We start from the raw sequence: 113,357 nt of genomic DNA, 5'->3' as shown, positions 1-113,357 counted from the left end.
CCCTTTCCAGCATAGACAGTGTCTCCAGTACACAGACCCCCAGGTAGGCACCAGTTCCTCTAGAGTGCCACCAGTTGTGACACCAGTGCCATCACTTGCTCTTAGGTGCCACCAGGTGTGACACCAGTGCCACGCGGTGTCGCCAGCGACTCTGGTAGGCGTCATGTCGTCCAAGGGCGAGCGCATCCTCTCGCAGATCCAAGCCATGCAGTGCCAAGTGACGCAGCTGCGGCAGGAGGCCAGCATAAAACGCATCCCCGTCAGCCAGGCGTGTCAGGAGTAAGTATGACCTCCCCGTGTTTACCTGGTGTCTGTAGGGTCAAGAGGAGTCTGTCAGGAGTGAGAGCCCCGGGTCATCTTGTGTCAGTATGGTATCATCCACGTGTTATGAGTGACAATATATATATATATATATATATATATATATATATATATATATATATATATATATATATATATATAGAGAGAGAGAGAGAGAGAGAGAGAGAGAGAGAGAGAGAGAGAGAGATGCATACACAAATACATAGGTAGATAGATGTATTACCTGTTATCATTTCCTTGCTAATGACAGGTACACAGTCTTAGAACCACAGCAGCTGATTAAGAGGGGTTCCTGTGGCATTCATTAATAAGAAATATATACATTTATCAGCCAGCATGGAATGAACAACACTACTTAATTAGAAGCCATATCAGTTGATTAGAGAAAAAATTAGTGTGGATTCCGTGAAAATTAGGGGGAGCTCCCTTAAGTGGAAAGGGAAAAAGGAAAAGAATTTAAAAATTTGTGCAACGAAAAGAAGCATTACAACAGCCAGTCCTCGTGTGGCAGGTTTCCTCACAAAAACTATGGGAAACAGGAAGTCGTCTGCCGCGGATCCTGGTGCGGATGGAAAAGAACGCTAGCTTTCGGGAAGATTTTGATATTTTTTTCGAGGATAGTTTGGAGGATATAGTAATGCTTGAAATGTTATATCGCAGAGTTAAATTGTGGTGTATTTAAATTTGGTCGTAGGAGGCGAGAGAGATTTAGAGAGGAAGATGGGGAAAAAGTAGCATTTGTGCACTTCTGAATTTCACCATGTTTTACTGCTTCCCCGTGTGGAGATGTGTACTGTATGTGTCTAAATTGTGAGGAAATGAGTTCAGTGCGAGAAAAAGAACTGGTATTAGAATAAAGAATAGAGGGGAAATTAAGCCGGAGTATTTAGGGCGAGGTGGTCGACGTAAATGTGAATAGAAAAAGCTTTAGATGGAGAGAGAGAGAGAAAAAAAAGGAATATTAGGAAAAGAAAAAGCGTAGGTGGTATGACAGAACCTTAAAAGGTATACCATTCTTGGCAGGATATGAGGAAATTCCATCGATTGCAACTCTGACGATTGGAAAGGAGAGCAGAAAGTCCAACAATAGAGAATTTAGTAAGCAGAGACGTGCAGCACCTGTGAAATGCTTTTAGAGATTCCCGGGGCCATATGTTAAGATTGGGAATAACTCCTGAGGGATGATGGGATAGTGTTAGGGAAAGATGTCTCTACCTGTCGCCCCCTCACTCTCTCACTTCTATATTCAGTGTGTCAGGAATTTTCATTTCTATGAACTGTCATGATCCCATTCCTTCCTTTCCGATCACCAGTTTAGCTTTGGCCATTGTGGTTGTTCAGCAGATTGTACCATTGTGTCGTTAGGATTCTGCAACACAAGTGTTAAACATTCCAAAAGAACACCTATTTTAATTCGCAACTACGCCCACCAACGCCAACGTTTTAGATTACTTTCGGACTGTAGACAAAAATAAATAGTGTCAGTAAAAGTAATCTTAACTTTCTTGTGAAGTAAGCGATTTTAAGGAGTGTAATTTTTTCTCTTACTTTGTGTTACGGGCGGCAGTTGTGTTTTGCTTCAAATCTGGCGGGAAATGTTTATGACGGGACGGTAAACATTCACTGGCGGCCGAGCGTCAGCCGACGCTTCTTGATTTATTTTGAATTGAAAATGTTTATGGTCTTTTGTGTCCGTTTGGCAGTAATTGCTTGATGCATTTATAAGAATTAATGATGATGAAGGACGATGAGTCAGTGACACTTTTGTAAAGATGGCCTTTAAGATTTGGGTCCTATGTGTTTCGCAAGCCAAGAGCTTTCTAATTTTTTTTTTCAGTGTGTTGAGCTGTAGTTGTGTCCCAGAAAGTATGTAGTGATACATATACAGTAGGCTCGGCCGTGTTATTTCATAGTGTAGATGAATTTGTCATCGTTAGAGAAATGGCAGGAAAAGAAAACGTTGTCATTGCGTACAGTTGTAACTTGATACTCGTCTTCCATTGCTACGCTCGAAGATGCTGTACTTGCTTATACAGAAGAAATGCTGCTCTTTAAGTTTACAGCAATCTACGGTGTACTATGGATAGTCTGCTGCAAAGTGATACAACAGTAATTGGTCATTGTTAACTAATCATGGCTACCAGGATTAGACTAGTTTTATTCGTTTCCCTTGTTTTTCATATACTATTTGAAGGTTTTGAGGTAAAACTAGTATCATTACTATCGGAAAGGAACAATGTTAGCGAGCTGTGAACTATGACCCTTGATTACGAACCTTGGGTATGATTTGGCCTTTGACCAGATATGTAAGAGTTGTCAAAGGTCGTACTGTCGCACTCAAAGATCGTACCGTCGTCCTCAGGAGTCGTACCTCAAGGATTTTAATCAGAGTGGTCAACAGTCTGTAAACAAGTGACCTACCAAACCTCTTCAGGTCACAGGACTGACCTGACAGAAGCACACTCTTGGTGTGACCTGAGTCATCCAAGACGATGACTTCTCCCCCTGGGGTCACGTAGGTTAGTATGCCTAGTCTGCTGATCGTGTCGAGATATGAAGTCAGTAGACTACCTGCTTAATTGAGCAGTAGCAATAGTTCAAGCGTATGGAACCCCACTATGCTGGGTGTACCCTGCCTCTCTCACGGAGATTGTCTTGTCCCCCCACCTCTCGTCCCTCCCCTCTTTTGCTCCTCATCTAAACAAACCCTCCCTCGCTGATGCAGCACAGGGCTCCCGTCTCACTTCCAGATTCGCATTACTGAGAAATGCTAGTGGTGATACCATCCTCCACTGTTTGTCAAGATGCTCTCGTCTGAAAAATGCTCTGATGTCAACAGGTTAGGGTTTCGTCTCTCTCTCTCTCTCTCTCTCTCTCTCTCTCTCTCTCTCTCTCTCTCTCTCTCTCTCTCTCTCTCTCTCTCTCTCTGATTTGGGTTACACATTGTCTTAAAGCTTTTGTTTACGTTTGAGTAACGGGGTGATTATTTAACAGTTCAACTACCGTAACTCGTACACACATGAATCATGCCATGTATTCATAACAACCTGTCCTTCAGCGAAAAGTTAGACGAGAAAAAAGGGGTGTTTTACGATTTCTCAGGCGCTCGTAACGTTCACTGTAAAAAGCTACCGTGGAGTTTACACAAACGAGAGGTGTTGGTGTATGTGGGCCGCGGGGTCCTGACAGGAATCTTAAATCATCGTACATGACGCAAAGCCTCATCCCCCCTTCCCCAATCCCTGTATCCCTCCCTCTCTACCAATCAGGGCAACTGTTTATATGACGTCATACGCACGCTTCTGTTGATGCTAAATATAGCCTGGCATACTATGGGAGGATAACTAAAGATATTTTATTAAAACCGAACATATTCCACGGTATTTATGCATGTGTTGTATTGAAAGGAGATGATCATCTGTTACGGGAAAGCGGTGGCTGAGTGTGACGATGAAATGATCAGTCGTCTTGTTCAGGAATTAATTCATTACATTTTACATAATGATAATACTCTAGTTCACGCTATTAGAATTTTCTTTTATTACACCATTGTAATAAAAAAGGGAGTCCCGTTTCGTTATAATGTTGCAAAAGTTGCACAGTGTTGCAATGTGTTGAGTCAGGATGAACGATAGCTGTTAGTGGCCTTGTGCAGTTCTTTCCTAGATCGATATTTTGTTGTTGTAACTTAAACCTCTTGAGCATAGTGGTACGACCCTTGAGAACGACGGTACGACCTTTGAGAACGACTCTACGACCTTTGAGAACGGTAGCTACGACCCTTGAGAACGACGCTACGACCCTTGAGAACGACGCTACGAGCCTTGAGAACAGTAGCTACGACCCTTGAGAACGGCATTATACGACCTTGATCTGGTCAGTGATCACGCCCTTCATGCTTCATGTAAAATACTAGGTCATATTTGCGGGTCGTGCAGCTTAGGTCATCGTATGATTACCACAGACGTTCGTTGTGGTATGATTGGGGACTGATTGGTGGCTAGAAAACCAGACCAGGTTTCTCCTGGTCTCCGTCGTAAGTGTCGCTGGTGTTCTCTCGGTCGAAGGAAGGTATAGAGATGGGTAGGACATTACCTATGCTTCAGTATAAGGAAGGCAGGGATAAGGTAGGAAAGTTACCTGTGCCTTGTTTGGGTGTAATGTGTGTGGATGGTGTAAGTGGTCCCATACAGTGGCATCACGAGGAGTTAAGATGATGCAGATGGTAGTGGTGATGCCGCCGGTCTGTGTTGGTGTGGGTGGTAGAGGCAAAGACTGAGGTCATCGTTGCCACACACGAGAGAGGAGGGTCTCGGGTGGTCCAATGATCACACACACACACACACACACACACACACACACACACAAAAGCTAGGGACTTTGTGTGCATATATACATAGGAGTAAAGACATGATACACATATACAAGATTGAGAAGACGGAGTGACACGAGTGTAACTCATTCCACGTACGACACAAACAGAGATCACACACACACACACACACACACACACACACACACACACACACACACAGAGGACGCGTGATAAAACGTGTGCGTGGATACGAGTCTCATGACGCAACTTGAAGAAAGAATGAGCACATATTTACGAGTGGTAATACTGCAATGCAGGCAGCTCACCGTATAGTGGATGGAGTCCATCTTCTCTCGAGCATAGAACATTTTGAAGTCTGACTGTAAATCCCAGGGACGGCCGCCACTCCTGCAGAACCGTGTGTGTTAAATGGCGAGGGGCGCCGTCAACCTCCTTGAGGGGAACCCGAGACACTGGGAGACGTCATAAAGTTTTTACTGTGGTGTTTGGTGCTGTGGTTCCGATTTCTCCCACAGCTGTCGTCAGACTCCCACCACATCCCCCCCCCCCCCCCACCCCTCCCCTTCCCACCTTCGAAGGGCCTCTCTCCCCCCCTCACCCTCCCATGCATCCCGCCACATCCAGGGGTGGTCATATGTCAGGTCACTTAGGAGGTCAGAGGACGTATCTTTTTACCCACGCGAGCTCCACATTCACGTCTGAAGCCTCACATATAATGTTGACCTTCACCGTCATCATTGAAGCAGTTCGTAATCGGCGCATTTCGCATAGTTGAATCAGGCCGATGGAATTATTAAGGATGATCAAACTTGTTCTCAATCATTTCATGAATAATGAACTCTGCGTCATTTCCTCTGATACCGTCTTTATTACTGATCAAGTGAAATAAACCTGTAGACAACACACGCCGTGTCTAATAACCTGACGTTTCCCTCTTCGTTAGTTACTGTCTGCTGTACATTAACCTAAGAACAATGGTGCTAGATGTTAGCGTACACTCTACTGCTTGCTTTTGCCTAGGAAATATTACCACCAGCTCTGAGGGCGAACTACTGTTTACAGCGTACGCTGCTGCTTACACGAGTCTAACAAACACTGGGAACAGTTGTTAAAGAACGTTAAAATACTCACATAAGCTTAACCAACACCGGTACCAGTCGCTAACGAGCAGGTAACTGTTTACATTAGTCTCTCCAACATGGGTAACCGTCGTTAACGGGCACTGTTTGCCTACGATAGTTAGATGTTCTACTATCAGTTGCTAGCTAGCACTACTGCCCAGCGAACCGCAAGAAAGTTGTTATTGTTCGCCTTCCTCAGTTCATTATTCATACTCTCAGCTCCCCTTCATCTATTCCTGACCCGCACCTTCTTAAGGAATTGGTAAATACCAAGACTGATGGAGTTTACAGTCTTATCCCCCTCGCCGTGTACACAATTCGATAAAGCGTTAGTTCTGGCTCGCTCCCACCTCCCGCTTAACTTCACCCACAACGTAAATGAAAAAAAAACTTTTTTTTTCTTTTTAATTGTTTTTTTGTACCTCGCTAAACATATTAACTTGGTCGTAATCATCCACGTAACGAGTGGGTAATAACATTTAGTTCTTACGCTCCCTTCCCGAAATGGACATCGTCTGGCTCACGTTCTGTTATTTACGCTTATATAATGTAATTATGTTGACATAAGGGTAATGAGAGGTCTCACCACCACGTAACAGGCGTGGGTGATAACGAGTGGGCATGATGTTGATTGGTCATCGCGCCAGCCAATCAGGGTGAAGAGTGAAGGGTAAATACGTCGGCGGGTGTTTGTGGCGCGGGTATTATTTTGGTGCGTTTGTTTACCGAGTTCGCCAGGCGCGCCTTAATCCCCCATTCCTGCCCCTACCCACACACACACACACACACACACCTCTAACACACACGACCACCACGCACCTCTAACACACACACACACACACGCGCGCGCGCGCGACAGTCACGCTCTTCCGCTCAAACAAACATAGGCTGCTCATATTTGCCACTGAGTTATACACAGACGCTGCTAATGTTGCTTTGACACAGTCATCCTGAACATTTGGCTATGACTTTAAATGTTCAAACCTATGTGGAGTCTCAACGACTATGTGGTTTTCGTCGCAACAATGTTATATGAAAGAGATGTTTGACAAGGTTAAATACAGACGAACTTTTAGAAATAAAAAAAAGAGGCTGTTATACTTACACTAGTGTATTAAAGGACAAAGGATGGTCCTCCTGCCATGACTAGTTCCGGGTCACAAAGTGTGTCACCCGCGTCCTCTGCGATCTTCATATGGCAACACAACATTACCAGTTTGAAATCTTCTGTTGAATTAAATATCTCATACTATCTCATTTCTTCACTAGAAAATGTATTTTTCCTCAAAAACACTGAAAATATAGGGATTACGTTGTGTGGTTGAATACTGAACGTGCCTCTGTGGTTGGTTCTGAATAGGTTTAAGAAAATTTTGATTTTTTTTTTTTTCATCTCGCCACTTGTTGAGAAGCTGATGAATGCGGTAATGCCTTTTATGTTATGATTCACATTTCAGTTATGTCACGTATTGCATACACTCAGGAGGCACATGTCATTCGAGTGTTCATTACTGACTTTTTTTTGACGTAGAACGGATCCCATACTCAGTTTTGGTCACTGCACTAAAGTAATAAATACAATTTTCAATTGGTTTTGTTTATAAACAGTTTATCAAAGATTTTACTTCTTTCTTGTAAATGTATTTAACTTTTGATATTCTTTAAATCCCTTGTGAACGACGACACGACCCTCAAGGTATAAATGGTCCAACCACTAACTTGACCTATGAGGGTCAGGTCAAAGTCCAAGCAGTCATACCCTAAGTTAGAAGTCACACTTAATGACCATACCATCATGTGTGTGTGTGTGTGTGTAAGGGTCATTACCGGTATGATCCCGGGGAGAATCGTCGTGCTTAGGGGATTCTGAAACATGAGCTAGTTTGTTTGTAAAATCGGGATCCAATAACGGGCTAAGGGAAGGAGATCAGTCCGCACCGTCTGAGTTATGAAGCTGTTTCTTTCGCCCAAGTTTATTTGGGTAACACAAACAGCGGAGATCAAAGACTCCCTCGGCTTATCTTGCTTCTGTTTAGTAAATGTTTGATGATAGACGTGTTTTCTTAAATGTTTTCATAGTTAGAGCTTTGTTCTGTTAATGAGACTTGTGAAGAGGAAGAAAATAGAAATTAAAGATGTAAACTTTCAAAGAGGTTGTTAAATCTGTCAGTGTCGTATTTTATTCTTGTTTTTTATATATAAAAGATGCATAAGAATAGGAAGACAGTATATCAGAAAATGTAAATTGTTTATTCGAGCATGGTTAAGGTAAATTATATAGAGCAGTACGAGATTTAGACAGAATCGTTCGATTTCTGGTAACCGAACTACTGCCGGAGGTGAGTTGGCTTCCAGCTTTTTGTAGTATTATAGGAGGTTAGGTTCGGTGGTTATCTTAGGTTAAGGAGGTAAGAAAATGAGATCAAAATACCATTACCTTCCACTACCTAAGTTTGTTTCCTTACGTTTATGTGAGTATTTCGAGTGGCTTTGTACTGAGGGAATTCTAGGTACGCAGGACACGTATTGAGGAGACTGACGCCTTCCCACTCATTTACTCTATTGTCTTACGCGCTTCTGCTTGCGTGCTTGTGTAATACGTTTTACGTTTGTTTGTGCCACATTCGCTACAAACTGTCGTTGCAAAGAGTGGATGGCATCTTCATTGCTTACAACAACTATACAAATGAGAAACTTAAGGTCTGCAGAGAATTCAAGTTATCACCGCGTGGAAACGGTGGGCGAATGGAGGGAAGCTGTAGAATTCATAATCGGTTTAATGTTTATAGTGCAGGGAAACAATTAGTGTTAATGCGAGTTTTAGTGTGGTAACTGGCGGGTGTGGTAGCCTGGTGCTGAATAATTGAAAAAATATAAGAAAAAAGAAATAACTGCAGTGTTGGTGATATGGGTAAGTGTTGTGGCGTTGGCGATGGAGTTAAATGTAGTAGCGCTGGGATGGAGGTATGTAGTATGTTGATGATGGTTATGTTTGAGGTGAATTTGTTAATATTTTTTTTATGTTACTTCACTTCCCCTTAATATGAAAAGAAATTCATAATTACAGCAATTTATGAAGCTGCCAGACTCGCTTCTACGTGAGAGATTTGACTGACACATCATTGGCAGTTTGTACTGTGTTATAACAGCTGGGGAATATAGATGGTTAGTGTGTGTGTGTGTGTGTGTAAGACCAGCGCAGACTGGACTGGTGTTACCACCGGTCGTATCACACAACATGGGGGGAAACGGAAGCAAGCCATCGGACTCGATAGCAGATGATGAATAGAGCTTGTATTTACTTCCTGTTGTAAGAGAAATTGAACGCTCTCTCTCTCTCTCTCTCTCTCTCTCTCTCTCTCTCTCTCTCTCTCTCTCTCTCTCTCTCTCTCTCTCTCTCTCTCACGTCATCCACCCGTTAACTAAAATATTTGTTCGCATAATTGTTGTTGCTTTACGCTTAAAAGACTGACTGACATCTTAGCCAAAGCAGAGAGGGGAGTTGGCTGCGTAAGATATCAGTCACGATAGCGAGTTCAAAATTTTGACCTTAGCAGTGGAAGGAAATTATTTTTTTTCTATCATTATATTACTGAATGAATAAAGGCACACCTCATGTTCTCTATCATCGCAAACCTCCACATACCATCACCATCCGCCACGTAAGTACCATCACCATCCGTCACGTAAGTACCATCACCATCCGTCACGTAAGTACCATCACCATCCGTCACGTAAGTACCATCACCATCCGTCACGTAAGTACCATCACCATCCATCACGTAAGTACCATCACCATCCGTCACGTACGTGTCATCACCATCCGTCACGTAAGTACCATCACCATCCGTCACGTACGTGTCATCACCATCCGTCACGTACGTGCCACGGATCCCCGACCCTCACCATCGGGTGCAGGTGGGCAGTCCTCAAGAGTTACGACCATGGAGCAAGACAGGCACGTAAAACCTTCCCATAACACACACACACACACACACACACACACACACACACACATGTATGTGTGTGTGTGTGTGTGTGTGTGTGTGTGTGTGTGTGTGTGTGTGTGTGAAAGGCAGTTGTGAGAAGAAAGGGTCGCCTGGAGCTCGGTTGTTATGTTCTCCCTCCAGGCTCTTGCTTGATGCTTGCACCAGCACCCGTGATCAGTGCTTGTGGAAAGCAGGGAAATACAAGTGTCGCGGATGGAGACATTTGTTTGTTGAAAAGCTAATTGATGAAAATGAACAAGACAGTGATTATTATTAGTAGTAGTATTAATATTATTATTATTATTATTATTATTATTATTATTATTATTATTATTATCATAATTATTATTAGAAAGATTATTATCATTATTAAATAGAGGAAGAAAATAGACTGTGGTTCTCCAGCATGGTGGGTATCAGAGAATGGTGTAAGGATGTTGAGGGGTGGGTGGAGTGGGGGGCTTGGTGTCATACAATAGTGTGTGTTGGGGGGGCTGCAGTCCTGTGTCACGAGGGTGTCATAGTGGTCCACCTGCCCCCGCCCCGCCCCGCCCAGCCCCGCCGCTATTGATCACTCAAGGTATTTGCTCCGTGTCTACCCCGGGCCACCGGCGCCACATGACCCTCCACCAAACACGCCACACGTCGCGACGTCCAGTTGGTACAAACCCACTAAAAGGTAAGACGACAGATGGTATCGCTGCGGACACAATGTTCAGTCAATACTACCCTTATGAAGGTTATAACTAATGGTATTACTACTCGTGTAGTTTATGACCCGTTCGTCGTACAGTAGTTAAGGTAAGACTACATCATCATACTCACTCTGTACTTAAGGAATGAACGTAACAGGTGGGTTGACTGCTGATTTAGATTTGAAGTTCTGTCCTCTGCCAGGGTCATTATTAGGTCATCTTCCTCACCTGTACAAGTGCAGATAGAAATCTAAAGTACAATCATAGGTGTTCGTTGTTATCGAAAATGATGAAGTTTAATATAACTGAATTCTTTTAAATCAGTTTACTCAAATTCATCATTATTCACCACGTCATCTGCACTCTTCGCGCTTGACTGTACAGTTACTAGAGACGCACAATATGGTTCACTTTACGATACACCAGTTACGTATATTCATGGGTTTACGAAGTGGTTACTTTACGATACCTCACGTACGTTCATGGGTTTGCGAAGTGGTTACTCTACGATACCTCACTTACGTACGTTCATGGGTTTGCGAAGTGGTTACTTTACGATACATCACGTACGTTCATGGGTTTGCGAAGTGGTTACTTTACGATACCTCACTTACGTACGTTCATGGGTTTGCGAAGTGGTTATTTTACGATACCTCACTTACGTACGTTCATGGGTTTGCGAAGTTGTTACTTTACGATACACCAGTTACGTACGTTAATGAGTTTGCGAAATGGATATTTTACGATACCTCAGTTACGTTGCTTCGTGGGTTTGCGAAGCTTTTTTTTTTCTTTCCGTTGCCTGTGTTGGCCGCCATGTTTGAAATGTGTTTACCCGCTTGTCCGTTATCTGTACGGGGTCTCCACAGGCCTTCGCTTTCTCTTTGCAGTCATTGTGGATACACGTCATGTCTTCATAATGACTGTATCCCTGTATACCTACGTGGTTATACTCAAACACATGTACAAACTCACTGTATAACATGCATACGGGCATAATGATGTTTGGAGTTTCTCATGATGTTCTAATTCAGTCAGTACGTTTGATTATGTGACAATGATGTCAAGAATTTCTTGCAATATTTGAATTTAGTCATTATCGTTGCTTGTGTTACATATAGCAGTGTTATGTATGTGTGTGTATGTGTGTTCGTATGTGAGGATATGTAGTTTTCCATGTACCTATAATTAATGCATAAAACCTGAGTATATTATGTTTTACTGTTAAGGCTTGGCTCCAGCACCAGACATTAGTGATACATGTTTGGAATTGATTTCCTTGTTTTTCGTTACATGAATATTAAGCTTTACTAAGTTTTATTTACGTTTCTTCCATGTGTCTTGGTTGAGTCATCTTATGTTTCAAACCGTCTTATGTTTCATGTCCAAACTGTTGTGTGTTTCATCACCGAGCCGTTGTTTGTCATGACCCAACAGTCTGGTGTTTCAAGTCCAAACAGTCTGGTGTTCCATGTCTTATCCATTTTTCATATCGTAACCACTGTTTATCACATCCAAGTTTGCCCACTGCACCCTTTCTGTGTTCCTTGCGCTTCACCTAAGCTGTGTTTCGTAATGTATTGCAGCCTGATCAAGTATTGCGAGGAGCACCAGGAAGCCGATGTGTTGGTGACGGGCATCACCCAGTCGGAGAACCCCTTCAAGGAAAACAAGGCTTGTACCATCTTGTGATGCAGGTCAGTGTTGTGCGAGATTCTGTTGCCTCCTCCCCCGGGGTTCACTTGGGATTAACCCCCCCAACTCCCTCCCACAAAGGACGGAACTCATGGTTAATTCTGCCTATCTTTTAAATATATTTCATGCTTATCAATTCTTTATGGTGATTATTTTGATACTTAGGTACGTGGGACGAGTTACATACATTGATTATCTGCTGCGTACATTATTTGTTTGACTTACTGGATAAATATAGTAAGTCAGTTGTTGTACTGTTGAAAAGCAAACTCAAAATAGATTTTTTCCTCAGTACTAGTATTTCCGTCATTAGATTTTCAAATCCAGTTGTTTATAGATCAAAAATCTTGGTTTATGTACATTTGTGTCTTCCTGATGAAGATTTATTTGTCCTCGAAACCAGACGACATAGCAAGACAAGAAACATCAATTTAAACAGTTTGCATCATTTCTTTCTAGACATTCTTATATACTTACGGCTTCCAAAATAGTTATTAAATGGGTTATCATATAAAGGATAAAACTATTATTTTCACACCACTAATGGGCTTTGGTGATGTGACGGCTCATATTCATATACACTCTAATGTTGAAAGTCTGATGGTCTGTAGGGGAATTTCCTATTCCCCTTGGGAAACTAATTTTCGTTTAACCTTATTAACTCATTAATGTTCACAACTTAGTTACCATAATAGGAATTTATGGTGAAATAAATTTCTTTAACCAAGATTTTTTTTTCCCAGGTTACATGGAACATTAGCACTGATATATATCCTTCCGCAGGTCGGGCGGCAGAAGCCGAGGCGGGAAATGAGGCTGCGCGCGCATCTCCTCTTAGTTGCCCCTGACGTCCACCAGATGGCAGCGCTTACTATTTTGCTACCCTGTATTTCTATAATGCTTGAATAATAGATATATGGATGTATTATAGGTTTCTTAAGGAATGTTAGAAAAAAGGTGTTCAGTTTTGTAATGACTGTCTTTTCATTATTGTATGTACGTTTAGGAAACATGAAAGCTTAGTTTATGCCAGAACACAGCAGAGGTCGGCACCTGAAATGAACTCTGCCTCAACTCACTAATAGGTTGTACTGAACACAGATCCTTGCATTTATATGTAACGCGGTCGCTAGCTGGACTTGGAGCTTCATAGTAAGTGAAGAATTTAGGATAACCTGGAAGCTTCGCGGTCAACTGGTTGCCGCCATGTTGATCTTGCTTGACTTGCAACCCCAGCTGCTGATCAGAAAGCTTGTTGGTTAGTTCCGACGTGTGTAAGAATCCCAAACGTTCTTGTGACCAGCTGTCCTGTTCTACCTTCCTGCGTGGGGAGGTCCACGATGTGTGTTGTGAGACCACCGGAGTCCCTATAGGTGAGGTCTTGGCACCTCCTCCGTTTGTAGCCTAGCTTCCTGAATGTCCCGTTATGCAGTAAAGGTTATTGCTTCTAGCTGATGCCTCCGGACTGGGAGAGGGGTAATGCCTGAAACCTTCATTTGCTCTCGGAAAAATACTATTGCAATTTTTATTATGATTTTAATGAAAAAGAATTGAGGCTTTAATGAGATTCTTATGTGGATAAGGAAAAGTGGAAGAATCTTATCTGGTTAATGAGAACAACTAGTGTATATATAAATTTATGAATGTGCATCAGCAGAGTTTTTCCTTTGAGATGTCTTGTGTCAATGTCGTTGTTCTGAAGTGGTAGTCTAGAGGGTAACCTTGCGGGAGGCTGTTTCCCACTGTAGTCTGGACGCATGACTAGTACTCTACAGGGTAGGCTCCCCCCCCCCCCCCCACTGTAGCCTGGTGGTGAAGAAGGTAGCCTCATGCTGCTGCTCCTCTCCCCCCTCCCCCACTTACCCCTCCCACTGCGGCCTGGACAAAGGCCGCCGGGCTGGTAGGCTAAATAGTAGCCGACTGTGTGACACTGTACAGCTGGTGGTGGTCGGTGGATGTGTTATCTTATTATATTAAGGAAAAGTAGTTTGAGCTGTCGTTTGCTTCACCCCCTTATCCTCATTCTTTTTTCTCTTCGTCCTCCTTTTCCTCTCCTTCCTCTTCTTCTTCTTCTTCTTCTTCGTCTCCTTCCTCTTCTTCTTCTTCTTCGTGGTCATCATGGTCTTCTTCCTCTTCGTCTTCACCGCCATTTTGTCTCTCAATACGTGGTACCCCACTGTCCTCTTTCTCCACACGATCTTCCTTCCCCTCCACTACCTCTTCCACTGTCCTTCCGTCCTCGTCCTCATCATCATCCTTTCTCTCTTCTTCCGTTCCATCTTCCTCACTATCCACACCATCCTTTCATACAGCGGTTCACAACTGGTATCCTGGTCATCCAATCTACCTCCTAGTTACCGGTCTGTTTATGGTAATCGTATCTCTCTCACTTCTCGTTTTCCTCTTTTCGTTTTCTTTCCTTACCTCCCTTTTCGCTTTATTGTATTTAGTCTCTTCGTGTTTCTTCGTCTATCTTCTTCTTACCGTCCCGTTGTGCTGTGTCTCCCTGCTTGTCCTCCTTGCTGTGTACACCTCGTGTGTGTACGTATGTTCGGTCCTGCAGTATGTTCTGGGAGCGGTCTACCGGTGCAGGGAACATAAGGATCATAACAGCACATCCTAGTCGTGATTGTCGCACATATAAGCACCCCAGCATAGCCATGTATTATACCACTTTAATGCCTCCGTCTTGTTCACCGCCTTCATGCATACGCACACACGGGCCTCCGTGGTTTAGTGGTTAACGCTACTGAGCGTTGAGTCAGCTTGGGCCCATCTGGGGTAGGTTGACGTGGGTTCGAATACTTGGCGCGGCAGTCTCCCACGCCCAATCCCAGCTGTTCATCCTCCCCCTCGGGGCTGGTCGATGAGTGGGCACTGGGGTACGTGTATGTATGTGGAGCTCCACATACAAGAGTAAAGATTCCACATATATAGAGGGTCAAGAGACGAGGCAACATGATTGTAAAACTCTCCCCGTAACACACACATTACTTTAAACCATCCTTTATCAAGTAACGTACTAGATCTAGAAACCTCATCGCTCTAGCAAGCCACGCTACTCACCACTGAACCTTCGATACTCCGTGATAAGACCTCTAGTTATCTCAAACGCTCGGGTTATCACATCATGATGACTGTGGAGACAGCGACTTTCAGAGCTGGCAAGATTGATATATTCTTGAGCCTAGAAGTGACTTCAGAATTAATTCATGGCTGCCTTGTGATCGTAACAGCATCCGAAAGTCTGGTATGTGCACCATACCCTATAGTCAACCGATTATATTTAAACAATATTCTTGAACGTCAACAAGATCATATCATGTTAGTTTTTATTTGTATGTAGGGTCAAGTAGTGGATTAAAACACCTCAGAATGTTAGAGTCACAAGAAGGATACGTAAGGTGTCAATTTATGTAACGAAAGTTGATTAAAGGATAAAGTTAAAGCCGCGCGCCAAATAACGGACAGCAGCAGTTGACGGCGATGCATAAATAATGCTTGGGACGACGCCTTTGAGGATATGGCAGGGAGCCTGGTCTTTCTTCCTGTGCCGGACCCTGGAACCGTTCCTGACTGGCAAGTCTTGACATCCATAATGTACTCTAAGAGTCACTGTCTGTTAGACATATAAAGGGAATTAGATGCCGTATTAGTGAGATTGGTGACCATACACCAGTCGATGTTAGTGTGTTTCGATTAATGTAAACATCATAGCGATATTCACATTAAAACGAGGCTATTTTTCTTGCAAATGAAGCACTTTATTCTTTATGAATAAATGTAATCCAGCACACTAACAGAGTTTCATGAGAAAGTACTGTGAAATAGAAAAGGGTATGACATGTAGGTATGATGGTTATCAGGGGTCGTATGACCTCACACGGAAGAGCATGACCACTGCAGGTCAGGTGGCCGGCCCCTAGGGTATAGGGAAGGGTACGGCAGCTGCAGGTCAGGTATCCTCACAGGAAGGGTGTGACGGCTGGGGGGTCTCACAGGGAATGGCGTGACCGCTGCAAGTCAAGCGGCCTCACACTGGAGTATGACAGGCGTAGGTCAAGCGGCTTCACAGTGGAGTATGACAGGCGCAGGTCAGGTGGCCTCACACTAAAGAGTGTGACAGCTCCAGGCTAGGTGCCCTCAGGAAAAGTGTGACGGGTGCTGGAGGTCAGATGGCTTCAGAGAAGGCTATTACGGGTGGTGGAGATGAGGAGACCTTACAGGGAAGGGTGTGACAAGTGCTGTTCAGCCAGTTGGCCTCATTCACTATAAAACTTGTGATGGGGTCAAGACCGACAGATGCTTGAGTCAGGTGTTCCTATGAGGGTGGATATAACAGGTTTGGAGAGGTCACGTGATATATAGCGGGGGTTAAGGTGGCCCCAGGGTGAGGGAGTGGTGGGGTCCTCTTGGGGGTGGAGAGCGGGGATGGCACGCCCCACCCCTAGCTGTCGCCCCATATCACTGCCTTGAACAAAATGCCTTAGAACTATGCAGAACGTGTTACTGTATTTTCTATAATTATACATGCTGCATTTCTTGCCTTTTTGCATGCTGTTTAAATCTAGAATTTTATATATAGGTGTTTGTGTATCAAAAAGTCAGTGCGTTTGCATATATATATATATATATATATATATATATATATATATATATATATATATATATATATATATATATACAGTATTCATAGCTTGGCTGAGTGGTAACTGCAGTGTTTTAAATCATGTAATTATGCAGGTGCTGTATAATGCCAGTCATGTATTCAAGTACTTTCCTCTTGTTACTTTATATAGCTGGCCATTAGAATTCTTGTATTCATCAGTATTAGCTTTGCCAGTTTTTATGGAAAATGTTTTGCTTGCCAATAAAATTGTGCTGGACATTTTTATTGTTGTTGTCCTATAACAGTTGATATATGACCTCTGGTGGCAGGTACGTGAACCTCTGCCACAACAAACTGCCTGTCGTGCAGCCATTACCCAAGTATTTGCATCGAGTTTTTAACCACTATGATTACCCCATGTGCTTCTTGAATTTACTATTGATATCGGTTGTCTCAAAATGCATATCGTCTTAAGCTTAACAGACTGGAAGATGTCCATGCATATGAGTTAATATGACACATCACTGCACACATGTTCAAAGGTAATAGCCACATATGGTAGTTTGATGTGTCCAGTGTTACGTATGTCTACTTGCCAGAAGTAAGCTTGCCATAAGAGACTTGATAACATACAACATACATTCAAGACAATTTTTCATTCTACGGTACAATTTTCTCAAGACTTGCTCATTTTATGCTCTTTTGAACTTCTGAATAATATTTCATCATTGTTAGGGTATATGTGGTCTTAGAATTATCCGGAACACCAGAAAGCGCTAAAAAAAAAAAAAAAAAAAATCCAGTTGGTTGTAGCTTGACGTAAACGGCTTTTATGACCCTGACATTTAATAGGCCTTAATCCTAAACAACCAGTCAATCATCAGGACGGGTGTATTACATGATAGCTAATCAGAACTACGGCAAAAGATTCAAGTAACCATATTTTTCATGTTTGCAAAATTAAGAACAGACCATCAGTTTTAATAATCTTGAGTCTGCCAAGGGCGATTGTGTCAATTACGTCACACGTCACCATTTGAATGTTGAATGTATTACCAAGACGATTTTTTACTAGTGCTTTTAATGCGCCACTCACATCACCGAGTCAAACAAATCACAAAAACTACTTGGGATGGGTCCAATTTATCCCTTATTTAGACTACCCCTGATGAGTATCAAGTATGCAACTAAGTCCATCCCTGATGAGCAAAATTATATCACTCGTTGAGTGTGTGCTTCCGTGCACAATAAACTATTGCTAAACACCTCATCACGCTCGAAAACATTATGTTCGAAAATGATAAGTAATCATACACCTAAATTTAAGAAATGATCTCTAGAGAGAGCAGGTAGCGAAGAATTAAGAAATATATGGAAACATAAGTTCGAAGGTCGCCACAAAATCCTTCTTGTCTCAGCTATACAGCCCGTGGGACTCTCGCTATGACAGCAACTTTGACCTGGATGTCTTGCGAAATCACACCACCAGGCTCTGCATACAGAGCCCATCTGCTCTCTGGTTTTAAGCCACACTCCAGATGGCGTGAACGTACTCGATGCCTTGCGCAACACTTAGGATCGCTACAAAGCCTTACCAGCTGAAAACCCCGCTATTCACACCAAAGACGTCGTGAACGACACATCACCTCTATCCTTTCTTGTACGTCAGTCATAATCCACACCTTGGCGGAAAGTTGCCCACGTGCAGGCCTCGTAACAAGTCGTTCACCGCCCTGAAGAACAGTCAGTCAAGTCAGTCATTCGGCTAGGCTGCGCAACAGCATACATCCTGGGAAACTCCATTACAGGATTTGATGACGCATTACGTCACCTCAGAGGCACACCACATGAACTTATTGAGAGTTTAAACACTAATATAGTTTTATTTGACTTTGAATAAGTAATATAATGAATTGGCATCAATATTCTGACTTCGTTGTCCTTTAATGTTTACCCGAGAGAGACACATGACTATCCCTAAAAATCATTTTTCTTCACATTTGCTTCAGAATCTCAGTGTCATATTCTTCTTGGCGAATAACATTTGGGGTCGAAATGTTTTGGGATCATTGAGTTCTGAAATTATGATTTACAGTATTTACATGATTAGCATATCTCTTAATGATATGCTTTATATTTTTCGCTTCTTGTCGCCTTTACCTGGCATTGCAGAATAATTAGATTATGGTTTGAAGTAAATATTTCTTTGAATTATGCTCTAGTTTCAAAACAAAAAAGTTTTTTCTGAAAATACCTGCACGTTTTCGTATTCCTTATTTATTTCATTCTGTTTATTACAAGTGATCGCTGTTTCCCACGTCAGCGAGGTAGCACCAGGAAACAGACGAAGAAAGGTCCATTCACTCGCATACACAAATATGCTGGCCTCCGCTTGCAATTGGTTACACCTCTTTGTCATTGGGAGACAGCCATTAAGCTATGGAAGCCCAGTTGAAGTGGTCCTTCAGACAACTTTCCACACTGTCCTGTGAAATGTTTCTTAAATAGATGCAAAGAATACATTGTTATATCTTATAAGCGTTTGTCTCGGTCTGATTTTCAGGAAACAGATATCAAGGAATAGGGAGTAGGGAAGGGCCAGGTTTATCAAAAAAAAAAACAAAGTACGACCACGTGTTCTGAGTAGAAGCACGGATGTACTGCTTTCACGTCTCTCGACCATTCGTCTCGGAAATTAAATCAAAATAATCAGAAAACTCCAATTAGCAGATAGAATTTTTTTACCACTCGCAGTATTCCATACCTTTTACCTCCAAATATAAGTTAAAGATTATTTTTTAGTGAACTATATAGGGGAGAAAGAATACTTCCCACGTATTCCCTGCGTGTCGTAGAAGGCGACTAAAAGGGGAGGGAGCGGGGGGCTGGAAATCCTCCCCTCTCACTTTTATTTTTAATTATCCAAAAGAGGGAACAGAGAAGGGGCCCAGGTGAGGATATTCCCTCAAGGGCCCAGTCCTCTGTTCTCAACGCTACCTCGCTAATGCGGGAAATGGCGAATAGTATGAAAGAAAGAAAGAATATATATATTTCTCACATACATTCTTCAAAGCAAACACCTGATCGACACATCCTCTACCACTTCTGAAACCACACTGCTCTTCCCCAATCTGATGCTCTGTACATGCCTTCACCCTCTCAATCAATACCCTCCCATATAATTTACCAGGAATTACTCAACAAACTTATACCTCTGTAATTTGAGCACTCACTCTTATCCCCTTTGCCTTTGTACAATGGCACTATGCACGCATTCCGCCAATCCTCAGGCACCTCACCATGAGTCATACGTACATTAAATAACCTTACCAACCAGTCAACAATACAGTCACCCCCTTTTTTAATAAATTCCACTGCAATACCATCCAAACCTGCTGCCTTGCCGGCTTTCATCTTCCGCAAAGCTTTTACTACCTCTTCTCTGTTTACCAAATCATTTTCCCTAACCCTCTCACTTTGCACACCACCTCTACCAAAACACCCTATATCTGCCACTCTATCATCAAACACATCAACAAACCTTCAAAATACTCACTCCATCTCCTTCTCACATCACCACTACTTGTTATCACCTCCCTATTTGCGCCCTTCACTGAAGTTCCCATTTGCTCCCGTGTCTTACGCACTTTATTTACCTCCTTCCAGAACATCTTTTTATTCTCCCTAAAATTTAATGATACTCTCTCACCCCAACTCTCATTTGCCCTTTTTTTCACCTCTTGCACCCTTCTCTTGACCTCCTGTCTCTTTCTTTTATACATCTCCCACTCAATTGCATTTTTTCCCTGCAAAAATCGTCCAAATGCCTCTCTCTTCTCTTTCACTAATACTCTTACTTCTTCATCCCACCACTCACTACCCTTTCTAATCAACCCATCTCCCACTCTTCTCATGCCACAAGCATCTTTTGCGCAATCCATCACTGATTCCCTAAATACATCCCATTCCTCCCCCACTCCCCTCACTTCCATTGTTCTCACAGGGCATGTGAAGCGTCTGGGGTAAACCATGGAAAGCTGTGTAGGTATGTATATTTGCGTGTGTGGACGTATGTATATACATGTGTATGGGGGTGGGTTGGGCCATTTCTTTCGTCTGTTTCCTTGCGCTACCTCGCAAACGCGGGAGACAGCGACAAAGCAAAAAATATATATATATATATATATATATATATATATATATATATTTTGCGTGTATATATATATATATATATATATATATATATATATATATATATATATATATATATATATATGTGTGTGTGTGTGTGTGTGTGTGGTTTCAGAAGTGGTAGAGGATGTGTGGATCAGGTGTTTGCTTTGAAGAATGTATGTGAGAAATACTTAGAAAAGCAAATGGATTTGTATGTAGCATTTATGGATCTGGAGAAGGCATATGATAGAGTTGATAGAGATGCTCTGTGGAAGGTATTAAGAATATATGGTGTGGGAGGAAAGTTGTTAGAAGCAGTGAAAAGTTTTTATCGAGGATGTAAGGCATGTGTACGTGTAGGAAGAGAGGAAAGTGATTGGTTCTCAGTGAATGTAGGTTTGCGGCAGGGGTGTGTGATGTCTCCATGGTTGTTTAATTTGTTTATGGATGGGGTTGTTAGGGAGGTGAATGCAAGAGTTTTGGAAAGAGGGGCAAGTATGAAGTCTGTTGTGGATGAGAGAGCTTGGGAAGTGAGTCAGTTGTTGTTCGCTGATGATACAGAGCTGGTGGCTGATTCATGTGAGAAACTGCAGAAGCTGGTGACTGAGTTTGGTAAAGTGTGTGAAAGAAGAAAGTTAAGAGTAAAGTTGAATAAGAGCAAGGTTATTAGGTACAGTAGGGTTGAGAGTCAAGTCAATTGGGAGGTAAGTTTGAATGGAGAAAAACTGGAGGAAGTAAAGTGTTTTAGATATCTGGGAGTGGATCTGGCAGCGGATGGAACCATGGAAGCGGAAGTGGATCATAGGGTGGGGGAGGGGGCGAAAATTCTGGGAGCCTTGAAGAATGTGTGGAAGTCGAGAACATTATCTCGGAAAGCAAAAATGGGTATGTTTGAAGGAATAGTGGTTCCAACAATGTTGTATGGTTGCGAGGCGTGGGCTATGGATAGAGTTGTGCGCAGGAGGATGGATGTGCTGGAAATGAGATGTTTGAGGACAATGTGTGGTGTGAGGTGGTTTGATCGAGTAAGTAACGTAAGGGTAAGAGAGATGTGTGGAAATAAAAAGAGCGTGGTTGAGAGAGCAGAAGAGGGTGTTTTGAAATGGTTTGGGCACATGGAGAGAATGAGTGAGGAAAGATTGACCAAGAGGATATATGTGTCGGAGGTGGAGGGAACGAGGAGAAGTGGGAGACTAAATTGGAGGTGGAAAGATGGAGTGAAAAAGATTTTGTGTGATCGGGGCCTGAACATGCAGGAGGGTGAAAGGAGGGCAAGGAATAGAGTGAATTGGAGCGATGTGGTATACCGGGGTTGACGTGCTGTCAGTGGATTGAATCAAGGCATGTGAAGCGTCTGGGGTAAACCATGGAAAGCTGTGTAGGTATGTATATTTGCGTGTGTGGACGTATGTATATACATGTGTATGGGGGGGGGGGGTTGGGCCATTTCTTTCGTCTGTTTCCTTGCGCTACCTCGCAAACGCGGGAGACAGCGACAAAGTATAATAAAAAAAATATAATATATATATATATATATATATATATATATATATATATATATATATATATATATATATACGTATTATTTCTTCAAAGTGAACGTCATGCCAAATGCTAGTTCTGAATGCTTTGACTGCGTCCATATTTTGATAGACATTGACACCATTAATGCTAGAGAACTTAACCATGTCAAGATAATCGACGTGATAGTACATTGTTTCACATGTTGCCACTTGAAGTATTCAAGTTGATTATTCACACAAAGTATCCGAGTCTATTCTGTTTTCCTCTACTGCGTTGTGGAAGATAGGCATCGCAAGTACATAATTTTTTTTTATCATACTGTAATGAAGTAGTTGGATTCAATACTTTATTACAAGGTTGATATGTAATGAATTGGATTATGAATCGAACAAAGAATATCGAATACAATCTTCTAGTAATAAATCAAGAGCTTTAGGTAGTTATTCTTAATCAAATTAATCCGGGGATGATCAGATGCAAATCCTTTGTAGTTTTTGATGTCGTGTACCCTTGTAAGATCCGCTTCCGTGTTAGATATAACTAAGTAGCCAAAGAATAAGTTTAATATAAGAAAATATCTACACAAGATTATCTTAGACGTCATTTTCTGATAAGAATGTGTATGTCAGGGAAAACCGTGTAGACATTTTTGGGTGTATAATAACTGTTATTAGTGAGGTATCGTTAACAGTTATTGTAAGCCTGGTTATTGCTCAATATCTTTGTATGGTCTCTGTATAATGTGAGTATTTGTAGCTAATAATCGTTAAAGGTACTATTAACACTTTAATACTCGACCAATAGATGGTAGCACGTGACCATGAGGTGAGAGGGGCCAAATATTGTTTCATTTAGACTAAATTTCGTAACTGAATACTCGTCGCATACAAATATAATTCTTCAAAAGAATAAACTCTGAGGCGTATCAGTCAATTGATAACGAGTATACTAACTTTGATGCAGAATGTTAAAGATTTGATGAAATTTGTAAAGAATATATTTGACCCAGCGACCATGAGCTTTACAAATGAAAACAATCGAGCAGGCGATAAGCTGGGTTGGTCACCCCGACAATTTCCGAGATCTGTTTTTACCGTAATCCATAATGTAAGTGATCTTTATTTGTTACAATAACCCCTTTATACTCAGCTTCTAGTTGTGGAGATTAGATTTCTTAAAACACGACAATACTTCGCGTAAAATCAGCTGTTGAGTACGTGGACCATTTCTGTTGTGGTCATACGAGGAAGTTTAGGTTTTAATCAATGAGGACATTATTTGTCATTGTATCCTTATTCGAGTATGATTACATTGTTGAAAAAATATTTTATCTCGAAAATATGGCAAAACTTACTGAGGGTCGCACCTTTATTGATTGACATACATAGACGAAAACCATATCGGACGATTTGTTTCACGTAACGTACACTCACACGTAACGCGTACAACTATAATACCTAGCGTAGATTTGTTCAGGTTTGGTATTGTTAAAGTATTAAATGAGTCTTCCTTAAACTAGAAGTTTTAAGGAGCATTGCATGGAAACATATAGTTTGATATGATTTTTGTCAATAAGTGAGAAACTTTTATGAAATATAATTTTGATAAGATATTTATGAATGCATATTGATGTGGTTATATTTAATTGATGTAGGAACCAGATTATAGGAACTTAAGAAATGCTGTTTATGTCTTACCTGAGGAGCACAATAAGATATCTTCAGTATTGCACTTTTTATCTTTGGGAATGGTAAGTTTATTATATATGAGGATGGAAGACTTCCTTGGTAAACTCAAGGTGTCAGGAGAGCACGTTAATGATGATAGTTTTCATTAAGTTCAGTTTTTGTGATATTAGACAGGTTGATAATGGGGAGAGCTGTGAACACCAAGGGAAATGTGTGGCTAAATATAACAGAAGTAGGTAAAACATTAATAACTAAAACAAAACCTGCAAAAGCCTTTTTTGCTGACTTGCCCTTGCAGCCAAAATGTAACTTAATTTTTAGTGTTGTTTGTATTTACAAATATGACTCTTAGATGTGTGAACACAGTCAGGTATCTGTACTGACAGTGTGTTTACAATTATTTTTCACAGTAATAAACAGGGCTCTAAGATCAGGAAAGTTGTGTATTTATGTGGAATTATGTAAAACACTCTTAGAAATAGGCAGAATGTATGAAAACCACCTAATTTTCCCCTGAATCCCATGTTTTCCTTAACTGAATCTTGCAATAGTAATTTCCAGTTTTTGGCATTTTTTTTCTATTTTATGTAACATGTATGACCATGCAATACTACTGAATGTTCATAATATGATTTGACTTGACGCATGCATATTACAAGAAAGTGTTTAATACTAAGATAGATAAGAAATTGTGGTATAGATATGAAGTTGTCTAATGTTTATTCCATATTGAAGAGTTGGACATGGACATTTTTTTTTCAGGAACACAAGCTTTTTATTTAATGTGTTTCAGTTGCCTGATTTACAATGCCTTGAATTGCAACAGGGTTTTTTGGAACGTAACCTCATCATTAATCGGGTGATAGTGGAACGCAATTTTGTGAACATCTCAGGCACATTCCCATTTATCTCAAGAAGATCATACATTTGACATTATCTTTATTGGCTCTTTCCATGCATGTTTTACTAGAAACAGTACTACAGTATATATGACATGGGAAAACAAAGAAAAAGATGACTCATGGGAGGAAAAGAGCATGTAAAGCATACAAAATAATTAATTAATATTAGATGTAATGCAAAAATTTCCAGCCAGTAGATATATTTATTTCATAAGGCATAATATTTATTTCATGTACCATGACACTCTGGTACATGGGAGGTGGTTTGGGTTGCTAGATACATGACATAGTTGCCACCTCAGCATTGAGTTACCACCCTTAAATTACAATCCTCATATTCTCATGGTCCATTTGTACAGACAGTATTGCTGTGAGCTTCTGAATATGGTGTTTTGATTTGAGGGTACTATAAATGTGCTGTAGGGTCATTATTATACATATATAAAACTTTGATATGGATTCTCAGGATCCAACTTTCTTCTCATTTAATGATCAGATGCCAGGATGGCTATTGCCTATAACTTTAGCTATAAATCTGTATATCTGCCTTTTGACGTTGCATGATTTGTACATCCACACGTTTTATTTCTTGCATGAGTCTGACACACGACTGCTTTCATAGGCCTAAAAAGAGAGGGAGTGGAGTGTCCTAAGATTTCTTAGTATGTGGTGTAGCAGAAAACAGGAGTCTAAGGATGGGGAGAGAAGTTAAAGAGAAAACATGACTGGGAGAGACAAGGTGGAATATGAGTAACATTAGTATATTTCTTACCTGTGCTGTACATGTATTTAAAAGCCTGAGTAGAATGGAACAAATGTGAGTTGTGCTACTTGCAACATGGTGGCTATTACATAAATAATTACGGTATAACGAAGCTTTTGTGTAATTACTTTAAATCTCCAACCTATGCAGGATTTAAGGTAAGATGGTCTGGACCCATGTTGCCATGTTTTGAATAGATGATTTATTCTTGGCTGTTTTACCTCATGTCTTTCTTTTCTTTACAGGAAAACGATGATTGTGTTTTAGTCGATCATTAAGATGACAAAAACACTACTGTTTCTCAATGGACAGCCGGTGATCTTGACGAGCAATGGAACAGATTCACTTGTCCATGATAATGCAGCCCTTGCCACAGGAGCTGAAGGACATGGAGGTGCAGTGTCACAGGATGATCCAAAAAGTCTCTTTCATGCTGGAACAGCAGGCAAGCATTCCCAAGCCTCAGGATCAATGCTTAGCGAGTCTGAGAATCTTACAGACAGTATAAGATCAAACTTGGTGCAGGTTAGAGTGAATGGCAGAGAAGTGCCCGGATTTATGCTTTCAGAAGATAAAGCTGGAAGTGTGCAGAAAATTGTAGGACATTCTGTGAATCAGCAGAAGATTGAGTATGGACTTGTTTCTTCAGAAAAAAATGATAATGTTGATGGACCTGAAAAACTTAATGGAGCTGAGTCAGGAGGATTCTTTCAACTTCACAGTGCCCCAGTGCAGAGAGTTATTTCAAAAGATTCTAATTTTACCGATGCGTGTGAGGAGAGCTGTGGGAGTGACATGTTTGCACTGGCAGCCAATGCTGAAATTGTACACTCACACATAGAGGGCAGGACTGGAGTTGGCAGTCAAGAGGAGGGTTCTGTAGAAAATGTTCAGAATATTGTGAACCTTCCTATTGTTTCTAACCAAATGCAAGTTGAGGGGCATAGTGTGAATGTAGCAGCAGATCAAAGCCAAGTTATACAGGTAGGTACAGAAGAGAATCAAGTTCAGCCAAGGAACCTCTCTGCAATAGTTGCCATCATCCAAGGAGAAGATGGAAGTTCCCAAACCATTGAACTGTCACCAGAAGAGGCTTGTAAATTAAACCTTCCACAGTTTCTTGGTGGAAGTGTCACAACTCAGCAACAACTTATTCATCATCCACCAGTGAAAATTGAGGAACTCTCCACAGCTCACTCAAGCTTACCAGATGACCAGAAAAGCCAAATAACTGAAGTAGACAGCAACAGTGAAGGTTTAGAAGGAGGTACTTCCTCAGTATTTCCAAGGGAAGACAGATCTGATGAGGTCCATGGAAATGGTTCTTGTGGCATTTCAGCAAATGATGCTGGTGATAATGATGTTAATTTAGGACCTTTCCTCTTGATTCCAGAGTATAATGCTGATGGCAGTATCTCCATGCTTCAGATAAGAAGCTCAGACTCTGTATCCACAACTGAAGTTCAGACTGCTGAAAACCTTAACCCCAACTCTGTTTCAGTAAATAATTCACATCTTTGTCAAGCAAGAGAAACAAATGAAATGTCACTCTCTTTCCCACGTCCAATTCAAAATATACCGAAGATAAATTTGCCCATGAATTCTAATCAGCAGATGAAAAATCCCAGTAATATTAAACCAAAATACATTGATTGGAAGACTCTTGCTCCAAAATCAGTGCCAAAAGTCTCTGGAAGCATGTACCTGCGTGATATAGCAAAGAGGACAAAGTTTAGGGATTTGACTTCTTTCCTGGGTGTCAAGCAGACCCAACAGGATTGTGAGGTAACATCAAAAAATCATGTAATAGAATCTGTGACACCTTCCAGTAGCTTTAGTGGTTCAGTAGCAGGCTTATCAAGGGCCGTAAATATATCACCCCAAAGCTTAGTAATGTCATCTGCCACTGGGTTTACTTTGGGATCCAGTAGTGGACTATTACAGAGTCAGTCACAACTCACTTCTGAGAGAAGAGCAACAACTCCAGTTAAGGTTGATGATGTGTCATTGCATTTGTCACACCATCCCTCATCAGATGCTTCAGTACTTTGTAATGAGAACATTGCTGGTTTACATCAGGAACCAGTAACATGTGGTGACCGAGCCCTCACCATTAAAGTAAGCACAGGGCCCATCTATGTGACTGGTTCAACAATATCTACCACAGCTTCATCCACAATACCAGCTCCCTCCATTAAGTGTGTAGGTAAGATATCAGGATCAGTATGGTAGAGATGAATTGTTCAGAAAATTCTCTGTAGAAGTCACAGATGAAGGAAATACATTGATTGTCTCATAGATTATAGTGATCTGGATATGCAGTAATGTACTTACTGAATACTGCTTGTTTGAAAGACAGTCTGTCCTCTGATAAGACAACCCTCATAGTGGTGTCTCCGCTCTATGCTATCATCTCATCCTCTTCATCATCCCATTCTGCTCTCTTTCCTTGCGTATGAAAACAACATCTATTTATGCTAAAATGCTAGGTTAACTTTTTATGTCTGTTTCATTTCTGTACAGAATCTACTGAGGTTGTACCTGGGTGTAGCCAGTCCACCTCTGATTCTCAGAGCCTGACTTCTATTGTGTATTGTTCATCAGGAGGAGACGAGACCCCTTTCACTGTACACCTTCCTGGGGGGGATAACACGAAACCTCTTGGCTCAAGTGAGAACCCTATACAACTAGTTCAACAGGTAAATTACAGTGCTGGCAAATTCCATTGCTACTATACCAGCATATTCATTTCTTTTATTATTTTATTACTCTGCTGTATGAGTGTATTGAATTTTATTTTTATATAAAGAGATTGTATTAAACTATATTTTGTTTCTTGTAGATTGGATTATTAACAAGAAGGGTTAGGATGTGATCCGATCCGGAATTAGTATATTTTAAGTTGTACCATAATTCTTCCAATTGAGTGATAAGGAAAAGAACTAAAGGAAGACTTTTTGATTTAGAAGGCAGTGAGATCACAGGATCCTGATGAATAGGGACTTGGAAATGAACATCCTTCAAATATGCTGAGATTGCTGGACCTGGACAAAGAATACTAAAGGCAGTAACTTAAATACTGTCTCAGTCTGAATGGTGAAGATTTAGATACTGTATCCCTGGGGATAGGGGAGAAAGAATACTTCCCACGTATTCCCAGCGTGTCGTAGAAGGCGACTAAAAGGGGAGGGAGCGGGGGGCTGGAAATCCTCCCCTCTCGTTTTTTTTTTTTTTAATTTTCCAAAAGAAGGAACAGAGAAGGGGGCTAGGTGAGGATATTCCCCTGAAGGCCCAGTCCTCTGTTCTTAATGCTACCTCGCTAACGCGGGAAATGGCAAATAGTTTGAAAAAAAAAATAGAATAAAAAGATCTTGATTAGTCCTGAACTGATCTCTCCATTCTCTGGAAGTTTTGAATTAAAGCCCTTGAGCCATGTTAGGTCTCCTTTTGAATAGCTCCCCTCCTTAGATTGCTCTTTTTCTTTAGTGTCTGTTTACTAAGTCAATAGATGTCTCGGAATAGTCTCAACCCTTGAGATATCATGATTCCACCACATTTACATGCCCTTTACATCTGACCACTTGAGGGTTTGCTATTTTAAGAACTCTAAATCTTTCATGAAGACTGTAAAATCTAAACACCAGTTTTGTAATTCTTAAACCTTTACTTTTGTGACCTTGAGTTTTCCACCTGCAACAGTCTTTTCTATTCATTCTGTCTTGTCTTGCTGCATTGGTGGTAATTTTCATGGGAAGCATTACAAACCCAACGGTGGATTCCAGAACAACGGTATACAAGCATTCATGATTTGAGACACTTTAAATCTGCCTTGATCTGTTTCTGTCCTGATTAAAATGCTTATGACCATTATATATGGTATAATGTGATGGGAGTAAGAGTAACATTTAATTGAATTATTGGTTCAAATAATTTAGTTTTAACCCTTAAATAGCATTAGTTTCTCTAGTTCATGCCCACATTTGAAAATGAACACAGAGTATGTCTGTACAGTATTATACTTTCATAAAGGAAACACTCCAAAATTTAGTATACTATGCTCTCTGTTGCTGAGGGAGAGTGTTAAGTGGACAAGGGGTGTGTAGGGCTAGCTGCTAGGCCAAATTTTCACACCCTCATTTTCATTCCTCCCAAGATAATGGCCATATTTGATCAGGTTTTAGTGCTTTCCTTGAGTGTATACAACAGTGCCTTCTCACAATTTCATGTGATATTGCTGATCTCGCAGTGGATAAGTAATGATGAATCAGTTTGACTCTGACAATGATAATGCCATCAGAACTTTGTTCATTGATACATTATGTATGGAGATTTTTTGTTGTTCATGGCTATAAGCAAAACTAGTTTCACCATACAACTACTGTGGGTGCCTGCACCAGGAGGTTCTATAATCCTTTGTGTGTGATATCATACACACTGATCCAGATAGCTACCTGATTTGCTTTCATCAGTACACTGGCTGTCACATACTTCAAGAATAATGAGGACACATAGTGCAGGTCGTTTGGGAAAACTCATAGTTATTATTTGTTGATGAGAGATGCTTATATTTGAAGTTGAATGATACTGAAAGTTCTATTGTTGAAAAGCTCCAAGGGACAGTGGTCAGTGTAATAAACCCAAAGTACCAGCCAGGTTCAACATCATGCGATCATGTGAAATACATAGTGAAGGCTTTATTGTTCTATATATCTGTCTATGTCTCTGATGCCAGTTCCAATTAGAACTCCCTCAAAGGGGTGACCATGTTAATAGAGTCTCCATGATAAGTAAACTCCAGTATCAACTCTTTTTGTATATATGTTATTTTTCTTGAGTGTTAAAACTTTCTGATGAGTGTGTCCAATTGATTCTGGTATAATGGCAAAATAATATTTCAGATGAGGTTAATAGAGGAATTACTTTAATTTTATTTTGTGTTTGGCAGTAGAGATGTATCTGACATAAAACTTTAGTCTCGCTCAGCATGTAAGTCCCTGTATCACTTTAGCACACTGGATATGGGTTTTGGATATTTATGTATGGACATAGAAGCTGTATGCACTTGATCCACTTTATGTAAGTTGGATTGGAGTTGAGGATATACTGATCTACCTGTGAGTACCCACAATAGGATTTTGCCAAAATGGCAGGGCTTGCATATGGCTCTCACTGCATGTCTTGATTTTTTGATTACTGTGTACAAGTACTCTTTGCAACCACACCTCATGTATGGTTGTCAGTTGGAGTTTCATCAGATATTTATCTCAACCATATACCTAGCTTTCTTTTTTCAATGTTCCTGTAGTTGCTCATGTAAGTTTCTTTTTCTCCTTTTATTGTTTTATATAATCTCTCCAACTTACTTAGATGCTCAAACACTTTGTTTTAATGACTTGCGTTTGTTGCCACTCAGGTGTCTTTCCCTTTTTCTTTATAATAAAGGCTGGAAAATTCAAGCACTCGCAACCTCTCATGATAATTATTAATGTGCTCCAGGCTGTCACTTTTGCTTGTGAAGTTTTTGCATTATCTATTATTTTCTTGTGTTTGCCTTTTAACCTTGCAGTGCAGAAGTAATCAGTTTTGCTTCTTATGTGAACATAAAACATTTCCATCAGTAGCTCTCTGTGATTCATGAAAATACTCATTATCTTGCCACTCTTTTATCTTGATAATACCATTTTATTAAGGTGCTCCTTTGATAGGTGTTACAGTTATTGGTACTTTGCAGCAGTTGGATCCTTTTATGCTACCTAGGATCTGAAGTGGTTAGCTCAGGCCTCAGAATCAATATTCTTTACTATTATTTTACAGGGCAACACTTTTCAGGCTCTGCAGCCAGTTCAAGAGAGACAACTTGAACAGATCACAGCCTTGTTGCAGCAGCGCCGCATCACTGCTCCACCCACAACTCATCATGATGAGATATATGACCCAAAAACTAACATGAAAATTGTCTATAAGGTATTGTACATATTGAATTTTATTATTACAAACTGACGGTCTTGTGCCTGTAATATAATCCCTCTTAGTCCATATGAATGTTCAGAAAATAGTCAGTATTCCTACATATTCCCTGTGTGTTGTAGAAGGCGACTAAAAGGGTTGGGAGGAGAGAGCTGGAAATCCTCCCCTCTGATTTTTACTTTACTAAAAGAAGGAACAGAGAAGGGGTCCTAGTGAGGATTTTCCTTATACGGCTCAGACCATTGTTCTTGACGCTACCTTGCTAACACGGGAAATGGCGAATATGTATGAAAAAATATGTATGTGTATTTTTTTATTATTATCATACTTGATCACCATTTTCCGCATCGCTGAGGTAGCGCTAGGAAACAGATGAAGAAAGATCCGTCCACTCATATACTACATACATACACATATATACATGTACATATACATACATATACACATATACATACACAGACATGTACATATTCATTCTTGCTTGCCTTCTTTCATTCCTTGCGCCACGCTGCCCCACAGGAAATGGCATTACCACCCCTGCCTCAGTGAGGTAGCACCAGGAAAAAGACAAAAAAGGTCACATCCCTTCACACTCAAATCTCTAGGTGTCATGTGTAATGCATCAAAACCAGAGCTCCCTGTTCACTTCCAGGCCCTACAGACCTTTCCATGGTTTACCTTATGTGTTCCACATGCCCTGGTTTAGTCCATTGACATCACTTTGACCTCAAAATACCACATTGTTCCAAATTGCTGTGTTCTGTGCATATCTTTCACTCTTCTGCATGTCTAGGCCCTGATCGCTCAAAATATTTTTCACTCCATCCTTCCACCAACAGTTTGGTCTTTTGCTTCTTTTTCCTTCCACCTCAGACATATATATCCTCTTTGTCAACCGTTCTTCACTCATTTGTTCCATATGTCCAACCGCACTCTTTTAATTACCACACATCTCTCTTACCCTTACGTTTCTTACTCAATGAAACCACCTCCCACCAGATATTGTCCTCAACATTTCATTTACAACACATCCAACCTCCTCCACACAGCCCTATCTACAGCTCATGCTTCATAAGCATATAGTATTGTTAGAACTACTGTTCCTTCAAACATACTCATTTTCATTCTCCTAGATAATGTTCTCTCCTTCCACACGTTCTTCATCACCCCAGAACCTTCACCCCCTTCCCTACCCTGTGACTCACTTCCGCTTTCATGATTCCATTCGCTGCCAAGTCCACCCCCAGATATCTAAAACTCTTTACTTCCGCCTGTTTTTCTCCATTCAAACTAACTTGTCTTTAAACCCTGCTGAACCTAATAATCTTTATCTTATTCATATTTACTTTCAACTTTGTCATTTCACAAACTTTTCCAAACTCAGGCACCAACTTCTGCAGTTTCTCACTTGAAATCAGCCACCAGTGCTGTATCATCAGCAAACAACAATTGACACATCCCAGGTCCCCTCATCCCCAAAGACTGCATACACAGATGCAGCAGGGGGATGAGACAGAATGGTTTCAGTATAAATTCTAGCTCTGCATCCTTACTTGACAGAATTGAGTCAAAAGCAATCTGCCTTATAAACTGTCCCAGGCTAACTTCCAAACTTGACCCTTTTGCCCAATGATGCAATGTTGATTCACTTTCCCTCTTCTATAGGTATTACTATGGTTTTTGCTCTTGATAGCAGGTGCTAGACTATGCAATACTTTGCCATCAGCAACTCAAGGGTGGGCCATTTTTTATTCCTGCTTCTTTCCCTACATGTCGAAGCTCTGGAACTCTCTCCCCTCTCATGTCTTTCCCAGTAACTAGGACCTAGCACAATTTGAAAGACAGATTTTTCACTTTCTCAAAAATTCGTAAATACTTTCCTTGTCTTTTCTTTATCCATTTCATAATTCTCTTGTGTATTTCAATTAAGGCTGATGTGGAGTTTTGTCAATGACTGGAGCCTTCAACATAAAAAATGTAATGCTGATTGATTTTTCAGGTTGTGTTTCCTGAGGACATCCTTCATGCTGATGATGAGGATGATGAAAATGTTTGTGGCAAGGATGACATCACATGGGAAGCTAGGACTGGATCACTAGAGGAGAAGAGAAGAGGAAGAAAACCAAAAGACTGGAGAAAACTTAAACAAAGTGAAGAGGAGGAGGTTGACAATGAATTACTGGTATGGTATTAGAATAGTAAATTTTATATTAGCAATTCAGAAATATTTAATTTCTCCTGACACATTTTCATTAAAACATTGTGTGTTTCAGATCTGGGAAATTTAGGGTTTGAGGTACATTTATTGCTCATAGATATATAGAAATATACCTACTAGCAGATTGGATAATCATAAACAGGCAAACCTGTAGATTTTGTGTCTCTACAGGATGAAAGTGAAGAGAGAAAAAAGCCCATCTCCCGAACACGGTCTGGACGCATATCAAGACCTCCCCGTCATATGATGAAGGACTTTAAGCATCTTCACCCAATAAGTTTCAGTGATGATGACAGGGATAAAGATACACATAGTTTTGGTTCCACAGATTATGATGAGCTTCATCGTATTGACTCTGAAAAGAAACCAGGAGAACCAGGTAATTGATGTCCAGTATTCAACATATATTCTTTTTAGTCTGTATCTCTTTGCTCACAGTTGCAGATTATATAAGTGTTATAAATATAGTGAGTGTAATGGGTGAATATTACTTATTTGATTCAGTTGACTGCAGACATTATAACTGGCCTCTGTCTGTCAATCTATCTGTATCTCTGAAGCCTATTTCCTCCAAGAACTCCCATCAAAGGGGTGACCATGGCTAAAGAGTCTCCACTTTTCCCTGTCTCTACATATCGCCTTTCCATAGCTGGCCTTTTGTTTGTGCATAGTTCCATAAGGGCTGACAAGAGCTGGGCATACCCCATGTTTGAAATAATGTAGAGGTAATGTTGACGTTTGATGCAGAGGTATTGGCAGTTCATTCATGATTTGTGAATTTCTGGCAATAGATACATATATCCCTGGGGATAGGGGATTAAGAATACTTCCCACGTATTCCCTGCGTGTCGTAGAAGGCGACTAAAAGGGGAGGGAGCGGGAGGCTGGAAATCCTCCCCTCTCATTTTTTTTTCATTTTCCAAAAGAAGGAACAGAGGGGGGCCAGGTGAGGATATTCCACAAAGGCCCAGTCCTCTGTTCTTAACGCTACCTCGCTAACGCGGGAAATGGCGAATAGTTAAAAAAAAAAAAAAGGTACATAAAAGTGTCATTTTTTTCTTGAATAGAATTCATATTATTTGTATTATTTCTGTTTCAGTAATTATTGACTTACCTCGACGAAAGAAGCGAGAGATGCCTCCTCTAACTCGTCTCCGCTACACTTGCCTTACTTGTGATAAGTTGTACATGGGGCGCATAGAAGCCCATTATCGAAAATTTCCTGACCATCGCCGAGAACATCCATTATCTCCAAGTGACCTTAAGCAGTCATATTCTGCTATTAAAACTTTGTCAGATTCTTCAAAGCCTAGTACTGATGGGGGCAGTGAAATAAACAAGTCTGTGCTGAGCCCTACCCCTGGTACTCAGGCCTCTGAGACCAGTGGAGAACCTAGCTTACCCATGGAAACTCTTACCACTCAGCCCATTGACATGCAAACAAGTTCACACATAGAGCATCAGCTAAACCAACAAAACCCACAGTTTGATCTCCCTGCTGAGTTGAATCCAGTTAAACCTGGTCGTGGCAGAGGTCGTAGGGGAAGAAGGGGTCAGCGCAGTAGAGGAAGAGGAGCAAAGTTTGGGGGTTCAGGCAGACCAGCAGCTGCAGCTTCACAACCTCCTGCACTTGCTGTTTCACCAATAAATATGTTGGAAAAAGTGAGTGTCTGACTTCACATGTAAAATGTTTCTTTTCCTTTCTTTTTTTTTGCATTTATATTTTCTGCCATTTCCCATGTTATTAAGGTAGCACCAGGAATAGATGAAGAAAGGCTGCACCTACTTACGTACATTGCCGATCTGAAACCACACCCCCTATCCACAACCATGCCCCACAGACCTTTCCATGGTTTCCTGCAGCCACTTCACATGCCCTGGTTCATTCCATTGGCAGCATGTTGGCATCTGTGTACCACATTATTCCACTTCACTCTTTCCTGGGCATGCCCCTCATCCTGCATGTTCAGGCCCAGATCACTCAAAATCTTTTTCACTCCATCCTTCCATCTCCAATTTGGTCTCCCATTCTCTTGTTTACCCTCCACTTCTGACACTTATATCCCCTTTGTCAGCCTTTCCTCACTCATTCTCTTCATATGTCCAAACCATTTCAGCACACTCTTCAGCTGTCTCAATCTCACTCTTTTTATCACCACACATCTCTCACCATTTCATTACTTAATAGATCAAACCACTTCAAACCAGATATTGTCCTCAAACTTATTATTTTTTTTTTATTTTGCTTTGTCGCTGTCTCCCGCGTTTGCGAGGTAGCGCAAGGAAACAGACGAAAGAAATGGCCAAACCCACCCCCATACACAATGTATATATATACACGTCCACACACGTAAATATACATACCTATACATCTCAATGTACACATATATATACACACACAGACACATACATATATACCCATGCACACAATTCACACTGTCTGCCTTTATTCATTCCCATCGCCACACATGGAATACCATCCCCCTCCCCCCTCATGTGTGCGAGGTAGCACTAGGAAAAGACAACAAAGGCCTCATTCGTTCACACTCAGTCTCTATCTGTCATGCAATAATGCCCGAAACCACAGCTCCCTTTCCACATCCAGGCCCCACACAACTTTCCATGGTTTACCCCAGACGTTTCACATGCCCTGATTCAATCCACTGACAGCACGTTAACCCCAGTATACCACATCGCTCCAATTCACTCTATTCCTTGCCCTCCTTTCACCCTCCTGCATGTTCAGGCCTCGATCACTCAAAATATTTTTCACTCCATCTTTCCACCTCCAATTTAGTCTCCCACTTCTCCTCGTTCCCTCCACTTCCGACACATATATCCTCTTGGTCAATCTTTCCTCACTCATTCTCTCCATGTGCCCAAACCATTTCAAAACACCCTCTTCTGCTCTCTCAACCACACTCTTATTATTTCAACACATCTCTCTTACCTTTACATTACTTACTCAATCAAACCACCTCACACCACACATTGTCCTCAAACGTCTCATTTCCAGCACATCCGCCCTCCTGCGCACAACTCTATCCATAACCCACGCCTTGCAACCATACAACATTGTTGGAACCACTATTCCTTCAAACATACCCATTTTTGCTTTCCAAGATAATGTTCTCGACTTCCACACATTCTTCAAGGCTCCCAGAATTTTCGCCCCCTCCCCCACCCTATGATTCACTTCCGCTTCCATGGTTCCATCCGCTGCCAGATCCACTCCCAGATATCTAAAACACTTTACTTCCTCCAGTTTTTCTCCATTCAAACTTACCTCCCAATTGACTTGACCCTCAACCCTACTGTACCTAATAACCTTGCTCTTATTCACATTTACTCTTAACTTTCTTCTTTCACACACTTTACCAAACTCAGTCACCAGCTTCTGCAGTTTCTCACATGAATCAGCCACCAGCGCTGTATCATCAGCGAACAACAACTGACTCACTTCCCAAGCTCTCTCATCCACAACAGACTTCATACTTGCCCCTCTTTCCAAAACTCTTGCATTCACCTCCCTAACAACCCCATCCATAAACAAATTAAACAACCATGGAGACATCACACACCCCTGCCGCAAACCTACGTTCACTGAGAACCAATCACTTTCCTCTCTTCCTACACGTACACATGCCTTACATCCTCGTTAAAAACTTATCATCTAATTTATCGCATACTATTATTTTTTGTGTATATCTATATCTTTGATGCCTGTTCCCTCCATGAACTCTCTTAAGGGGATGGCAACAGCAAAAGAGTCTCCATAACTGTTGAACTTCAGTGCCCCCTCTCAGCCTTTAGCCTTTTATTAGTAATGTATTATTTGTCCCTGACTGTCTTTGTTGTCTTCATTAAGTAGTAGCCTTTAGCCTATTATTAGTGATGTATTATTTATCCATGACTATCTTTGTTGTTGTCATTAAGTATTCTGTACTAATGAACAGGCAGGTAGCTGTGTGCACTGTCATTAATAGAGAACACTTTTTTCTGTTAAGGGAAAATTGAAAACATTAAATATTTTGTGTACACCTGCAGATACTAAGTGGCTACAGCTCTGAAGAAATCCAGAATGCAGTTGGCAAACGTTTAGTACAAAATCTGACTCCTTGGCAGCTACTCTGTTTTCAAATTGAAGGTAAAGAAACAAACAATGCACAGCACTCATGGCAGGATAGGTTTCATAAGTTGCGAAGTCTTCTCATGGAATGCAAAGAGGAATTCCAGAAACAAATGGAACCTTTACAAAGTCTCAAAAATTCCGATTGTCAAGATTTGGTTTGCGATCAAGGCGATTGCTCCTTGAATGGTGAACAAAAGCATTGTGATGCAAGTCAGAAGAGTGGTGAGTTGGGTCAAGAAAGTGATGTCCAACAGTCATCAAAAATCAAAGAGGAACCATCAGGTAGTAGTGATGATATATTTCTCAGCAGTGATGATGCAACCAGCAAGTCATGCATCGCCAAAGAATTTGGAAATATGGACAAAATAAAGGTAAGGTAGCAACCTTATCAAGACTTTCCACTCAGTCATGTGTGTAATTGCCTTAGGTCATGCATATTGATGTGTCATACTTTACTATAACTGTGTCAGTTTATTATATTATTCTGGCTCTTGATTTTTTATTTTCAGGTGTGCGATTATATTGCTAGTGTTCTAGGTGTCACAGGTGGTGTTTACAGACAAAAGAGGCAAGCGGAGAGTCCTTCATCACCCATTCCATGTAACATTAATCCTAACTCAGGATCATCTGAAGAAAACAATGAAGCAGAAATGAAAAACCCTAGCACAGTTAAACGTCAGTTAGAAATGGATGATGTTATCAATGACACTTCTCCAAAGAGAATCCAAGGAGACAGACCAGGAAGTGATGAAGTGGATCAGAAATCTAGCATTACACACAGTACTAATCAGAGTGGATGTTGTAATATTTCAGGTATTGCTGGTACTACATACCCAAAGAAAGTTGATGGTGACAGTGTTGATAGTGTGGGCAAGGTTCTTTCTGATGTTACTCATAATATGGATTTGTCTTCTTATAACCTTCCTGCACAGATTACATCTGGGTCTAATGTAAGTCCTAGTCAGTTACAGACTTCTGTATCAACATCTTCAATGCTGACTACATCTGAAAGGACCACAAGCATGTCTACTTGTCTTTCTCCTCCACATTTTAGCATACCCTTGAGCAATGAGAGAGTTACTATGAGTGGCACCACATTAACTATGAGTCACACAGCACCATGTGTCACACACACTTCACCAGTCACAAGTGCATCCTCAAGCCTACCTCTTGAAGTTCCCCATTTTGCTAGCCATAACAACAATTCTGTTTCTACCATATCCTCTTGTATACCAATGTCAAGTATGGATACCTCTCTCATGCCTACCTCTACAATACCTCAGGTAAACACAATACAACAAATGCCTCTCAGTGACCTAGACATTACTGCAGAGGACCTACCACGACTTTTAAGTGAAGGGACAGGTTTAGTTGTTGGTGGTAGTGGTGATGGAGGAGATACCTGTGATGCCCCAAAACTCTTGGACACTTCAGGAGACACCACAGACCTGAGTGAGATGCTGTTCAAGCTCCAGGAAGCTACAGCAGGAATCAGTCAAAATCAAGATCCTAACCTTGGTCCACCTGTTTATCATGAACACATTCTGACATCCTCACAGCAAATGAATGCAAACTCTAGTCAGTTGATGACATCTCAGAGTCTTGCTACTAATTCGGAAGTCCTTAATACACAGGGATACAGTACAGTAGGCCAGACACTTCATCCTCACTCTGCACCAAACTTAAGCTTGAAATTGGACACATCTCAGGCTAGCAGTGAACCATCTATGCCTCGTCTGACTTTCACAGGGGCTTTAGGTACTAATTCTGATTTTCATAGTACCTCAGCTAGTTTGAGTCAGCCTGTTAGTACCACTGAAAGTAGTGGTAAAGAGCAGCAAAATGCATTGAACCAAGCCAGTGTTCAGGGTCAGAATGTTAGCATAAGCCAAAATGAGGCAGGTTTAGATACGGACAGAGAAAGATTAAACATTGGGTTTAATGTAACTGGACTGGGAAGCACTGAGTTTGAGGATCTTCTTAAGAGATAGAGTTTGAGTTTTAAATCTTCATATTTTTCTTCCATTTGCGAAACCAGTATGATTCTGTAGGTATTTTACACCCCCCCCCCCCCCCCCCCCCCCCCCCCCCAACCTGGTTGATCATCCTTTTGCTATGAGTTGTCTTGTGCTCAGAACAGAGCATTTCCTCCTTTGTTTTTGTCTGATTTTAATCATTATATATATATATATATATATATATATATATATATATAGGGCTTCAAGCTTGTACTTTGTAGACAAAATAAACAATTATAGTTAAATCTTTAAGACAAAATAATGTAGTTTATCCAGCAAGATGTAGTTAACAAGAAAAAATTTTGTAGTGCACTTTATAAGGTAAAATCAGATATTCTTCATTCCAAGTCTCAGTTTTCATGCATGGAATTTAGTGATCAGTAAAACTCAGTTCTTTAGAGTTAGTGTTGTTGCCAATTTTCAAAAAGCCTTGAGAATTTTGTATCATATGTTTTAGATATTGTAATTTGTCTGTTCTAGATAAGTTAATGTTTTTATGTACGTACCATTGGACTGTAATGCCTCACATTTATGTAAATTAAGCTTTTGGCAAAAAAGTGTGTATAGTGTTAGACTGCAATGGCTAACAGATTAACATAAATTATGCTGTTGATAAATTTCTTATGTCTTTAGTTTTTGACATGGTGAAGAACTAAAAGAATAATGTTACGTACTCCAGTTTCTGTACAACTGTATTTAAGTTCAGATTGCATGGAGATTTATCACTGCTTCCCTGTATAAGCTATGGTGATGCTTCCATGTTCCTAATATTTCATATGACTGTTGGGATGACTAGTAGTGCACAAGTAAGGGATAGTTCTGAGACAATTATCCTTTTTCCAGCGTCTGCCTCTTGTGTGTTCTAGAGTGGAGTGGAATTGTTCCTACAACTTCCATCTTAGGCACTAAGGTCTCTGAAAAGCAGGAAAGTTTGATTTGTAACAGAAGTATTTTTACTGCAATTCTTGTTTTTAAAAAACCTTACAATGATGTTCTTGTTTTCTAGTTTCTGCATTTTGTTCAGTGACCCATTTCATACTGACTGCAAAAATTTTTAGCGTGAACAGATTGTTGTAAGAGTGGTTATTCTGTGAATAATTGAGTTGATTGATATTCTCATATTTATTTTTCATTTTTTATTCATTCATACTATTCGCCATTTCCCGCATTAGCAAGGTAGCATTAAGAACAGAGGACTGGACCTTTGAGGGAATATCCTCACCTGGCCCCCTTCTCTGTTCCTTCTTTTGGAAAGTAATATTTATTTATTGTAGTAAAAGAACAAGCAGCTGTAGCAGAAAGTGAACTTCCAGACAGGGTGCTTGGCACTTCTTCAGAAGTGGACCACCAAAAGACTGCTATTCACAGACCAACTTAATTGCACTAGTCCTGCTATACATCATCTCAGTTTACTACCTGTCAACTTTCCCAAGTGGTATCTCTCTTAGGTGTGGATGAAAAACTTGTGTGCAGTACTTCACTTTATCCTGTTTATTTAGATGTCATTTTGGCTTGAGAGCAACAAAATGCATTTGTGACTATGATGTAGGAGTTTGGTATAGTTGATTTGGAATTTTACTGGCCTTGTGTCTTAGACCTGGCTTTTTAGGGCTGTGAGCCCTAAAGTTTCTCAATATTCATCAGTGATTCAAACTTCTATCATTCATCACTTTTCCAGAGGATGGAGCTTCTCCATTCTTCCAAGCTTTGTTAGTTTTCCTTATGTTAAAGTGGGTTTTCCACAATACAGTTGTTCCTTCTGATTTGTCGGATGAGGAGAATGAAGTGGAAGTCTTCAGTGTTGGTGAGAGTATGGATTATGCACTTTGTGAGGATGGGAGATGAGATGGGGCCCATTTGGGAACAAGATCTAAGGTAAGTGGTAATGTGATTTGTTAAAAGGCTGTGATTGTAGGCTCCATGTGTATTTCTTTGATAACCATGATTGTGGGATTTTTTGTACAAAAGAGATGATATTTTGGATATTACTTGTGAACTCATCAGTAAATGAAAATGTTAAACTCATTAGTAAATGAAAATGTTACACTTTTTTCATGGACTTTTAGGGAGGAGAGTACATCAAAAGGGTCAATCAATTTCTTTTCAAAACTGGCAAACCTAACTGAAGAGCTTCTGTACTTGGTCTTTTATCTGCAGCAAGGTGAGCTAGTTTCCAGGGGTTGACCATATTAGCAAGATAGTGAGACCTCTGTGAAGAGGATTCAAATGAATTTGTTTATATTGGGTGAGCTTTTGGTGGCCAGTTTGAGGAGGATTGGACTACTCATATTGAATTTCCATAAGCTGCATTTTTCTTTTAGCAAAGTCATAAGCTTATTGAAAAGGCAAGTGAATATTGTAATATCTCATGTAAACTTTCATACTTGCTTGCCTTCATCCCTTCCTGGCGCTACCCCACCCCACAGGAAACAGCATCGCTACCCCCTACTTCAGCGAGGTAGCACCAGGAAAACAGACAAAAAAGTCACATTCATTCACACTCAGTCTTTAGGTGTCATGTGTGATGCACTGAAACCACAGCTCTGTATTAAAAGCCAAGTACTCAGTTCATCAACCAACCTTTTTGGGGAATGAACAGCTGGGGCTGACTATCCTGCCCAGAATTCAAACCCTTGCAAGCTTGTGCAAGTTTCATGGTCTGTAACATTAACTGCTACACCAGCTGCTATGTAAGTTGGAACTGCTCATGGTTTTTAGAAAAGTTGAATTACCCCATGTAAAGGGATTCAAAACATTTGTAAACTTTTTTCTGAAGTTGAATGCAGGAACAGTACCATTTGTTCTTATTATAACTTTGTCAGATTTAAATTTGAGAAAAGTGTACTGTGATAATTTTGGAAGTTTCACTTTCTTTTATCAAACTTTTCTACTTATTTTGGATCTATGCAGAAAACATCACCTTTAGTTAAGATATATTAATGTACATATCAGGAGACATGACTCAGAAGAGAGATAGGGATTCCATAAGAGGAATATTTAGGGTTAGAAGTATTTCAAGTAAATAAGGAATGATTTCAAGTGAAGGTGGTAGCATTGGAGATTTTAGTCTGTTTAGTGATTTTCTGGAACAATTATAGTAGTATGAATGCACATTTCACTGAAGCGCATTGGTAATGGATCATGAAGAGAACTTTGAGGCTTGCCCTTTTATTTACACCTTGTAAGTGGTTACAGCTAGAAATAAAAAAGACTATCATCTTATGTACTCAATGAAATTATTGGTATGATCAGCAGCTGACTTCAGGAGGAACACAAGGACAGAAATTCAGTTAGTATGTCATAGTATTTAAGCATAACTTGATTTTAGATGGTGTTAGACTGAGTTTTTTTTATTTATATAAATAATTAACTTTTCCTATATGTCTGTGTAATGCATTTTGTTGCCAGAATAAAATTTTCACATTGCAGAACCATAATTCTCATGAGAGGACAATGTACACATGAAACTGATGAATCTTGAAAATGAAATCTGCTGAGTTAGCATGATTTTAAATTTAGTGGATTCTAGGTCAGAAATCACCTTTAGAATGCTGTTGTACTCATTAAAGATAACACCCCTGTCCTAAGGTGTGATTTTCAAGACATTTAGGTTTCTTTTGTTGTCAGAAAGAACTCCACTCCATTTTTTATTTTAATCCAATAGAATTAAGAAATTCTTATACAAGTATTTTTGTTTACTGAACACAAGGTTTTTTTAATCTGTAAAAAAGAAAATCCTTAAGTTAACCATATATACACCAGATACAACAAACATATGAAACTGGCAGACATTTTTACTTTACATGTCTTGCTTTGGTTACTTACACAGCATTAAACTGTACTCTTTCTTTTGACCATAGCTGTAGACATGGTAGACAATTTTAGATAAGCTGTCATTAACACACCAACCTCCTTTCAGTCTCACCTTAACAATAAATTTAGCTTATAGGCAGTACATTTGTGGCTTCGGTCTTTCTTGGCAAATAGTAGCTCTAGATTAACATTTTGTTCATCATTAAGTGCAGGTCCTTTTTTTTCATTAGTGTATTTGATTTTTTCTATCATTGAGTTTTGGAACCATAATAAGAAGTATAGTGTGAAGGAAAAGATTGTATCCTTAGCTTGTTTGAGCACTTGAACCCATATGCTTTATGTATTTGTAATCCATTAAGTCTGCAGACAGACTAAAGAAAGCTGTTAAAGAGGAATAGACTGTACATGGAAGAATCAATGCTAAAGGAAAGGACTAGCAAGCTGAGGATTGACTTTTCCCTCATACTTTACACCCTATTTAGTTAAGTGGTTTTAATTTAATTTTTTATTTGTATTTGAATACATTAATATTCAGAATTTTCTGACTCAGACTTATTATAGTTACTTTGGTTAGAAAATTCTGATATCTGAAGGTTGACGACTAAACTTTATCATGCTAGACACAATGTAATGAATGATCGAGGAAATTGTTTATTGTATGCCTGATCTTTTATTTTCAGAGGATTGTTTTTTATTCTCATTTTCACTTGGTTTTAGTTTCGCTTTTAATAACAGTTTAGTACATAAATTGACCAGTGTTGCTGGGCTCAATCTGCAAGTGGTCACACAGCAAATGAGAAGTTGCCCTTGGTAAGACCATATCATTGACTGTGGATTGAAAGGAATGCAGTGTTTTTGAGGGATCTCTTGCTTTAAAGGAGTCCATTATTTTTCTATTACTGCACAAAGTGCAGCCTTAAAGCTGTATGAACCCTGTAAAATGGGTTTAGGGTTGTACAATGATAATGATAATAGTCAGACCAGTTAGCCACTTTCTGTTTCATGCAACATGCAGCAATCCATTCAGTTCTGGATTTACTTAGTAAATCCTCCATTGTCAGGGAACATCATGTAGTCAGACTTCATTATATTGATTTTCCTTATGTAGTTTTTATCATCATTAATAGTTCCTCCAATTCCATGGACTGGGTCAGGAGCATACAGCCTCTCAAATTATTCAAACACATGTTCATTCTCTTTGGATTACACATGAAACGTTTAACATGTCAGAATTTCTGCAGGTTATTTCAGTAAATCAGAGTTTTTCTAAACTGTATTAACAATTGGAGTCTTACTGCATTGTGAAAATCAAGTGTAAGTATATTCCATTAGGAATTGATAAGCTTAATATACTGGAATTGACTTGGATATTGAGGTAATATTATCATGACTGAGTGCCAGCCATATAGGGGAAGGTGTCAGTGGTGTAAGGAAATTCCATTCAACTTGAAATCATTCTTTTGTGTCTATACTAGTAATGTGGAATAACCATTAACTAAATGTGAATGGCAATCGCACCGTCTCGTGTTTTCATTTTGGTCCAAGTCTAACTTATTTCATAATATTAATGGTAGTACATAACGATAGAGACTTATGGTCACTGAGAATCAAAAGTGATAATGTACCGCTAAATTGAAGTCATTTGTGGAGACAGTGAAAATACTTTTCACTTTCCCAGCTGGAGGAAATGCTGTAAAACAGATGACAGGTCAAACTACATGCTTTCTTGTTTCCTCTCATTCTAAGTAAGTTAAAAAAATTCACTCTTGTCTACAACTCCATTTACAGTACAACAGTTTTCTTGTTATTTTACCATACTTATATACTTATTTATTTATATGTATATTTCTGAAGGGACAGGTAGGGATTGTTAAAAGACAAAAATTATTTGGACAAGTCAGGTACCTGTTTGAAGATATTTGTCCAAGTAACTGATGAAGTGACTAACAAAAGACAGATACTTGACAGGCTGTAAAGTATGTACATCAGGTTTACAAAAAAAATATCAGTATCTATGGAATAGGGGTCAAAAGACAAAATTTGTTATATATCTTCAAGGGTTTTGCTACTCAATATAGGTATTAATTTCCATCTTTTTATCTGCTCCTAATTTAGAGTTTTATTAAATAACCTCCCCTCCTTTTTCATCTCATTCTCCATTTGCATCTATCTATATCTCTGATGCCAGTTCCCTCCAGGAACTCCCTCAACAGGGTGGCTATGGCAAAAGAATCTCTAACTGGTGAACTCCGGTGCCACTTCTTAGTCTAATGCCACTGGCAGAGGGCAACTCTAGGTCAGTGTTTCCAGAGGCTTCTTTGTTTATTTTTACCAATTTTGTATCTAAAAAGAAAAAACATGCATATAAACCCTTACAAGTCCTCAGGTTAGCAAAGATGATAAATTCAGTAGTAAGGGACACTAGCATGATATAGTTAGTTTATTGTTTACTGATTTAGCATTCATTGATTTTACTAATCTTTTGTGTGTATATGTAGGTTTTCAATTATAAAAAAAATTTATTTTATATTTCATACTTTCTTCCTCTTTTTTCCATCACTTCCAGTACCTGCTAGTATCTATTTTTTTCGTAAAAGTATTGATTGTAATTATTGCAGTATCACTTGACATTGAATTTAGAATCTGTATTTTTTTCCTAAATCTATTCAGCTACTTGTGAATCCAGTGGTCACATTTCTTACAAATATCTGTCATATACCCTTTTTACTTGAATTATGTATATTATTCATCTGAAAAGTGTATAGATCATAGTTGTAGCATGTTTTACATACTTAGCAATGCGTTATTTTTGGTTTTACATACTTAGCAATGCGTTATTTTTGGCTACAGGTGTAATGTACATGAACTTGGTTTACAGATATTAAATGTTTTGTGAGATTCTGCACATAGGAAAAGGCAGTCGTTATGATGTTATGTAAATAAATCTCAGCAGCTGCTGGTTTTGGATGTTTGTTTTCACATTCATCAATTATATCATGGTTACTGCTGAATCCACAGTTTTATATTATCAATCATGTCGTGTAAGAATGTGTCCTGATTGTTAAATTATGAAACCTAAACATGTTTTTGGAGATTTTGTCTCGTCTGCTATTTTGTACCTCAAACCGAGAATGTACAATATAGTAGCTCATACAGTGACAGTCTGTAGTAAGTCACTGATATACAGCTCATCCAAATCTATTTTCTTCTTTACAGTATATTGCTGTATAAATTGCATTCTAGTCATTCCATTGCTCTTTTTATTTACATCCACTTGAATAGGCTTATAAGTTATATTTACATGCACTTCGATGTGCTCACAGTTAAAATAGTTTGAATTATGGTTAACTCACAATGGTCATGTATTATCAGTCAGCCTGGAGAGTTAATTATATCAAAACAGTTTATGGTGCTCCTGCCGGACAGTATAATACACAAGGGCCCTGAATTGTGACATTTTGGACTTACATTTTAGAGTAGGGTACTTTGTATCAACTTGGAACAAGTTAGAAAAAAAATTCATTTTACTTTTATATCTTTTGATGTTTAAAAGAATATTTTCTGATAATGATAAAGAATATCATAATATGAAGTATTTGTGTACCTATCATGCATATTTTAATGTTACAAGCAAAATACCACTTGATTAGTACTCCACCAAATGGGGAAATTTATTTGTGTTCACTGCTACCCCCATTGTCTACTGCATCCCCAGTAAGTTATTTAAATAAGCTCAATGGCCTTCAGTTGAAACTACTGGATCAGGTAATTCAGGGGATAACATAGTCAAGTGTAGCACTCCTAGTAACCATTCTACTCCATCATGACCTCAAGCTTTAATCATGTTTTGCATGGTGTCTATAAAATTTCATCTTTATTTGCTGAGTGCCCCATTCTCCCCCCCCCCCTTTTTTTTTTTAACTCTTAGTCAGTCCCATCTCACTCCAGTAGAATCTAAAGCCCTTATCACATTATTTCATTCTAGTATACTTTTCAGTAGGTTTTTGTTAGACTTCTAAATTATATCATGAGAGTATGTTACAGGTTGAACCTCTTTCATCTGGCAACCTTAGGACCTAGCCATTGCCAGACCATAGAAAATACTGGAAAACGGAAATTGACCCCTACGAGAACACCTTATGTAGTAAACATATTCTGGAGCCCTAGCTTTGCCAGCTCATTCCACATACATATTGGTGTGTTATCAAAGGTAGAACAGTGCTTAGAATAGGAAATAATGCTACCATTAAATCTTTCAAATGGATTTTATTGTTACTTCAGTTTACATCAGAAGTATCCCCATATGGAGACTTATCAATATCTTGGGCAAGGATTTTTCATGGCATATGACCAATACAGGGCAGATTCTTTAGTGTTTACACTTTTTCTGTGACTAAGTTTTCTGCTGCCACTAACTGTGCAAAGTCACCCACAAACTTTGTTGCAGTTTTGTGACAAGTAGTGAATGTAACAAACAACCATAGGTTGGTGGTTGACTTTGGTCAACTCTTGTTACTGTTGTTGTTTTATTGATATTGTCAAGGCAACCAGCCCACACTGCATCAGCCCTAGCCAGGCTGCCAGCTCGTACACTCTCTCTCACCCTGTACTTATTGTTGTTGGTTGTTTCATAGAGAGGTGGAGTTTTTATCAGTTTTAATACGACCTTACACTGCAAGCTTTGATGTCAGCACTACAATTTTCTCCATGTGTACTATGTACTGAAATTCCATGTCACCACTTAAACTTGTGTGATCATCCTTGTGAATATTCACAGTCATAGTCTAGCTTTAGTTCTTTACGAAAAACTTCAGCCGGCTTGATAAGCATCTCCCCAGAAATGCTTACGCGTTCATTACATCAAAGCTTAAAGCACTTTACAAGTGCACTTTCTAATTCTGTACTCGTGGCACCTTTCTAAGTTTTCCAAAACTTCAAACTTTTCTGGCTTCATTTTCAGCAAAAAACTAAATGTAAGAAATTAACAGGACTATTAATTAGCTTGGCTGCAGTGTAAACAGATTTTGGCACCTCAGCACTGCTAACTGCTGCCCTGGTGGTAGATTCAAAATGTGCCGGACCATGGCGCACTGGATTAGAGAGGTATAACCTGTATTATAAATGGGTGGTGAGCTGTTTCAAGTTCAGTAAATAGTCCTTCCCCAAGGGTTAGATTGGGAAAATTTGTTTCAAAATGTAATCCACCCTTTACTTGGGTTTCATTTATTCAAGTTCCAACGAATTATAGTTGAGACAGGTATCCAGGAACATTATTCTGTCATAATTTGAGGCCCTAGTGTACTGTAATCATAAGTGCACAAAGATTTTCATGTATAAAATAGTTTTATTATTCATACTCGTATTGCCTCTATTTGACTGGACAAAAGGAATTCAAGCCATCATTCAAATACAGAAATAGAAGGATATAATGGGTTATGGCACTGTCTACTCCTGGGAATTTCTAATTTTTCTGGATATCCTTACAGTCGCCATCTTTGTGTCATGTGATTTATACATTACTGTACATCATCTTTGTCTTGTGTCTTAATGCATGTGTAGTATTTCTTATCCTTATATTCTCATATGAATGGGTGAATAGCTGATTACTTTCCTCCTATTCATTACTCAGGATATACGAGTGTATATGATATTATGTAAAAAAATACCCAGAACTATTTGTAATGTGCAGTGTATTTTATATTAGCAAAAATGTTTAGGGAGTTAGACAATTTGGTACTGTGTGTTGTTTTATGCTTAAGAGATGAATTAAGCAAGTACTGTGTACCAACAGTATATATTGTTGAAAATACTCACACTAAATTTGATCCCTCATATTGTGAAAATGGCATTTATTTTTAAGGGTTGTATTGTATATACTTTCAGTATGTAACACTTTTTCGAGAGGATGAGTTGGTGATTTGACACAGTGGAGGGATAGGCTCATGCATTCATATTAGCAAAGTGAGGGGTATGACAGAATTTATACATTCTAGGTTTATATAGTCTGCCAATATATAATTAACTTTTATATCATTTATAGTTATAAGGTAGCCTGCTTAGTACCATCCTATATAATATCCAAGGCTGTGGTCTCATTACATATAAATCTTATACAGTAATCATTTCTACACATCCAGAATGCTTAATCACTGCATGATATTAGTTTGAAAAACATGATTAATTAAACTGGTATATGAAATAGCAGAAAATATCCTAAGTACAGTGGCTTGTTAGATTAAGCATTTATATAGAGTGTATGCCTGTATTTACACTATTAACCCCTGGATGGGACTATTACTATTTGCTCTCAGGCTAGAATGAGTGAAAATTATGCTTCATATATCAGTATTTTAAATTGTGTAAGCATGTCTTGGTTATCCAGGACTTAGACAACAAAACCTGTGTGTGGATCGTGTCACTGTTTACGTTTGCAAATTAAACCCTCATGTAAAAAAAATTAAGGCTCAATCGAATAAAAGATAGTAAAGAGCAGTTTTTTGTAATGAAATTTTGCTTTACCACCCTAAACATAACTGAGAAAGGGTGATGTTTTCCTAAGGCAACATGTATTAAGGATATTTCAGTTATTTCAAGAAAAATTAGATTAATGTACTGCCCCAAATTGGCTGAAGGGGTCAGAATAAACTGTAAGGAATAATATTAATAAATATAAGTATAAAAAGCAATTTCATTCCACTTTATTCACAGCTAAGCTTTATCTTTTTTTGATTGAATTACCTGCCCCGCTATAGTGAGGAATGTCACGAACACAGAAACAAAACAGCCTCATCCGATCTCTTGCTGTCGTGTAAAATATACCAAAACCAGAGCCATCTACAGGGAAGTCCCAGAGACTGTTCCATGGTTTGCCTTGACCTCTTCAAGGTAAACTCATAGGAAAAATGAAGACGAGTGAATGATTGGCATGTTTAAGTGACAGCATAAAACAATAAATTTCAGTGTTGTAGGGTTTTATGACCAAGCTTTGGACTGTTTGTACTGACTTCTACACCCTTGTACTGCAGCAACAACAACACACGGTCCAATGAAAGAAAGAGCAACATATCACTTTGTTACAAATGGGGTTTCCATGCATGAATCCAGCAGCTTTGAGAAGACATGACTGCATGGATACCCCAACTATGCCAGAGTCCAATATTGAGCCATGACAACACAGATTTATTCAAAATATTAGACTTTATATGAAGAAATACAATACCTTGTTTGATCAACATTTGCCTTTATTAAGCAAAGCCAGATGTTAGAAAGCAAAGTTCAATGCACATTCATTATAATGCTCAATTCTACTTATCTTTTTTATGTGAAATAACTATTTATAAAATCAACAATCGACAAGTCTGATGAAAATCCATCAAAACTCAGGACTACTTGTATTCTGGATATTTCAGGAAATGTACAATTTATTCTCATCAAATTAAGTAATTTCACATACCTATTAATATGAAGTTGCTGATACTGCACAGCATAGTGGAAAAATTACAAAGACGCAGTTTTCATTTGACCTCATTGTACACTACAAACATTATAAACCTCTATGTATAAATGGCTTACTGAATGAGAAAGAAGAGATTAGTAGAATAAAATATTTTTTATTAACAAGGACTGTACAATCCATTAGGCAACAATAAATTGGAATGAATTATTAAGGGGCTTTACATGTAGGAAAATATTTCTCTGTATAAAGTCAAGAACAAGATATTCACATGAACAGTAATTATAGCTCTTTTGGCATCAGAAAATGAAAATGCCAAAGGCAATGTTTTAACACAGATTGGACCATAAACTCTTCAGGTGATGTTAAATATCACAAACTTGGAAATTATCTCAACATACTGTGAATACAACAAGGTACATTTTATACAAATAATTGTGCATACGGAATTAAAATAGCATTCAAGATACAAAAATAGTCATGTTAGAGAATAAAGCAACAGTTAAATGTTATCTCCATTATAATGACTTACCAAGGCAGTAAACCCTAATGCTAAAGTCTAATCTGCAAGACAGTCATGGTCAAGACTATCAATATGCAATCTGTCTCTTACATGTTCCTATTATATATAACAACTGTTAATCCTGTGTTCTTATCAACTAACAATTGAATTTCTGAAAAAAAAGAAACTGATTTTCCACACCAGTAAAAATTTAGATTTTTCATCTTAAATTCCACTCTTCATATATTTATGAATATAAAACCATTAAAATGTTATAAAACAGTAATATGAATAATTTTAACATTTGCTTGACACATTGTAAATCCACAACCACATTATCTCATTTTAAGAGATGATTAACTCATTCCCCAGATATTCCATATTTTTTTTTTTTTTTTTTTTTTTTTTTTTTTTTATACTTTGTCGCTGTCTCCCGCGTTTGCGAGGTAGCGCAAGGAAACAGACGAAAGAAATGGCCCAACCCCCCCCCCCCCCCATACACATGTACATACACACGTCCACACACGCAAATATACATACCTACACAGCTTTCCATGGTTTACCCCAGACGCTTCACATGCCTTGCTTCAATCCACTGACAGCACGTCAACCCCTGTATACCACACGACTCCAATTCACTCTATTTCTTGCCCTCCTTTCACCCTCCTGCATGTTCAGGCCCCGATCACACAAAATCTTTTTCACTCCATCTTTCCACCTCCAATTTGGTCTCCCTCTTCTCCTCGTTCCCTCCACCTCCGACACATATATCCTCTTGGTCAATCTCTCCTCACTCATTCTCTCCATGTGCCCAAACCATTTCAAAACACCCTCTTCTGCTCTCTCAACCACGCTCTTTTTATTTCCACACATCTCTCTTACCCTTACGTTACTTACTCGATCAAACCACCTCACACCACACATTGTCCTCAAACATCTCATTTCCAGCACATCCATCCTCCTGCGCACATCTCTATCCATAGCCCACGCCTCGCAACCATACAACATTGTTGGAACCACTATTCCCTCAAACATACCCATTTTTGCTTTCCGAGATAATGTTCTCGACTTCCACACATTTTTCAAGGCTCCCAAAATTTTCGCCCCCTCCCCCACCCTATGATCCACTTCCGCTTCCATGGTTCCATCCGCTGACAGATCCACTCCCAGATATCTAAAACACTTCACTTCCTCCAGTTTTTCTCCATTCAAACTCACCTCCCAATTGACTTGACCCTCACCCCTACTGTACCTAATAACCTTGCTCTTATTCACATTTACTCTCAACTTTCTTCTTCCACACACTTTACCAAACTCAGTCACCAGCTTCTGCAGTTTCTCACATGAATCAGCCACCAGCGCTGTATCATCAGCGAACAACAACTGACTCACTTCCCAAGCTCTCTCATCCCCAACAGACTTCATACTTGCCCCTCTTTCCAGGACTCTTGCATTTACCTCCCTTACAACCCCATCCATAAACAAATTAAACAACCATGGAGACATCACACACCCCTGCCGCAAACCTACATTCACTGAGAACCAATCACTTTCCTCTCTTCCTACACGTACACATGCCTTACATCCTCGATAAAAACTTTTCACTGCTTCTAACAACTTGCCTCCCACACCATATATTCTTAATACCTTCCACAGAGCATCTCTATCAACTCTATCATATGCCTTCTCCAGATCCATAAATGCTACATACAAATCCATTTGCTTTTCTAAGTATTTCTCACATACATTCTTCAAAGCAAACACCTGATCCACACATCCTCTACCACTTCTGAAACCGCACTGCTCTTCCCCAATCTGATGCTCTGTACATGCCTTCACCCTCTCAATCAATACCCTCCCATATAATTTACCAGGAATACTCAACAAACTTATACCTCTGTAATTTGAGCACTCACTCTTATCCCCTTTGCCTTTGTACAATGGCACTATGCACGCATTCCGCCAATCCTCAGGCACCTCACCATGAGTCATACATACATTAAATAACCTTACCAACCAGTCAACAATACAGTCACCCCCTTTCTTAATAAATTCCACTGCAATACCATCCAAACCTGCTGCCTTGCCGGCTTTCATCTTCCGCAAAGCTTTTACTACCTCTTCTCTGTTTACCAAATCATTTTCCCTAACCCTCTCACTTTGCACACCACCTCGACCAAAACACCCTATATCTGCCACTCTGTCATCAGACACATTCAACAAACCTTCAAAATACTCATTCCATCTCCTTCTCACATCACCGCTACTTGTTATCACCTCCCCATTTACGCCCTTCACTGAAGTTCCCATTTGCTCCCTTGTCTTACGCACCCTATTTACCTCCTTCCAGAACATCTTTTTATTCTCCCTAAAATTTACTGATAGTCTCTCACCCCAACTCTCATTTGCCCTTTTTTTCACCTCTTGCACCTTTCTCTTGACCTCCTGTCTCTTTCTTTTATACTTCTCCCACTCAATTGCATTTTTTCCCTGCAAAAATCGTCCAAATGCCTCTCTCTTCTCTTTCACTAATACTCTTACTTCTTCATCCCACCACTCACTACCCTTTCTAAACAGCCCACCTCCCACTCTTCTCATGCCACAAGCATCTTTTGCGCAATCCATCACTGATTCCCTAAATACATCCCATTCCTCCCCCACTCCCCTTACTTCCATTGTTCTCACCTTTTTCCATTCTGTACACAGTCTCTCCTGGTACTTCCCCACACAGGTCTCCTTCCCAAGCTCACTTACTCTCACCACCTTCTTCACCCCAACATTCACTCCTCTTTTCTGAAAACCCATACTAATCTTCACCTTAGCCTCCACAAGATAATGATCAGACATCCCTCCAGTTGCACCTCTCAGCACATTAACATCCAAAAGTCTCTCTTTCGCACGCCTGTCAATTAACACGTAATCCAATAACGCTCTCTGGCCATCTCTCCTACTTACATAAGTATACTTATGTATATCTCGCTTTTTAAACCAGGTATTCCCAATCATCAGTCCTTTTTCAGCACATAAATCTACAAGCTCTTCACCATTTCCATTTATAAACAACCACTCTCAAGGTTATAACTGCAATATGATACAATAATCTTCACTGGCACCAACATGGAAAGTGTTACCTCCACCAGAAATCAACATAAAGATTTGCAGGTCTAAGCCCCGCAGGGGCTCGCTGATGACATAGTGTTCTCTCATGTACCATTACCAGCACAGGTTGGGTGTGTGGTTGGGAGTGCAAGGAACTTTAAGGTGGAAGTGTGTGTTATCTATGATGTGTTGAAAATAAAAACTGTCAGCCAGTAACAAGTGGATTTTTTTTCTTTCAAAATCTGGAAAGAAATGGATTGTCATACCACTTACAGAAAAAAAATGCATTCTTGGTTTCATTCTGAAAATAATGTCATTAATACTTTTTCCTATTCCTTTATGTCTAAAAGGCTTTTCTGATTGAAGTAAGGAGGTATAAAAGACTAGGGTCAACTGAACAATGGATAGAATGATTTCTTCTTCCTAACTAGAGTGCAATCACAAAGTTTTCCAAGGTAATTGAAAAGGACAATGTTTTAACGTATTCAGATATGAAGGTAACTAACTGTAGTGGGCTGTCAGTTCCTCTCATCATGAAAATACAGTTTCAGTTGATAGCAGCAACAGCCTTTTTGGCAGCAGCATCAAAGTCACTTACAGCCTCAATAGAACAACCAGATTCAGCTAAAATCCGTTTTGCTTCTTGTACATTTGTTCCTGCAAAGAAATTTGAGATTGGTTTTTCACTACCCTTTGGTAAAACACTACATTATTCTTAAAAATAAAAGTTATGCTGCTGCTAACTGTTTTGCTAAGAGTGCATTAATGAAAAAAGTCATGTCAAAAAATTACTATCTCTAATGCCTGTTCCTTCCTGAAACTCACTCAAGTGGGTGGCTATAGCAATAGTCTCCATAACTAATGAACTCCTGTGCCACTTAGCCTGTAGTATCTCTCCCTTATCAGGCCACTGACAGAGGGCAACTCTAGTACAGTGTTTGCAGAGGGCCCTACATAATGTTCCTACTGACTACTGCTACCTAATGCTCCTTAATGTTCCTACCTACCATTTCGACCGAATGTTCCCATCTAACACTTCTATCTATTGCTCCAGCCTAAATGTTCCTACTTACTACTTCTATCTATTGTTCCTACCATTTTGCCAAAGGACATGGCTAGTGCATAATGCTCACCACAGGAAAACCTAGTTACATGAGTAAGCTGTGCGAGTTAAAAGTGTCCTCACATGTTATGTGTGACAAGGAGAGACTGTATCTTTGTGGACAGAATGCTACTTGTCCACATGTGGGTGAGACAGAGAGAAAAAACAGCTACCTACATCAGAGAAGTTCAATCTGACAACTACTAAAGTGCTGGCTTACTATGCAGCCATCACTAACCTATCTTATATCCAGGCAGATAGTACTGGTAATACACCTCCTCCTCCCTGGTCATTGGCTGCCTTCCAACTACAACCTACACTAACTCTTGAAACACCTAAAAAAGAGGCTAGAATAGTGTGCAAAGTGAAGCTTCAGCTTCTGCAATGTTGTGGTTAGCATTACTAATTATCAATCACATAGAGACCATCCAGGAGGGGTCATCACCTCACAGGCAACCCAGCAGTTCAATCTCCCTTTGCGGCTGTTTGATAAGTGGTTATCTGGCTTAGGATGAGGAACATATATGTATTTGTACATGAAATGGCTACAATGAAAACATTTATAGTCTGTGCCCTCTTAGGGAGCAAAAGCAGCAAACAGCTTGCATCATAAGACATGAAAAAAAGGCTTTAAAACACATCTGCACATAAAGGGTGGGGTAAACCCAGATGGAAAGGGTCAACAGCAAGTGAAATACTCTGGTTTCATCAAAATCAATAATGTAGAACTGGACTAATTTTTCCATACCTTCCAGTCTGACCACCAGTGGAATGCTGATGGGTCTTTTCTGTAACACTTTGACAATGCCTGTGGCAATTGTTGCTGTGTTTACAATACCACCAAATATGTTTACAAAAAGGGCTTTCACAGAGTTATCTGGAAAAGAAAAAACTTTTATATATCTCCAATATGTCTTCCGTGAAAATAATACTCATATCCACAATCAAACCTTTAATATCACAATTTACAGATAACATGTTAATCACAAAATCAAAATATCAACAACATTTTAAGTAAACAAGTTTTTAAGGAGTTCAATTAAAAAAGCTGATATAATTCATGATTCATATACTTAATTTTTATAAGGAGTCACTTTTGGTAAACTTTCTAAAGAATGCTCAGTTGTATCAATTATGCAGTAAAACAGTTTATCTCATAAATTTCCTCATTATGCCATTACTCTTCACCAGTTTCAAGGAATTACCTAGCATAAGGCTGAATGACATCTGAATTAGACTCCTATCTACATTACTGAGACTTTTCAATGTATTCTCCTTTATTCTTTAATATTCTTTCAAAACAAAATTGAAAAACTAGCTGTTTTATTATCACTCAAAAGAATATACTACAACAATACTTACCTGAAGTAAGGATCCTCAGAGCATGCTCCACCTGATGTTCTTCAACAGCCCCACCCAGGTCCAGGAAGTTGGCTGGTGAACCCCCATGTAACTTGATGATATCCATTGTTGCCATGGCTAATCCTGCTCCATTAACTATGGATATACATACAATTTTCATAATCAATTATGCTAATGTTTCACTTGCTCTGGACAATCATCATCTGTCCACTTAATAAAAGCAACAGAACATGGACAATGCTCTACTATCACTTATCTTAAACCCTGGTTCAAATCTAGTTGGGATGACTTAGTTACCTGCATTGGTGTGCACTGATTAAATTTCTAATTCTGCAATCCTGAATTACTAAAATACTAGCCCTGCCTCATGACAAAATTTTATTGTGCATACTTGAAACATCAGCTTACTGTTACTGCTGTTACTATTAAGCTTACTTCCTTTACACATTATGTAAAACTCATCTAACATGTGTAATTTCCCTGAACTTTCCAGTAGCAATGCCTACTTATCTGCACATAAGTAAGTCAACAATATTTAGTCTTTTTATCTATCTTTGCTCTCTCTTCTATTTCTTGTTCTTATCTCTTACTTTCCCATTCATGTATACACTAAACTGAAAAGCCAAGGTGACATTATAAAGCTCATCCATCAAACCTTACGCCATTTGACAAGAAAGTCTGTGCATTTGCAACGATAATATACAATACCTGCTTTGCTTATAGATCACTTTCCATTTAAACTAATTAAATGTTAATATAAAAACAGGAATGAACACCAACCTAAACAGCCAATATTTCCATCCATGCTTATGTAAGAGAGGTTCTGGCTGGCAGCATCTACTTCTCTTGGATCACTTTCACTAAAGTCCTCCTCAGCAAAAATTTCCTTTTGTCTGTAACAATGTCATTTCTCAGTACAACACAAAACACTCCTAGTTTTTATAACCTGTTCATCAAACTGTACATAAAACGAAATTCAGAAATAATAGAGTCAGATCATTTTTGAAAAACATTTTCAGTTTCACTAGCTCACCTGAACTCAGCATTATCATCAAACTGTATCTTGGCATCAACAGCCACAACCTGTCCTTGGTGTGTCTCAATCAATGGATTAATCTCAATCTGAGTTGCATCTACGCCAAGAAACATGTTCCAAATGCTCTTCACCTCCTTGGCACACTGTCAAATGGGTTCAATTTTCTGTTACTCAAATTCTAATATAAAAAAATTAAAATAAAGGTATATATCTCTGTTTCTATTAAAGGAAATGGCAAGGTAAAAAAGCTCATCTCAACTTAAATGAACTAATGAAATGTATACAATATGGGAAAAAATACAGATGCTGCTCTGTGCATGGATATAAAATACATTAAAGGTAAATGGAGACTGAATAAATAATCAGAATGCTAAATCAAAATACTGCACATAAAATTATGTCAGAGAACAAGGAGTATCAAGCAAGATTCTTACCTGACAACTGTTTCTTAACTATCCGCTTGTTTTTTACTGCTAAATAAAAATTCTAATCAGATGATGAAAATTTTGTATCAATGACTGTGCTCTTCAGTGTTACTAGGCAAAGGCATATTTGAAATATATATATATATCTATATATATGTACAATGATAAGTTCTTTACATATCAATGTTTTTACTTTAAAATTCATCTTCCTAATTACTTTTCACCAAGTTTTACTGACTTAACTTCCAGCATTCTTTGCATTAATCAATTCCAATAAATATCATGCAACTCACTTTTTGTCTCAGTTTCCCTTGAAATTTAAGGAAGTCTGCAACCCCAAGAGCCATCTCATCTGTAATTCCTTCATAGATATCAATGGGCAGTGTCATCAAGCGTTCAGGAGTCTTCTCAGCCACTTCCTCTATATCCATACCTCCATCTGGACTTGCAATCAATACCGGCCCATTGTGTTCTCTTCATGGTGGGAGGGATCAAAATACATTTCAAAGTTTACCAAGATGCCAAGCACTCTAAAGACTGTCTCAAAGTATAATATACTATCGAGGGCTTGCTGGACTACATTTTCCAGTTCTCTAAAAAAAAAAGCCACATGTTGCTTACATGTTAATAAAAAGCTCACCAAAAGTTTCCCCTACCAATTTCATGATCCCTGACTTGGCCTGTAGGTCAGCATGAGGCATGACTGACTAAAGAACAGCTTTGATTCCACTAATAAGAACTTGAAGGGTGTGCACAAGGATGGCTTGTTGAAAGTCTTTCCTTTCAACTACAGGATTTTGAAAACACTAACATCATCATTCAAAGTCATGCTCCAACTCCTATATCTTTATAACCAATTGCAATGAAATCTCTTTTCTTAATAATCCATCTGCTTCAATGGCAATGTAATTTTACTAACTTAGCATTGCAAGATGTTCTTTTATATTCTTGGAAGACATTCTCCCTCCCCATCATCAGGTAACTGGGCTTGCATTCTTGCATTTAAAAACTACAAATGAAACTCTTCCCCTCTCTACTTGGAAGGAATAGAAAGGGTCACCCTCTGAAGTATCTGCTTTAACATTTGTTGCCATATCACAGGTAATGCAGACAATATCTAATAAACATGGGGATGAGAGCTTAAGGTGGTGAATTGGAAAGGGGATGAAACTGAGGGTTACTGGGAGGGAGAAAGACTCATCTTCATCATCCACTGAATCATCTGGTCCAGCTTCCGTTTCATATAGAAGATATCCAGACTTGTTGAGGTGCCTATACTCAATGCAGATGTAGCCAATAATGGGATAGTAGAGAACACAAACAAATGTATCTTATCTTCCCAGTTGGTAGGACACAAATGTGGAGATAAACTTTAGCATTATATCATATTATTCTTTAAGATATTGAAAATGCATAAATTAAAACCTACAATTGTTTCAAATGATGCAAGTTCAAGCACAGGGTCATAAGTGAATATGGCATAGACTAATTCTAAAGTCTCTCATGTCCAAAAGTCACACCTCAAAGTGTTGTAACTCAAAGCTTTGTTATAGTGAAGCACTGATGTTCCTCTATCCCATAATCTTACAATCCCATAAAATCCTCTCCAGTTAGCACTGTCACTAGTTCAGCTTTCAGCATCATGCATGCATGAATATCTCACTGGGTTTATAGTTAATAGCTTACCTATCCATAAGAATACAAAAGTATGTTTCTCGAAGAATGTCAACAGATTCAGCAACCATGACCTTGTTGACAAGAATACCATCCTTTGGAGTCTGTTTTGTTATCAGTTTGTGGCCCACCATTTTCTCCACCAAGCTGGCCACTGCATTACAGCTACAGAGAACAAGATAGAAATATGCCGATATGATCACAACAATGCATCACATAGCATACACATGAAGGATATGTATTCCATAACTAAGGAGGAATTCACACAATGCTTCAATTTATTAGCTCGTTAAAATTTCTTTCTTAATGACTGTCACTCATCAATGTCATACTTCTGATTCTCAGAAAATCAACTTGATCATCTTCCATGTCACTGACTTTCAATATTTCAAGCATGTTTCATCAAATATGTCTTGAGTTATACATGCTTCCACTTTTGCTTTGATATCTGATACTGCATTTCAGCATGCATGACCTGATTTCCTTCCTACAAACTTCCTAACATCCCTGACTTCAATATTACAAACATCTGATGTAACTTTATCAATGATGAGTTTTCTGAAGAAACAATAAACTATCAGGAATTTCACTCTTTTGATAAATAACAAATGCCTTCCTGGTTTTATTAATTTAAGCTTAATTTTATGAATTTCACTCTTTTGATAAATAACAAATGCCTTCCTGGTTTTATTCTTTAAGCTTCATTTTATATCCGTTCAGAAGAAAATCATGATAGCTACAACTGTTAAGTCAAAAATATTAAATTTCCAAATTTCATGCGTCAAATTTCCTAAATATTTTACTATGCATTAAGTAATTCCTATCCATCACAAAATTAGAATGATGAACACACTGCACATAAAAGTATCGTACTCACTCTTTGGTAAGATGAACTCCTCCTTTAAACCCATTATCAAAGTGTCCTTTTCCACGTCCACCAGCTAAAATCTGAGCTTTCACCACATACTCAGCAGCATCTAAAAATGGACAGTAAAAACACAACTCACTTTTTAAAGAGAAACAAAATGATATAAACGATAAAAATCTTCCTCATCAGTCACGTTACACAGTGACCACCATGCTTGACCTAAAACTTTAAAAAAAATCAGTTACTGCAATTATGAAAACTGCAACACACAGACTTTACCTGATAAAAACTGTTATCTTCAGTTATAAATAACTAATCATTCAATCCATAATCAGCACCCTTCCAGCTCTTGTCCCCTGTTAAACTGCTTTCATCCCTAATCAGGGGTTTACTAATGCATACCATATTTTCAAATGCCCTATGAATCATTTCAATTCCCTTGGAACAGAGAACAACATGTGTCACTCTTCAACCACTCACATACCACTTCGGTCACTTAGTAACTAATTAGCAATCATTTTGAGTTCTAGACCCTCCACCTCTTCAGTGTGGTATTTCCCTCTGGCCCAACATGGAAAACAGCTGAGGAAATCATATTCAGCTGTGGAAATATTTAATGAAGAACTGAGTCTTGAGTGAGGCCAATGTTACAGATGAGAGAGATGATACAGAAAGTTAAGGCAAGAGTTGTACGAGGAAGTCTCCATATATGAAACTTCCATATCTGGGTGATGTGATGACAGTAATTACACACTTTTAAGTTGATGAATTCAATAATTCTAGCACTACAGTTAGTGATACTAGTCAGTTGACTGAAGAATCCAGCCTCCAAAACTACTCTCAGTTATTTGATGGTGCACTTATCAGTTCTTATTTTTTCAAAATACTGTGCATTGAGGAAGGATGAAACTTAAGCAATGAAAGGATTCATTCAATACAAAGTGGATTACAGAGTGACAAGACTGGCAACAACAAAATTAATATCACTAACCTTAAAACATAATCAGTGTCAAGGCCATAATGGTAAATATGACCACCGAGCAAAACTTACTGAGCGACTTCGAAGCTTCAACTGCTTCCTCATGGGAGTCGAGGATGCGAAACTTTTGTATTGTAACTCCATGATTCTCAAGTAATACTTTACTCTGGTATTCCAGTAAGTTAAGGTGCCTTATTGGGACCTGTGTAGAGACAGTGGAATCATGGTATTAGTATTTCATTAAATCATTCATTTCATAAAATACTAAAACATATTTTGCTTTATGACTATCAAATTCAAACATTACACAATTTATATACTCATTAACAGACCGAAAGATATTCTGTATTGCTGTACATGAATTAACTTATAAAAAAGGCAACCTTCAATACATGTAGGGTAACTTCCTCATAATCAGATCTCATAAAAATATTAGCTTAAAAGCAGCACATATGTGCATAAATTTATGCATGTATATAATATAATGGCTGTTACCAGACGTTGCCTATGTGTGATTATGCTGCAAGTGAAAAGCAACATTTAAAAAAGCTGATACATGAACAAAAAAGAGCAAAGTCTTGCTAAGGATCTTTCACTTCAAAGACGTCTATCATTTGCCTGCTCCTTACTGGAATGCAGCCTTGATGTGAAAGAAACAAGATTGCATAATTAATGATTTTGCAAAGAAAGAAATGCATTGGGGAGACTTTGTGTCACCCTGCTGAACACTGGAAGATATTGTAAAATGTATTCTGTATATATATTCAAACCAGACAGGATTTGTATTTTGTCCATACGTGTTCCTGTATGAGTTTCAGTTAACATGGAGTTCCCAGGCATACTTAAAAGTCTCCTTGGAGTTTAGAACAGTGGTTCCTAAACGGTGGACCATGATGAGTTTCCTGAGTGGGCCATGGGGGATGCCATGGGTCAATTATAAAAATACTTCATTGTAATGTACGGGAGCCCATCTCTTGAATCTTCTCTACTATCATACAACCCCTTTAATCTAAGTATGACTGACCATGATAATCAAAGACTCTGACATTTCACTAAATCTAGGGGGCCATTTTAGAAAGGTTTACAGTATTTAAATTTCATTATTGTTTCCTATAAACAAAAACATACAAATGTAGATAAAATTTCTCTCAAAGGTGGCCCACAAGTTCATTAAAGATATAGGGGACCATCACCCGAAATGGGCTGGGAAACACTGGTCTGGAAACAATTTCGGGCTGGGAAACTCTGGTTTGGAAACATACTCCATTAAATTACAATATTTCAGAAACCACAATTCGTATCATTCATACTGAGCTAATAATACGCTTCAACCAGCTAGTTATGAGTAATGTTAATTACAGAATCATGATAGAAAATAAAGCCGCTTGAGGATGTAATAATATTCAATTCTATGGTGATAAGCATGTTGCCAAACGTACCCTCATCAGCTGATTCTAACAAGCCGGATATTATAAAATGTAATTACATTCATATGAAATACCTTCCCTTATCTAACTATACATTGACAAAAGCTGTGCATGACTCTAGTCAAAATACTAACTTTTGTTTGAATGACGGATTTCAGAGGCCTAAAAATGCCACGGGAGACACATCGTGTAAGACTTCCTGCCATGGTGGGACCCTCACTGCCTGCCCAACACTGTTCCCACATTGATGGTTGATAACATTAAAAACTACGAGCAAGCATGGCATTTATCAAAATTTACATCACTTTTAAGAGAGAGTGAACATTTACATCAAAATGAGACATGTTTTGAATTCTGTTTTATGTCAAAAGTCAATAAACAGTAGAGGTAGATCTCGAAAATTGTTCAAGTAATAAATTGTATAAAACATATTACTCCACCGTTTAGTTTGTAAAGAAGATATCAAATGATAATATAAATCATAACCAATAGATATCTTATAAGTACGCAAAAGCATTATATAATATATCTGAACCTACAATGAATGTCTTACTAGATGTAAATGTACTGGAACCCCAGTGATTAACCATTTTGGTACAGACAGGACTGGTCCTTTAACCTTAACCAAATTCTACAAAGGAAACTTAAAACAAAACATGCTTGCAATCTTGTACAAGTAGGAAACTGTGGCGGAGGAGGACTCCGGCAGGTGAAAGGTTTGCATCAAAACAAGGCGACGCCATCTACCGCCTGGTCGTCAACCCCGGACCTGCGGGAAATTCAAGTAATCATCTATCTATTTTGTACTATTTAACTCACCACTTGAGAAATCTGTTATCCTTTTCACCACCACTGCTCAGTGAATAGGCATGGTAGATGGATGTGAAAAGACGAATATTTTCGCATGGATTTGAGTTGATTTTTTGTGGTTCCAGGTAAAGCAGGGGGGGGGGGTCCTTTAATTTTGTTTGTTTTTACCTATTTATACAGTACGGGGAGTGATGTGGCCCCATCCCTTTGACTTTCTCTGCTATCATACAATCTTTTAAATCTATGTATGGTGTCTGCATTACCCATGTCTGTCATTCTGTGCCATTCATCCACCAATTTCATATTACAAAAATGCCTCTTTTCACTTTTTTTTTTAAAGTTTCTGAATTTCATGTTGTGTTTTTCTGTTTGCTCTATCCCTACATCTCTCGAAGGACTGTCACTGTCCATGTCATTTATGTTGTAAAAACTTAATGGTTGTGATTAGGTCACCCCTCTCTTCATTCTACCAGTTGCGGTGACCAAAACTGAGGTGCATAATCTAGTTTTAATTTTATGTAAGATATGCATAGGTTGCAAAAGGTTTCCTTACTCATCTACTTGTGATTATTACCACTGTCAGAGTTACTCGATATGAATATCTAGTGCTATGACATCAGTGAACCGGACTGTACATAGAATAAAAATGAGGTGCTTTCCTTTTCATGCACCTCTTTCTTCTGACTTATCCCAAAGATGTAGTTATTTCTAGTTTGAACCTCTTACAGAAGATTAGTAAGAAACTTGCTGACTGCAACTCTTCTGTACGGTTAGCTGATTAACCTTAAAGATTAAAAAGGTAAAGCCAATGATGACACTGTGCGTGTGTCTGATAAAATTATATATATATATATATATATATATATATATATATATATATATATATATATATATATATATATATATATATATATATCATGAAGATAGGTAAAAATGCTACTCGCATATCGCCCATGTGTCATAAATGCCACTAAATGTGACGTGAGCCAGGTGGCTGAAAATCCTTCCTTTCTGTACTATAGCTTAACAACAGGAGACAGAGGTCTGAGACGGAAAAGCCAAGCGAGCATTTATTCATTTATCTATTTTTTTGTTAAGGTTCGGTCATCCGTTCGCTAAAAGCAAGAAACAGCGAAATGTATGAAAGAATGTAATATTGTACATACATGCGCATGTTGCATGTATGTGTTCAGTGTGAATGAAGTCGGTTTTGACTAAGAACATTCAAATTCAAAGCAGAACGTTTACCTTTGTTTGAATTATTAGCTAATGATTATATTTTATTTGAATTTCTTATAATTCTGGCACTGATGATTGGTCACAAGCCAGACTCTAAACCGTTAAGAAACGCGTATTTATCGTTTTACGTATTATCTTGATATACGTCGTATTTAAATATACTCTCAATAAACATAACTAAATGAAGTATTTAAAGTGCGTGTGAGCACCTTGGCTACAGGCTCGCTCAGATGGAATGGGGGGCAATTCGCTTGTTAAAAAAGTTTCAGGATGTTTAAAAAAAAAAAAGCGGCAGTCATGTTAAAAAAAAAGGGGAAAAAAAAGCATAAAAACGCGAAAAGATTAATGCTGCATCCTGCAGTGCCCTGCACCACCTCCAGTCCAAGACTGCCTGCGTCTGATTCCACAGCATTCCCTCACTTAAGGACAGAACGCTGACTTACTACCGAAGGACAGAAGCTTAGGACTGCACTTATGGACAATCATTGCCTCCACTTTCAGACGGGCTTCTTAACTGTGCACTAAGGAGCTAAGTGGACGAATGTTATTATTTTTCAAGGAAAGGACACTCTCCAATAGCCAGACACTCGAGGTATATCGAATAACTGTGACCGAAGTTTTCGAGTAATAATTTCCCGATTACCAGGACGCAATGACGCAGGTGAATGCTCAACGTGATTTACCTGCGAGCCACAGGGATAAACTTGCCAGGGTGAAAAACATCGTAGTCAAGCTCCGGTCAGAAAGGCAAAGGTCGGGCATTTTTTGTGATGGGTGCGCAAACGATTCTGCATATATCTTCGTGATCTTGGGGGCGTCTGAAGACCTGGCCAGAAAGAAGATATACCCGGCGTTGTGGTGCTTATATAATGAACGCTTGTTGCCTGTAGATACCATATTCTTCGGGTATGCTTGGTCTGCCCAGAGTGTTCGGCAGGTGCGGGAAATGTGCGATCCCTATATGAAAGTGAAAGACGCAGAAAAGGAGCGATATGAACAGTTCTGGAAGACAAACTACTACATTAAGGGTTCTTACGACATTCGCACGGACTTCGAGTTACTGGATCAAGAGATGACGAAGGTGGGCACGTCGTTGGCCATCAGAATCTTCTACCTGGCTCTCCCTCTGTCAGAGTTCGAAGTGGTAACGTCTACCCTGAAAAACTGTTGTATGGGCAGCCAGGGCTCGATCCGCGTCATCATTGAGAAGCCGCTTGGCAGGACTGTTTGAAAAAGATATTTACCACATAGACCATTTCCTGGGCAAAGAGATGGTCCAGAACCTAACGGCATTCAGGTCAGAGGATTGATATTTCTCTTTTTAACTATATTAATGAAAACTTAAAAAGAAAAAAAACGCTAAATGTCATGTTTTATTTTTTTATTTGTGCTTCTTATTTTAAGCCAATACGTTTCTGTTTAACCAGACAAATTTCCAATCACTTTAAAATTATACAAACATGACATTGTTCACCTTTACGCTACGTTATCACTGGATTTATGAAATCCTTGATAATTTTACGAAAGTTTCATGATTTCTGTTTTCGTTAAGTGAGGGTAGGGTCAGTTTAAGGGTTGGTAACGCTGATCAGTTTGACTATTAACCAAAGTTACACTTTTCCTGCACTTCAAGATGGTAAGAAATCTCCGAAGACTTATTAGACTCTGTGATACTGAGATTCATCTTTTTGCTCATCAGGATTTATATAATTTTGATATTTGTATGTCGACAAATTCAGTAATAAATTGGTGCCAGGAAATTAATTAAGATCATTAAATAGAATGGTTTTATGATGTTTGCCCTTGATCTTTCACGATAAAATTACTTATTTCCCAGGTACACCTAGGGCCAGGACCAGTGAATTAACAAAGGATAAAAGGCACTAGTTATAGGAAAATATTTTCTTATGCAGATGTTAGTGTTGAAAAGATTTCATACATGTATTCCATTTTGATTGACGTTCTTTCAAAGGACTTGTCCTCGTGAAGTAATAACTGGTTTTATGTAACTCTGAGAATTGACAATCTACGTCAGACCTCATTTTCGAATAGCTCGGTTGTGTAAGTGTTTTTCAGCTGAACTTTCAGTTCTGCCAAAGGATCAGTGACTGTTAAGACACTTTTAGTACGGCCTATGACGTTAGGAAGCAGTTTCATTTGTTCTTTATAGTTCTACAGTAGGCTTGATATATGATAAGTATGATACATTATCTTAGGCCAAGGGTGCCGTCATTTGAATATGCTTGAATGCAAAGGGATGTATTTGTGTTATAAGTAATTTCATGCTTGTTTGTGTAGTAACTGGTTTCAAAAGGGAAGTATCATTTTAAAGATAGTACATTATTGATATGGCTCTTAATACCATGGGTCAAAGGCTATCTTAAGAGTTCCCAGATGATAGAAATCCTGTTTGGAGGCTTTATATGACCAAATAGGATGAGGTTCATCCATTATTCTCCTTTCGTACAGTGATCATTTTGCCGACAAGGCATACTGGTGAGTCATTGACTACTTTGCCGGTATGTACGTTTTACTTTTTTTCCATTAGACTTCCTGTAATTTTTTTATTCTGCGGGTATCGATATTCATTAGACTATCGGTTCTGATTGAGCGAAATAAATAATGTTAATTGCACTAGGTCCGCCTAGGCAGTGGGAGATCTCATGCCTGTCACCATGTTGAAACATTGGTGAATTGTTGGGTTAAAACAATCAGACCAATCATCCTCATTGGATCCCTGATCCTAGGCTACCACAATGTAACTCAGAGGTAGTGCAAGGGAAAATGATAATGTTTAAAATAAAGTTAGTCGACATGATAACCTTTGAGGAGTCGGGACCAACAAATTGGCTAACTACCCATTACAATCCCGCTCTAATTTGATTCGAGTTATGTAACAATATTGTCAGAATTGACTTTTGAAAGCAACCGATGTTTTTGCTGTATTTACAGTACATTTAAAATACATAAGTTATAAAAACACTGAAATCGATATATGACCAAAATTAAGGACACCGTATTAATGACATTATACTATATTTCCATTTATTGATATTATGGAATGAATATATTTCCAACTGCGATTCAAAACTGATAAAGCAACCAAGGAATGTACGTTATGATTTTCATGTTTCTGATGGTGCATATTTTCAACTGAAAATGTAATTTGAAAGTTGTGAGAATTAGTTAGATTTAGAATCCGTGAGTTTTAGTATCTAGCGAAATTGGAAATTACTACCAGCTTTCTCCATACTGGAATATAATATTAAAGTTCTCTCTTTTCCTGGCTCGGTGGTATACTTTGAAGCATTATTTTATCTATAAAATTCCTTGTTTGCAATAATCAGATATTTCTTAAAGATGAAGTGAAACTGAAATTCCAGCGTAAAAATGAATATCTGGCAATCATCCAACGTCAGCTGATATTGAGGGCGGCTGCTTTTACTCACATGAATAGTACACACAAGCATTTTGTAGTATTTAAAGCATACATGTGTTGCGCGAGCTATCATCGACAAGCTGGGTAACACGTGTGTTGTATGTGGGATTGTGTCTGGTGATCAGGGAAGCCTTATCAGTGTTGGAACTCTGAGCAACAGAAGCACCATGTCTAGATCAGCGGCACTTGCTAAGACCGACTCGGCGGGAGCAGAGGAAATGCTGTCATTACTCCGTCAGAGTTTGAAGTCATGCAGGACGCCTGGAGAGACCAACTTCGAGGGCTCTACTCCGCACATCTTTGTGATCCTGGGGGCCTCCGGGGACCTGGCCAAAAAGAAAATTTATCCAACGATGTGGTGGTTGTATCGTGATCGCCTGTTGCCTGAAAATACCATGTTTTTCGGGTATGCTCGATCCGCCTTGAGTGTCCAGCAAGTTCGAGATAAGTGCGATTCCTACATGAAAGTGAAAGACGCAGAAAAGGAGCGATATGAACAGTTCTGGAAGACTAACTATTACGTCAAGGGTTCTTACGACACTCGCAGGGACTTCGAGTTGTTGGATCAGGAGATGACGAAGGTGGGCACGCCGAGGGCCAACAGGATCTTCTACCTGGCTCTCCCTCCGTCAGTATTCGACGTGGTGACGTCTAACCTGAAAGGTTGCTGCATGGGCAGCCAGGGCTGGACCCGCGTCATCATCGAGAAACCTTTTGGCAAGGACTCGGTCTCTTCAGCCAAACTGTCCAACCACCTGGCAGGACTGTTCAAGGAGGAAGAGATTTACCGCATTGATCACTACCTGGGCAAGGAGATGGTCCAAAACTTAATGACGCTCAGGTCAGCCACTTGAAGTCAGTTCGTGCATCTGTCATGCTCCTACTGTCTCATTTCTTATTGAAGATACTCAGGTGACAGTACCTGATACCTTGCTACGCGTAGAGATATTTATTGGCTATTTATAGCGTCCCTCCGCTTAATTTTCGATGGTGCACTTTTATTTTTGTTAATTTTTACATCAGGGCATGAAAGTTTTAGTTAAACAATAGTGAACAACGAAGATAAACATATGTAAAACTTGCCGCGCTAAGCATATATGTAAAACTTGCCGCACTAAGCTATGTCTGCGCGAGTAACGCCAGAAGTAGGCTTGATTACGTAGCAGGCCGGTGGTTGTGGTGAGTGGGTTAACTCTACTAGCAGACTCTCAGGGGGGTTAAATGAGCGGATAAAGTTCATGAATGGTTTAGTGGTATGAATTTAAGATTAATGGTGATGTAATTAAGGGATCTGGTGAACTAGATGGGGATCTGCTGAACGTATATAGGGATTATGTGATATGGTGAACTATTAAAAGTCCTGAAGAACGTTAGCAGTATTTCTGGTTAACGTTTGGATGAATATTTAAAGATGTGTCGTGCACTTGACCAGGATGTGGTTGTTGGTGCACAGGTTTTAGGACTTATCAACTGTCTATACGTCCAAAAATTCACGATGACGTCCATAACACAAGGTGTTAGCTGATTCTTCCTCCTGTTTTCAAGTGTTTTCAAAACCTTTCAGTTACATTTTCTCTGCTTGGTTATTGTTATGGCATTTGATTAGTGTGGGAAGTGCTTTAAGTGAATAACGTTTGCACATGCAGCAGTATGTCCAGAGAGACATTTTATTGCATTATGTAATTCTCATGGTGAATTAGGTATGGGTTTCCCGTCCATGCTTCGTCATGGCGACTCGACGTTGCCGGCACGGTGCGTCACATTCTCAAGGCCGGATATATGAAATGTTATGATGGAGTTGTTTGTTGATAGTGACTGACTGAAATCGCGTGATTGTTTTCCTGGGAAGATTCTGGTGGTTGCTAGGAGATTGTGCTCTGGGTAACGAGGGTGCAGTTTTGATGGGAAGGTGACGCCATGGAATGGGTGTAACGAGGAACTTAACACACTAGGGTCAGGAGTAAAACATGTGAGAAAGGAATATTACAACGTAGAAAAGGGAATTTAAGTAACCCTGACTCTAGGGGAATGGGAAAACTTAGGAATGTAGCAACGCTGGTGAAGTATGTAATGGGAAGGATGGGATCAGCACTTGACAGTCGAACAGCATAAGAGGGAAATTACACGAATAAAAGTAAAGACAGGGACTAAAAGTAGCAAATAAACGCCCCGGAACATCAAGCAGAAGATACAGATGAATACGTTGCCTGCTGTACGTGCGCAATAGAACCTGCCACTTGAGAAGAGAAACCCGTTACAGTCAGGGAAAAGATCTTAGCCAGGTGAAGGGAACATTTCACATGGACATAACGGGTAAGAATGGTGACGAAGACACTATATTATGTGCTGCAAAGGGTTACCATGGAATTAACAAGAATTCCTGCTCGTATTGAACGGCTGTGTTTGCAGTCTTTATGCAGTAGTAGTACGTGTGATTCCTGATGCTTGTTTCCCAAATCGCGTGATCGTCCACCCACCGCAAGGTTAACCTGTTGCAGTCATGTCTCATCGCTTCCTTTGATAATACAATTTTTCCTCGCTGTGTAGTTGTGTTCCAGTTCTTTGCTTGTATTTCTTCATTAAAAGTTCTAATTTAGTTCTAATTTTTGGATTATTTGATAACATTTCATAATTGGTACTTCAACATACACTGCTGATATGGAGGATCCGTGATTATAGAATTGTGCAAGTAATTATTTAGGTTAAACTTTTTTCAACATATTTCATTTCTTATCTTTGTATCAAACCAGCGCCACCCACCTAAACATACTCCAGCGTCGCTCAAAAAATCACCAGTCCTCGTTCCCTTACCCCCACCCCACCTCTAAAAGGACACTCGAACTTCACCCACCACAGCACAGTGAAATGTTAGTAACTAGGACCTTGTGCATGTCGCTGTGGTACAGTAGTAAGCGGTGCAACTCACGCTCACGGGCTCATAAGAAGTGGTCGTGTAGGTTTGACCTGCCTGTATATTATCAGTTGTGTCTTGTCCTAAGTTTGATATCGTCAGAGTGAAACGTAATATAGATTTGATATTCTTATAGTAACCGACATGACACGATCATGAGTAAGTCTCCGTTTTGTTCATCTGGAACAAAGGATAAGACGATTGATATCCTTAAGAAAACGGGAAAAATTAATTTGAAATTGGACCAGACTACAGGCGTAAAAGTTTCCTCCTTCAGTGGATTTTCCTGTCCCCGCCAAGGACGTGTGGAGGATATGTTGGAAAGTTGTCATAACGGTCAATCCTGGCGTAGTTGGTCTCCGCACGCAAACTAAGGGAAGCGCAGCCAGACGCGTGCCGTCGGTGCATTTCATTGGGGCTGGAACGCTCGGATGGTTCACGAAGTATACGTAAAAGTTTACAGCGTCAAAGTACAATGAATAGATAAATATGAATATTCATATATTATTGTAGGATCTTTGGCGTTAGGACTTTAGTTTCACTTCGGGAGATTTTGTGTGGGCTGAATTACACAGATATGTCCTAGACATTGCTGATTTTAGCCTTAATGTTTTGTCCATCATAAGTGCTATACTGTATGATTAATCAAGTGGCAGTAGTAGGTGAGTTGATGTGTATAACCTTTATCAGTGGCGTGAATGACAGTACGATCGATCCTTGGGTATGATGGTCTAAACCTTTGATCTGAACCTAAGAGATCAGCAGATCCCATAGCACGCCATCATACCCATGGATCGTAGCTTTGCGCTTAGGGTCGTACCGACGCGTCTTGTTTCAGGATCGTAATATCGTGCCCTGTGATTTTAACCTTGTGATCAAGGGATCCTTCCATCCTGCTAAGTAACTTTTCATCAAATATATATATATATATATATATATATATATATATATATATATATATATATATATATATATATATATATGAACGAGCAGTGGCAACATTTGCGCGCATCCACTAATGATGTTAGCAACTGTAAGGAAATCATTTTCGTGGAATCATTTGCTTAACCCTGATAGTCCTCATTTAGGATGAAAGTGCTATGCTTCCATGTGGTTACCGTCTTCTCTTTGGGAGATTTGGCACTTTATGCTAGTTGGGTAACCACAAACTTTGAAACCCAAATTCGACTGATAAGCCTCATTTAAGTGAATTTTACATCACATATTTCTGATATTAGTCACGAAAACATATTATTTATATATCCACAAGGGAGTTTTCCGGTGAACGTTAACAGCAGGCGTAATTTTGCGTGGTATTTTATTTCCTTATAACCGTTCTACCATCGTTGTACTTGATAATCTCGAAACATATCTTGGGAAGAAGAACTCGTTTGGGAATCTGCAAATTTGGCAACAGAAACATTAGGTTGGATTGCAGGATTTGTTATTTTTCATTTTTGTGTTGATGTGATTAACACTGATATTAGGACCTACAGCGTAAAATATTTCGTTCGTGAACATGAAGTTAACGTTTTCCCATGGAACGTGCTTTGGTTCTTAAGATCAAAGTTCAAAGCAATGAACGTGACAATTTAATCTTGCTTGTTTCCGCTCTCTAATGATCCAGGTCATTCATATAATATCCGCTGTATAACTAAATTTTCGAATATAATTGCATGATAGTACTATTTTCGCTTTGTAATTAGGTGAAGTCACAAGCCAGTGGAGTTAGGTGGAACACGCATTGGAAGTAGCGTAGTCCAGAGGGTATGGAAATTGCAACCATCCTCAATTAAGTTCTCCATCGTTGCCTTCTTTGTTGAGTGGAAGATCTGCTCGTTTTCTGAGTTAGAACCCTATATTAACTCTTCTACCTTACAGTAGATACTATGAATCTGAATATACATGACGGGGCTCTAGTCGATAGCCTATCGTGTAAGAGTACCTAACTCGTGTGATTAGACTTCCATGATGAAGGCATTGATATTTTAGTTAAAAAAAAAAATATTAACATTACAATGATTAATTTACCATGTATTAACAAAAGCTTAAACTTGGGTTATGTTTGGTTAGGCATTGAAGTAAGAGCGTTGTTGAACTTCAAACTCATGATTGAAAGCGTTGCCAGGTGCAGTCCTGCAAGTGACATCTCGTGTACAGCTGCGGCTACCTCACACGCACTCACTCTTCTCTCCTCCACTAAATCTTACCTCTACCCCAGCTGTGTCAGTTCCTCCTCATTTGACCATTTCATCAATTCTTACCTTAAATCTTGCATTCTTACCCTTGTCTTGATATGGAGATCGTCTCGTTTATCTGTCGGCCTTTGGTGGAGCATATCTCCTTTTACACTTCCTTACGTTGATTTCATCCCTGCTCTCAATTTGCAGAGAGAGAGAGAGAACTACTTACCTACTTACGAGATTTTTTACACACTGGCAGGGTTAGCACTAAGCCCTCGCCGCATATCTTGCGTGTTGAATTATATCGCATGTATTTGTGCTCAGCAGACTGTGAATGAAGCAGGACGACCTAGTTCCAGATCTTGACCAATCCATTCACCCTGGGTGGAGCGGTTGGGGTGTGGAGGCAGCCTTCACCCCCAACTGCTGCTCTCTCTCTCTCCATCGTATAACTTCTGTTCGGATTTTCGTTCGAAGCATTACGATGATAATCAAATGTTTACAAAAATAACAGGAATTTTTTGATAACCGCGTCAGAGTAATGGAATTTGATTCCTTCAAAAAGATTTTAATTTCCCACTTTACTTTCTAATAGTTGTATTTAGATTGCGGTTGCTTTTGGTATATGAGACAAATGTTTTTCCTAAGTTACAGCAGCTTTATTATTCTTAGTTTCACTGGGCGATCGACCAAAAACTTGGCGTTCATGTATGCATAGAAATATTTTCTTCACTGTAAAATTTCCTTAAAGTTGTTAATGCTAATTCAGTAATTGTAAGTCATGACAAAGTAATTCACGGGAGTTGAGATAATTTCCTCAATGTAACCATAGTTGTGGGGATACATTGCATTCGCAGGTGGGTGTTGGCGCTCGTGGACATAAATTGTGACAAATTGATGGTTATATGTAGAGCAACATCCAGGAAGGTAGGTGTTCCTCCTCAGTGTGCATGAGCTTCTCCAGCTTAGGTGTTACTTTTGATACCTGGTTTCATTTCTTCGGAAACCCATGGCTGAAAATAATGTATAGAGAGGTTTTGTCAATGGCTCGACGCAATTTTAATGTTTGAATTTTTTTGGGGAAAAATGATTTTAGAAGAGTATCTATCATTTATATCATAGACAAAGTCTGTCAAACAAAACACAAGAAGATCACGAAACACGTCGCTGAATGTCTGAGGTGTAATGGCGCAGTTCTTTGTCCACATTCATCTTTGTTTTTCTCCTTTCCTGCAGAGGAAATGAGCTTTTATGATAGTCGCTGGCTAGTAACTAAAGATTGCCTCTCCTGTAAATATATATTTGCATATAAGAAATCTGAGGTGGATTTACATGCATGACAACTTAAGTCGTCATTTATCAAGGCTATTCACAGTATTCGGAACGATAGATACTTTTATTTTTATGAACAGTAAATAGCATTTAGACGGAAGTGTTGCCACTTGTCACAACGCTCCTCGCATGAACATTTTGTTCACTACTGAGGTATGGTATATACCTTGTAAGACATTTAGCTGTTGATTGCCATGCATTTCAACCACTTGCATGCAACCATGCCTATTAGAAAGGATGTAAAGGAATGCATGTAAAGTAATGGATACATAGAATAGGTTAATAAAGTTCAATATAAATCAAAAGATATTTAGGAGTTAATTGTTTTCGAAATGAAAAGCTGTTCCTATTTAAGATGTTATATTAAGGGAATATGTCCATCTTTCTTTAAGATTAGTTCCTTTCTCGATGATTAACAGCTTTTTGATAAACCATTTGTATACACATCTTCCATCATTTTCCTGACTCGCATCTCTCTTCCTTCGTCCACCAGGTTCGGCAACCGGATCTTCGGCCCGACATGGAACCGGGACAACATCGCCTCCGTCTTCATCTCGTTCAAGGAACCGTTCGGGACGCAAGGGCGAGGCGGTTACTTCGATGAGTTCGGCATCATCCGTGATGTGATGCAGAACCACCTGCTGCAGATCCTGTGCCTGGTGGCCATGGAGAAGCCTTGCTCCACCGCCGCCGATGACATCAGAGACGAGAAGGTCAGTCAGTGACGCCGAAGATGCATTGGGTTAAGTATTTTTGTTGGAATTATGCAACATAATCGATTATGGGAGTAAAGCATTGGAGTTGGGAACATAAATGGGGGGAGAGAGGGCCATTTGGCATCGGAACGACACATGGTAAGATCAGGTAGTTATATAAGCTCAGGGTAACACTTGATAGGATCAGAGAGGCTTGTATAGCATTAGAAGATTTATATTGTAAGAACGAGATACGATTATGTCAAATAGACGCACAAGGGATCACGATGTCATTGTCTAGGGGTGATGGGAGTTTATATTTTTCCTACAACTGTTCGGCTTCTTCGGCCTTTGTCTCGAGGTAGTGTTTACTCCCAAGTACACTCATTCATTATCCCCCCCCCCCCCCCATGTATACCTCATTTATCCCCCTCATTTTTTCTCATTTAATTTTCGACCCTTCTCTCCGATCGATTGTCTCCGAGGGGGGGGGGGGGGAGCTGCTGTTGTGTATGCGTGACCAAGTTGGTGACCTTCGGCAGCATCAGAGGTGACTCGCCACTTTGAGGCCTGTGTCGGAGAGGTGACGCGTCACGCGGGGGTCCTGTGACGAAGGGGTGACGCGTCGCGTTGGGTCTCGTTACGGAGGGGGTGACGCTTCAAGCTCCAGTGGAAACTTGGACAACAGCTATGGACTTTATGATCATGTTTAGTCCAGCAACCACCGATGGGAATGGATGGGTAGCGTAAGGGGATTCCGTAGTTCGTCAGTCGCCGATTAAGAGAGAGAGAGAGAGAGAGAGAGAGAGAGAGAGAGAGAGAGAGAGAGAGAGAGAGAGAGAGAGAGGTTGCTTGGTGTTTGTGTGGTGGGCGACAGTGGTATGACCTTCAGCCGGAAGGTTTGGCCCCAAGTACCTCATTACGCAGTGATAGGTTGATTTTGTGGTTAGGACGATGATGCATCTCTCTCTCTCTCTCTCTCTCTCTCTCTCTCTCTCTCTCTCTCTCTCTCTCTCTCTCTCTCTCTCTCTCTATGTATGTATGTATGTATATTTATAGTATACTGTATTACTGAATTCGGAAGTATAATATGTGTATCTGCACACACAGTCGTATGCGCGAGAAATGTTATGACAAGCGGATGACGTGAATGTCAAGGACCCGGCTGTGACGTGACCACTTGATAAGGTCATGTATCGTGATTCCCAGGTTGTTGTTTTTGCTACGCTTATTTATTGGTTGTAGCGGTATGACCTCCCCGAGCACGACGGCACGACAGTACGACCCTAGGGTATGATATATCCCAGGGTCGTACCGTCGTGCTCCAGAGGTTGATAAACGACCCATCTTTAATTTCAGGAGAAAGGCCCGTTGCGGTGAAGGTCCTGTAAGTGAAAAGCAATACAAAGAAATGATCATGTTGGTCTTTATGATCCCTCGACTGTGAACAAGACGACAGTGCATAGCTAGACAGTGTCATGCGCTTCACGTTGCACGACCGCGATGCTCTTGGTTACTTAACATAAAACCGGTTTATGTACCCTGGCGCAACAAAGGACTATGTCATGCTAGATATAGAATGCTGTATATGTGATGGAAAGGGAAGTATTTTTCCATATTTATCGAAGGCATTTTGCTACTACTTGATGTAATGTTTACTTCTCAAACGCATCGAGATACTTTATTACCTTACGATCCGGCCACGGAGTTCCTTTATAACTTATTTAGTTCTAGGATGCAAAATTACTTTCGCTGACGCTTGGCTAAGATCACAGGAGTATCGAACAAGATAAGATAACCCAACAGATAGCTTGGTGTCATTTTTATTTGATCCTGACCTTGATGCATTTATGGGCCACCCAGTGTCGAGTACATGGGTTCGAAAACTGTTTGCTCGGCAGTCGGTTCATAGTCAACCCAGTCGTTCATTCATCCCTAGATGTTGGTCGATAAAATGGGTACCTGGCTCAGGCTAGGATATATATATATATATATATATATATATATATATATATATATATATAGAGAGAGAGAGAGAGAGAGAGAGAGAGAGAGAGAGAGAGAGAGAGAGAGAGAGAAGAAATGAGATGGCTTCGATTGGGGCTTCAGTTACCTGTTCCGTCTCGGCTAACTTAAAAAAGAAAGACCAATCTGTGTAGCCAAGAAACTGTATTTCAGAGGTTGTAGAATACACGATGAACATGGTGAAAGAAAATGATTAATTTGTGAGGGTTTGTTGTTTCTCTGATCAACATATGACTGTGAAGACTCCGTGATATGATGAACACTTGAGTTCTGGATGAAGCCATGGTGAACAGTTGGAAACAACGATATTCCCCAGATAAAACTATGGACGCAGACGTCTCTCCGGGGACGACTAGAAGAAACTCGAGTACTTCGCCCCCAGAGACTACTTAAAAACTCGAGCACATCCCAGACAAAACCCAAGAGACGACTACGAACTGGAGGACGCCCCCAGAGACGAATACGGAGTGGAAGACATTCCCCAGAGATGACTAAACATTACGAGGACATCGCCCCAGGGAGACTGACCTCGTCAAGTAGTTAATCTTATCTTTGTCATGAGAACCCCGTTAGGGTGTGACCTTGACCGTGGCCGTCAAGCTGAATGCACCTTCACCCAGCGGTCAGGGAATGAACTTCTTTCATTTTAGGACACGTCTTCGCGATAGATTAAGGCTATAAGTTAGAACAGGAATGTAATGACATTTAGAAATGCTCGTAACCGTTGAATCGGGATGATGAGCGATAATGGTAATGAGCACCTTCACATGATGATGAGCACATTAACTAGGATATTAGGACGAGAGAGAGAATTGAGAAACACATTATAGGTAGAATTGAAGGAATGAAATGCATGTACTGCAATAAACGATTGGAAATTATTAAGGTTAGTATACGAAAAGAAATGGATATGACGGTTTATGCATGGTAATAACCTAGAAGCGGACTTTTTTTTTTTTTTTTTTTTACATTTATATTTTGTCCAACAAAAATATTTATTTTTTTTATTTTTTTTGCTTTGTCGCTGTCTCCCGCGTTTGCGAGGTAGCGCAAGGAAACAGACGAAAGAAATGGCCCAACCCACCCCCATACACATGCCTTGATTCAATCCACTGACAGCACGTCAACCCCGGTATACCACATCGCTCCAATTCACTCTATTCTTTGCCCTCCTTTCACCCTCCTGCATGTTCAGGCCCCGATCACACAAAATCTTTTTCACTCCATCTTTCCACCTCCAATTTGGTCACCCTCTTCTCGTTCCCTCCACCTCCGACACATATATCCTCTTGGTCAATCTTTCCTCACTCATTCTCTCCATGTGACCAAACCATTTCAAAACACCCTCTTCTGCTCTCTCAACCACGCTCTTTTTATTTCCACACATCTCTCTTACCCTTACGTTACTTACTCGATCAAACCACCTCACACCACACATTGTCCTCAAACATCTCATTTCCAGCACATCCATCCTCCTGCGCACAACTCTATCCATAGTCCACGCCTCGCAACCATACAACATTGTTGGAACCACTATTCCTTCAAACATACCCATTTTTGCTTTCCGAGATAATGTTCTCAACTTCCACACATTCTTCAAGGCTCCCAGAATTTTCGCCCCCCTCCCCCACCCTATGATCCACTTCCGCTTCCATGGTTCCATCCGCTGCCAGATCCACTCCCAGATATCTAAAACACTTCACTTCCTCCAGTTTTTCTCCATTCAAACTCACCTCCCAATTGAATTGACCCTCAACCCTACTGTACAAAGAAATATACGGGGAGTTAATCGGGAAACCTTTACCAGGAGACGCGACAGACTAATAACAACTGCACGGGAAATATTTAGCATTACAATGTCTCTGGCAGCAGAGAACAGTAGTATTGTGTATCCAGCAGGATAAGCGGTCAGCGCTACGCGTTGCCTTTACGGCAGACTGACTCGGCCATCTAAGGCGTCTGAAAATCAAGTTGCTAACCTTTAGCAAAGCCATCTGAGAGTCACAATGACTGAGCCTCAAACAAAACGTGTGATCTAAGATAACATGTACTCCTGGTTGATTACTGGAGTTATCTCTTGATTTATCATGGGGTGATCTGTTGTCTGGGGAAGTAAAGGATGTTCAGAGGTACCTGCCAAAGTTCTTGATGAACACTTGGATGTGCTATAGACATTATGAAGAACGCGATCGGAAAAGTTCATGGGGTTGTTGAACAGTTCTTGGTGAACATACGTGAACATGTTAGGAGGCCAACTGTGTTACTTATGATCTTTAAACGAGAGAGAGAGAGAGAGAGAGAGAGAGAGAGAGAGAGAGAGAGAGAGAGAGAGAGAGAGTATTTGCTTTTAACGATATTTTGCCATTATGGAGAGCTACCCCAACGCAAAGCACTCACTCCGTCTTGCATGATAAATAGTGCTCTGTCCCTCACCCCTCATGCCGTAATTATTCTCCTGGGTTCATGTTACATTTTATTATTTGAACCATTTATTTAAGGATCTTTTTATTCATTGATTTTTTTTCTGTTGATTCCATTCATGTATCATTTCGGTTTGAAGCTCTGTGAAGAAAGGAGACCAGAGTTGGGTAGAGAAATTTTGGCCGGGAGAGAGAGAGAGAGAGAGAGAGAGAGAGAGAGAGAGAGAGAGAGAGAGAGAGAGAAGGACTTGTAGGCAGTATCCTAGGAGCTCAGGTGGGTTGGGGAACTCCCCATGAACGAACTCGCCATAGGAGGAAATATTTCTTCCAGAAAAAAGATGTTGGTGTCTTTCAGCTTGAAATGTTGATATACATTAACAAATTGGCTGTCGATTTGTATGCATATCTGCCTAATACATTTTCAAGATATTTGGCTCAAAAAAAAAATTTCTTTGTGAAACAAAGGCAATTTTTCTTTTTTGGAGGACAGCAGCAACTGTTTAAGTAGACGGTAAGTAATGGAGGCAGTTAATGGAAGGGTAGTAAGATTCTAAGTATAAATCAAAGTTAAGGGAAGAACATGCTCCAGGGTCCTGCAGTAGATTTATACGGTCGTGCCTAAGAGGTTGACGAGTTTGAGAAAGAAGGACCCCGTAGTGGGCAACAGTCGTGTTGGGCATGTTCCATGCTTTTCGGCAACCAATCGTGATGACACGTTATAGTAACACCACATAGGCTGCATCTTCATGTGGATACGCCGAAGCTGTAACTTCATATATGGCTTCTGTTATATCAGAAAAGATGTAGTATATCATAACTCGAAGTCCTTAATTGTGAAAAGTAGTAATGACGAATGGACGTCTGGCAATTCCGCCTGAATCTCTCTCTCTCTCGCTGCTTCCCTTGGCCAACGAGCGGGCTGGAACTCCATCCTCCACTCTACGTATCACCAGGGTTCTATACCCCGGGGCCTTTCCTACTATGCAAGTAGCGTCGCCCGCTTGCGTCATAAACGGCCCTGCCCCTTCGACCTATCGCAATTATCATTATTGCTCGCCATGTGTATTAAACCCGGGTTTCCTTCCGGCATTTGTGTGCAATTTGATATTTCCAGAGTTGTTATAATTTTCATAGTGTCTTCTCGTTTTTTGTCTGATTACATTCTTTTACAAGTTTCCTATTAATTGTTATTGTATCGGTTTACTGGAAGGTTTAACTTATCTCCAGTCATATTACGTATCTTTGATAGTGGATAGGTTTTGGTTTACTACTCTGTATGTTGTGGTTATATTCTCGTAACTACTATTCAATGTACGAAAGATGGTGGATGAGTATTTATGATCATAGGCTAGAAAAAGAAAAAAATCGACGTGTTTCTCGTTTGTCGTGTGGTAAGGTAAGAACCTGGGTGTTCCCCAGCCGGTCAGGGAAGGCTCGTGGGCAGGGGTGATGGTGTAGCCTAGTGTAGCATCAGGATGGGACCCCGTCTAGCCGACGAGCTACACACACAAGGGTCATTCTTTAGAATCATTGCTCTATTGGGCCTATGTTAATGATTAGCTAGAACTGGAATCACGCCTGAGTATTAAGGTCATAAGAGAAGTGAGGAATGACAGAACTGCCTTGAATTACGATGGGACTTGCGCAAATTCCAGAGTTAGTCAGGTAGCATCGTTCATGTAAGTTTGCAGAGTACTAAATATGCAACAAGTTGGATTCATTTGGCGATGAGGACGTAGTCTAGCTGGAAACATATCTCGTGAATGTGTGTGTAAGAGGGACGGACTTACGAGGCGACACTCTGATCATCCCATCCTCAGAACACCCGCAATTATGCCGTCCGTGTCTTACCCTTGTTACATTCCTTTGTTTATGGCTTTTTGAAATATTAATCCATTTAGCTCTTCTGTAACCTCTCTTCACCCTGTCGAGGGGAACCCCCTCCCTTAACCCTCTCATTATTGGATTTTCACATAAGCTTCTCAACAATGTTGTGCACTGAGAGTAGAATTCCTTCAGTTAATGTCCGCTAAGAAATGGTTTGGATATGTATTTCCTCTCTAAATCTGTTTCCTCTCACATTTTTTTGTTTTTGTTTACTGTCCTCATTCACAGAATCCTCATTTCAAGCAAGATAGGATAAGTTTCTGTGAGTCGGGTGTCATCTGATGTATTTTGTAGCTGTGCTGTTATTTGTAAAGATGAGTGTTGTTGGTGTATAAGCCCATCTGACACCATTCTGTGCCAGAGGGGCCGATACAAGTGTGTTGTGTGTGTGTGTGTGGTACAGCGTCGTGTGATGGGAAGTGGGTGATGGTTGGTCGGGTGATCCCTTCTCGCTGCTTCACCCGTCACGACTCACTAGGGAAGGAGTTCCTGGCGGTACCTAGCAATCCCTCGGGTGTCATGCTGGTCCTTGCGGTGCCTGGCATCCTCCGCTGCCAGGTGCATGGCAGGCTGGCAACCCTTCGTTGCCAAGCACAGCTTGATGGATCACTCGGTGTGTTCCTGTACTCGCTTTGTTACCAACTCATGGACGCTAACTCAGTCTCGCTCGTATGGTCACTAATTTTATTAACCTTTGTTGTTCGTTAGGTAATTATTATTATTATTATTATTATTATTTTTTTTTTTTTACTATTCGCTATTTCCCGCGATAGCGAGGTAGCGTTAAGAACAGAGGACTGGGCCTTTGAGGGAATATCCTCACCTGGATTATTATTATTATTATTATTATTATTATTATTATTATTATTATTTTTATTATTATTATTACAGTCTTTGAAAAGGGAGGATTTTGTCAGAAGTGTGATGATAAATAGTCTAATTAAGAAGTGTGATAAAGATGGCCGAATAGGGTGTGCTGAGGTGGTGTGGGTAGATTGTTTGATGGGTATATAGTTAGGATGATATTTTAAGTAAGCTACTGCAGGAATTACATAGCAGTAAAGTAGGCATTGAAGTAGTAGGTGATCGAAAAAGGACCGATAGATTTTACATGCTGAAGCTCAGTCCTTTTTCCACTAACACCTGCAGTCCTTCGCTGGTTCGCTTCACCACAGCTGGAAGCCTTATTCACCAGCAAGAGGTTAACCTTGGGGGAATCCCTCCTCGCTATCTCCACGAATAACTCTTTATATATATATATATATATATATATATATATATATATATATATATATATATATATATATAACAAATATCTTTTACATAAACATGTTTCGATGATGTAGGTAATAGATTATGTTTAAGAACGTAAGTCTTTTGTAGTGTGAGCATGAACATAGAAAAATGGAAACGGCATACAAGCGCAGCGTGAGAATAATTGTTTAGGTATTAGCTTAAAGCGATTCATGTTATTGGTGGCTGAAATGAAAGTTTTGCGGGTAAGTGTAGGGTTAGTTGAGAAGTTTAATGCTTATTTAAGTTAGTCTTTGTTCTGCTGATGATAGATTATTACTAATGATAGGCTGATTACCTTGGTTCGTCTGATTGTACGTCTTTGTTGATATGTCTTTGATTTCATTTGTTTATACATTTGTATTGTTATAGGTTGTACTTACATGTGTGTGTGTGTGCGCGCGCGCGCAGCAGCAGCTTGTCGTGTAACTAGTTTCCTATCTTGTGCCAGGTAAAGGTGCTCAAGTCCATGAGGGCCCTGACCTTGAAGGACGTGGTGCTGGGCCAGTACGTGGGTGACCCCGAGGGTGAGGGAGACGCCAAGGACGGCTACCTGGACGATCCTACCGTGCCTGCCGGCTCCGTCACCCCGACCTACGCCCTGGCTATAACCACCATCCACAACGAGAGGTGGGACGGCGTACCCTTCATCTTGCGATGTGGTGAGTCTCCCCGAATGTCACCCTAGCCTTGGGGGAATTAGAGCCCGATGGTGTTCAAGGGAGGGCTAGTGTCAGGGAGAGAAGTAGGAGGGAGGAGGAGAATGAAGGAGGCCAGGGTGAATCGCAGGAATGCCGAGACTTTAGAAACAAACAAACGTTTCCGGAGACTGCTTAGTTTAACTAATTACTTTTTTTTTTTTTTTTTTGCTAGAAAAAGAAAAGAACATTAAGATTTTTAAGCTGTGAGGAACTAAAATGTCAGCATTCGTCAGACTGCGTGTCATGATGAAAAATAAAAATTGTGCTTCAGTTTTTACGTGAAATTGTTGGACAGAAGAGCGCTTTGTCTTGTGAAATTTTAGGTTATTAGTATATTCGGCGAGTTTCACCCTGACCTGGGGAGTCGAGACTGGACTCTCACTGAGCCAAACATCTTGTGTGGGTGTTTTAGTTGATTGTGGCCTCTTGTGAGCTTTGGAGTAGATTGTCTCAGGCTAAGACGAAGCAGCCTGCTAATTTCGTGCGTGTGTGTGGTTCTGGGACTATGCTGTATTGATATTTTATAGACGTGAATGTTGTAGAACCTGTAGCTTACCAAATATTCGGGTGTCTGGGACACTAACCAAGTTGACACTTGCCTCCCCGTCTTCACCCGTTGTTTACGGATGTGTTGATAAATGCATATGTTTAGTGGATGTGGTTTTGATGTAAATCCTTCCGTAACACGTCAGCTATCTTAATGTGAAAATCCAGATATTCATGAATTTTTCCTGATGACAGCCAGCCGAGTTTGATATTCTTTATTTATGTTATGAGTTATAATAACTTTTAGTAGTAGTAGTAGTAGTAGTAGTAGTAGTAATAATGATAATAATAAGTGTACTTATATTTGTTTTATGGAGGGATGCGTAGTATTAATGCCCTTCCTGCCCGCGTGAAGCTAGACTCCGGTGGGATTTTCTGATGGCAGTGTACCAGTAATTTCGCTCCTTTAAGGTCTGAATTAATTTCATCTCACACCGTATGAAGGTATAGACTCGCTCAAGCAAATAAGGAAACTAGAGGGATTTTATTCCCCAAGAGCTTAACGTGTTTCGTCATGGTCGAGACCTTCCTTTCCATGTGCGTGTTTCGCAATGAACAGCTCGGCCTCCGCTCAGTGGAGGTAATCATATGCGCTACCATGCTCGACCTTGGCGGCCTGTGGAAGAACCGCAGATACAACGTGCGGTCGATGTTCGAGCGGTAAGCTAGAAAGTGACCTTCCTGTTCTGCAATGCCTGGCTAGAGCTGTGTTAGATTTGTTTTATCGTCTTCTATTTATGGTATGACTCTTCCGTGCCAGTGAAAGGACGTGTGACATCGGCAGGTAGCCTTGGAAGTCACTCGTGCTGTTTCCGTGGTTACTGTTATTGTCGTCGACCCGTGAAGGGTCGGAAGTTCTGGTGCATGACTGCTGGAAGGACGTAGGTTGGGGGGCTCCTCTCTCCCTTGTGTATTCACGTAGCCTCCTTTACCACAGTTTAATTTTCCAGTAACTGGTAGATAAGATATTCTTATGTAGCCATTTTTTTTTTTTTTCGTAATTCGTCGGTTCAGTACGTGACCACAATGATAATCGTGCCTACTTTCTGTGATTTATTTCACGCTTGATCAGATTACCGAGGCGTGAAACATGACTAGGTTGACGTGTTAGCCGCTCCCAATGGTTAGATCCACTGCCACATGGTGAATATCTTTGTTAATTCATCTTAGAAATTGAATGAGTAAATCACCACTGCATTATGTAAACCGTCTCCCAGCTTTTGATTACTTTTGATATACATGGAACCGTCGAATCCTTTCTGATTTCCTGCCGAATGTGTAAATTTCCCGTCTTGACTGTGTGCTTTCCGCCACAACCTTTGTGCTTACGCTCTGTAATGTGTGGGATTTTCTCCCTTCATTCGATGAGTTGCTGCCTTTCCTGCCATACGATGGACATCTTTTTCGCTCATTGCGTACTTTTCATCACGTTTGTAAGCTTCCTTAATACCGTGCGGGTTTCCCCGTCATATAATCCCCTATCCTAGTCGACATCGGCCATTTGCGTACATGCATTACCCCTTTTTTTTCTACGCATTGGTTAAAGGATATCAGAGCTGATTCATAATGGTTAGGTTAGATTAGTTGAGGATGAGTTTAGACTAGCAAACCATAGAGCTTTGCAAATTCACCATCTGTATTTTAGTTTGGTTTGGTTAAGGTAGGTTACACGTCGACGATGTTCAATTTAAGGTTACAGTATTGTAACTTTATCCTTGTTTTCATTGCTCAACTTGCTTTGTGTTACCTGCATCGTCTTGAAATAAAACAATGGTTTGTGTTGTTCACTTGAGTTCATTATAATATATCGAGTACTTTTTGTTACGTTAGAATATATATATATATATATATATATATATATATATATATATATATATATATAGAGAGAGAGAGAGAGAGAGAGAGAGAGAGAGAGAGAGAGAGAGAGAGAGCTTTGCAAATTCACCATCTGTATTTTAGTTTAGCGTGTCGTAGAAAGCGACTAGAGGGGACGGGAGCGGGGGGCCAGAAATCCTCCCCTCCTTGTATTAACTTTCTAAAATGGGAAACAGAAGAAGGAGTCACGGGGGGAGTGCTCATCCTCCTCGAAGGCTCAGAGTGGGGTGTCTAAATGTGTGTGGATGTAACCAAGATGTAAAAAAAGGAGAGATAGGTAGTATGTTTGAGGAAAGGAACGTGGATGTTTTGGCTCTGAGTGAAACGAAGCTCAAGGGTAAAGGGGAAGAGTGGTTTGGGAATGTCTGGGGAGTAAAGTCAGGGGTTAGTGAGAGGACAAGAGCAAGGGAAGGAGTAGCAATACTCCTGAAACAGGAGTTGTGGGAGAATGTGATAGAGTGTAAGAAAGTAAAATCTCGATTAATATGGGTAAAACTGAAAGTTGATGGAGAGAGGTGGGTGATTATTGGTGCTTATGAATGAGTGTGTTAGTGGTTTTGATGCACGAGACCGGGTTATAGTGATGGGTGATTTGAATGCAAAGGTGAGTAATGTGGCAGTTGAGGGAATAATTGGTATACATGGGGTGTTCAGTGTTGTAAATGGAAATGGTGAAGAGCTTGTAGATTTATGTGCTGAAAAAGGACTGATGATTGGGAATACCTGGTTTAAAAAGCGAGATATACATAAGTATACTTATGTAAGTAGGAGAGATGGCCAGAGAGCGTTATTGGATTACGTGTTAATTGACAGGCGTGCGAAAGAGAGACTTTTGGATGTTAATGTGCTGAGAGGTGCAACTGGAGGGATGTCTGATCATTATCTTGTGGAGGCTAAGGTGAAGATTTGTATGGGTTTTCAGAAAAGAAGAGTGAATGTTGGGGTGAAGAGGGTGGTGAGAGTAAGTGAGCTTGAGAAGGAGACCTGTGTGAGGAAGTACCAGGAGAGACTGAATACAGAATGGAAAAAGGTGAGAACAATGGAAGTAAGGGGAGTGGGGGAGGAATGGGATGTATTTAGGGAATCAGTGATGGATTGCGCAAAAGATGCTTGTGACATGAGAAGAGTGGGAGGTGGGTTGATTAGAAAGGGTAGTGAGTGGTGGGATGAAGAAGTAAGAGTATTAGTGAAAGAGAAGAGAGAGGCATTTGGACGATTTTTGCAGGGAAAAAATGCAATTGAGTGGGAGATGTATAAAAGAAAGAGACAGGAGGTCAAGAGAAAGGTGCAAGAGGTGAAAAAAAGGGCAAATGAGAGTTGGGGTGAGAGAGTATCATTAAATTTTAGGGAGAATAAAAAGATGTTCTGGAAGGAGGTAAATAAAGTGCGTAAGACAAGGGAGCAAATGGGAACTTCAGTGAAGGGTGCAAATGGGGAGGTGATAACAAGTAGTGGTGATGTGAGAAGGAGATGGAGTGAGTATTTCGAAGGTTTGTTGAATGTGTTTGATGATAGAGTGGCAGATATAGGGTGTTTTGGTCGAGGTGGTGTGCAAAGTGAGAGGGTTAGGGAAAATGATTTGGTAAACAGAGAAGAGGTAGTGAAAGCTTTGCGGAAGATGAAAGCCGGCAAGGCAGCAGGTTTGGATGGTATTGCAGTGGAATTTATTAAAAAAAGGGGGTGACTGTATTGTTGACTGGTTGGTAAGGTTATTTAATGTATGTATGACTCATGGTGAGGTGCCTGAGGATTGGCGGAATGCGTGCATAGTGCCATTGTACAAAGGCAAAGGGGATAAGAGTGAGTGCTCAAATTACAGAGGTATACGTTTGTTGAGTATTCCTGGTAAATTATATGGGAGGGAATTGATTGAGAGGGTGAAGGCATGTACAGAGCATCAGATTGGGGAAGAGCAGTGTGGTTTCAGAAGTGGTAGAGGATGTGTGGATCAGGTGTTTGCTTTGAAGAATGTATGTGAGAAATACTTAGAAAAGCAAATGGATTTGTATGTAGCATTTATGGATCTGGAGAAGGCATATGATAGAGTTGATAGAGATGCTCTGTGGAAGGTATTAAGAATATATGGTGTGGGAGGAAAGTTGTTAGAAGCAGTGAAAAGTTTTTATCGAGGATGTAAGGCATGTGTACGTGTAGGAAGAGAGGAAAGTGATTGGTTCTCAGTGAATGTAGGTTTGCGGCAGGGGTGTGTGATGTCTCCATGGTTGTTTAATTTGTTTATGGATGGGGTTGTTAGGGAGGTAAATGCAAGAGTTTTGGAAAGAGGGGCAAGTATGAAGTCTGTTGGGGATGAGAGAGCTTGGGAAGTGAGTCAGTTGTTGTTCGCTGATGACACAGCGCTAGTGGCTGATTCATGTGTGAAACTGCAGAAGCTGGTGACTGAGTTTGGTAAAGTGTGTGGAAGAAGAAAGTTAAGAGTAAATGTGAATAAGAGCAAGGTTATTAGGTACAGTAGGGGTGAGGGTCAAGTCAATTGGGAGGTGAGTTTGAATGGAGAAAAACTGGAGGAAGTGAAGTGTTTTAGATATCTGGGAGTGGATCTGGCAGCGGATGGAACCATGGAAGCGGAAGTGGATCATAGGGTGGGGGAGGGGGCGAAAATTCTGGGGGCCTTGAAGAATGTGTGGAAGTCGAGAACATTATCTCGGAAAGCAAAAATGGGTATGTTTGAAGGAATAGTGGTTCCAATAATGTTGTATGGTTGCGAGGCGTGGGCTATGGATAGTGTTGTGCGCAGGAGGATGGATGTGCTGGAAATGAGATGTTTGAGGACAATGTGTGGTGTGAGGTGGTTTGATCGAGTGAGTAACGTAAGAGTAAGAGAGATGTGTGGAGATAAAAAGAGCGTGGTTGAGAGAGCAGAAGAGGGTGTTTTGAAGTGGTTTGGGCACATGGAGAGGATGAGTGAGGAAAGATTGACCAAGAGGATATATGTGTCGGAGGTGGAGGGAACAAGGAGAAGAGGGAGACCAAATTGGAGGTGGAAAGATGGAGTGAAAAAGATTTTGTGTGATCGGGGCCTGAACATGCAGGAGGGTGAACGGAGGGCAAGGAATAGAGTGAATTGGAGCGATGTGGTATACCGGGGCTGACGTGCTGTCAGTGGATTGAATCAAGGCATGTGAAGCGTCTGGGGTAAACCATGGAAAGCTGTGTAGGTATGTATATTTGCGTGTGTGGACGTATGTATATACATGTGTATGGGGGGGGGGGGTTGGGCCATTTCTTTCGTCTGTTTCCTTGCGCTACCTCGCAAACGCGGGAGACAGCGACAAAGTATAAAAAAAAAAGAATATATATATATATATATATATATATATATATATATATATATATATATATATATATATATATGTATATATATATATATATATATATATATATATATATATATATATATATATATATATATATATATTTAGAAAGGTCTGTGGGGCCTGGATGTGGGTAAGGAGCTGTGGTTTCGGTGCATTATATACATAACAATTAGAGACTGAGTGGGAACAAATGTGGCCTTTTTTGTCTCTTGGCGCAACCTTGCTGAAGAGGGGGGTAGCGATGCTGTTTCCTGTGGGACAGGCTATTGCTAGGAATGGATGAAGACTCAAGTATATGTCCATGTGTATATATGTATATGTCTGTATATATATATATATATATATATATATATATATATATATATATATATATATATATATATATATATATATCCCTAGGGATAGGGGAGAAAGAATACTTCCCGCGTATTCCCTGCGTGCCGTAAAAGGCGACTAAAAGGGGAGGGAGCGGGGGACTAGAAATCCTCCCCTCCCGTTTACTTTTTCCAAAAGAAGGAACAGAGAAGGTGGCCAAGTGAGGATGTTCCCTCTGAGGCTCAGTCCTCTGTTCTTAACGCTACCTCGCTAACGCGGGAAATGGCGAAATGTATTGGGAAAAAAATATATATATATATATATATATATATATTTATTTTGCTTTGTCGCTGTATTTTTTCTTGCTGGTAGTTAGAAGTGAAATTTATGAGGTTAGATTAGGTAAATTACCCATGTTGTGGCTAAGATTGAGGTAAAACGGGGCCAGGGTGTTCGCATAAGACGACCGCAGCGCACTTCAGACGTCGATTGGTTTTAACCAGAGCTGTATAATTTGGATTTGACCTTTGCACATCTTAGAGTCTAGACTATTATTTGCATGTGCGCATTGTTCCTCTTGTTTCTAAAGTGAAATAATTGTTCGCTTTGACGATGTTATGTGATCCCTCACAGTGTCAGTTGGAGTCGTCTGGTATGTTTTGCAGTCCTTATTGCATAGGCGCTATGGGCAGCGTAGCCCGTAACGGCCTCAGGGAAGCAGGTATGAAAGTTATGACGAGGACAAGTATTTCGATCTAAGGCAAATATGCGAGGTTCATGAACTGTTTGCCTGTTTGTTGCATGCCCTCCAGTTGAAATTTTCGGAAGAGTGCTGATAACATATGTCATGCTCTGCTGCCTCCAGAATTAGCTTTCATTTACCTTGAAGTTGTCAGCGTCTGGGTGAATCCGGACATGAGGGAGTGAATGCATGGAATTTATATGTTTGATTACCAACTTGAAGAATTCTCTCTCTCTCTCTCTCTCTCTCTCTCTCTCTCTCTCTCTCTCTCTCTCTCTCTCTCTCTCTCTCTCTCTCTCTTTGCGAGGCATTCACCACTATAGAAGTGTAGAATTGATGTGTCATATGAGTGTGATGAGGATGTACAGTGCCGTCATCGCCATCACTCAACAGGTTCCCTCCCGCTGGGACAGAGCCAGCTGCCGCTACCGTCTCTACCTGGCTCTCCATTTTGGTCACTTATGCGGTTTTTACTGTGGCTGCGCGTTGAGTGATTCTTGGATTATTGGACCGTCAGTCTTTGTGGTGTTGGTCCTTCATTCGTTACGCCACGATGTAGGTGTTACTTGTGCCATAACAACCGCTTTGATACTCTCTCCCGAGTTACCTTCAGCGGGGAACGCGCTGCTGTTTCTCATTTGTGGCTCTTATTATTGCAGTCATAATTCTTGGGTTTACTGCTGTCATTCCGTCGACCGCGTCTACCCCGGTATCCCCGATGGTTATTTCTTGGAAAGTGTTTTTCTCTATATATTTTCGCCTTGCCCTAAGGGATTCGTGTCAGGTGTGGTTTTAGTGGTCGATTGAGGGACTTTCCATTCCAATGCTAGCAGCTATTATTCCTGAGGGTCCTTCAATGTCTACTTCATCGCTGTACCCTCACATCACTTCAGATATAAAACAAGTTACGAGCAATTGTTCTCCAAGATTACATATGGTTTCTGGCAAGAAAGCCTTAATGCTGTGACATTGGGTAACTACCTTTCTGAAGGCTAAGAAAAGTAATCATGCAGGGGCAACCCAGGTCATGGCCATTACCTAGAAGGAAACTGTGTGAATGACAATCCTAGTAACGAGGCATGTCGCTTGGAAGCTTCGTCGTTTTTAGAAGTTTCTGTCTGGGTTTATTAAAAGTCAAGAACCGTGAAGGGGTTTGAATTATTTTCTGGACGATCATAGTACGTCATCGAACTCCAGGCCTTTGAAAAAATTTGTAGTAGATGTATTGTGTTATTGTGTTATTCTACTTTCCCTTATATAGGTTGAGATATGTGAGGAGCGGAGCTCGGTGTCTGGAAAGACTGTAGACCGACTTTGTCTTCACTTTTCCAGACCTTTAAAGATCATTAATCTCGATATTTGTATCCTCCATAATTCTTCTGGATGTATGTAGTTCACAAGACTGACCAGCATCATGTCCCCAGACAGAGCTCTTGTTCCTACGGTATCTGGTTCATAAAGCTCTTGGACCTCTATACTTTCTCTTTTACTTGTTCTTCAATTTATTCCCGTCTCGGTTTTTAAGATCACTGAATCTTAGCATTCTGACTTTTGTTCTTCATGCCCTTTGCTCTTCAAGTACGAGGTTCCCAAATTTAGTATTCCTAACGATGATATCCAAGCCTGTTTCTTGTAATACCATTGCAAACTAAATGCCTTGGAAGTCAATACAGTGTATGAGAGTTTGTTGTGTTGCCTACGCCACCCAGCTTGGAATTGACGCTGTATCTCCCTCTGGATACTGTACCCAGCAGGGTCAGTCATTTGCATCTTGTTTCCATTGCCCTACTGAGTAGTTGATCATTTGTATCTTGTTACCGCTGTAATGAACAGCACCAGTTGGCCGATGTAACCAAAGGAAAGGTTAACTGCTTTTTTCCATCCTCTTGGCAAGAACGTCTCGCATCCCGAAAGTTTGTATGATACCAAATCAGTATGAACTCTGGCACGAAGAGCAGTACACTTCTTAGAATCCACAGGTAAGTAGGAGCGTAAAGGAATTTACCTGTCCAGTGTAGCAGTTTCAGATCAAGTATACTGTAGCCGTACACCCACCTGTACACCCAGCCTAAAGTAGGGCAAGCACCTGCCACTCTGTCAAGTTACGTTCTGTATGTTTTTGGTCTTATGAACATAATTTTCCGGGGGCTTATGTATTTCCCGGTCTCTGCTTGTGAATTTCAGGTAAATTTTTGTCTGGCTGTAGACCGCACTGCTGTCTGTTTCAGATGATTTACCAGAGTACCCGTGCGAGAAGATATCAGGTTTCGCGTGTTTTATGAAGTGTCTTTAAAAAAGTATCTATTTCATAACCTCTGATTTCTCTCGGGGTTCAAAAAAAAAAAAAAAGGAAATGATATTTCGTACGAAACTCTTACGATTTCTTCCACACCTTGTGGGAGGTATTTAAGTATTTCTACAATCTGGAGTTGCTAAAGTGCAGAGAAGAAAGTGCTCATGATTTTTTTCCCCCGTGGATGGTCATAACTTGACGTTGACGGCCATAACGACAGGGGTAGCCCGTAGTTTTAAAACCCGACCATCCAATCAGCTGCCTCGAAACTGGACGGACAGCGTGCCAGTATGCGCTACGGATGAGCCGTTACTTTTGTCTTCTGTAATTACCATTTTACACAACAGGAAACTCCAGAACAACAAAAACTAATTTGCCCTCAGTGTGTGTTTTCCGGCCTTTTTCTTTTCATCCAAGTAGTGAAGAACGTTTAGAGATTTGAGTATTGTAACTTGAATTAAGGTATTGTATAGTAAATATGTAGTTACATTATGGTATTGTATAGTGAATATATAGTATACATACAAATTTGCATGATTTGCCATTGTGTACAGGCAAATTTTGTATTGTTTTTAGCTATATCTTTTCTTGAATTTTAGGTGTGAATTGATATAGCTTTGGACATAAAGCCATTTTGGTAGCTCATGAAATATTATAAAGGCTTGGGGTGTCTTTTTGGTTGAGAGAGAGAGAGAGAGAGAGAGAGAGAGAGAGAGAGAGAGAGAGAGAGAGAGAGAGACTGATTCCATAAATTTTCTGACTTGAGGCAAGGCCTGGCGTCGTATTACTTGATTTTTTTTTTTTCAGGCCAGTCTGGCGCCATCTGTCCTCTTTCCAGATTAGTCTAACCTGGCAACAGGATGGTCTCTCGCTTCGTGTACTGGTGAGAATTAAGTCCTTCGTGGCGAGAAACTTTCCAGAGCTAGACGATAAGCTTGGATCCTCCATGCCCTTTGGCAGTCCTTTAGTGAAGGGAGTGTATATTCATTTCATCAGCTGCTTCTCCCGCGTCAGCGAGGTAATCATGGCTGTCAGCAGTAGGGTCGACCAGTGATGGTGTTATGCAAGACACCCGGAGCCCCACAGTCCCATGATTGTATGGTGGGCTAGGGGGCCCTCCTTCAATAGCCACGGGTCCCATAGTCGTGAATTCAACGGCTGACATGCAGGGAGCCAGCGTGTTTGAGGGAGCTTTTGCGTGTACTGCATTCCAGATATGTGTGTTGGTGTGTGTAATTAGGTCGTTATTATTCTCTCTATGTAAGTCTGTTAATGATCTGAGATTTTGTCTGGTCGCGATAATCGCGTGCGCCTGTTCCAGGAAACGCCTGTTTGCGTACATACGTGTCCAGTATCGCTGATATAACGAGCGGGATTATCACTCCATCGATCGAAGTTTACCAGTCAAATATGAGTACTTAGCAAGAGCTTAGAACTCGGCGAACGTGCTCGCTGACGAACGTTTTTCTTTCGATTTTGTATCAAATACTTGGCGTAGTAGGCCTTTCTCATAAGAGATGTAAGGAAATGTATTTCATAAGTAATAATTTGGAGTAGTAAGAATAATTGATATATAATACTTAAGATATATCATTTTGATTCCAACATTTAACATCCGAAGTACTCAAAAAATCAATGTAAAACTTCGGGAGAGGAGTGGATCGAGGTAAGCTTTCATCATTCACGAGTGTTGTGCAAGAGGTGAATGACAGTGTGTACGACACAAAGGGTGCGGAAGGTGGCCGCAGCCGCCGCCAGTACACCGCCACACCGCCGGAGGAGCTACGGATCGGGGTTGCAGGCCTCGCCCACATACATGTCGACACTGCCGCTTTATATTCATACTGTTAACTGTACATAGTTATTAAGGTTTTCATATATAATGGATTACGTAAAACATAGTCTTCGTAATTATCGGTGACCAAAGCTATTAATTTATTTTTATGTGTATTAAAAAGGACTTGTATCAAATACAGCACTAAGCAGCAGTGAGCTGCAGTAGAATGTATGGTAAGACGTAAACGCTTTTTATGTATACTTCTGATTGTTAGAGAGAAAAGATTGGAGAGGGGAAGATGTGGTTTTGAGATGAGGTAATATTTAAAGATTGTAGGTAGGGTGTATTGTGTAATACTTGTGGGAAGGTTTTCTGGAGACGTGTTTTTTGGTGCCTTGCTGGTCGTATGTACATGATGGTGATAATGTTATGAATGGAAGGAAAATCAGCTAACCTCAAGTAAGCATTGTTCATTGTGTACAACGTTGAATGGCTGGAGGGTTCCCATAGTCCTTTGAGGCTCCATGGAAACAAAAGTTGTTCCGTGTTTCTGCTGCTGTCGAGGTCTTATGTTTGTGTGATGGTTATCTCTTAGGAGACTGACTGGTAGGGGCGCGCGTGCCTGCTTGCCACGTGGTCATCGCTCTTGCTGTCATCTGACCACAAAAGTAGCAGCATTCCTTTGGTCCACATCTCAGTCGTTGGTACACATGGTAGGGAAAAAAATTACAGCGTTGGCGTATGTTGCGTATTCCATATGTATGTAGATATATCTTTATCTTACAATGTTTGAGTATTTTTTTTCCCTCCCAAACTTTAAGAGAAAGGTTTGTAAAATCGTTTGATATTTAGAACGCTAATAGATTTAGCAGATTAGTCTTATCTGTAATGTTATGAAGGTATTTAGAGTATTTTTTCTTGTGTTTATTCCAAGTCTGTAGGCACCTTAGGCCTGTGATTATTCTTAGGTCCGCAGTCATCACCACAGGTCTAGCTGTTGCGTGGATGTGTCTGGACATATTTAAACACTGGGTCATCATACTGTAAGGCTGTCATCGACGACTGGTCGTCCTGGCATGTTGTTACGGCCTTTGTTGCTCTCTATCTTAGGCACGGAACATAGCTGGCAGAATGTCAGGTGTGACGTATCGTCCACTTGTCTCCCAATCCAGGTCAAGTCAGACGAGACCGGGATGCTTTTAACTGAATATTGGAATAGGTATGATATGATTGACACTAAGGATAGTTGTACTGGATCCCGTCCCTCGGTTGTCCGATCGAGAGGTCACCTGGTGGACAGGAGTGGGTTCAGTCTGCCGGTGGACAGGAGTGGGCTCAGTTTGCCTGTGGGCAGGAGTGGGTTCTCGTATTGTTAACCGGAACGTGACTGGGGCGCGCCTCCCGGGTTAGGGCGTCATGTTATTCTTGCCAACACGTTCCAGGCCGGGATCTGGTGGGTACCTGTGTAAGCTGGAAGCCTCACCTGTTCCTCCCTCGACGCTGCGTATTCATGGCGTTAGTTTTTTTTCTTTCTGCGTATTGAAAGAGGGCGTTAGTGAGCGTTGCGTGAACTAAAGGGAGTATAAAAGCGTCTAGTATGGAGCAAGTGGGGTGTGTGTGTGTGGGGGGGGGGGGCAAAGATGGAATGGGGACGTTCGGTGTCATGGAGTTGGGTTGCAGGGAGGAGTTAGACGTCCTTATATAAGGCATAAAATGACCGTTTTCTATTACTGCTTCTAGACTTTGCCTCTGGGCTCCTCAAGTTTCTCGTTAATCTTAATTCGTTATTATCACAGAATAGTATTAGTAGCATTTCAAGTATCATGCAATAGTAGCAGGGAAATATTTAGAGAAAATGAATTACGGAATATACAGCAGTGGGAGAGGCGGCAGCAGCAGCAGCTCCAATCACAGATGCAACATTAAGAGCAAAATTAGAAACAGTAGCAGTAAAAATATTGGAGACATTTACGAAGAAAAAGGAATGTGATGACATGAAGTTAGTAGCGACAAAACGTCTATAGATTTACGGAGGGTGTGTGTGTTTACTTGTGGAGGCTGACGTCACTAGTGGTGCCGCCCTGTTCCTGGAACCAGCCAGCCATCAATGCCTTCATCACCCACCCACCCACACACACACACGCACACAACGGAGGTAATTGGACTGACGAGCCAAAATTGATTACATTACAATTTTTTTCAGTGTGTCTAGGTGAGAAACATGGGCATGTGAATGCAACGTGTCAGTCTCTGTAAACATCTTAAACATCATTATGATTAAGTCTTTGTGATAGAAATTCGCTGGCAGCACCTAGGAAAATATAGTAGCGTCTCAGTGATGTGAGCCCGGCTTATAGTAAAGACTTCGTTATTGTTTAACCATCGACCCCATAAAACCCAATAAAGTTCTACGTAAAGAATATGATAACGAGTGTGGACGTATTGAGCGAAGGTGCATTCCTACCATGTTTCACCGTAATCAGCTCGTGAATGAAGGAATTGCACTGTGTTGCCGATTGCTGGTGAAAAAAGATGAAAATTATAAGAAACAGCAAAATAGTGTCTCTTCCCGAGGAGGGAAACATGATTACTATACATACGTTCTTTCGCACTCCGGAGACAGTTATACACACAACCAGATCGACAGGCGTGGTGAACCAGTGCAGGAAGCATTCCAAACGTGCTCTGGATTCTGTTCAGGCGTGACAGGTTTACTGCCCCATTTCAAACGTGCTCTAGATTCTTTTTGTGCGTGACAAGCCTGGGCCCTCGTTGTTCAAACGTGCCCTGGGATCTGTTCGTGCCTAACAGGTGTACGGCTCCTTTTTCAGGCGTGCTTTGGATTCTCCCTGCGTGGCAAGAAGACCCCCCCCCCCCCCCCCCCATGTTTGTGATGGTCCCCTAGATTCTCTTCCCGTGTATGACGCGGGCATCTAATCTCTATCTCGTTTTTGTATCCCATACGTTTTGTATTCTCTTTGTGCGTGACGATGGTAGTCTATCCCTCCCCTAGTGTTTGCATTGTGCTTTGGATTTTTATTTTACGTGAAATTCCCCTGTAAAAAAAAATATATATATCTAGAATGTCCATCCTAGATTTTACCCTGATAATTTTCTGCTCTGATGAATATGATTGTTACAGTAATATTACAGGATTTTTTACCCTGGGGACTATAGTTTTAACCAGAATTATGAAATGCTTTATGTAGTTGAGTTCCCAGTTACAATATGTTCTCTAGCACCAAGACTGAAAGGAATATATATGTATATATTATCCCTGGGGATAGGGGAGAAAGAATACTTCCCACGTATTCCCTGCGTGTCGTAGAAGGCGACTAAAAGGGAAGGGAGCGGGGGGCTGGAAATCCTCCCCTCTCTTTTTTTATATATATATATATAACAAATTCCATTAAAAGAATAACCTTGACGAGACGTTAAGGTAAAGTCTTGCTTTCTCTCTCTTGTTAGGCAATAGTGTTCTTTATTTAGCCTTTTTTATTTTTTTCTACGTTGTCTTATTTTTCACTTGATGTTTAATTTTCTTATTGATTATGTGTAGAAGCCTTTTCAGTAGATGAAAACTGGTTCAAACTGGGAATAGTTTTGGCGGGTTGTAAATAAAAGGATGCTAATTTGTTTTAGAGTACTCAGTGGATATGTTGGCAATAAGACAGTTTCACGGGGTATTTTGAAGTGTACATATCTTTTATCTCCTTATGGGATTAAGATAAACTGAAGGTATTCTAAATACCTTGGCTTGAGAGAGTATGCATCAGTGAAGGCGTGTGAATACCTATAAACTGGAGGTATTTTAAATACCATGGCTTGAGAGAGCATGCATCATTGAAGGCGTGTGAATACCTGACAGAGCAGGTATACTACAGGTCAGAGACATCGGGTTCTAAGCACAGTCTTGATCACTTTAGGTTAAGCAACAGTGGACTTGGAGCAGGTTTTTCTAGCTTCACAGAGGCGAGAGAGCGGATCGCTGCAGCGGCAGTGGAACCGGGCTTAATCCTGTGGAGCCAAGCAAAGTTTATTTTATCATTTGACATGAAAAACGCAAGACGGAAATAAACCAAGAGAACCAAAACAGAAACGAGTCAGACTTGACGATAGGTAACCGGAGAGGAGAAAAGAACCAGACGCAGCGAAAGTGAACCAGTGTAGAAAGGAACCGAAGCAGGAACCAGCCAGGTTTAAAGAATGAAAACGAAAGTTGCTCGACGCTAAGGCCCACGGGTAAGCGGGGGTGGAGCCTCAAATCGGAACTATTGGGTACACGTTATTCGCAGTGCTGTGAAAGGGAGTCGTGTGTTTTGAATGATATTTAGAGGTTATTTTTATGATCTTTCCAGTGTCTCTTTCCAGTGTAACCTCAATATCGATAGATATCGTGAGTGTGAGTGGGTTCGGTGTTGTACAACGCAAGCCATCTCGGGTGAAAGAAAAAAGTTCAAGAAAAAGAGTAAGAAATTAATCAGGACCTCGCAGGCGTTTGTAGACCTGACTGTTAAAGGAAGGATGGTTATAAGAAGAGGGGAAGACAAAAGGAGGAGAATACCATAGCTAGGCTGCTCGAGGGAAAAGGGAATCATAACATCCAATCCCACAGAAACTGTGGGAAGCAGCGGTCAAATGCATGCCACGGGTCCTACGGCCCCCTCATGTACACTTGGAATATAGGTTTTAAACAGCTTAAGTTCTGGGCACGAAAATTTGTCTTTGTACCAAGTAAGGCTGGATTATTCCCAGGTCATGGTGGAAAGATACTTGCAACGTTTTGGCTTCCAACCACTCCCCGACCGCTCCTTCCTTACCTGATTTTCCCGGGGTTTTCCCCCGCGACTTCCACAGGCCCTAGTGACTCACAGCAAGCCAGTCAGTTTGACACACTGGCTTACCTTCTCCACCATGTCTCTGTATACCACGTGTCTCCCACAGACCAACCTGGCTTGCCAGTTTTTCTGACACTTTCCCTCCCACGCTCGCCGTACCGAAGTGGCTTTCTCCCTCCACGCCTTTTCATCTTGGTTGGGGATACTTGAGTCACCGTGGGTACGTTAAGAACATCTGGGCTTATAACACCTGGGTTACCTGTGCTTGTGATATGGGGGTTACCTGGGTAATATGTGAATGCTTGCTTATAAAACTCCAGTGTGTGTAATTGTTCTCAGGTGTACAATTTATCACCTGTTTTTAGTTGGCTTGCAGAAAAAAAAGTCTTTTCACCTGGAAGGGTCCTTGGCCTTTGCAGCCTGCAGCATTGGGGTTGGAAACGGCTAGTATGCGTTTGGAAGCGTGCGGAATTATAGATTGATAGATACGCCTTTTCAGCGAATTCTCATATCTGTTGTGACTGATGGAAGGGGCACTTTGTACATAATAATCTAACAGGATCCATCAGTACAAACAAAGATGACGATTCACCCGTTATTTCCTCTTACATAATGAACTGTATTTATCTTCAGTTTGTACTTGAAAGAAAAATATTGGTGGAGGTGTGTAACGGATAGTCATGCCACCCAAACTGTGATTCATCCTCATAAATGTGTTCTATTACTGCCGAGGAGTGTTGGCCGGAGTTCCCTGGCCTGACGCACGAGTTGCTTGCATCTCGATGGTGTATTACGGTAGAGGCGTGAGGCAACGGCTGATTACCGGCCGTTGTTGGCCTCGGCGGTCTGGAGTCTATGTTGGATGTGGCGCAACCCTTGACCACTTAAGTCTTCCCCGCCATCCTACAGTTCCTTATGCTTATGTCTTCCCCTTTATGATTAGTTCTTCTCCTTTCGACCTTATTTACAATTTTCCTTTATTCGTTCATATCCGGTTCTAGTGTGTATTTTGTACTTTACAGACATTGTTTCAGTCTGTACTCTGATACTGTGAACTTGAACATAATTCGTGTATGCTTTCGTTATAAGAAGACTCGCGTATTTAGACATACAAGCAGACTGTTGCTGTCTGCACTGCTCTGTCAGTTGGCGTACATTGTTGCGACTCCAGTGCAGGTGGGTGCTGCATATTAGATGCTCCATTGCCCCCGTCCCCTGATTTGCTTATAATCCTATTCCGTTTCCTCCCAGTTCTCCTCCACCTCCTATTATATCATCCCGGCCCCCGCTGAACAGCTTGACTCAAGTCTCCGCCAATTTTTATTTTTACGTGGAGTTTATACAATAGGCATGTCGGCTTAAGACAATCTCCAACAAAAGTTCTTTACGTCACTGAACACTGCTTTTGGACCTAATGTGAGTGGCAGGAAGCCTTTTCATCGTGGTCTTTCTCCGTGCCTGACTTTTTTCAAGGGAGAAAAGAATAGAATAATATATATATATATATATATATATATATATATATATATATATATATATATATATATATATATATATAATATGTATGTATTCCTATGAGTCCACGGGGAAAATGAAACACGATAAGTGTTCATTTTCCCTGTGGACTCATAGTAATATCTTGATAACGCGCAAAAGTGTGATCCTTTCCTATATATATATATATATATATATATATATAATTTAGAATGAACAGCTGGGTTGAGTGTAGACCGACTGCCACAACTAGGATGCAAACCTATTCGCTTGATCCCGGACGGCCCGTGATTGCAACACGGTCAGGAACGCTGCACGCTACGTCGCATAGGTCTGAAGACAAGAAGAGTGATCAACACACGTGTTGATGAGATGTATGATTACTTGCGAGCTGTCTTTCCTGGATGATTGTTTTGTTGGACGGGTGGAAGATGAACAGTTGCTTTAGGAAGTTTGGTTGGGAATGGGTGATGAAAAATTGATCATGGGAGCATAAGATGGTTGATTGTGAACCATTTAAATATATAAATATTTGCTGACTTCTTATAGGTACATGTACTTAGTTACAAATTTGTTTGTAACTATCACACGCATGTCTGATATGCATTCTTATGTTACATATGTGCATTCATGAGTACTTGCAGACAGTCTTGTATACAGTCACAGACACACACACTCATAAAAAAGAGGCCAGGCAGGTAAGCTATAATGCAGACAAGAGGAAGGACAAAGGAGAAGAGAAAGTATGCTACATAGATGATGAGAGATAGAGCAACTCATGCTGTAAGTTAACTCTTTCATAAGTTGATTTGATTTTTTTATCTTTAGATTATTGGTTTAGTTCTGGCATTGCAGTTTAGTTGATAAGGCTGCTGACAAGCTTTATTGTGCTCAATGTGATGTAGATAATAAACAGTTTTTTGAGAAGCTTATTGATGTGAATAATTGATATCAAGGAAATTGAAACAGAATTATTGCATATAGAAGTAGAGGATGAATAAAAACCATCCTTACTTTTAGAGTTTTTCAGTATATTTTTCACTTTTGTTATTGTTATATTATGACAGCATTGCATGAATATAAAGAAAATTCCAAATGGTGCATTTCCCCTCAACCTTACAGAGGTATAAAAGGACCCCACCAAGGCTTTCTGTCAGGCAGTATGATGCAAGACCAGGTTGGTCAAGGAAACTAGCTGCTCCAGTGCTGATGTTGCCCAAGAGTTGAAGATAAATGTTTTGTAATGTTGAGGAACTTTGTTATTTCTTTACAGAAGAGTTGTGAAGTGTTATTCTACATATTCTTTCATTAGAATGGATGTAATTGTACCCTGAGCTGTAACTATAGACTATGAGGTGTGAGCAGTGCCTTAGATAGACTAGGAGCAGAGCCCCATTTCTTAATTTCCATGCAGAATTACTTGACTCTCCAATTAGAATTGAGACGAGGTTCAGTAATAGATGCTTTGGTGTTCATATATCATTTGAAAAGTCTTGGTGTTATGCACTGTGGATTGAACAGTAGAGACCAGTTTTATGATTGGCAAGTTTTTACTCAAAAGTGGATTCTTGCTGGATGGTTTTAGAAAGTATCATGTGGTTAATGGACCAGCCCATCATGTATGGAATAGTTTTGCATAATGGATGCTGTTGGGAATATATATATATATATATATATATATATATATATATATATATATATATATATATATATATATATTTTTTTTTTATACTTTGTCGCTGTCTCCCGCGTTTGCGAGGTAGCGCAAGGAAACAGACGAAAGAAATGGCCCAACCCCCCCATACACATGTACATACACACGTCCACACACGCAAATATACATACCTACACAGCTTTCCATGGTTTACCCCGGACGCTTCACATGCCTTGATTCAATCCACTGACAGCACGTCAACCCCTGTATACCACATCGCTCCAATTCACTCTATTTCTTGCCCTCCTTTCACCCTCTTGCATGTTCAGGCCCCGATCACACAAAATCCTTTTCACTCCATCTTTCCACCTCCAATTTGGTCTCCCTCTTCTCCTCGTTCCCTCCACCTCCGACACATATATCCTCTTGGTCAATCTTTCCTCACTCATTCTCTCCATGTGCCCAAACCATTTCAAAACACCCTCTTCTGCTCTCTCAACCACGCTCTTTTTATTTCCACACATCTCTCTTACCCTTACGTTACTTACTCGATCAAACCACCTCACACCACACATTGTCCTCAAACATCTCATTTCCAGCACATCCATCCTCCTGCGCACAACTCTATCCATAGCCCACGCCTCACAACCATACAACATTGTTGGAACCACTATTCCTTCAAACATACCCATTTTTGCTTTCCGGGATAATGTTCTCGACTTCCACACATTTTTCAAGGCTCCCAAAATTTTCGCCCCCTCCCCCACCCTATGATCCACTTCCGCTTCCATGGTTCCATCCGCTGACAGATCCACTCCCAGATATCTAAAACACTTCACTTCCTCCAGTTTTTCTCCATTCACACTCACCTCCCAATTGACTTGACCCTCAACCCTACTGTACCTAATAACCTTGCTCTTATTCACATTTACTCTTAACTTTCTTCTTCCACACACTTTACCAAACTCCGTCACCAGCTTCTGCAGTTTCTCACATGAATCCGCCACCAGCGCTGTATCATCAGCGAACAACAACTGACTCACTTCCCAAGCTCTCTCATCCCCAACAGACTTCATACTTGCCCCTCTTTCCAAAACTCTTGCATTCACCTCCCTAACAACCCCATCCATAAACAAATTAAACAACCATGGAGACATCACACACCCCTGCCGCAAACCTACATTCACTGAGAACCAATCACTTTCCTCTCTTCCTACACGTACACATGCCTTACATCCTCGATAAAAACTTTTCACTGCTTCTAACAACTTTCCTCCCACACCATATATTCTTAACACCCTCCACAGAGCATCTCTATCAACTCTATCATATGCCTTCTCCAGATCCATAAATGCTACATACAAATCCATTTGCTTTTCTAAGTATTTCTCACATACATTCTTCAAACCTGATCCACACATCCTCTACCACTTCTGAAACCACACTGCTCTTCCCCAATCTGATGCTCTGTACATGCCTTCACCCTCTCATTCAATACCCTCCCATATAATTTGCCAGGAATACTCAACAAACTTATACCTCTGTAATTTGAGCACTCACTCTTATCCCCTTTGCCTTTGTACAATGGCACTATGCACGCATTCCGCCAATCCTCAGGCACCTCACCATGAGTCATACATACATTAAATAACCTTACCAACCAGTCAACAATACAGTCACCCCCTTTTTTAATAAATTCCACTGCAATACCATCCAAACCTGCTGCCTTGCCGGCTTTCATATTCCGCAAAGCTTTTACTACCTCTTCTCTGTTTACCAACTCATTTTCCCTAACCCTCGCACTTTGCACACCACCTCGACCAAAACACCCTATATCTGCCACTCTATCATCAAACACATTCAACAAACCTTCAAAATACTCACTCCATCTCCTTCTCACATCACCACTACTTGTTATCACCTCCCCATTTGCGCCCTTCACTGAAGTTCCCATTTGCTCCCTTGTCTTACGCACTTTATTTACCTCCTTCCAGAACATATATATTAATATATATATATATATATTAATATATATTATTTATTTTGCTTTGTAGCTGTCTTCCGCATTAGCGAGGTAGCGCAAGGAAACAGATAAAAGATTGGCCCAACCCACCCACATACACATGTATATACATACACGTCCACACACACAAATATACACACCTATACATCTCAACGTATACATATATATACACACACAGACATATGCATATATACACATGTACATAATTCATACTGTCTGCCTTTATTCATTCCCATCGCCACCCCACCACACATGAAATAACAACCCCCTCCCCCCTCATGTGTGCGAGGTAGCGCTAGGAGAGGACAACGAAGGCCACATTCGTTCACACTCAGTCTCTAGCTGTCATGTAATAATGCACCAAAACCACAGCTCCCTTTCCACATCCAGGCCCCACAGAACTTTCCATGGTTTACCCCAGATGCTTCACATGCACTGGTTCAATCCATTGACATCACGTCAACCCTGGTATACCACATTGTTCCAAGTCACTCTATTCCTTGCATGCCTTTCACCCTCCTGCATGTTCAGGCCCCGATCACTCAAAATCTTTTTCACTTCATCTTTCCACCTCCAATTTGGTCTCCCACTTCTTCTCGTTCCCTCCACCTCTGACACATATATCCTCTTGGTCACTCTTTCCTCACTCATTCTCTCCATGTGACCAAACCATTTCAAAACACCCTCCTCTGCTCTCTCAACCACACTCTTTTTATTACCACACATCTCTCTTACCCTATCATTACTACATAGGTTGTTTATGTATTTTAACTTTGCAGTATGACTTCCTAATGGAAATGAGAGTAAATCTTAGGGGATAAGCCTCATAGACTGTACTGTGCAACTATGATCTTTTTTAAAATTTTCATGTAGTTTACATGTACTGAAGTGACATGACCCTTGTGCCACAGGTAAAGCTTTGAATGAGCGGAAAGCTGAAGTAAGGATCCAGTACCGTGATGTGGCTGGAGATGTCTTTCATGGCCAGAGCAAAAGGAATGAACTTGTCATCCGTGTCCAACCAGGAGAAGCTATCTATTGCAAGGTTAGTTCTCCTGATTATGTATTGAAGCCCTAAAAATGAAAACTCTTGTGAAGCTAGTGTAGGTCACCCCCTAGTAAATGCATTGTTCATTAATGATAGTGGGACTCTATTTTTGTGATAGAAGACACTGGAGAGTAGGAGTTATTACTAAGGGAAACTATGTACTGTTGGTTTAGTATTAGTGAAGACTGTTCATTGTGACTTCTGCAGTATTTTAGTAAGAGAGTATTTTTAGTAAGTGAGGCTTCTACTTTAGAGGTAGATCTAGGGCAGTGGTTCCCAACTGGTGAATTTCCTAGGGATTATGTTCAGTATCTGATAACGTGTGAATGGCCATGATAAATTGATGATATATGGCTTTTCAGTGTATTAATAGTTATTGTAAAATACGTATAACATTTCATTTTTGTTGTTTGTTTCCATTCAGCATGTATATATCTTCAGATGTACACATTTTAGTTGATGACAAAATAAGTGGTGAGCCACAGGCTCTTCAGATAAGTTTTGTTGGGCCATAACTCAGAAGGTTTGGATCCTTTGTTTTCAGGGAAGCTCTTAGAAACAGGGTATGGTTTTTAGGAATTTTTTTCAAAACATTTGTTTCTATAGTATTGAAGGATAGTGCAAGTGCTCAAGGTTGGCAGAATATATATATATTCATATATATATATATATTCATTTTATCCCTGGGGATAAGGAATTAAGAATACTTCCCACGTATTCCCTGCGTGTCGTAGAAGGCGACTAAAAGGGGAGGGAGCGGGGGGCTGGAAATCCTCCCCTCTTTTTTTTTTTTTTTTTTCCCAAAAAGAAGGAACAGAGGGGGCCAGGTGAGGATATTCCAAAAAAGGCCCAGTCCTCTGTTCCTGACGCTACCTCGCTAATCCGGGAATAGTTTAAAAGAAAGAAAAGAAAGATATATTCATTTATTTATTATACTTTGTTGCTGTCTCCTTCATTAGCAAGGTAGTACAAGGAAACTATAGACTTAAGTAGACTGAAAAATTGACACAAAATTTATGTAAAGGGCATTATACATTGTGTTGCAGTATATTGTTATTACTCTTCAGAGAACAGCAACATATTTGTTTTCAGGATAGTTATTTTTTTTCATATTCACGCTCTGTATAGTGTTGCACATATGAATTTCTTGCAGAAAGTGCAGATGATAGGAATGTGTTGTGTACAAAACATTTTCAGGGACTGAATATTACAAATGATTTTGATAATTGCAATTGTCTTGTCAGGTAATAAATTTTGCTAAAAATTTGAGAAACTTTAACAAGATAATGCCTTTAAAAATGCATGATTCACTGCAAGCATTTTGCTGTCTGTTTCAACTCCTTAATTTTCACAGGTGATGACAAAGACCCCTGGCATGTCATTTGGGTTAGAGGAGACAGAGTTGGACCTGACGTATGGGGATCGCTACAAAGGTGCCAAACTTCCGGATGCATATGAACGTCTTATTCTTGATGTCTTCTGTGGCTCACAAATGCACTTTGTCAGGTATTATAACCAAAATATTTCTTTCAGCAAAATGTTGGATTTTTTCTAAATTTTGACCCATTCATTTTTCAAATTTTGAGTTGTTGAAAAAATTTATCTTGAGGGGACCTTAAGGATGGCCAACATTACTGACTTTTGAAAATGCTGACTGAAGACCAGAACAGCAGAAATGTCACCCTAGCACTGAATAACTTCATATGAACAGATATATTAATCACCACATATTTAGTCCTGCAAACGTGATTAGTGCAATAGTGCTCATCACAATGAGGAGAATTTTAATTTCAGTATTTCTTTTTAGTTCATAACCTCAAGCATTAGGTTGATTGTATTCTTCCTTTGTTTGGATGTGGTCAGAATGGAGACAGATCACCCAGAAACATACATAGAAATTGTATGTTGATTAATTTTAGCTTAGAATTATTGAGAATAGGAACAAAAGTTAGAGCTGAATCTGTCATTTTGGTCAGTTATAGGGGACTACTTACACTTTCCGGGAATATTGGGACCATGCCCATGGATGCTGTCCTTATTCACCATTCACAATCTATCCTTTTACCACTGATCATACAGTGCAGTAGCACAGCATAGAATTGCCTCAACACCTGGATTTAAATGGAGGCACCTGCCACTTTTTTGTGCATTGATTATCCCTCTTTTTTATGAATGTACATTGTACATATATTGAGACCGTTTGGTACATGCTCCATTGCTCAAGATGAATACTTGGCAGATGTACATGATATCCCACTTCCTGGTCATTTGACCAGTCTGCGTTTGGGCTTTCACGGTGAATATATTTATTGATGTATATAGGTTTAGATTACTTTTATTCTCCATAAGTTGATATGATTTTTTATCATTAGAGATTATTGGTTTAGTTCTGGCATTGCAGTTTAGTAGTTGATAAGGCTGCTGACAAGCCTTATTGTGCTCAGTGTGATGTAGATGGTAAACAATTCTATAAGTAGCTATTGGTGTGAATAAGATAAGTGGTGTCAAGGAAATTGAAACAAAATTATTACATATAGAAGAAGAGGATGAATAAAAACCATCCTACTTTTAGTGTTTTGGTTATCACTCGCAGTATTATCTTTAGCCAATTGATGATTAGACTTAATGAAGGCTTTGTTTTACTTCAGGGCCAGGCTTTCAAGACATTCATAAAATTTTGATGTTGATGCTTGAGGTGCTTCAGATGTTTTCGAAACAAGCGTACCAAATGATCATCAGGGACTCAACATGTTTTGAATTATCTAATGAAACTCCTTTTCCTTAGATATCATAATTTAGATAAGTAAATAGAAGTTGCACGGTATGAGTAGGTATTAAGAGAAAGAAACATACAAGAAAGGTGAATGCTTTGGTGAAAGCATTATAGATGTGTGAGTATGAAGGCCTGTTAAGATAGTATGATCATATTGAATGTATGAGAGATGATTGAAGATATATAGGATTTAGTGAAAGGTATGAAAACAGATTGGCAAATTCAGTATCAGGAGATTGGTTGTTCCTACTTACAGTAGAACCTTTTTTGTTTGCAAGGATGAACGGTTTAAGAGAGACATGTCTTGCCTAACTTGTCAACACAGTGTGTAATTATGATTATTTAGTCACATTCTGAAAGTGCTAGAAATTAAACTATTCAGCTTAGAAACTGAATTTAACTAAGCATTCTAAAAACAAGAATGATTGATACTTGAATGTGTGTACTAGATTTTCTCTTGAATTTTTTATAAATAGTAGTTTGATATATCTTAAAATTTATATCATATGTCACATTTAAAGGAGTGATGAACTGGCAGAGGCCTGGCGAATCTTCACACCTCTTCTTCATAAGATCGAACAGGAGAAACCTCATCCCATTCCCTACAAGTATGGATCACGAGGACCAGTAGAAGCTGATCAGAAACTAGCTGAAAACAACTTTGTTTACTCTGGGTCATATAAATGGAACAAACCCAGTGTGCTTTAGATTGGACAATGCATGTAGTTGGCAATTATTTGCCTGCAATAAAAATGGTCAGTTAAAGGGTGTATATAGATTTATCTTAAATCCTATACTTCCTTAAAGAATAAGGAAATATTGTGGCACTGAATATGATCAGTAATAAAGGAACCATATCCTATCTGTAGGACTGAATTTATTTTCCATGCCCCTTTTCCACTTTATTATAATAAGCACATGACATTGATAGACTGGCAAGTATATACTTTAGAAAAAGTACCAATTAGAAAGTTTTGGTTGTAAGTATAAGTGTAAGAATTTATCATACTGTATGAACATTTCAGTTATTAAAGTATCAAAATGCATGTGTGCAAGTGTTTACTGGCTGTTTTTATGATGTTATTACTTGATTGCAGAGACTGAATTATAATGGTTAATCTAATTATATAAAAAAAAATTAATTAGCACAAAGAAAGAATTTCCCTTAAGAGGTGGAACATGAATAAACCTTGCTGCAGGAACAGAGTATCTGTATAAGTAACATTATTTTTTTTAATTACCTTAAGCATGTCTCGTTTATGTTGCCTGATTTACGGAGTAATTCGTTAATGTCTGCACATCATGTCATCTGTTATACTGCAAGATGGCTGCATTCAAGGCTGTAAGGTAAGAAAGACATTATTGTGATAGTGAAAGATAGCTGTATTGTGATGATAATATATTAACTGTAATGTATATAAAAACCATAAAGTAACTAATGACATACATGAATGTAAGTAATGAAAATCTGTTTTCTGTTGTTATTGCTTTGATCTATGGTTCTTTTTTTTCATGTTAAAACACTGTATGATTATATTTATTTTGGATATTTGAATAATAATATTTTGAATTGCATTTACCTGTTTTGCTTTAAAGTTAAAAGAGGATATGTAGATGATAATGTGTTTGAAGGATGTATCATCATACAATGTATATTTTTCCACGGTCTTGAGTAATTGTTGGATTGTATTACCTTACCTGTACAGTCTTTGGACACTGAAATTGAACTCCTCAGTTTACTTATCAACACTCAGGTGCTGCTTATCAAGACCTTTTTTGTCCTTATTGTGCCACAAAGGAATGGACATTTTTTCTAGAGACTAGAGTTTGCAAGGAAGTTCCCCATTAGGTGACACTTTTTGGTTGAGTGAAATGTGCTAGGAAGTTTTATGCTAGGTGAATTAGAATTTTCTTGATTATTCAATGTAGCTGATGCATAACTGTATGATACTGAGATTTTGGCGTTCACAGCATATAGTGATGTATAACACTGAAGATTCTGGTCAGTATTTGGAAGATTAGTATATATCTTCCAGAAAGGACCGTGAGATGCTTATAGCTCTTTCCATGTGATTCGTCATAGAAGTTTAAAGATGTTTTTATTGTGCAAGAATTCATGGATGAAGCTAATTGATTTTCATTTAGAATGGCTGTGAAAAGTACAAGGAAAAGGTATTGTCATGGATTGTAAAAGAGATTTAAAAAAGGAGATAAAACACAATATTCATTTGAATTTGAAAACTGCTTTTGCTTTTTTCTTTTGAGAATATGTGTTACCCATGTTAAGTAAAATAGAATGGATTTTCATTGTTCAGTAATAAAAGTCAGTCTGTGTCAGAAAGTATTCTAGGGCAAGTCCTCTTGATTGTTTGTTTGTTTTATCCCTTTTCTTTATATAAAATTCAAGGGTTTCCCCACTTGGCATCAATAACCAATGCAAGTCTAGGAACTGGGAGCTGTCTTAAGTGGATATGACTGAAAAATTTATCTACTTTGGATTCAGGTGATGCATTTGATGCATAGTGTGTATACAAGATGCTAAAACTTTCCTCTCAGGGCAGGGTTTGGACCAACATATCCATCATGTCAGACATTTTTTATGACATCTTTAGGGATGCATTGTAATGGAGCATGTTATAATTGATTTTTAAAAGTATTTTCATTGATTTTGCTGAACTGATATTTTCAAGTGGCAATCAATGATATTCTATTTTGAAAAGATAGATGTACATAGAGGTATTTAGGATTTTCATATTCATATTGATACTCACTGAAGAGTTAGGTCTGCTTTGGTCTGTGATTGAATCTTCAGTTTGTGATTATTTCTAGATCAGAAGATAATATGTTAGAGAATTTACTCTTGCCATCAAAAACCTTACTTATGAAAGGAATGAACCTCAGTCTGAGTTTAATAAGCCACAGCTACTAGGGTTGTCAAAAGCTACCTAAATGATGTGTGATAGTGCATTATCATCATTCCAATTCTAATGAGTCATTTTTTTTATACTCTTTTATGTAGTGATTCTTACATACTAGATAGCTATAGTTTAGTTTTCTAAGGGTGAATGATTGTTGAACATATTTCAGAGGAAAAGATCCCATGTAATGTTTAGCATGTAATTAACAGTTTTGATATATCGCTTTTAATAAGGTTGCAGGTTTTAAGCTAACACGCATATAGTTTCAGGCTGTGGTAGATAATCATTATTTCATTCTGAGTTCTGAAGTTAATAAGCTTTATATTCATATTTGTTGAAAGATTGATAGATTGTATCATGTTCTGATATTTAGTATTTAAATAAAATGTCTCAATTAGTTCAGTATATTGCCATCTTATTGTTATTCCTATCCATTTATAAAGAGAAAATTTCAGCACAATTTATATTTGCTCATGAAATGAAGACAGTTGCTGTAGTTGCTTGTTTTTACTTTATTCATGGAAATAAGAAAACTGTTTGCATATCTCCACAACTTCATACCATAAATTATCCTTTTTGTATATCCATAATTGTGTCTCCATTCTCAGTTTGATAAGGGGGATCGCCTATGTTCAGCTTCAGCTGCATCACAGACACATGGTCATTCTATACTGTGTTAGATGGTGTTTATCAATTGCAAAAATTTCCTCATGATTTATCCCTCTCATCAAGGTAACTCATATTTCTGTATGAATATCATTCCTCATTTTAAAATATTATTTGCAATATTATGTAATTTCCTTTATATAACAAGTTTGTCTCTTTATGTCTCATTCCCTCTCATTCATTATCTTTCAAATACCTTTGTATCTATCTGTATGTCTGATAATTGTTCCTTTT

At 39.8% G+C, this 113,357-nt stretch overlaps 4 protein-coding genes across 5 annotated transcripts; 3 read left to right on the top strand and 1 right to left on the bottom strand.

The window, feature by feature from the left end:
* Positions 1 to 23,483: 23,483 nt before the first annotated feature.
* LOC139753185 (uncharacterized) lies at positions 23,484 to 40,208 on the top strand. 2 transcript variants are annotated; one of them, XM_071669381.1, is made up of 9 exons: positions 23,484 to 23,570; positions 26,062 to 28,022; positions 28,421 to 28,515; positions 31,631 to 31,780; positions 33,783 to 33,965; positions 34,173 to 34,380; positions 35,101 to 35,663; positions 38,049 to 38,504; positions 38,643 to 40,208. In XM_071669381.1, exons 2-9 carry the CDS (start codon positions 26,096 to 26,098, stop codon positions 40,122 to 40,124), a joined length of 5,064 nt encoding a protein of 1,687 aa, XP_071525482.1. In that variant the 5' UTR covers positions 23,484 to 23,570; positions 26,062 to 26,095; the 3' UTR covers positions 40,125 to 40,208. The 2 variants fall into 2 exon arrangements, with proteins under 2 accessions (XP_071525482.1, XP_071525481.1); XM_071669380.1 differs by having other exon boundaries at positions 28,340 to 28,515.
* A 14,085-nt stretch (positions 40,209 to 54,293) lies between these two features.
* Positions 54,294 to 64,124, bottom strand: ScsbetaG (Succinyl-coenzyme A synthetase beta subunit, GDP-forming). The gene is made up of 10 exons (XM_071669379.1): positions 64,026 to 64,124; positions 62,537 to 62,666; positions 61,495 to 61,594; positions 60,630 to 60,782; positions 59,237 to 59,417; positions 58,516 to 58,661; positions 58,263 to 58,375; positions 57,483 to 57,617; positions 56,869 to 56,997; positions 54,294 to 55,675 (listed from the first exon to the last, which is right to left on the bottom strand). The coding sequence occupies exons 1-10, from the start codon at positions 64,095 to 64,097 to the stop codon at positions 55,566 to 55,568; spliced, it is 1,269 nt and encodes a 422-aa protein (XP_071525480.1). The 5' UTR covers positions 64,098 to 64,124; the 3' UTR covers positions 54,294 to 55,565.
* A 2,468-nt stretch (positions 64,125 to 66,592) lies between these two features.
* LOC139753110 (glucose-6-phosphate 1-dehydrogenase-like) lies at positions 66,593 to 67,250 on the top strand. The gene is given in 2 exon segments (XM_071669198.1): positions 66,593 to 67,161; positions 67,163 to 67,250. Coding segments are annotated over 2 exon segments (657 nt in total).
* Positions 67,251 to 69,347: 2,097 nt separating this feature from the next.
* On the top strand, positions 69,348 to 112,862 carry LOC139753183 (glucose-6-phosphate 1-dehydrogenase-like). The gene is made up of 6 exons (XM_071669378.1): positions 69,348 to 70,220; positions 76,299 to 76,518; positions 84,577 to 84,787; positions 106,630 to 106,763; positions 108,121 to 108,272; positions 110,061 to 112,862. The coding sequence occupies exons 1-6, from the start codon at positions 69,547 to 69,549 to the stop codon at positions 110,245 to 110,247; spliced, it is 1,578 nt and encodes a 525-aa protein (XP_071525479.1). The 5' UTR covers positions 69,348 to 69,546; the 3' UTR covers positions 110,248 to 112,862.
* The last annotated feature ends 495 nt before the right edge of the window (positions 112,863 to 113,357 follow it).

The sequence above is a fragment of the Panulirus ornatus genome, chromosome 14 (assembly GCF_036320965.1).
Source record: "Panulirus ornatus isolate Po-2019 chromosome 14, ASM3632096v1, whole genome shotgun sequence".
In the NCBI taxonomy this organism is placed as follows: domain Eukaryota; kingdom Metazoa; phylum Arthropoda; class Malacostraca; order Decapoda; family Palinuridae; genus Panulirus; species Panulirus ornatus.
This window is presented reverse-complemented; position numbering and strand designations above follow the sequence as displayed.

Excerpts from the sequence above, each read along its gene's own strand:
- LOC139753185 (XM_071669380.1), top strand. The coding sequence starts at position 26,096 with ATGACAAAAACACTACTGTTTCTCAATGGACAGCCGGTGATCTTGACG. Across the intron at positions 31,781-33,782 it reads ACATGAAAATTGTCTATAAG|GTTGTGTTTCCTGAGGACAT; the intron begins GTATTGTACATA and ends TTGATTTTTCAG. Across the intron at positions 35,664-38,048 it reads CAATAAATATGTTGGAAAAA|ATACTAAGTGGCTACAGCTC; the intron begins GTGAGTGTCTGA and ends GTACACCTGCAG.
- ScsbetaG (XM_071669379.1), bottom strand. The coding sequence starts at position 64,097 with ATGGCAGGAAGTCTTACACGATGTGTCTCCCGTGGCATTTTTAGGCCT. Across the intron at positions 62,667-64,025 it reads AATCCGTCATTCAAACAAAA|GTCCCAATAAGGCACCTTAA; the intron begins GTTAGTATTTTG and ends GTCTCTACACAG. Across the intron at positions 55,676-56,868 it reads ACTGGTGGTCAGACTGGAAG|GAACAAATGTACAAGAAGCA; the intron begins GTATGGAAAAAT and ends ATTTCTTTGCAG.
- LOC139753183 (XM_071669378.1), top strand. The coding sequence starts at position 69,547 with ATGTCTAGATCAGCGGCACTTGCTAAGACCGACTCGGCGGGAGCAGAG. Across the intron at positions 70,221-76,298 it reads CAAAACTTAATGACGCTCAG|GTTCGGCAACCGGATCTTCG; the intron begins GTCAGCCACTTG and ends TTCGTCCACCAG. Across the intron at positions 84,788-106,629 it reads ACCCTTCATCTTGCGATGTG|GTAAAGCTTTGAATGAGCGG; the intron begins GTGAGTCTCCCC and ends CTTGTGCCACAG.